This window comes from Nerophis lumbriciformis, linkage group LG08, assembly GCF_033978685.3.
Source record: "Nerophis lumbriciformis linkage group LG08, RoL_Nlum_v2.1, whole genome shotgun sequence".
NCBI classification, from domain to species: domain Eukaryota; kingdom Metazoa; phylum Chordata; class Actinopteri; order Syngnathiformes; family Syngnathidae; genus Nerophis; species Nerophis lumbriciformis.
In genome coordinates this window covers 53,596,856-53,741,034 of record NC_084555.2, presented here as the reverse complement: position 1 = coordinate 53,741,034, position 144,179 = coordinate 53,596,856, and the positions used below count along the sequence as shown (strand labels likewise).

The following is a 144,179-nucleotide window of genomic DNA, read 5'->3' as shown; positions in this document are numbered from 1 at the left end:
TTGAATAAACAGGTCAGTTTCTTGTTACCAACCATTGTGTATTATTCAAACTCCCCTAATTCAGCTGGCTAGTTGTTATCAAGAGTACTAAAACCCTTTTCAACATGATTCTGACAACTAAGTAGGCTAAATAACTTTAAACTTGAATACATGCGGATAGGCCAGTATCGGTCAGTATCGGTATCGGATCGGAAATGCTAAAACAATATCGGTATCAGATCGGAAGTGCAAAAACCTGGATCGGGACATCCCTAATAGTGACATGTATTTATTTCTTGAGTACAATACACATTGAATAAGCAATTTGGAAAGCTTGTCTAAAGACTGATCGCGAAGCAGGAGAAACAATTGTCACAGAGCTAAGACGTCACTTACCACTTTCCATCGTTCCTTCACCAAGGAGAGCACGCTTAGAATGTCGGCTTGCTCCGTTCCCCCGCTCATACCGAATGAAGACCTGGACCGTCCTTGCTGCTTCCCGCCACCCTCGAGCAACACGCTCAGATTGGGCCGAGCATCCGGAACTTGGTGGAAGAACCCTGTGGAGGAGCACAGAGCAGAGCATGAATCGTGACGGACGACAGTTGTACAATTATTTCTTTTGGCCTACAAAGGCAGCATCATGTCCGTGAGGGACAATGTTAAACCCTGGAGTTCAAAGGCTTCTCTGCAGCTGCTGTTTCTGCAGACTACCATGGGCACAAAAAGTCAACATGTCGCGGTCTTCTATTACCAAAACTAAGTTAGTGTCATCTTACCGGCGATTTACCCAAGAATCCACAGACATTGTGCGTTGCCAAGGCCACTTGATGCAGCCATGGCCAAAAATATTGGCAGCCCTGCATTTTTCTGGCAGAAAATGCACCACTTCTCCCAGAACATTGTTGAAATTACAAATGCTTTGGTATTCCATCCATCCATCCATCCATCTTCTTCCGCTTATCCGAGGTCGGGTCGCGGGGGCAGCAGCCTAAGCAGGGAAGCCCAGACTTCCCTCTCCCCAGCCACTTCGTCCAGCTCCTCCCGGGGGATCCCGAGGCGTTCCCAGGCCAGCCGGGAGAGATAGTCTTCCCAACGTGTCCTGGGTCTTCCCCGTGGCCTCCTACCGGTCGGACGTGCCCTAAACACCTCCCTAGGGAGGCGTTCGGGTAGCATCCTGACCAGATGCCCGAACCACCTCATCTGGCTCCTCTCCATGTGGAGGAGCAGCGGCTTTACTTTGAGCTCCCCCCGGATGACAGAGCTTCTCACCCTATCTCTAAGGGAGAGCCCCGCCACCCGGCGGAGGAAACTCATTCCGGCCGCTTGTACCCGTGATCTTGTCCTTTCGGTTATAACCCAAAGCTCATGACCATAGGTGAGGATGGGAACGTAGATCGACCGGTAAATTGAGAGCTTTGTCTTCCGGCTCAGCTCCTTCTTCACCACAACGGATCGATACAGCGTCCGCATTACTGAAGACGCCGCACCGATCCGCCTGTCGATCTCACGATCCACTCTTCCCTCACTCGTGAACAAGACTCCGAGGTACTTGAACTCCTCCACTTGGGGCAGGGTCTCCTCCCCAACCCGAAGATGGCATTCCACCATTTTCCGGGCGAGAAACATGGACTCGGACTTGGAGGTGCTGATTCTCATCCCAGTCGCTTCACACTCGGCTGCGAACCGATCCAGTGAGAGCTGAAGATCCTGGCCAGATGAAGCCATCAGGACCACATCATCTGCAAAAAGCAGAGACCTAATCCTGCAGCCACCAAACCAGACCCCCTCAACGCCTTGACTGCGCCTAGAAATTCTGTCCATAAAGGTTATGAACAGAATCGGTGACAAAGGGCAGCCTTGGCGGAGTCCAACCCTCACTGGAAACGTGTCCGACTTACTGCCGGCAATGCGGACCAAGCTCTGACACTGATCATACAGGGAGCGGACTGCCACAATCAGACAGTCCGATACCCCATACTCTCTGAGCACTCCCCACAGGACTTCCCGAGGGACACGGTCGAATGCCTTCTCCAAGTCCACAAAACACATGTAGACTGGTTGGGCAAACTCCCATGCACCCTCAAGGACCCTGCCGAGAGTATAGAGCTGGTCCACAGTTCCACGACCAGGACGAAAACCACACTGTTCCTCCTGAATCCGAGGTTGGACTATCCGGCGTAGCCTCCTCTCCAGTACACCTGAATAGACCTTACCGGGAAGGCTGAGGAGTGTGATCCCACGATAGTTAGAACACACCCTCCGGTTCCCCTTCTTAAAGAGAGGAACCACCACCCAAAAGCAGTGAAGTTGTCACGTTGATAAAAACAGAGTACAATGATTTGCAAATCCTTTTCAACTTATATTCAATTGAATAGACTGCAAAGACAAGATATTTAATATTCCAACTGAGAAACATTTTTTTTTTTGCAAATAATCATTAACTTAGAATTTAATGGCAGCAACACATTGCAAAAAAGTTGTCACAGGAGCATTTTTACCACTGTGTTACATGGCCTTTCCTTTTAACAACACTCAGTAAAGGTTTGGGAACTGAGGAGACACATTTTTGAAGTGGAATTCTTTCCCATTCTTGCTTGATGTACAGCTTAAGTTGTTCAACAGTCCGTGGGTCTCCGTTGTGCTATTTTAGGCTTCATAATGCGCCACACATTTTCAATGGAAGACAGGTCTGGACTACCCGCACTCTTTTACCATGCCTTGGGCACTAATACACCCCCATACCATCACACATGCTGGCTTTTGAACTTTGCGCCTAGAAAAGTCTGGATGGTTCACGTCCACTAGAGATGCGCGGTTTGCGGGCACAACCGCGGAGTCCGCGGATTATCCGCGGATCGGGCGGATGACATTAAAAAAAATAAGATTTTATCCGCGCGCGGGTCGGGTCGGGCGGATTAATTAGATTTTTTTTTTTTTTTTTTTTGCGGGTGGCAGTTAAACCAATTGGTAAATATATATACATAGTTAAATGTTGTTACCCACATACGAAAAACGAGCAGGCACCTGCAGCATATGCCACAACAGAAGAAAAAAAAAAATAGAGATGGACATTTTTACGGAGCGGAGAAGGCCCCCGACGCCTCGCCGGGGTCCGGGACCGAGGCCCCTTCCCCCGAGAGGGCCCCACCGGGAGCCGTAGCTGAGGCGATCCGCGAGAAGGGCCCAACGCACGTCCAGGGTCACCACCGCGCCCACCGCACCGACATCCCGCCTCGTCCGCCTTCGCCGCGGCCGGCGTCACGCGCAGCAGGTAAGCAGCTTACCTGCCCGCCACCCCCGTGGCCGGGGGCTCGTAACATGGGTCACTCCGCGCGCTCCGCCCGCGCAGCTTACCTGCCCGCCACCCCTGTTGCCGGGGGCGCGTAACAGGGGTCACTCCGCGCGCAGTGCGCTCACGAAAGGGGTGGGGCTCACCCTGGTTGATATAGAGAGCAGGACGGTGGCCATGGAAGTCGGAACCCGCTAAGGAGTGTGTAACAACCCACCTGCCGAATCAACTAGCCCTGAAAATGGATGGCGCTGGAGCGTGGGCCCATACCTGGCCGTCGCCGGCAGCGAGACGCGCTTGGAGGTGCGCTCAGCGCGGCTCCCATATGATTGCGCACTGGTGTGCGTCTGGGTCGTGACAGCGTGGCACGCGAATGTCTGTGCTGCATTGGATCAGTCTCCTTTCTTTAACAGGCAAAAGCTTTATAACCTCACCATACCTGCCAACTTTTGAAATCAGAAAAACCTAGTAGCCAGGGTCCAAGGGCCGCAGGCCCCGGTAGGTCCAGGACAAAGTCCTGGTGGAGGGTTCAGGGCTTCGCCCCCCGACGCAAAATGATTGATTGCATTCAAACAGGTTAAAATGTTGCTAAAACCATCACTTTTCTATCAGTCACAGTGACTTTTCAAAACAAAAATATTACAGCAAAAATCATATGGGTTGATTGACATGTTTATTCTGTAAGCTAACTTCAATAGTTTGAAATTATTTTGACAGTTAATGCCAGTTATCCTGTCAACCTTTCACAAGACTTCAATTTGTTAATTGAAAGTATAAACACTTTTTACAGTAAACAAATGGTAAAACAGTACTAAACAATTCCATTAAAAAAAAAATTGTCCATTATTAACTTTCTGTCCAAGCTTGTATAATCTACTGCCTTGTTCAATTGTAAAAAATATTCTGTGCCTAAAATTCACATTTCTATCACAATTATCATACTGTAAACATGGTAAGCTAACTTCATTAAAATTAATAGTCCTGTCAATAGCATGGAATTACAATTCAAATGTAGTTTTTTTGTAAGTCTTTCAAAAGAATTCAAAATATGAAAAATTAATGAAAATTAATTTAAGCCATCAGACACTTGAAAAGTGGCACATCACATCTCTAATGTAATCATTTGAACTTTTCAACAGAAATAGCACTGCGAAAATATTAAGGACATACTTCTGTATTTTGGTAGTGATGCTGTCAACATCTAACAAGATTTCTTCAACTTGGACTTGAAAGCATAAATAGTATAAACACTTTTAACAGTATGTCGTGCTGTGAAATACAGCCGACAGGATTGCGCACCAAACACGAAGCAAGGCCAAAGCGCATGCGGTGCAGGAGAACAAAGGACTTCTTTCATTTAAGGTTTGTGATAAACCATCAAACTCATTCGTTAAAAGGACTCTATAGTAATATAAAGCGAATTTTTCTGGACATTATCATGCAAGAAAAGTTTATTTTTGGGACCGCGATCACCGCGTAATGATTTTTAAAGGTTGCATTACAAACATTTAACTGTCCCATGTGATCAGCCAGTGCGATTGGAAATCCATGCTCAATTATTGCCTCCGTAAATAAAACTTCGGGCGGGTGCGGGCGGATGGCGGGCGGGTGCAGTTCTGATCAAACGTTACATCGGGTGGATGGCGGATGGTTGACGACTTTCTGACGCGGTTGCGGATGAAATAAATTGCCTATCCGCGCATCTCTAACGTCCACAGTTTCCAAAAAAAATTGGAATGTGAACTTGTCAGACTACAAAACACTTTTCAGCTTTGCATCAGTCCATCTTAGATGAGCTTTGGCCCAACGAAGCCGGCGGCGTTTCTGGGTGTTGTTGATAAATGGCTTTCGCCTTGCATAGTAGAGTTTTAACTTGCACTTACAGATGTAGCGACCAACTGTAGTTACTGACCGGGGTTTTCTGAAGTGTTCCTGAGCCCATGTGGTGATATCCTTTACACACTGATGTGGCTTTTTGACGCAGTACAGCCTGAGGGATCGAAGTCTGTAATATCATGGCTTACGTGCAGTGATTTCTCCAGATTCTCTGAACCTTTTGATGATATTACGGAGCGTAGATGGTGAAATCCCTAAATTCCTTGCAATAGCTGGTTGAGAAATGTTGTTCTTAAACAATTTGCTCAGGCATTTGTTGACAAAGTGGTGACCCTCGCCCCCGTCCTTGTTTGTGAATGACTGAGCATTTCATGGAAGCTGCTTTTATACCCAATCATGGCACCCACCTGTTCCCAATTAGCCCCAAAATGATTCCCGAGCGTGGCTGCCGCTGCTGCCCACTGCTCCCCTCACCTCCCAGGCGGTGAGCAAGGGGATGGGTCAAATGCAGAGGACAAATTTCACCACACCCAGTGTGTGTGTGACAATCATTGCTGCTTTAACATTTATCATTTGTTTTCAAAACGCTTAAAAAAAAGTCAGACCCCAAAAATTGACTGCGGGACCCCATTTTTATGACTCGATGGCCCATTTTGAAAATTCCTAGCGCCAACACTGTTAATGCATATGCTAACTGTTAGCATGCTAACTTTTTTTTAGCTAAGCATACATGCATATGCCTTGTAGTCACATGACTTGGCACTTTCTACTTGTTAGCACGCTCACGTTAGCATTCAAGTTCCGCTTGTGCATTTTAGCGGCATGCACAAAGGCAGATCAGCCTCGCCGTTGGACACGTGGCGTGAAGGCGAGTGACTGTGATGTTACGCAACGGGCCTTCAAAAATCCACTTGGCGACGGAGACGTGCTCCAGACATCAAGGAGGCCATCAATCCCATCATGCAGCAAGGGACGGCTGTCAGGAGACGACGGTGTGTGCGGATAAGTCACATGACGACCTCGGCTTACGAGTCATGAGGCCCGCGACCTCGGCGCAGCTGCCATGCTTCAACACACCAATAACGCCGGCGGGTGATGGACGGCTGTCTTTAGACACACTTCAACTGCACCAGCATCTTTTAGATGTGTTGCTGTGCTTTTTCTTTAGCTTATTTGTTTGTGATGCCACCACAGGAGGGTACCAGTGACGGCAAAATGAAGGGGTTAGGGGGGTGTAACCAGTGTTGGGACTAACACGTTACAAAGTAACGCGTTACTGTAACGCCGTTAGTTTCGGCGGTAACTAGTAATCTAACGCGTTATTTTTTTATAGTCAGTAACTCAGTTACCGTTACTACATGATGCGTTACTGCGTTATTTTACGTTATTTTTTATGTAGTATCGGCCAGAGGTGGGACCAAGTCATTGTTTTGCAAGTCACAAGTAAGTCTCAAGTCTTTGCCCTCAAGTCCGAGTCAAGTCCCGAGTCAAGACAGGCAAGCCCCGAGTCAAGTCCAAAGTCAAGACTGGAAAGTCTCAAGTCAAGTCCTAAGTCCTGCATCTTGAGTTTCGAGTCCTTTCAAGTCCTTTTAACCACAGACTAATATATTAACACAGATTGTGTATGCTTTTCAAACGCTGTATTTATTTATTAAAACAAGTGCATTTTAAATTGCAGGAAAGAAAATTGTGCTGACATTGCACTTTATAATAGCACTATTATCCAGTCATTTTAAACATTAACTCATTCCTTTACAGAACAAACACATTGAAAAATAAAGTGCAAATGTACTTATTTGTACAAAAGTGTTAACATTGAAAAAACATGACATATACGAGAACATAACAAAAAAGTTGTACTTTTTATATGTCAGGGCCCTATGCTGCATTGCATTTGCAAAAGACCAAATTAGCCAAGAGTCTGTCAGTCATTTGTGCACGATGGGGGCGTAGTATGATGCCACCATGGCTGAAAACTCGCTCCACTGGAGCACTGGAGGCAGGCACTGCCAAGACTCTCATGTTCAATGCCCAGAACAAAAGGGGAGAGAGAGTTGTTTTGGGTTGGTGCACTACTTGTAAGTGTATCTTGTGTTTTTTATGTTGATTTAATTAAAAAAAGAGAAAAAAAAATAATTATTTCTTGTGCGGCCCGATACCAATCGATCCACGGACCAGTACCGGGCCGCAGCCCGGTGGTTGGGGACCACTGAGGTAAACAACCAACAGTATGTCAGAAAGCTAGCTAAAACGGTACACATATTCATAATATAGTATACATTTTAACTGACCTTTATTTTACTATTTTTGTCTTTTTTTAGGTGGCTAAAATACGCGGTGCTGCTGACCGCCGTCTAACGTTACGTGTGATATATTGACTAACGTAACCCTGCTTAAAAAAAATCACTGAACAAAAAGTATGAATAAGGTAGTGAACTGCAACAGATTCCCATGTTTGCAATAACGTTATAACATTAGCAGTGAGTTTACAGCCTCACTGATTTAACTACACAGCAAATAAAAGTCACGTTACTTAGCCAATAAACGTTATCTTACATTCAAAACTTACCGTTCTTTGTGCAACTTCAAATGCCGGACGAAGTTGGAAGTTGTTGCCTCTCCATCAGTAATTTTCGAACCGCATGTGTTGCATACTGCAAACCGTTTTGTGTTGACCACCTCGTAATTTTTATACCCAAACGAAATTATTTTAGGTATCATTTTTTGTTCACTGGCGTGTGGTTTGGACATGTCTTCTTCGTTGGTTGTCCTGCAATTTGATTGGATGAATGCTGTGTGATGAAAACAAAGTAGATCTAATTTGATTGGCTGTTGTACTGAGACCACACCAGCTGACACACGCAACGCTGATAGACAAGTACACAATGAAAAATACGGAGCGCTCCCGAATAACTTTTTCATCTTTGGGTTTTGGGGAAAGTAGCAAGTCATGTCAATTCAAAAGGCTCAAGTCCAAGTGAAGTCACAAGTCATTGATGTTAAAGTCTAAGTCGAGTTGCAAGTCTTTTTACATTTTGTCAAGTCGAGTCTAAAGTCATCAAATTCATGACTCGAGTCTGACTCGAGTCCAAGTCATGTGACTCGAGTCCACACCTCTGGTATCGGCTAGAAACTGAGGATCTGTGCTTTATTCCAGCGAAGCAGAGACGTGCTTCTGATTCTTCCTCTGCGCTCTCTGTGTGTGCGTGTGACTGTGTGTCTAAGTGTGGGAAGGGGAGGGGGGTGCGCAATACAACCGTAGGCCAACATAAAAGTAACCACAGAACACTATACGCCTATACGGTATAGTGTTCTGTGGTTACTTTTTGGTTGGCCAAGCGGACGTGACGACAGGCTGTCCCCACTCAGATCCGCACGGACCTGGAGGGGGCGTGCCTTAAGTCCGGCTGGAAATCGGCAGAAATTTGGAGAATGGTTGTCCCAGGGAGAGGCAGTGAAATTCGGGAGGGTTGGCAAGTATGAGATATTCTCACTTCTTTTCTTTTGTCGAGCACAATTTAGTTAAATGTAAGTTGTGTCTTGGATCAAAGATCCCGTCTACTGCCCAAAACAACAATTCAAATCTGCCTGGTTAGGCTCTGTGTATGTCACGTGTGCCTTCCTTGGGTGAACCCAGCTTTACAGCTATGTTGTTGATCGATTGATTGATTGAGACTTTTATTAGTAGATTACACAGTACAGTACATATTCCGTACAATTGACCACTAAATGGTAACACCCCAATAAGTTTTTTAACTTGTTTAAGTCGGGGTCCAGATACAGATATATACTATCAAATATATACTAACATCATAATACAGTCATCACACAAGATAATCATCAGGGTATATACATTGAATTATTTACATTATTTACAATCCGGGGTGTGGGATATGGAGGGGGGGGGGGGGGGGGGGGGTGAGGGGGTTAGGTTTGGTTGGTATCAACACTTCAGTCATCAACAATTGCATCATCAGAGAAATGGACATTGAAACAGTGTAGGACTGACTTGGTAGGATATGTACAGCAAGTAGTGGACACAGAGAGAGAGATCAGAAAGTATAAGAAAAAGTGTCTACATTTGATTATTTACAATCCGAAGAGGTATTATGTGGAAGGGAGGGTGTTAGTTTAGGGTTGTAGTTGCCTGGAGGTGTTCTTTTAGTGCGGTTTTGAAGGAGGATAGAGATGCCCTTTCTTTTACACCTGTTGGGAGTGCATTCCATATTGAAGTGGCATAGAAAGAGAATGAGTTAAGACCTTTATTAGTTCGGAATCTGGGTTTGACGTGGTTAGTGTTAGTGTTAGTGTTATTATGCTGTTTGTTACTTATGTATGTTATGTTGCAGCTATTTAAAATAGTTTTGTCAATTTGTTGTGGCCTGAAATAAATTGGCCCTTTGAAACATATCTTTGTCTTTGTGTGTTGTATGTAGAGCACATTGCTTAGCAGAGTTCAGTGATGCAAATGCATGTCAAGTTGATCAACAGATTGTATTATTCTCCAGTGCAATAACAGTACTGAAATGAAGGCTAAAAGGGCATTAATGGGAGCTTTAAAAAAAAAAGTAGAAGAAGTAACTAAATAGTTACTTTTCACAGTAACGCATTACTTTTTGGTGTAAGTAACTGAGTTAGTAACTGACAGAGGTGGGTAGTAACGCGCTACATTTACTCCGTTACATCTACTTGAGTAACTTTTGGGATAAATTGTACTTCTAAGAGTAGTTTTAATGCAACATACTTTTACTTTTACTTGAGTATATTTATAGAGAAGAAACGCTACTTTTACTCCGCTACTTTTATCTACATTCAGCTCGCTACTCGCTACTAATTTTTATCGATCTGTTAATGCACGCTTTGTTTGTTTTGGTCTGTCAGACAGACCTTCATAGTGCCTGCGTTACTGGTGACGTTTCACTTCGTTCCACCAATCAGATGCAGTCACTGGTGACGTTGGACCAATCAAACAGAGCCAGGCGGTCACATGACCTGACTTAAACAAGTTGAAAAACTTATTGGGGTGTTACCATTTAGTGGTCAATTGTACGGAATATGTACTGTACTGTGCAATCTAATAATAAAAGTTCCAATCAATCAATCAAAAGTGTGAAGGAAAAAAGACAATTTTTTATTTTAACCGTACATCCCGTCAAAAGCCTAAAGACTGACTGCACAGTTCCTGTCTTCACAATAAAAGTGCCGCTCCATCGCGCCTGCGCTTTCAAAATAAGAGTCTCCGAAAGCCTGCGCAAACAAGCTAGCAAGCTACGGAGTTTGCCGCCAATGTATTTCTTGTAAAGTGTATAAAAACTAATATGGAAGCTGGACAAATAAGATGCCAAAAACCAACCACTTTCATGTGGTATTAGACAGAAAGGAGGAACTTTTTTTCTCCTCCATTTGAAAACGTGGACGTTATCATCACTACTGTCTGATTACAATCAATGCAAGTCATCAGAATCAGGTAATACACCAACTTATATTCTAGTCTTCATGAAAGAAAGGAATCTATATGTGTTAAACATGCATGTATATTCATTAAAACACTATTAACATGTAAACAAAAACGGCAAAAAAAATAAAAATAAATTATATACTGTATATATATATATATATATATATATATGTGTGTGTATATATATATATATGTATATATGTGTGTGTGTGTGTGTATATATATATATATATATATATATATATATATATATATATATATATATATATATATATATATATATATATATATATATATATATGATATGATATGTGTGTATATGTTACTCATCAGTTACTCAGTACTTGAGTAGTTTTTTCACAACATACTTTTTACTTTTACTCAAGTAAATATTTGGGTGACTACTCCTTACTTTTACTTGAGTAATAAATCTCTAAAGTAACAGTACTCTTACTTGAGTACAATTTCTGGCTACTCTACCCACCTCTGGTAACTGAGTTACTTTTGAAATAAAGTAACTAGTAACTGTAACTAGTTACTGTTTTTCAGTAACTAACCCAACACTGGGTGTAACTACAAAAGCCAAAAGCAGTGAAGTTGTCACGTTGTGTAAATGGTAAATAAAAAGAGAATACAATGATTTGCAAATCCTATATTCAATTGAATAGACTGCAAAGACAAGATACTTAACGTTCGAACTGGTCAACTTTGTTATCTTTTTGCAAATATTAGCTCATTTGGAATTTGATGGCTGCAACATGTTTCCAAAAAAGCTGGCACAAGTGGCAAAAAAAGAGTGAGAAAGTTGAGGAATGCTCATCAAAGACTTATTTGGAACATCCCACAGGTGAACAGGCTCATTGGGAACAGGTGGGTGCCATGATTGGGTATAAAAGCAGCTTCCATGAAATGCTCAGTCATTCACAAACAAGGACGGGGGCGAGGGTCACCACTTTGTCAACAAATGCATGAGCAAATTGTTTAAGAACAACATTTCTCAAGCAGCTATTGCAAGGAATTTAGGGATTTCACCATCTACGCTCCGTAATATCATCAAAAGGTTCAGAGAATCTGGAGAAATCACTGCACGTAAGCGGCAAGGCAAGTGACTTTCAATCCCTCAGGCAGTACTGCATCAAAAAGCGACAGCAGTGTGTAAAGGATATCACCACATGGGCTCAGGAACACTTCAGAAAACCACTGTCAGTAACTACAGTTGGTCGCTACATCTGTAGGTGCAAGTTAAAACTCTACTATGCTAAGTGAAAGTCATTTATCAACAACACCCAGAAAAGCCGCCGGCTCTGCTAGGCCCGAGCTCATCTAAGATGGACTGATGCAAAGTGGAAAAGTGTTCTGTGGTCTGACGAGTCCACATTTCAAATTGTTTTTGGAAACTGTGGACGTCGTGTCCTTCGGACCAAAGAGGAAAAGAACCATCCAGAATATTCTAGGGTGAAAGTGTAAAAGGCAGCATGTGTGATGGGGGTGTATTAGTGGCCAAGACATGGGTAACTTACACATCTGTGAAGGCACCATTAATGCTGAAAGGTACATATGGTCACATTAATGTAATTCAAGTGGAGTAAGTTGAATGATGCGGACATGTTTGTTACTGGATACTTTCTAATACCTTTCTGCCTTGCAGACTTTGTATGTGTAAGTAATATTGAACTATAATTATTTGATACAAGTTTATATTGACAAATGTGCTGCTTTACGCTGCAATATTGTTCAATTGTTATTACATATGTCGAGTTTGTGCGCTTAGCTGCTGTCTTCTAGTAGCCTATAGCACAAAGTGCCTACACTATTTATTGTTTTTAAAAACTATTACCGGTAAGTGTTAGGGATGTCCCGATCCAAGTTTTTGCACTTCCGAATCGATACCGATATTGTTTTTGCACTTCCGATCCGATACCGATACTGACCGATACCGATACTGACCGATACTGGCCTATCCGAGCATGTATTAAAGTTTAAAGTTATTTAGCCTACTTAGTTGTTTTAGTACTCTTGATAACAACTAGCCAGCTGAATTAGGGGAGTTTGAATAATACACAATGGTTGGTAACAAGAAACTGACCTGTTTATTCAAGGATAAACACAAAATAGACAAAATTATACATGACAAACAGAAATGGCATCATTGAAACTAGGGCTGGGCGATATGGCCTTTTTTTAATATTGCAATATTTTAAGGCCATATTGCGATACACGATATATATCTCCATATTTTGCCTTAGCCTTGAATGAACACTTGATGCATATAATCACAGCAGTATGATGATTCTATGTGTCTACATTAAAACATTCTTCTTCATACTGCATTAATATATGCTACTTTTAAACTTTCATGCAGAGAAGGAAATCACAACTAAAAAAATCACTATTTTTTTCATACGGTGTTGATCTGGAAATGTTTGCCTCGGCATTTTGATGGTGTGGACGTGTGGCACCGAATGGAGATAAGCGTCTCGACAGACGTCACAATATTTGAACAATGATGACGAAAACGGTTTTCTCTGTCGTGTCCGTGTGTCGAAAATTGTTATGCGCTTATTTTTTTTTATTTGATTTTGTGCGCAGAGGACGTTTGAGCAGTGCGCAATTTACGGCGTTACATTAATGCCAAAAATCCAAGCGCATAAAAACTGTTATCGCGCGCTGATTCTCCACTTCGTGCGCGCACGCGCGCGGTGCCTTTCTGCGCGCGCGCCGTCTCGTCTATGCGCTCTCTGTGTACTCCTGGCATCTCTCCTCGCGCTGTCATGTTTCTTTTTGGCACTTTGGGGGCGGGTATGCTTAGACGGCCCCTCCTTTCTGATTGGCTGTGAGCATTTTTCATATGACCAATCATTCTCCAGTGTAGCAACGTTGTAGCCATCTTACTTCAGACATCTAGCCTCAATCATTACATTGATGTCAATGGTACATGTACTAATTACATTACCATAACTTGCTCGATTTTCGACCAATTTACAAACGGTTTGCCTTGTTACAAATCTTATTACATGTAGATATGACATAGGATGCTGTTGAAATGACCTCTTTCGCTTTAAAAAAAAAAAGACTTAATTGTGCAACATAGTTGTGTAGCGTCAGTGTTAGTCAGTTCTCTGATTATTATAAACTGTTTCAGAATACATTATTAAAAGGCTATTTTTAACATTTTAAAAACAAAATTCAAAGATCATTTCATTAATTTTATGGCTGAATCAAAAGAAATTCCATAAATTAGAAAACAAATGTTCAAGAAGAAGTGAAAATATAAAATAATGTTATTGCTGGTGGACCAGTTCTGGCTGAAAGATGTGATTATGGTGTTTGTTGTCTTATTATTTATTTGGCTCACATTTTGTATTACCCTGTATTGTGTTTATGTGGTATGAAATAACCTTCATCACCGCGCGACATTTTTTTATCCACTTCTTCCTCCGTAAATCTTGATACATATTGACGATGACCCGCCCTGCTATACTTCTGATTGGCTCTGAGCGTTTTTCCCTTGACCAATCAGAAAGAAGGGGCCGTCTAAGCATACCCGCCCCCAAAGTACCAAAACGAAAAATGACAGCGCACAAACCGAGACGGCACGCGCGCAGAAAGGCACCGCGCGCGCGCAAAAAGGCACCACGCGCGCGCACGAAGTGGAGAATCAGCGCGCGATAACAGTTTTTATGCGCTCGGATTTTTGGCACTAATGTGACGCCATAGCAATTGCACAGGCGCGCACGGCTGCGCTAGCACCACAGTTAACGTTAGCCATGCTGCTACCTCTCTGCTGGGAGAGGGCGTATACGTATGTGACGTATGACGTGACGTGTGTCGTGACAGTATGTGACGTGTGTAAGAAGGTGCGCTTGCTGTCTGTAAGAGGGAGACACAGGACAGAGTGAGAAGAGCCTGTCGTGTAATGCCAGCAGCTAAAAGCAACTGCGTGAGAATTGTGGATGTGTTGAAGGTGTGCTGGAAAATGCGGAACGGAAATTAGGGAGCAGCAAAAAAGTGGAATGTATTATTTAAATAGGTGCGTTGGAAAACACGGACCGGAGTTTTTTTTAAACTGGATCTGGATCGGCATTTTCCCATGCTTTGCCGATACGCATTTTTTTGCAAATATCGGCGGCCGATCCGATCCAAATATCGGATCGGGACATCCCTAGTAAGTGTTATATTTATTTTTACACTTGTATTAAAGTACACTCTTGGCATTCTCTCCATGAGCTTCAAGAGGTAGTCACCTGAAATGGTTTTCACTTCATAGGTGTGCTTGAAGCTCATGGAGAGAATGCCAAAAGTGTGCAAAGCAGTAATCAGAGCAAAAAGTGGCTATTTTGAAGAAACTACAAAATAAAACATGTTTTAAGTTATTTCACCTTTTTTTGTTAAGTACATAACATAAGCATAGTTTTGATGTGACAATCTACAATGTAAATAGTCATGAGAATAAAGAAAGCACATTGAATGAGAAGGTGTGTCCAAACTCTTGTCCTGTACTGTAACAGTCTGTTGGATTATTACTTAAACATTGTCTGTACTGTTAATAAAGGTTTTGACCACCACTTGACCCTGGAACACATTATTTCAATTTCCATGATTTTGTATGGTAAAAAAAATCCTAATATACCAAAAGCAATGGATAAAGATGATGTATTTATAAAAAAGTGAACAAGTGCTCCAGTAAGAGGACGTGGATCTTGTACCTTTTAGATCAGGGGTGCTCATTACGTCGATCGCGAGCTACCGGTCGATCTCGGAGGGTGTGTCAGTCGATCACCAGCCAGGCATTAAAAAAAAAATAGTCCTAAAAATGAGCGATCATAAATCTTCACTATGACGTCACTTTCGTCACTTGATTGACATTCACGGCACCCGAGGGTCTTCTGAGATGACGCTGGCTGCTGCCAGCTCATTAAAATTACCGACTGGAAGGCGAGAAACACTTTATTTCAACAGACTCTGGCGCCGTACCTGTCGTCAAAACTCCAAAGACCGACTGCACAGTTGCACAATAAAAGCGCTTCTTCATCCTGCCTGCGCTACCAAAATAAGAGTCTCAGAAAGCTGGCGTGCACAAGCTAGCAAGCTACGGAGTTTGCCGACAATGTATTTCTTGTAAAGTGTATACAAAGGAGTACGGAAGCTGGATAAATAAGATGCCAAAAACCAACCACTTTCATGTGGTATTGGACAGAAAGGAGGACTTTTTTTCTCCTCCATTCGAAAATGCGGACATTATCAGCACCACTGTCTGATTCCAATCAATGCAAGTCATCACAATCAGGTAATACACCAACTTATATTCTTGTCTTCATGAAAGAAAGGAATCTATATGTGTTAAACATGCTTGTATTATTTTTAAACACCTTTAACTTGTTAACAATATTAACTATGTGTTAAACATGCTTGTATTATCTTTAAACACCTTTAACTTATTAACAATATTAACTATATGTGTTAAACATGCTTGTATTATCTTTAAACACCTTTAACTTATTACCAATATTAACTATAAGTGTTAAACATGCTTGTATTATCTTTAAACACCTTTAACTTGTTAACAATATTAACTATGTGTTAAACATTCTTGTATTATCATTAAACACCTTTAATTTATTAACAATATGTGTTAAACATGCTTGCATTATCACTAAACATCTTTAACTTGTTAACAATATTAACTATATGTGTTAAACATGTTTGCATTATCTTTAAACACCTTTAACTTATTAACAATATTAACTATATGTGTTAAACATGCTTGTATTATCTTTAAACACCTTTAACTTATTAACAATATTAACTATATGTGTTAAACATGCTTGTATTATCATTAATCACCTTTAACTTGTTAACAATATTAACTATATGTATTAAACAAACTTGTATTTTCATTAAACACCTTTAATTTATTAACAATATTAACTATATGTGTTAAACATGCTTGTATTATCATTAAACACCTTTAACTTGTTAACAAAAACATATGTTTCATAAATAAGTAAATATAAATGATATATATGAATGAGGTAGATCCCCACGACTTGATCAATTGAAAAGTAGCTCGCCTGCAGAAAAAGTGTGAGCACCCCTGTTTTAGATGATTGTTATCATCCACACTGACACACCACTCCAACCACAAAGACGGGCAGACTATGAAAATGAAGCTGGTCTAAGGCAGCCAGAACCTGCCACCAATCTTGCGTCCACGACCCCTACCATCTCCATGGCAACCATGCTGCAGTGCCATGTTGGTTTGTCCCCTCTCCTCTCCTATACCGGCCCCCAGACACATTTATTTAAGTAATTAAAACTCTTTGGTCAACTTTTAATCAGAAGGGTTCAATCTCTCTCCTGTGCTAGTTTGAAGCCGACACGACAAACGCGCTCAGAGGAGATAATGTTTGAAAAAAGGTGACCGTTTTTTACAAAACTTTTGTTTTGAAGGGGGAATTGCAAACTTCCTGTTGATTTTTGCTGGGGGTTGTCAATATATGAAATGTATATAGAGGTTTTTGTTTCATGTCTCTAAGACATTCCTACTGGAAGTTACATGCAGTTTTGTCTGAGTTTTCTTCCTAGGAGCAGTTGTGTCTGTGTTTTCTTCCTAGGGGGCGCTAGAGCGCAATTTTGAGTTTTGGGGTTGTTTTTTTTTTTTATTAGATCGCAATTTTTGCCAGTCCTGATGTGTGTGTCCAGTTTGGTGAGTTTTGAAGCATGTTAAGAGGGTCAAATTAACAGCTCAAAGAGGCAAAAGTGACTGTTTTTATTAAAATGTTGTTTTGAAGGGGGAATTGCCAACTTCCAGTTGATTTTTGCTGAAGGATGTCAATGTATGAAATCTAGGTCTAAGTCAGACCTACATAGAGGTTTTTGTTTCATGTCTCTACGACATTCCTACCGGAAGTTATAAGCTGTTTTGTCTGTGTTTTTTCCTAGGGGGCGCTAGAGCGCAATTTTGAGTTTGGGGTTTTTTTTTTTTTTATTAGATGGCAATTTTCGCCAGTCCTGATGTGTGTGCCAAATATGGTGAGTTTTGAAGCATGTTAAGGGGGTCAAATTAGAGCTCAAAGAGGCGGCGGAATAATAATAATAATTAAAGCTGCAAGCAGCGTTGTTCGGGCCCGCATATTTGGCAGCTGCTAGTCCTAAGTGTCCCAATACTTTTGTCCAGTTTTAGTCCTAAGTGTCCCAATACTTTTGTCCCGTGGTAGTCCGAAGTTTCCCAATACTTATGTCAAGTTTTAGTCCTCAGTGTCCCAATACTTTCGTCAGGTTTTAATCCTAAGTGTCCCAATACTTTTGTCCAGTTTTAGTCCTAAGTGTCCCAAAACTTTTGTCCAGTTTTAGTCCCAAGTGTCCCAAAACTTTTGTCCAGTTGTAGTCCTAAGTGTCCCAATACTTTTGTCCAGTGTGAGCGTCCCAATACTTTTGTCCACTGGTAGTCCTTTGAAGCCGAAACAACAAACGTGCTCAGAGGAGATAATGTTTGAAGACAGGTGACCGGTTTTTACAAGAATTTTGCTTTGAAGGGGGAATTGCAAACTTCCTGTAGATTTTTGCTGAAGGATGTCAATCTATGAAATGTAGGTCTAAGTGAGACCTACATAGAGGTTTTTGTTTCATGTCTCTCCGACTTTCCCAGTGGGAGTTACAGGCAGTTTTGTCATTTTTCTTCTTCCGAGGAGCAGTTTTTTCTGCGTTTTATTCCAAAATTGCGAGAGCGCAATTTTGAGATTTGGGGTTAAGTTTTTTTTTATTAGATCGCAATTTTTGCCAGTCCTGATGTGTGCGTTCAGTTCGGTGAGTTTTGAAGCATGTTAAGGGGGTCAAATTACAGCTCAAAGAGGCAAAAGTGACTGTTTTTAGTACATTTTTGTCTTGAAGGGGGAATTGCCAACTTCCTGTTGATTTCTGCCCGAGAATGTACAGTTATGAAATCTAGGTCTAAGTCAGACCTACATAGAGGTTTTTGATTCATGTCTTTCCGACCTTCCTAGTGAGAGTTACAGGTAGTCTAGTTGTTTTTTTTCCTAGGGGGCGCTAGAGCGCAATTTTGAGTTTTGGGGTTCGTTTTTTTTATTAAAAGGCAATTTTCGCAGGTCCTGATGTGTGGGTCAAATATGGTGAGTTTTGAAGCATGTTAAGTGGGTCAAATTACAGCTCAAAGAGGCGGTCGGTATAATAATAATAAAGAATAATAAAACCTTACAAATTCAATAGGTCCTTATGTCCCATTGTATAAGGACTCCCTTTGGGAGTCCTTATACAATGGGCCATGCGGGCCCTAATAAAACGCACAAAATACAATAGGGTCCTCTGTCCCAAAGGGACATTGCGGTCCCTAATTAAAGAAAAACTGCCAACATGGCAGCTTTGCGTTATTTAGTGTCAATATTGCAATTTGTTCTCGTTATATACAACGTTTATTTTGTATTATTATTTTTAAACGTCTGCGAATCCAGATAGGTTGTTGTATATGGAAAAAAACACAATATTTGGTTTAACAAAAGCTCACTTTTATTTTATAAGAAAAAACTAAACTAAAATAAATGAATAAATATTGACTGTTACCCTCCTAAAAAAATAAAAAATTAAAATTAAAAAAAATATTGACTGTTGTTACCCAAAGTATATTAAGTGGGATTTTTCAGAAAAACAAACATATACAGTAACACAAAAACAACATGTCTCTGTGATCACTATAGGTCAGGGGTCGGCAACCTGCGGCTCTTTAGCGCCGCCCTAGTGGCTCTCTGGAGCTTTGTCAAAAATGTATGAAAAATGGAAAAAGATGAGGGGGAAAAAATATATTTTTTGTTTTAATGTGGTTTCTGTAGGAGGACAAACATGACACAAACCTCCCTAATTGTTATAAAGCACACTGTTTGTATTAAACATGCTTCACTGACTCAAGTATTTGGCGAGCGCCGTTTTGTCCTACTAATTTTGGCGGTCCTTGAACTCACCGTAGTTTGTTTACATGTATAACTTTCGAGGACGTGTTTTATGCCACTTCTTTTTCTGTCTCATTTTGTCCACCAAACTTTTAACGTTGTGCATGAATTAGGGCTGCAGCTAACGATTATTTTTCTATCGATTAATCTATAGATAATTTTTTCGATTAATCGGTTAATCTATAGATTATTTTTTTCGATTAATCCATAGATTATTTGTCCTTTTACCGATTTTTTTTTTAATTTAAAATGAAGAGGAAAAAATAAATGTAGGCCAGTTTTTTCAAAAGGCATGGCTTTTATTTACAAAAAAAAAAGTATGGCCACTAGTCAGTCAACATTGACAACAACATGACAAAATATTCTGTAACAATGTAAACATTTAAAACTTTTAACATTTAACAAAATTAAAAGTAGCTTATTTGCTTTTTAATGTGCAGACGGCTTTGCCAGGTTTACAATCTTTTAATTTTATCTTTTAATTTTACACAAAGTCTTTTCTCTTCCAACTGCGCGGATCGCGCACCTGGGCACGTTTGCGGCGTCGCCTCTCCACAGCGTTAAAGAGGAGCGCGTCTTTGTAAACACTGAACAGGCACGCCAAACGCGCCTCTCAGAGCGAAACGGTGCTTTAGTTTATGAATTTACAACGCAGATACAAATGACACATTCATGTTTTTGTGTAATAATGACAACGTATACGCACGCGGACCATTGACTTGTTGATGGTGATGGCAAGAACGCTGTCGGGGGTTTTCTTTTCAAATGTTCGTTCATAGCCGTTGTGCTGCTATGATAGGCCATTTCCGCTCGACACAGTGTGCATACAACAACATTATTAGGCCGTTTATTGAAATACTCCCACACTTTTGACGACTTTTGGCGTGCTTTTTTCCCCTCGCTCGCATCGTCTGCTTTGCGCTCCGCCATGACAGTAAAGTAGTGTGACGTAAATATGCGACGCGCCGACGCACAAAAACGGCGTCGACGTATTTACGTAACCGATGACGTCGACTACGTCGACGCGTCGCTTCAGCCTTAGCATGAATGCACAAAGGTGAGTTTTGTTGATGTTATTGACTTGTGTGGAGTGCTAATCAGACATATTTGGTCACTGCATGACTGCAAGCTAATCGATGCTAACATGCTATTTAGGCTAGCTATATGTACATATTGCATCATTATGCCTCATTTGTAGCTATATTTGAGCTCATTTAGTTTCCTTTAAGTCATCTCAATTCAATTTATATCTCATGACACTCTATCTGTATGTAATATGGCTTTTAATTCGTTGCGGCTCCAGACAGATTTGTTTTTGTATTTTTGGTCCAATATGGCTCTTTCAACATTTTGGGTTGCCGCCCCCTGCTATAGGTGTATAAATAATAATATAGTGTTAAATAAAATCAGTCCCTTCGGCACAAAACTGAAAATAATACAGCTCTCCAAAAAGTGCACTTCTGCTGCTATTGGAACATACTAACTACACACACAGACAAGCTAACAAACAATCCAAGATGTCCAATAAAGTTCCAAAGCAGATTAATCCATTTAGGCTCTTTATTAGGGCCCGCATGGCCCATTGTATAAGGACTCCCAAAGGGAGTCCTTATACAATGGGACATAAGGACCTATTGAATTTGTAAGGTTTTATTCTTTCTTATTATTATTATTCTTCCGCAACTTTGCGCTGTAATTTGACCCTCTTAACATACTTCAAAACTCACCAAATTTTACACACACATCAGTAATATACGGCAAAACTTTTTATCAAAAAACCAAACCTCAAAAGTCAAAATTGCGCTCTAGCGCCCCCTACGGAAAAAAAAAACTAGACTGCCTGTAACTCCCACTAGGAAGGTCGGAGAGACATGAAACAAAAACCCTTATGTAGGTGTGACTTAGACCTACATTTCATAATAGTATATTCTCGGGCAAAAATCAACAGGAAGTTGGCAATTCCCCCTTCAAGACAAAAAAGTACTAAAAACAGTCACTTTTGCCTCTTTGAGCTGTAATTTGACCCCCTTAACATGCTTCAAAACTCACCAAACTGAACACACACATCAGGACTGGCGAATATTGCGATCTAATAAAAAAACCTAACCCCAAATTTAAAAATTGCGCTCTTGAGCAATTTTTGAATAAAACCGAGAAAAAACTGCTCCTCGGAAGAAACAAATGACAAAACTGCCTGTAACTCCCACCGGGAATGTCGGAGAGACATGAAACAAAAACCTCTCCGTAGGTCTCACTTAGACCTACATTTCATAAATTGACAACCCCCAGCAAAAATCTACAGGAAGTTTGCTATTCCCCCTTCAACACAACATTTTTGTAAAAAACGGTCACCTTTCTTCAAACACGTGTTTGACGTTTCGGCTTCAAACTAACACAGGAGAGAGATTGAACCCTTCTGATTAAAAGTTAGTGAAAGAGTTTTGATACCGGCTCCGGTTTTGATTTTATGACCCTTCAAAGAGCCGCTGCGCTGATGCTGCTGTTTTTTCAAGAAGGCTGCTTAAAAGCAGGAAGCACCAGCGTGCCCACAATACAGAACTAGCACCTGCCAAATATGCGGGCCCGACCAATGCTGCTTGCAGCTTTAATTGTTGTTGATCTTGCTTTGTCTTTTCCTATCTTTACTTTTACTATCTTTACTTAATTTTTTTTTTAAACTGAAATAAACACAATGACAAATGTATAAGCTAAGTGATTCAATTAACATACTGAAATCTAATACACAATATGTAAATATTAGCTTCACACAAATATACAGTACTATCATCAAACAAATACTTCTGAGTGTTGAAACTATTTCGATGGTGGAAATACACGACTGGCAGCCATTTTAAGTCCTCAAAACATCCATTGAAACAGTGCACAAAAATCCATCCATCCATCCATCTTCTTCCGCTTATCCGAGGTCGGGTCGCGGGGGCAGCAGCCTAAGCAGGGAAGCCCAGACTTCCCTCTCCCCAGCCACTTCGTCCAGCTCTTCCCGTGGGACCCCGAGGCGTTCCCAGGCCAGCCGGGAGACATAGTCTTCCCAACGTGTCCTGGGTCTTCCCCGCGGCCTCCTACCGGTCGGACGTGCCCTAAACACCTCCCGAGGGAGGCGCTCGGGTGGCATCCTGACCAGATGCCCGAACCACCTCATCTGGCTCCTCTCCATGTGGAGGAGCAGCGGCTTTACTTTGAGCTCCCCCCGGATGGCAGAGCTTCTCACCCTATCTCTAAGGGAGAGCCCTGCCACCCGGCGGAGGAAACTCATTTGGGCCGCTTGTACCCGTGATCTTGTCCTTTCGGTCATAACCCAAAGCTCATGACCATAGGTGAGGATGGGAACGTAGATCGACCGGTAAATTGAAAGCTTTGCCTTCCGGCTCAGCTCCTTTTTCACCACAACGGATCGATACAGCGTCCGCATTACTGAAGACGCCGCACCGATCCGCCTGTCAATCTCACGATCCACTTTTCCCTCACTCGTGAACAAGACTCCCAGGTACTTGAACTCCTCCACTTGGGGCAAGATCTCCTCCCCAACCCGGAGATGGCACTCCACCCTTTTCCGGGCGAGAACCATGGACTCGGACTTGGAGGTGCTGATTCTCATCCCAGTCGCTTCACACTCGGCTGCGAACCGATTCAGCGAGAGCTGAAGATCCTGGCCAGATGAAGCCATCAGGACCACATCATCTGCAAAAAGCAGAGACCTAATCCTGCAGCCACCAAACCAGATCCCCTCAACACCTTGACTGCGCCTAGAAATTCTGTCCATAAAAGTTATGAACAGAATCGGTGACAAAGGGCAGCCCTGGCAGAGTCCAACCCTCACTGGAAACGTGTCCGACTTACTGCCGGCAATGCGGACCAAGCTCTGGCACTGAGCATACAGGGAGCGGACTGCCACAATCAGACAGTCCGATACCCCATACTCTCTGAGCACTCCCCACAGGACTTCCCGAGGGACACGGTCGAATGCCTTCTCCAAGTCCACAAAACACATGTAGACTGGTTGGGCAAACTCCCATGCACCCTCAAGGATCCTGCCGAGAGTATAGAGCTGGTCCACAGTTCCACGACCAGGACGAAAACCACACTGTTCCTCCTGAATCCGAGGTTCGACTATCCGGCGTAGCCTCCTCTCCAGTACACCCGAATAGACCTTACCGGGAAGGCTGAGGAGTGTGATCCCACGATAGTTAGAACACACCCTCCGGTTCCCCTTCTTAAAGAGAGGAACCACCACCCCGGTCTGCCAATCCAGAGGTACCGCCCCCGATGTCCACGCGATGCTGCAGAGTCTTGTCAACCAAGACAGCCCCACAGCATCCAGAGCCTTAAGGAACTCCGGGCGGATCTCATCCACCCCCGGGGCCTTGCCACCGAGGAGCTTTTTAACTACCTCGGCAACCTCAGCCCCAGAAATAGGAGAGCCCACCACAGATTCCCCAGGCCCTGCTTCCTCATAGGAAGACGTGTTGGTGGGATTGAGGAGGTCTTCGAAGTATTCCCGCCACCGATCCACAACATCCGCAGTCGAGGTCAGCAGAACACCATCCTCGCCATACACGGTGTTGATAGTGCACTGCTTCCCCTTCCTGAGGCGACGGACGGTGGTCCAGAATTGCTTGGAAGCCGTTCGGAAGTCGCTTTCCATGGCTTCCCCGAACTCCTCCCATGTCCGAGTTTTTCAATAAACATCTTAGTATCAAATTGAACCACTTTCCACCTTAATATTGAGTTACATAAACAAGTTAAACAATTTACTTACAGACTTATCTTTTCCAAGCCTTGTAAGAGTTAACACAACTTGTCTACATCTCAATTGTCTCATGAACTGAACTGACGTCGTCAACCCGGAAATGCCCAAACTAATGACGCGTAGTATTTTCATATCGCCACAAGGTGTCAGTAAGAGTCTACAATCAAATGGGCATAACGTTGCCGTCCCACAGGGCATTTCCTGTGGGAAGGGATTCGAATGAAGAACCAACTCTTTTTCTTTACTATAGTGGCCTCGATAACGGGAACCGGTTCTCAAAAAGGGATTTGAGTCCATGGAATCGGTTCTTTTCTTATCGAACAACCGGGAGAACCGGTTCCGAACATCATCCCTATGGACGTATATACAATATTTGTATATTAAATACCTTTTGTGCTGCACATATACTGTATACAGTATTTGTATATGAAATACCTTTTTGTGCTGCACGTATATACAGTATTTGTATATTTATTACACTTTGTGCCGCACATATATACAGTATTAGAATAGAATAGAATAGAAAGTACATTATTGATCCCTGAGGGAAATTCAGCACCACAGTTCACTCACAATAGACAATGAACACTTAGGTATTGTTTTACATGTGAATGATATAAATACAGTTATATACGGTTGTATATTAAATATCTCTTTGTGCTGCACATATATACAGTATTTGTATATTAAATACATTTTGTGCTGCACATATATATACAGTATTTGTATATTAAATATCTCTTTGTGCTGCACATATATGCAGTATTTGTATATTAAATATATTTTTGTGCTGCACATATATGCAGTATTTGTATATTAAATACGTTTTGTGCTGCACATATATATACAGTATTTGTATATTAAATATATTTTTGTGCTGCACATATATACAGTATTTGTATATTAAATATATTTTTGTGCTGCACATATATACAGTATTTGTATATTAAATACCTTTTTGTGCTGCACATATATACAGTATTTGTATATTAAATATCTCTTTGTGCTGCACATATATACAGTATTTGTATATTAAATACATTTTGTGCTGCACATATATACAGTATTTGTATATTAAATAACTTTTGTGCTGCACATATATACAGTATTTGTATTTTAAATACATTTTGTGCTGCACATATATACAGTACATGTATATTAAATATATTTTTGTGCTGCACGTATATACAGTATTTGTATATTAAACACATGTGCTGCACATATATACAGTATTTGTATATTAAATATCTCTTTGTGCTGCACATATATACAGTATTTGTATATTAAATATGTTTTGTGTTGCACATATATACAGTACATGTATAATAAATATATATTTTTGTACTGAACGTATATACAGTATTTGTATATTAAATACCTTTTGTGCTGCACATATATACAGTATTTGTATATTAAATATATTTTTGTGCTGCACATATATACAGTATTTGTATATTAAATAACTTTTGTCCAGCACATATATACAGTATTTGTATATTAACCTTTTTGTGCTGCACATATATACAGTATTTGTATATTAAATACGTTTTGTGCTGCACATATATATATATATATATACAGTATTTGTATATTAAATACGTTTTGTGCTGCACATATATATATACAGTATTTGTATATTAAATAACTTTTGTCCAGCACATATATACAGTATTTGTATATTAACCTTTTTTGTGCTGCACATATATACAGTATTTGTATATTAAATACCTTTTTGTGCTGCACATATATACAGTATTTGTATATTAAATACCTTTTTGTGCTGCACATATATACAGTATTTGTATATTAAATACCTTTTTGTGCTGCACATATATACAGTATTTGTATATTAAATACCCTTTTGTGCTGCACATATATACAGTATTTGTATATTAAATACTTTTTGTGCTGCACATATATACAGTATTTGTATATTAACCTTTTTGTGCTGCACATATTTACAGTATTTGTATATTAAATACCTTTTGTGCTGCACATATATACAGTATTTGTATATTAAATACTTTTTGTGCTGCACATATATACAGTATTTGTATATTAAATACTTTTTGTGCTGCACATATATACAGTATTTGTATATGAAATACTTTTTGTGCTGCACATATATACAGTATTTGTATATTAAATACCTTTTTGTGCTGCACATATATACAGTATTTGTATATTAAATACCCTTTTGTGCTGCACATATATACAGTATTTGTATATTAAATACTTTTTGTGCTGCACATATATACAGTATTTGTATATTAACCTTTTTGTGCTGCACATATTTACAGTATTTGTATATTAAATACCTTTTGTGCTGCACATATATACAGTATTTGTATATTAAATACTTTTTGTGCTGCACATATATACAGTATTTGTATATTAAATACTTTTTGTGCTGCACATATATACAGTATTTGTATATGAAATACTTTTTGTGCTGCACATATATACAGTATTTGTATATTAAATACCTTTTTGGGCTGCACACATATACAGTATCTATATATTAAATATATTTTTGTGCTGCACATATATACAGTATTTGTATATTAAAAAACTTGTGTCCAGCACATATATACAGTATTTGTATATTAACCTTTTTGTGCTGCACATATATACAGTATTTGTATATTAAATAACTTTTGTGCTGCACATATATACAGTATTTGTATATTAAATAACTTTTGTGCTGCACATATATACAGTATTAGCATATTAAACACATTTTGTGCTGCACATATATACAGTATTAGTATATTAAATACATTTTATGCTGCACATATATACAGTATTAGTATATTAAACACATGTTGTGCTGCACATATATACAGTATTAGTATATTAAACACATGTTGTGCTGCACATATATACAGTATTTATATATTAAATATATTTTTGTGCTGCACATATATACAGTATTTGTATATTAAATACCTTTTGTGCTGCACATATATACAGTATTTGTATATGAAATACTTTTTGTGCTGCACATATATACAGTATTTGTATATTAAATACCTTTTGTGCTGCACATATATACAGTATTTGTATATTAAATACATTTTGTGCTGCACATATATACAGTATTTGTATATTAACCTTTTTGTGCTGCACATATATACAGTATTTGTATATGAAATACTTTTTGTGCTGCACATATATACAGTATTTGTATATTAAATACCTTTTTGGGCTGCACACATATACAGTATCTATATATTAAATATATCTTTGTGCTGCACATATATACAGTATTTGTATATTAAAAAACTTGTGTCCAGCACATATATACAGTATTTGTATATTAACCTTTTTGTGCTGCACATATATACAGTATTTGTATATTAAATACCTTTTGTGCTGCACATATATACAGTATTTGTATATTAACCTTTTTGTGCTGCACATATATACATCCATCCATTTTCTACCGCTTGTCCCTTTTGGGGTCGCGGGGGGCGCTGGAGCCTATCTCAGCTGCATTCGGGCGGAAGGCGGGGTACACCCTGGACAAGTCGCCACCTCATCGTAGGGCCAACACAGATAGACAGACAACATTCACACTCACATTCACACACTAGGGCCAAAAATAAATAAAAATTATATATATATATATATATATATATATATATATATATATATATATATATATATATATATATATATATATATATATATATATATATATATATATATATATATATAGCATTCGGGCGGAAGGCGGGGTACACCCTGGACAAGTCGCCACCTCATCGTAGGGACAACACAGATAGACAGACAACATTCACACTCACATTCACACACTAGGGCCAAAAAAAAAAAAAAATTATATATATATATATATATATATATATATATAGCATTCGGGCGGAAGGCGGGGTACACCCTGGACAAGTCGCCACCTCATCGTAGGGCCAACACAGATAGACAGACAACATTCACACTCACATTCACACACTAGGGCCAAAAATAAATAAAAATTATATATATATATATATATATATATATATATATATAGCATTCGGGCGGAAGGCGGGGTACACCCTGGACAAGTCGCCACCTCATCGTAGGGCCAACACAGATAGACAGACAACATTCACACTCACATTCACACACTAGGGCCAAAAAAAAAAAAAAATTATATATATATATATATATATATATATATATATATATATATATATATATATAGCATTCGGGCGGAAGGCGGGGTACACCCTGGACAAGTCGCCGCCTCATCGTAGGGCCAACACAGATAGACAGACAACATTCACACTCACATTCACACAATAGGGCCAAAAAAAAAAAAAATTATATATATATATATATATATATATATATATACATACAGTATTTGTATATTAAATACCTTTTGTGCTGCACATATATACAGTATTAGTATATTAAATACATGTTGTGCTACACATATATACAGTATTTGTATCTTCAATATCTCTTTGTGCTGCACATATATACAGTATTTGTATATTAAATATATTTTTGTGCTGCACATATATACAGTATTTGTATATTAAACACGTTGTGCTGCACATATATACAGTATTTGTATATTAAATACTTTTTGTGCTGCGCATATATACAGTATGTGTATATTAAATATATTTTTGTGCTCTACGTATATACAGTATTTGTATATTAAACACATTTAGTGCTGCACATATATACAGTATTTGTATATTAAATATCACTTTGTGCTGCACATATATACAGTATTTGTATATTAAATACCTTTTTGGGCTGCACATATATACAGTATTTATATATTAAATATAATTTTGTGCTGCACATATATACAGTATGTGTATATTAAATACCTTTTTGTGCTGCACATATATACAGTATGTGTATATTAAACACATGTTGTGCTGCACATATATACAGTATTAGTATATTAAACACATGTTGTGCTGCACAGTGTACATTGTGTGTGTAGACAGCATGCATATGGAGGCCCCCTCCACACCCAGCTGGCCCTCACGTCCCAACATGCATGAGGAGTCATGGCGGCTGCATGGTGGACGCTGTATACATGTTTACATCATGTTTACATCATGTTTACATGATGCTAATGTGCAACAAAGTCACGTTGCACAAGTGAGGTAAGCGGCGTGGCGTGATTTAGGAGTGTGTGTGGGGGGGGGGGGGGCTTCCAATGTCCTCCCCCAGCCGCAGTGGTCTGTTGCTGTGGCGAGCCGTCGCATAGCAAGCTGCGGGTTGTCACAGCACGTTTCCTCGGCCGTGCACCGCGTCCACCGCAATGGCGATAGAGCCGCAGCAACAAAACAGCAAACAGTGCAAAGCATGTGAGTGAATTCATGGTCCTTACCGCCCCGCTGTCGAGTCTCGATCCAAAAGAAGCGCCGGGTGTGGTTACAGACCGTCCGCTACATCCGCGGAGAAGGCCCGGGGCGACGTGGAAATCAATCCCATGGCGGCTCCTCCTTACGCGGGGGCTGGTGGTGGTGGATCCGAGCAGAGGGGCGCTTAATGTGCGGTTGGATGTTTCTCTTTCCCCCCTCCCGGCTGTCACCTCGCCATCGCTCGCCGTGTCGGTTGAATGCAGACCAGAGTGCCGTGACGCGCCGTGACGTCACGCGACGTAATTCCCCGGGCTTTCTCCTGCGTGCGCGTCCCCGAGGCCTCGATCCCTCGCAACAGCGAGCCCGAGCAAATTTGAAAAGCGCGTTCGCGGCAAACCAGCGCGCGCTCTCGGTATCAGAACGTCGTCATCCCAACGAGTTGTCTTTTAAATTGTTTCTTTTTTTTTTTAAACCAATGACACAACATCCGCTATTATTCGTATCCCGTGCGCGACAAAACGACGAACGTAGTCCAAACCCCCCCCCCCCCCCCCCCGCGTTGGCGTCCGAAAAAGGCGATTTGTTTTGGGACCGCGTCCAAAATGGCGGCCTTTTAAAGCCAACAGATTGTTTATTTTCGACAAGACAGCTCACTCGACAACATCCCGGTTTGTGGAGCTATTTCGGCCTATTGGATAGCCACGCTAAAAAGGGGACAATGTAAGCGAATCGTGCCTTTAAAAAATATCAACGCTAATTGGCAGAGGTGGGACCAAGTCATTGTTTTGCAAGTCACAAGTAAGTCTCAAGTCTTTGCCCTCAAGTCCCGAGTCAAGACAGGCAAGCCCCGAGTCAAGACTGGAAAGTCTCAAGTCAAGTCCTAAGTCCTGCATTTTGAGTTTCGAGTCCTTTCAAGTCCTTTTAACCACAGACTCAGGCCCGGCCCTAACCAATCTGGCGCCCTAGGCAAGATTTTAGGTGGCGCCCCCCCACATCGGCAGTGAAGTGTATATACTAGAGATGCGCGGTTTGCGGACACAACCGCGGAGTCCGCGGATTATCCGCGGATCGGGCGGATGAAATTTAAAAAAATAAGATTTTATCCGCTCGCGGGTCGGGTCGGGCGGATTAATTAGATATATATATATATTTTTTTTTTTTTTTTTTTTGCGGGTGGCATTTAAACCAATTGGGAAATATATATACATAGTTAAATGTTGTTACCCACATACGAAAAACGAGCAGGCACCTGCAGCATATGCCACAACAGAAGAAAAAAAAAAAAAGAGATGGACACTTTTACGGAGCGGAGGGACGCCTCGCCGGGGTCCGGGACCGAGGCCCCTTCCCCCGAGAGGGCCCCACCGGGAGCCGTAGCTGAGGCGATCCGCGAGAAGGGCCCGACGCACGTCCAGGGTCACTACCGCGCCCACCGCACCGACACCCCGCCTCGTCCGCTTTCGCCGCGGCCGACGTCACGCGCAGCAGGTAAGCAGCTTACCTGCCCGCCACCCCCGTGGCCGGGGGCTCGTAACATGGGTCACTCCGCGCGCTCCGCCCGCGCAGCTTACCTGCTTGCTCGCAAAATGATTGATTGCATTCAGACAGGTTAAAATGTTGCTAAAACCATCACTTTTCTATCAGTCACAGTGACTTTTCAAAACAAAAATATTACAGCAAAAATCATATGGGTTGATTGACATGTTTATTCTGTAAGCTAACTTCAATAGTTTGAAATTATTTTGACAGTTAATGCCAGTTATCCTGTCAACCTTTCACAAGACTTCAATTTGTTCATTGAAAGTATAAATAGTATAAACACTTTTAACAGTATGTCTTGCTGTGAAATACAGCCGACAGGATGGCGCACCAAACACAAAGCAGGGCCATGCTGCAGGAGAACAAAGGACTTCTTTCATTTAAGGTTTGTGATAAACCATCAAACTCATTCGTTAAAAGGACTCTATAGTAATATAAAGCGAATTTTTCTGGACATTATCATGCAAGAAAAGTTTATTTTTGGGATCGCGATCACCGCGTAATGATTTTTAAAGGTTGCATTACATTATTAACTGTCCCATGTGATCAGCCAGTGCGATTGGAAGTCCATGCTCAATTATTGCCTCCGTAAATAAAACTTCGGCATTTATCACATCCAAAGAATCTGTTTGGGCGACGAAAAACGTTGAAAGTTTTCCACTTGTATCGCTAGCAACGGCATTAGACTTGTGTTTTTTTGTCCCAACGTGGTCTTTTACATCACTAATTCCTCCGTGTCCGATCGAAAAATCTTGTCTGCACAAGGTGCAATTCGCGTAGTTTTCACCCTTTTTTTTTTTTTTAAATTAATATTAGATATATAACAACGGGCGGATGGCGGGCGGATGCAGTTCTGATCAAACGTTACATCGGGTGGATGGCGGATGGTTGACGACTTTCTGCCGCGGTTGCGGATGAAATAAATTGCCTATCCGCGCATCTCTATTATATACTCACAAGAAACCGAATAGCTTTGTCTTTGACCTTTTTTTTTTTTTTTTTACTTACAACTATACCTAATATATAAAGGGGTGGAAAAGTGACTATTACCTGCAGGCATACTTGCCAACCCTCCCGAATTTTCCGGGAGACTCCCGAAATTCAGCGCCTTTCCCGAAAACCTCCCGGGACAAATATTCTCCCGAAAATCTCCCGATTTTCAGCCGGAGCTGGAGGCCACGCCCCCTCCAGCTCCATGCGGACCTGAGTGAGGACAGCCTTTTTTCACGACGGGAGGACAACAGGGTGACAAGAACTAAATCATCCAGACTAGAGATGAATGGTATTATTATGTTTATCTTACCTAAAAATAAATATATCTATTAATTAAAAAAAATAATAAACTAAATACATTTTTACTATATTTTGCTAAAAACATCAAAATTAATTGTATTTTTATTTGTATTTTTTCTGACTCCTTATTACATCCAGCCATAGAATTATACATTAAAATAAACATTTTGAAATAATTAATTTTAAATGATCATAATAATTCATTTAAAATGACCATATTTAATTATTAAAATAATTGCTTGTTTATCAACAACTTTAGCATTTTATTCATTACATTTTGAAGCTCTCAGAAGCCAAGTTATGTTAAATTCCTTACGATTTATTCATGCAAGTTTGAAGTATCAATTAGCTAAACACAATTTTGTTTGCATATTTTCAGGATGTAGAATCGTGAATTCTAGCTGTCAATATACTCCTCCCCTCTTAACCACGCCCCGACCCCAACCACCCCCCACCCCACCTCCCGAAATCGGAGGTCTCAAGGTTGGCAAGTATACCTGCAGGGCAAACATTAGCTAACCAGAAGGCAATAACAATGTAAACAAAAAACACCTGCTTAAAAGATCTAATACAAATGTCCCTGAGGAATGTAAGGTGGGAGTACTGTAATTACCTAACGTTACATTATTATTTTCCATAACAATTTAGCCCCCTCCACAATATTAACCCGACGTTAAAACAGAACTCGCTTTTTATTGATTAGCAATTGCCGAATCATGTAACATTAGCTTAATGCTAAAAAGCCAGGTTACTATCACATTCTGTAACAGACAAATCATTTCATGTAGGCTAACGTTACCTACCTGCTAACTCTTGTCTTTTCTCGTTTCTACTCCTCTTCTTTTCTCTTTTTTCTTCCCTGGGCACCTGACAGTTTTGACCGTTTTGACATCTTGTGTTGATTTTTTGATGTGGTGACGTCCAAAAAGAGTCATGATACGGGAAGGGAGGGGGCGCACCGTGCGGGGGAGAGAGGGGGCGTAATGTTGTAACAAATAATATTTCTATTAAATAGGCTTTACTTTGCATTTTAATTAACGTGGGATTATTTTTTGTATTTAGAAATAATACCAACTTTTTTTTTTTTTTTTTCTCCAACATTTGTGGCACTGGCGTGGCGCCCCCTGATGGACGGCGCCCTTAGCATTTGCCTATACGGCCTATGCCACGGGCCGGCCCTGCACAGACTAATATATTAACACAGATTGTGTATGCTTTTCAAACGCTGTATTTATTTATTAAAACAAGTGCATTTTAAATTGCAGGAAAGAAAATTGTGCTGACATTGCACTTCATAATAGCACTATTAACCAGTCATTTTAAACATTAACTCATTCCTTTACAGAACAAACACATTGAAAAATAAAGTGCAAATGTACTTATTTGTACAAAAGTGTTAACATTGAAAAAACATGACATATACGTGAACATAACAAAAAAGTTGTACTTTTTATATGTCAGGGCCCTATGCTGCATTGCATTTGCAAAAGACCAAATTAGCCAAGAGTCTGTCAGTCATTTGTGCACGATGGGGGCGTAGTATGTTGCCACCATGGCTGAAAACTCGCTCCACTGGAGCACTGGAGGCAGGCACTGCCAAGGCTCTCATGGCCACTCGGAACAGTGAAGGAAGAGTCTTCATGTTCAATGCCCAGAACAAAAGGGGGGAGAGAGTTGTTTTGGGTTGGTGCACTACTTGTAAGTGTATCTTGTGTTTTTTATGTTGATTTAATTAAAAAAAGAAAGAAAAAAAAATTATTTCTTGTGCGGCCCGATACCAATCGATCCACGGACCAGTAGCGGGCCGCGGCCCGGTGGTTGGGGACCACTGAGGTAAACAACCAACAGTATGTCAGAAAGCTAGCTAAAACGGTACACATATTCATAATATAGTATACATTTTAACTGACCTTTATTTGACTATTTTTGTCTTTTTTTAGGTGGCTAAAATACGCGGTGCTGCTGACCGCCGTCTAACGTTACGTGTGATATATTGACTAACGTAACCCTGCTTAAAAAAAAATCACTGAACAAAAAGTATGAATAAGGTAGTGAACTGCAACAGATTCCCGTGTTTGCAATAACGTTATAACGTTAGCAGTGAGTTTACAGCCTCACTGATTTAACTACACAGCAAATAAAAGTCACGTTACTTAGCCAATAAACGTTATCTTACATTCAAAACTTACCCTTCTTTGTGCAACTTCAAATGCCGGACGAAGTTGGAAGTTGTTGCCTCTCCATCAGTAATTTTCGAACCGCATGTGTTGCATACTGCAAACCGTTTTGTGTTGACCACCTCGTAATTTTTATACCCAAACAAAATTATTTTAGGTATCATTTTTTTGTTCACTGGCGTGTGGTTTGGACATGTCTTCTTCGTTGGTTGTCCTGCAATTTGATTGGATGAATGCTGTGTGATGAAAACAAAGTAGATCTAATTTGATTGGCTGTTGTACTGAGAGCACACCAGCTGACACACGCAACGCTGATAGACAAGTACACAATGAAAAATACGGAGCGCTCCCGAATAACTTTTTCATCTTTGGGTTTTGGGGAAAGTAGCAAGTCATGTCAAGCAGGCCCGGCCCTAACCAATCTGGCGCCCTAGGCAAGATTTTAGGTGGCGCCCCCCCCCCCCCACATCGGCAGTGAAGTGTATATACTCACAAGAAACCGAATAGCTTTTTCTTTGACCTTTTTTTTACTTAAAGAAAGCAAATTAACAATCAGAATAGTTAACAAGATTAAAAAAAATATGAATAAATAAATGAATGCAAAAAATTAAAAATGAATATATGAAATACAATATTTTTTACATACATATTGCTTAATTAACATTAATGATGTGCACTTTAACAACTAGGCTTACAACTATACCTAATATATAAAGGGGTGGAAAAGTGACTATTACCTGCAGGGCAAACATTAGCTAACCAGAAGGCAATAACAATGTAAACAAAAAACACCTGCTTAAAAGATCTAATACAAATGTCCCTGAGGAATGTAAGGTGGGAGTACTGTAATTACCTAACGTTACATTATTATTTTCCATAACAATTTAGCCCCCTCCACAATTAACCCGACGTTAAAACAGAACTCGCTTTTTATTGATTAGCAATTGCCGAATCATGTAACATTAGCTTAATGCTAAAAAGCCAGGTTACTATCACATTCTGTAACAGACAAATAATTTCATGTAGGCTAACGTTACCTACCTGCTACCTCTGTCTTTTCTCGTTTCTCCTCCTCTTCTTTTCTCTTTTTTCTTCCCTGGGCACCTGACAGTTTTGGCCGTTTTGACATCTTGTGTTGATTTTTTGATGTGGTGACGTCCAAAAAGAGTCATGATACGGGAAGGGAGGGGGCGCACCGTGCGGGGGAGAGGGGGGGGGGGGCGTAATGTTGTAACAAATAATATTTCTATTAAATAGGCTTTACTTTGCATTTTAATTAACGTGGGATTATTTTTTGTATTTAGAAATAATAGTACCAACTTTTTTTTTTTTTTTTTTTCTCCAACATTTGTGGCACTGGCGTGGCGCCCCCTGATGGACGGCGCCCTTAGCATTTGCCTATACGGCCTATGCCACGGGCCGGCCCTGCACAGACTAATATATTAACACAGATTGTGTATGCTTTTCAAACGCTGTATTTATTTATTAAAACAAGTGCATTTTAAATTGCAGGAAAGAAAATTGTGCTGACATTGCACTTCATAATAGCACTATTAACCAGTCATTTTAAACATTAACTCATTCCTTTACAGAACAAACACATTGAAAAATAAAGTGCAAATGTACTTATTTGTACAAAAGTGTTAACGTTGAAAAAACATGACATATACGTGAACATAACAAAAAAGTTGTACTTTTTATATGTCAGGGCCCTATGCTGCATTGCATCTGCAAAAGACCAAATTAGCCAAGAGTCTGTCAGTCATTTGTGCACGATGGGGGCGTAGTATGATGCCACCATGGCTGAAAACTCGCTCCACTGGAGCACTGGAGGCAGGCACTGCCAAGACTCTCATGGCCACTCGGAACAGTGAAGGAAGAGTCTTCATGTTCAATGCCCAGAACAAAAGGGGGGAGAGAGTTGTTTTGGGTTGGTGCACTACTTGTAAGTGTATCTTGTGTTTTTTATGTTGATTTAATTAAAAAAAGAAAAAATATATACCGTATTTTCCGCACCATAAGGCGCCCTGGGTTATAAGCCGCGCCTTCAATGAACGGCATATTTCAAAACGTTGTCCACCTATAAGCCGCCCCGTGTTGTAAGCCGCATCTAACTGCGCTAAAGGAATGTCAAAAAAACAGTCAGATAGGTCAGTCAAACTTTAATAATATATTAAAACCAGCGTGATGTGGGCGCGCATGGAATCGTATATCAACATGGACAGAGCTGCGTGAAAAAAGCCACCCGGCCTCTTCGCGTAAACTTAAACTTACCTTAACCACTCGCTCATCTTTTCTTCATCCATCCCTTCGAGTTAGCTTTTATGATGACGCCGGCTGGAAAGGTCTCTTTTGGCAAGGTCTTCCTTTTGAATATCACCATGGGTGGAAGTTTCTGGCCATTAGCATGGCAAGCTAGAACCACAGTGAAGGATGACTTCTCATTCCCTGTGGTGCGAATATTCACCGTACGTGCTCCCGTTGTATCCACAGTGCGGTTCACAGGAATATCAGTTGCTGTGAAATAGTAATCCGTGTGCGGATGGAGAGATTGCGTCTTTTCATGAACCGGAAACCTGTCGCTTAGTAGGAGCCATTTTGTGGTCTTTACAGATGTAAACACACAAAGAAAATTAAACGTACGGTATTCGCGCGCTTTTTCTTCTTTTACGCGGGCGGGTGGTTGCTTACAGTAGAAGAAGAAGCGCTTCCTGTTCTATGGGGGCGGGTGCTTACCTTGGCGGTTGCTTGCGTAGAAGAAGAAGCGCTTCCTGTTCTACCGGGAAAAAAGATGGCGGCTGTTTACCGAAGTTGCGAGACCGAAACTTTATGAAAATGAATCTTACCGGTAATATTAATCCATATATAAAGCGCACCGGGTTAAAAGCCGCACTGTCAGCTTTTGAGTAAATTTGTGGTTTTTAGGTGCGGCTAATAGTGCGGAAAATACGGTATATATATTTCTTGTGCGGCCCGATACCAATCGATCCACGGACCAGTAGCGGGCCGCGGCCCGGTGGTTGGGGACCACTGAGGTAAACAACCAACAGTATGTCAGAAAGCTAGCTAAAACGGTACACTTATTCATAATATAGTATACATTTTAACTGACCTTTATTTGACTATTTTTGTCTTTTTTTAGGTGGCTAAAATACGCGGTGCTGCTGACCGCCGTCTAACGTTACGTGTGATATATTGACTAACGTAACCCTGCTTAAAAAAAAATCACTGAACAAAAAGTATGAATAAGGTAGTGAACTGCAACAGATTCCCGTGTTTGCAATAACGTTATAACGTTAGCAGTGAGTTTACAGCCTCACTGATTTAACTACACAGCAAATAAAAGTCACGTTACTTAGCCAATAAACGTTATCTTACATTCAAAACTTACCGTTCTTTGTGCAACTTCAAATGCCGGACGAAGTTGGAAGTTGTTGCCTCTCCATCAGTCATTTTCGAACCGCATGTGTTGCATACTGCAAACCGTTTTGTGTTGACCACCTCGTAATTTTTATACCCAAACGAAATTATTTTAGGTATAATTTTTTTGTTCACTGGCGTGTGGTTTGGACATGTCTTCTTCGTTGGTTGTCCTGCAATTTGATTGGGTGAATGCTGTGTGATGAAAACAAAGTAGATCTAATTTGATTGGCTGTTGTACTGAGAGCACACCAGCTGACACACGCAACGCTGATAGACAAGTACACAATGAAAAATACGGAGCGCTCCCGAATAACTTTTTCATCTTTGGGTTTTGGGGAAAGTAGCAAGTCATGTCAAGCAGGCCCGGCCCTAACCAATCTGGCGCCCTAGGCAAGATTTTAGGTGGCGCCCCCCCCACATCGGCAGTGAAGTGTATATACTCACAAGAAACCGAATAGCTTTGTCTTTGACCTTTTTTTTTACTTAAAGAAAGCAAATAAACAATCAGAATAGTTAACAAGATAAAAAAAAATATGAATAAATAAATGAATGCAAAAAATAAAAAATGAATATATGAAATACAATATTTTTTACATACATATTGCTTAATTAACATTAATGATGTGCACTTTAACAACTAGGCTTACAACTATACCTAATATATAAAGGGGTGGAAAAGTGACTATTACCTGCAGGGCAAACATTAGCTAACCAGAAGGCAATAACAATGTAAACAAAAAACACCTGCTTAAAAGATCTAATACAAATGTCCCTGAGGAATGTAAGGTGAGTACTGTAATTACCTAACGTTACATTATTATTTTCCATAACAATTTAGCCCCCTCCACAATATTAACCCGACGTTAAAACAGAACTAGATTAGCAATTGCCGAATCATGTAACATTAGCTTAATGCTAAAAAGCCAGGTTACTATCACATTCTGTAACAGACAAATCATTTCATGTAGGCTAACGTTACCTACCTGCTAACTCTGTCTTTTCTCGTTTCTACTCCTCTTCTTTTCTCTTTTTTCTTCCCTGGGCACCTGACAGTTTTGACCGTTTTGACATCTTGTGTTGATTTTTTGATGTGGTGACGTCCAAAAAGAGTCATGATACGGGAAGGGAGGGGGCGCACCGTGCGGGGGAGAGGGGGGGGGCGTAATGTTGTAACAAATAATATTTCTATTAAATAGGCTTTACTTTGCATTTTAATTAACGTGGGATTCTTTTTTGTATTTAGAAATAATAGTACCAACTTATTTTTTTTATTTTTTATTTTTTCTCCAACATTTGTGGAACTGGCGTGGCGCCCCCTGATGGACGGCGCCCTTAGCATTTGCCTATACGGCCTATGCCACGGGCCGGCCCTGCGTGAACATAACAAAAAAGTTGTACTTTTTATATGTCAGGGCCCTATGCTGCATTGCATTTGCAAAAGACCAAAATAGCCAAGAGTCTGTCAGTCAGTCATTTGTGCACGATGGGGGCGTAGTATGATGCCACCATGGCTGAAAACTCGCTCCACTGGAGCACTGGAGGCAGGCACTGCCAAGACTCTCAATCTCGTTTCCTTGCGTAATGACAATAAAGCTGATTCTGATTCTGATTCTGATTCTTCTCATGTCCACTCGTAACAGTGAAGGAAGAGTCTTCATGTTCAATGCCCAGAACAAAGGGGGGGAGAGAGTTGTTTTGGGTTGGTGCACTACTTGTAAGTGTATCTTGTGTTTTTTATGTTGATTTAATTAAAAAAAGAAAAAATATATATATATATTTCTTGTGCGGCCCGATACCAATCGATCCACGGACCAGTAGCGGGCCGCGGCCCGGTGGTTGGGGACCACTGAAGTAAACAACCAACAGTATGTCAGAAAGCTAGCTAAAACGGTACACATATTCATAATATAGTATACATTTTAACTGACCTTTATTTGACTATTTTTGTCTTTTTTTAGGTGGCTAAAATACGCGGTGCTGCTGACCGCCGTCTAACGTTACGTGTGATATATTGACTAACGTAACCCTGCTTAAAAAAAATCACTGAACAAAAAGTATGAATAAGGTAGTGAACTGCAACAGATTCCCGTGTTTGCAATAACGTTATAACGTTAGCAGTGAGTTTACAGCCTCACTGATTTAACTACACAGCAAATAAAAGTCACGTTACTTAGCCAATAAACGTTATCTTACATTCAAAACTTACCGTTCTTTGTGCAACTTCAAATGCCGGACGAAGTTGGAAGTTGTTGCCTCTCCATCAGTCATTTTCGAACCGCATGTGTTGCATACTGCAAACCGTTTTGTGTTGACCACCTCGTAGTTTTTATACCCAAACGAAATTATTTTAGGTATCATTTTTTTGTTCACTGGCGTGTGGTTTGGACATGTCTTCTTCGTTGGTTGTCCTGCAATTTGATTGGATGAATGCTGTGTGATGAAAACAAAGTAGATGTAATTTGATTGGCTGTTGTACTGAGACCACACCAGCTGACACACGCAACGCTGATAGACAAGTACACAATGAAAAATACGGAGCGCTCCCGAATAACTTTTTCATCTTTGGGTTTTGGGGAAAGTAGCAAGTCATGTCAAGCAGGCCCGGCCCTAACCAATCTGGCGCCCTAGGCAAGATTTTAGGTGGCGCCCCCCCCCACATCGGCAGTGAAGTGTATATACTCACAAGAAACCAAATAGCTTTGTCTTTGACCTTTTTTTTACTTAAAGAAAGCAAATTAACAATCAGAATAGTTAACAAGATAAAAAAAAATATGAATAAATAAATGAATATATGAAATACAATATTTTTTACATACATATTGCTTAATTAACATTAATGATGTGAACTTTAACAACTAGGCTTACAACTATACCTAATATATAAAGGGGTGGAAAAGTGACTATTACCTGCAGGGCAAACATTAGCTAACCAGAAGGCAATAACAATGTAAACAAAAAACACCTGCTTAAAAGATCTAATACAAATGTCCCTGAGGAATGTAAGGTGGGAGTACTGTAATTACCTAACGTTACATTATTATTTTCCATAACAATTTAGCCCCCTCCACAATTAACCCGACGTTAAAACAGAACTCGCTTTTTATTGATTAGCAATTGCCGAATCATGTAACATTAGCTTAATGCTAAAAAGCCAGGTTACTATCACATTCTGTAACAGACAAATAATTTCATGTAGGCTAACGTTACCTACCTGCTACCTCTTGTCTTTTTCTCGTTTCTCCTCCTCTTCTTTTCTCTTTTTTCTTTCCTGGGCACCTGACAGTTTTGGCCGTTTTGACATCTTGTGTTGATTTTTTGATGTGGTGACGTCCAAAAAGAGTCATGATACGGGAAGGGAGGGGGCGCACCGTGGGGGGGGAGGGTGGGGGGCGTAATGTTGTAACAAATAATATTTCTATTAAATAGGCTTTACTTTGCATTTTAATTAACGTGGGATTATTTTTTGTATTTAGAAATAATAGTACCGTATTTTCCGCACCATAAGGCGCCCTGGGTTAAAAGCCGCGCCTTCAATGAACGGCATATTTCAAAACTTTGTCCACCTATTAGCCGCATCTAACTGCGCTAAAGGAATGTCAAAAAAACAGTCAGATAGGTCAGTCAAACTTTAATAATATATTAAAAACCAGCGTTCTAACAACTCTGTTCACTCCCAAAATGTACGCAAATGTGCAATCACAAACATACGTATATCAACATGGACAGAGCTGCGTGAAAAAAGCCACCCGGCCTCTTCGCGTAAACTTAAACTTACCTTAACCACTCGCTCATCTTTTCTTCATCCATCCCTTCGAGTTAGCTTTTATGATGACGCCGGCTGGAAAGGTCTCTTTTGGCAAGGTCTTCCTTTTGAATATCACCATGGGTGGAAGTTTCTGACCATTAGCATGGCAAGCTAGAACCACAGTGAAGGATGACTTCTCATTCCCTGTGGTGCGAATATTCACCGTACGTGCTCCCGTTGTATCCACGGTGCGGTTCACAGGAATATCAGTTGCTGTGAAATAGTAATCCGTGTGCGGATGGAGAGATTGCGTCTTTTCATGAACCGGATCCCTGACGCTTAGTAGGAGCCATTTTGTGGTCTTTACAGATGTAAACACACAAAGGAAATGAAACGTACGGTGATATCCGCGCGCTTTTTCTTCTTATACGCGGGCGGGTGGTTGCTTACAGTAGAAGAAGAAGCGCTTCCTATTCTATGGGGGCGGGTGCTTACCTTGGCGGTTGCTTGCGTAGAAGAAGAAGCGCTTCCTGTTCTACCGGGAAAAAAGATGGCGGCTGTTTACCGAAGTTGCGAGATCGAAACTTTATGAAAATGAATCTTAATATTTATCCATATATAAAGCGCACCGGGTTAAAAGGCGCACTGTCAGCTTTTGAGAAAATTTGTGGTTTTTAGGTGCGGCTAATAGTGCGGAAAATACGGTACCAACTTTTTTTTTTTCCTCCAACATTTGTGGCACTGGCGCTTAGCATTTGCCTATACGGCCTATGCCACGGGCCGGCCCTGATGTCAAGTCATGTCAATTCAAAAGGCTCAAGTCCAAGTGAAGTCACAAGTCATTGATGTTAACGTCTAAGTCGAGTTGCAAGTCTTTTTACATTTTGTCAAGTCGAGTCTAAAGTCATCAAATTCATGACTCGAGTCTGACTCGAGTCCAAGTCATGTGACTCGAGTCCACACCTCTGCTAATCGGTGCACTTGTACTCGCTTTATAGGGCGGGGAAGAAAGCACACGAGTGAGACATCGTACTGTGTCCGCCTCTCTCTGCTCATGTGACGCCCATTTCTGGTCACGTGACGATGACGCGCCTCCTTCCGGCCAGTCCGACGGGGGAGCTAAGCTAAGCTAAGCTAGCCGCTAAGGAAGCTACTTCCGCCAATGAGTCGGAGCTGGCGAAGTGAACGCGGTGCCTCGATGCGTCTCTTGCGGGGAGGATGGCTGCCACACACACGGTTCGGAGCCCCGCTCTTATAGTCACGTAGTTTTAGCGTCCGCTGTCATGTGTCAGCGGTTAGTTTGAGTTGTGTTGACGCGTCCCTTCTTAGCGAGTAGTTGGCCCTCATTGTGTGCAGCTAGTCCGCCTCTCTTCGCCGCTACAGGAGGATGCTGAAGCTGTTCGGTGCCCTGGTTGTCATCGGGCTGGCCATGGCGTGCATCGCCTCCTGGGTGCTGGACAGCTACGACACGGCTTGGCATCCCAAACGCAGCGTTCGGCAGCCAGCCGGCCGGGATGGAGATGACACCAAGGGCAGCTCGCCACCATTTCCAGGGGGGAAGCCGGACAATATCTTCTGGTTTGTGCAGGTGAGCTCCTTTCTTGTCCCGGTGTGACATTTCAGCCCTGTGGGTGAGTCACGTACAGTCCTGGTCAAAAGTGGACATACACTTGAAAAGAACATAATAGTGATGGGTTGATGAGGCGTCATGAAGCGTTTCGACACATTGCAAAACTGTATTGATTAAGGCTGCAGCTAACGATTATTTTTCTATCGATTAATCTATAGATTATTTTTTCGATTAATCGGTTAATCTATAGATTATTATTATTTTTCGATTAATCTATAGATTATTTTGGGCTTCACGGTGGCAGAGGGGTTAGTGCTCACAATACGAAGGTCCTGAGTAGTCTTGGGTTCAATCCCGGGCTCGGGATCTTTCTGTGTGGAGTTTGCATGTTCTCCCCGTGACTGCGTGGGTTCCCTCCGGGTACTCCGGCTTCCTCCCACCTCCAAAGACATGCACCTGGGGATACGTTGATTGGCAACACTAAAAATTGGCCCTAGTGTGTGGATGTGAGTGTGAATGTTGTCTGTCTATCTGTGTTGGCCCTGCGATGAGGTGGCGACTTGTCCAGGGTGTGCCCCGCCTTCCGCCTGATTGTAGCTGAGATAGGCTCCAGCGCCCCCCGGGACCCCAAAGGGAATAAGCGGTAGAAAATGGATGGATGGATGGATAGATTATTTTTCCTTTTACCGATTATTTTTTTTAATTTAAAATGAAGATGAAAAAATAAATGTTGGCCAGTTTTTTTCAAAAGGCATGCCTTTTATTTACAAAAAAAAAAAAGGTATGGCCACTCAGTCAACATTGACAACGACATGACAAAATATTCTGTAACAATGTAAACATTTAAAACTTTTAACATTTAACAAAATTAAAAGTAGCTTATTTGCTTTTTAATGTGCAAAATATAAAAGTAAACATCCAGTGCAAATCTTAATATTCTGCAATAGTATACGCATTTCAAAAGTAAAAGTATTGCTTATTTTGCTTTAAAATGGGCAAAAATAAAGATAAACATCCAATACAAAAAAGTGCAAAACGGAAATATTCTGTAACAAGTGTAAACATTTCAACAAAAGTAAAAGTATTGCTTATTTGCTCAAATGTGCAAAAATAAAGCTAAACATCCAATACAAAAAAGTGTACAGTGTAAACATTTCAACAAAAGTAAAAGTATTGCTTATTTTGCTTAATAACACAACAATGATAGTATGATTAAAGTGAAAGTTAATTGTTGGTTTGTACATAGTATATGTAACTGTTAATGTTGTAAAAGGTATTTGCACAACTAATTAACGTTAGCGTTTGTGACACGTCTTGTGCCGTGGGGTTCTTTCAGGACCGACAGACTGAACGCCAGACGGCTTTGCCAGGTTTACAATCTTTTAATTTTACACAAAGTCTTTTCTCTTCCAACTGCGTGGATCGCGCACCTGGGCACGATTGCGGCGTCGCTCCCGGCGCGCCCCGCCTCGCCGCTCGCTCGCCGCCGCCGCCTCTCCACAGCGTTAAAGAGGAGCGCGTCTTTGTAAACACTGAACAGGCACGCCAAACGCGCCTCTCAGCGAAACGGTGCTTTAGTTTATGAATTTACAACGCAGATACAAATGACACATTCATGTTTTTGTGTAATAATGACAACGTATACGCACGCGGACGATTGACTTGTTGATGGTGATGGCAAGAACGCTGTCGGGGGTTTTCTTTTCAAATGTTCGTTCATAGCCGTTGTGCTGCTATGATAGGCCATTTCCGCTCGACACAGTGTGCATACAACAACATTATTAGGCCGTTTATTGAAATACTCCCACACTTTTGACGACTTTTGCGTGCTTTTTTCCCCTCGCTCGCATCGTCTGCTTTGCGCTCCGCCATGACAGTAAAGTAGTGTGACGTAAATATGCGACGCGCCGACGCACAAAAACGGAGTCGACGTATTTACGTAACCGATGACGTCGACTATGTCGACGCGTCGTTTCAGCCTTAAACAAAATTAAAAGTAGCTTATTTGCTTTTTAATGTGCAGATATAAAAGTAAACATCCAGTGCAAATCTTAATATTCTGCAATAGTATACGCATTTCAAAAGTAAAAGTATTGCTTATTTTGCTTTAAAATGTGCAAAAATAAAGATAAACATCCAATACAAAAAAGTGCAAAACGGAAATATTCTGTAACAAGTGTAAACATTTCAACAAAAGTAAAAGCATTGCTTATTTGCTAAAATGTGCAAAAATAAAGCTAAACATCCAATACAAAAAAGTGTACAGTGTAAACATTTCAACAAAAGTAAAAGTATTGCTTATTTTGCTTAATAACACAACAATGATAGTATGATTAAAGTGAAAGTTAATTGTTGGTTTGTACATAGTATATGTAACTGTTAATGTTGTAAAAGGTATTTGCACAACTAATTAACGTTAGCGTTTGTGACACGTCTTGTGCCGTGGGGTTCTTTCAGGACCGACAGACTGAACGCCAGACGGCTTTGCCAGGTTTACAATCTTTTAATTTTACACAAAGTCTTTTCTCTTCCAACTGCGCGGATCGCGCACCTGGGCACGATTGCGGCGTCGCTCCCGGCGCGCCCCGCCTCACCGCTTGCTCGCCGCCGCCGCCTCTCCACAGCGTTAAAGAGGAGCGCGTCTTTGTAAACACTGAACAGGCACGCCAAACGCGCCTCTCAGAGCGAAACGGTGCTTTAGTTTATGAATTTACAACGCAGATACAAATGACACATTCATGTTTTTGTGTAATAATGACAACGTATACGCACGCGGACGATTGACTTGTTGATGGTGATGGCAAGAACGCTGTCGGGGGTTTTCTTTTCAAATGTTCGTTCATAGCCGTTGTGCTGCTATGATAGGCCATTTCCGCTCGACACAGTGTGCATACAACAACATTATTAGGCCGTTTATTGAAATACTCCCACACTTTTGACGACTTTTGGCGTGCTTTTTTCCCCTCGCTCGCATCGTCTGCTTTGCGCTCCGCCATGACAGTAAAGTAGTGTGACGTAAATATGCGACGCGCCGACGCACAAAAACGGCGTCGACGTATTTACGTAACCGATGACGTCGACTACGTCGACGCGTCGTTTCAGCCTTAAACAAAATTAAAAGTAGCTTATTTGCTTTTTAATGTGCAAATATAAAAGTAAACATCCAGTGCAAATCTTAATATTCTGCAATAGTATAAGCATTTCAAAAGTAAAAGTATTGCTTATTTTGCTTTAAAATGTGCAAAAATAAAGATAAACATCCAATACAAAAAAAGTGCAAAAGGAAATATTCTGTAACAGTGTAAACATTTCAACAAAAGTAAAAGTATTGCTTATTTGCTAAAATGTGCAAAAATAAAGCTAAACATCCAATACAAAAAAGTGTACAGTGTAAACATTTCAACAAAAGTAAAAGTATTGCTTATTTTGCTTAATAACACAACAATGATAGTATGATTAAAGTGAAAGTTAATTGTTGGTTTGTACATAGTATATGTAACTGTTAATGTTGTAAAAGGTATTTGCACAACTAATTAACGTTAGCGTTTGTGACACGTCTTGTGCCGTGGGGTTCTTTCAGGACCGACAGACTGAACGCCAGACGGCTTTGCCAGGTTTACAATCTTTTAATTTTACACAAAGTCTTTTCTCTTCCAACTGCGCGGATCGCGCACCTGGGCACGATTGCGGCGTCGCTCCCGGCGCGCCCCGCCTCGCCGCTCGCTCGCCGCCGCCGCCTCTCCACAGCGTTAAAGAGGAGCGCGTCTTTGTAAACACTGAACAGGCACGCCAAACGCGCCTCTCAGAGCGAAACGGTGCTTTAGTTTATGAATTTACAACGCAGATACAAATGTCACATTCATGTTTTTGTGTAATAATGACAACGTATACGCACGCGGACGATTGACTTGTTGATGGTGATGGCAAGAACGCTGTCGGGGGTTTTCTTTTCAAATGTTCGTTCATAGCCGTTGTGCTGCTATGATAGGCTATTTCCGCTCGACACAGTGTGCATACAACAACATTATTAGGCCGTTTATTGAAATACTCCCACACTTTTGACGACTTTTGGCGTGCTTTTTTCCCCTCGCTCGCATCGTCTGCTTTGCGCTCCGCCATGACAGTAAAGTAGTGTGACGTAAATATGCGACGCGCCGACGCACAAAAACGGCGTCGACGTATTTACGTAACCGATGACGTCGACTACGTCGACGCGTCGTTTCAGCCTTAAACAAAATTAAAAGTAGCTTATTTGCTTTTTAATGTGCAAATATAAAAGTAAACATCCAGTGCAAATCTTAATATTCTGCAATAGTATAAGCATTTCAAAAGTAAAAGCATTGCTTATTTTGCTTTAAAATGTGCAAAAATAAAGATAAACATCCAATACAAAAAAGTGCAAAAGGAAATATTCTGTAACAGTGTAAACATTTCAACAAAAGTAAAAGTATTGCTTATTTTGCTTAATAACGCAACAATGATAGTATGATTAAAGTGAAAGTTAATTGTTGGTTTGTACATAGTATATGTAACTGTTAATGTTGTAAAAGGTATTTGCACAACTACCGTATTTTCCGCACCATAATGCGCCCTGGGTTATAAGCCGCGCCTTCAATGAACGGCATATTTCAAAACTTTGTCCACCTATAAGCCGCCCCCGTGTTGTAAGCCGCATCTAACTGCGCTAAAGGAATGTCAAAAAAACAGTCAAATAGGTCAGTCAAACTTTAATAATATATTAAAACCAGCGTGATGTGGGCGCGCATGGAGTCGTATATCAACATGGACGAAGCTGCGTGAAAAAAGCCACCCGGCCTCTTCGCGTAAACTTAAACTTACCTTAACCACTCGCTCATCTTTTCTTCATCCATCCCTTCGAGTTAGCTTTTATGATGACGCCGGCTGGAAAGGTCTCTTTTGGCAAGGTCTTCCTTTTGAATACCACCATGGGTGGAAGTTTCTGGCCATTAGCATGGCAAGCTAGAACCACAGTGAAGGATGACTTCTCATTCCCTGTGATGCGAATATTCACCATTCGTGCTCCCGTTGTATCCACAGTGCGGTTCACAGGAATATCAGTTGCTGTGAAATAGTAATCCGTGTGCGGATGGAGAGATTGCGTCTTTTCATGAACCGGATCCCTGTCGTTTAGTAGGAGCCATTTTGTGGTCTTTACAGATGTAAACACACAAAGGAAATGAACGTACGGTAATATCCACGCGCTTTTTCTTCTTCTACGCGGGCGGGTGGTTGCTTACAGTAGAAGAAGAAGCGCTTCCTGTTCTATGGAGGCGGGTGCTTACCTTGGCGGTTGCTTGCGTAGAAGAAGAAGCGCTTCCTGTTCTACCGGGAAAAAAGATGGCGGCTGTTTACCGTAGTTACGAGACCGAAACTTTATGAAAATGAATCTTAATATTTATCCATATACAAAGCGCACCGGGTTATAAGGCGCACTGTCAGCTTTTGAGAAAATTTGTGGTTTTTAGGTGCGCCTTATAGTGCGGAAAATACGGTAGTTAACGTTAGCGTTAAAGAGGAGCGCGTTTTTGTAAACACTGAACAGGCACGCCAAACGCGCCTCTCAGAGCGAAACAGTGTTTTAGTTTATGAATTTACAACGCAGATACAAATGACACATTCATGTTTTTGTGTACCGTATTTTCCGCACTATAAGGCGCACCGGATTATTAGCCGCACCTTCTATGAATTACATATTTCATAATTTTGTCCACCAATAAGCCGCCCCGGACTATAAGCCGCGCCTACGCTGCGCTAAAGTGAATGTCAAAAAAACAGTCAGATAGTTCAGTCAAACTTTAATAATATATTGAAAACCAGCGTTCTAACAACTCTGTCCCAAAATGTACGCAAATGTGCAATCACAAACATAGTAAAATTCAAAATGGTGTAGAGCAATAAATAGCAACATAATGTTGCTCGAACGTTAATGTCACAACACACAAAATAAACATAGCGCTCACCTTCTGAAGTTATTCTTCATTCGTAAATCCTTCGAATTCTTCGTCTTCGGTGTCCGAATTGAAAAGTTGCGCAAGCGTGGGATCCAAAAATGGCCGGCTCCGCCTCGTCGAAGTCATCGGATTCAGTGTCGCTGTTGTTGTGCAGCAGTTCTGTGAATCCTGCCTTCCGGAAAGCTCGGACCACAGTTGTGACCGAAATATCTGCCCAGGCATTTACGATCCACTGGCAGATGTTGGCGTATGTCGACCGGCGCTATCTGCCCGTCTTAGTGAAGGTGTGTTCGCCTTCGGAGCTGTGTGAAAAAAGCCACCCGGCCTCTTCGCGTAAACTTCCCTTAACCACTCGCTCATCTTTTCTTCATCCATCCATCCCTTCGAGTTAGCTTTTATGATGACGCCGGCTGGAAAGGTCTCTTTTGGCAAGGTCTTCCTTTTGAATATCACCATGGGTGGAAGTTAGCATGGCAAGCTAGAACCACAGTGAAGGATGACTTCTCATTCCCTGTGGTGCGAATATTCACCGTACGTGCTCCCGTTCCACAGTGCGGTTCACAGGAATATCAGTTGCTGTGAAATACGGTAGTAATCCGTGTGCGGATGGAGAGATTGCGTCTTTTTATGAACCGGATCCTTGTCGCGTAGTAGGAGCCATTTTGTGGTCTTTACAGATGTAAACAGGAAATGAAACGTACGGTGATATCCGCGCGTTTTTTCTTCTTCTTCCGGGGGCGGGTGAAGCGCTTCCTGTTCTATGGGGGCGGGTGCTTTCCTTGGCGGTTGCTTGCGTAGAAGAAGAAGCGCTTCCTGTTCTACCGGGAAAAAAGGTGGCGGCTGTTTACCGAAGTTGCGAGACCGAAACTTTATGAAAATGAATCGTAATAAAGCGCACCGGGTTATAAGGCGCACTGTCAGCTTTTGAGAAAAATTGTGGTTTTTAGGTGCGCCTTATAGTGCGGAAAATACGGTAATGATGACAACGTATACTTACGCGGACGATTGACTAGTTGATGGTGATGGCAAGAACGCTGTCGGGTGTTTTCTTTTCAAATGTTCCTTCATAGCCGTTGTGCTGCTATGATAGGCCATTTCCGCTCGACACAGTGTGCATACAACAACTGTCAAGTGTTTTGCTTTTTTCGCTGTGCTTATCCCACACTTGAAGGGATGTACCAATGCTGAATGTGGCTTCTGGATTTCACTCAAAAGACCAGACCGTAGTTACTTTTTACTTTTATTTTTCCTTTAGTTTGCAACAGTTTTTCCAACGAAGAAACAGCTTCTTTTTTCTTCTTTAGTCTTTTTAGCAGTCTTTAGCAGTGTTAGTAGACTTTAGTTTCTTTAGCTGTCATTAGCTGTCTTTAGTAGCCTTTAGTAGCCTTTAGCTTCTTTAGTAGGTGAAAAACCTTTAAGGACAAAACACCACAAGATAAACATGCTGTAAAAAATCAATCAATTATCAATCCCATAATTTACAATTATTAATTAGGCTATCAAACTCTTAACCATTAAACAAGTGCAAGAAAATGGACACATCTTTTCCCTTTAAGTTAAAACAGATTTTAAATAAATTGTCTCAACATAAATGCACCAAGATACATATAAAATACATTTAAACCCAGAAACACAATAGATAAATGCAGCAGAAAACCCAATATGCAAATACATAAATACCTAACCAATTAACCACCTATTTAGATACATATTTAAAATCCATAATCAATATAAATATATTATTAATTTAGCAGTGAAACACTCAATCTTAAACGCTGTCTACTGGTAGAAAAATGCCCCTTTTTCTATGCCCTCACCAGCAGCCAATGATCCAACACAGTTAAATCCAACACTTTAAATTGAGCGACTTCACCCTCCTGATGAAGCAAACTGCTACAACATTTATCAAACTAAGCAAAGAATATCAACACTAAACAACAGTTACATAACACACTGTGTGTATTTAGCCTCCAGACTAAGCACGCTACATGCACACAACTCCCCCCCCCCCATCTCACCAGCGCAACAAGTGCGCCACACCCACGAAGAGAAATATTAAATCTTACATACTTTTGGCACAACTCTTGGTTATCTGTAATGAACTAAACCTTTTTCCACTCTGCGCTGGCGTCTTTTGTACTCCTTGATTTGACACAGCGGTCTAATTACTGGGCTCGTGCCCCAACAGATGAGACGGGAGCGCCTCGCGTTATACCTGCGCGTGAACGTAAACTGATCAGCTCTGATCATATAAGCCGACTGGCCGAAATAATGCCGAATTATATACATTTCCTGGGGTTGCCTAGGTGAATAGGGATGCGGATGTGCTCTAAGATAAAATATAATTTTATTAAGTGGGGTTTGGCTGGTTGCTAAGCAGCCACGGTTGCGAGCTCGCGCGTCAGCTGACGAGACAGCTGTTCACCGCTACAACATTATAAGGCCGTTTATTGAAATACTCACACACTTTTGACGACTTTTGACGTGCTTTTTCCCCCTCGCTCGCACCGCTCGCATCATCTGCTTTGCGCTCCGCCATGACGGCAGTGTGACGTAAATATGCGACGCGTCGACGCATAAAAACGACGTCGACGTATTTACGTAACCGATGACGTCGACTACGTCGACGCGTCGTTTCAGCCTTAGTATTGATACAGTGTCGATACTGTGTCACTAAATACTGACATCTGCTGGACATTAAAAATCCCTACAGGCAACCTATGGACCGACTCAACTGACACTGATTTGATGCCCTAGTACAGGGGTCACCAACCTTTTTGAAACCAAAAACTACTTCTTGGGTACTGATTAATGCGAAGGGCTACCAGTTTGATACACACTTAAATAAATAAATATATTGTCATTTGTAAGTTACACGTAAGTGTGATTTAAACAAGAATAGCTAAATAAATAAATGTATACAGGTAAAAGCCAGTAAATTAGAATATTTTGAAAAACTTGATTTATTTCAGTAATTGCATTCAAAAGGTGTAACTTGTACATTATATTTATTCATTGCACACAGACTGATGCATTCAAATGTTTATTTCATTTAATTTTGATGATTTGAAGTGGCAACAAATGAAAATCCCAAATTCCGTGTGTCACAAAATTAGAATATTACTTAAGGCTAATACAAAAAAGGGATTTTTAGAAATGTTGGCCAACTGAAAAGTATGAAAATGAAAAATATGAGCATGTACAATACTCAATACTTGGTTGGAGCTCCTTTTGCCTCAATTACTGCGTTAATGCGGCGTGGCATGGAGTCGATGAGTTTCTGGCACTGCTCAGGTGTTATGAGAGCCCAGGTTGCTCTGATAGTGGCCTTCAACTCTTCTGCGTTTTTGGGTCTGGCATTCTGCATCTTCCTTTTCACAATACCCCACAGATTTTCTATGGGGCTAAGGTCAGGGGAGTTGGCGGGCCAATTTAGAACAGAAATACCATGGTCCGTAAACCAGGCACGGGTAGATTTTGCGCTGTGTGCAGGCGCCAAGTCCTGTTGGAACTTGAAATCTCCATCTCCATAGAGCAGGTCAGCAGCAGGAAGCATGAAGTGCTCTAAAACTTTCTGGTAGACGGCTGCGTTGACCCTGGATCTCAGGAAACAGAGTGGACCGACACCAGCAGATGACATGGCACCCCAAACCATCACTGATGGTGGAAACTTTACACTAGACTTCAGGCAACGTGGATCCTGTGCCTCTCCTGTCTTCCTCCAGACTCTGGGACCTCGATTTCCAAAGGAAATGCAAAATTTGCTTTCGTCAGAAAACATGACTTTGGACCACTCAGCAGCAGTCCAGCTGGTGTCGGTCCACTCTTGTTTCCTGAGATCCAGGGTCAACGCAGCCGTCTACCAGCAAGTTTTAGAGCACTTCATGCTTCCTGCTGCTGACCTGCTCTATGGAGATGGAGATTTCAAGTTCCAACAGGACTTGGCGCCTGCACACAGCGCAAAATCTACCCGTGCCTGGTTTACGGACCATGGTATTTCTGTTCTAAATTGGCCCGCCAACTCCCCTGACCTTAGCCCCATAGAAAATCTGTGGGGTATTGTGAAAAGGAAGATGCAGAATGCCAGACCCAAAAACGCAGAAGAGTTGAAGGCCACTATCAGAGCAACCTGGGCTCTCATAACACCTGAGCAGTGCCAGAAACTCATCGACTCCATGCCACGCCGCATTAACGCAGTAATTGAGGCAAAAGGAGCTCCAACCAAGTATTGAGTATTGTACATGCTCATATTTTTCATTTTCATACTTTTCAGTTGGCCAACATTTCTAAAAATCCCTTTTTTGTATTAGCCTTAAGTAATATTCTAATTTTGTGACACACGGAATTTTGGATTTTCATTTGTTGCCACTTCAAATCATCAAAATCAAATGAAATAAACATTTGAATGCATCAGTCTGTGTGCAATGAATAAATATAATGTACAAGTTACACCTTTTGAATGCAATTACTGAAATAAATCAAGTTTTTCAAAATATTCTAATTTACTGGCTTTTACCTGTATATATAAAAAAAATTGGTATTTCTGTCTGTCATTCCGTCGTACATTTTTTTTCCCTTTTACGGAAGTTTTTTTGTAGAGAATAAATGATGAAAAAAAACACTTAATTGAACGGTTTAAAAGAGGAGAAAACACGAAAAAAATTAAAATAACATTTTGAAACATAGTTTATCTTCAATTTCGACTCTTTAAAATTCAAAATTCAACCGACAAAAAGAAGAGAAAAACTAGCTCATTTGAATCTTTTTGAAAAAATTAAAAAAAGAATTTATGGAACGTCATTGGTAATTTTTCCTGATTAAGATACATTTTAGAATTTTGATGACATGTTTTAAATTGGTTAAAATCCAATCTGCACTTTGTTAGAATATTTAACAAATTGGACCAAGCTATATTTCTAACAAAGACAAATCAGTATTTTTTCTAGATTTTCCAGAACAAACATTTTAAAAGAAATTCAAAATACTTTGAAATAAGATTTAAATTTGATTCTACAGATTTTCTAGATTTGCCAGAATAATTTTTTGAATTTTAATCATAGTAAGTTTGAAGAAATATTTCACAAATATTCTTCGTCGAAAAACCAGAAGCTAAAATATTTATTATTCTTTACAATAAAAAAAAAAAAAACATTTACTTGAACATTGATTTAAATTGTCAGGAAAGAAGAGGAAGAAATTTAAAAGGTAAAAAGGTATATTTGTTTAAAAATCTTAAAATCATTTTTAAGGTTGTATATTTTCTCTAAAATTGTATTTCTAAAAGTAATAAGAAGCAAAGTAAAAAAATAAATGAATTTATTTAAACAAGTGAAGACCCATCCATTCATCCATTTGCTACCGCTTATTCCAAGTGAAGACCAAGTCTTTAAAATATTTTCTTGGATTTTCAAATTCTATTTGAGTTTTGTCTCTTTTAGAATTAAAAATGTCGAGCAAAGCGAGACCAGCTTGCTAGTAAATAAATACAATTTAAAAAATAGAGGCAGCTCACTGGTAAGTGCTGCTCTTTGAGCTATTTTTAGAACAGGCCAGCGGGCGACTGATCTGGTCCTTACGGGCTACCTGGTGACCGCGGGCACCGCGTTGGTGACCCCTGCCCTAGTATATACAATAATATAAACCAAGTCATTGTATTTCATTTAGGATTATTTCATATCTTCATTTAAATAAAAATATATTTGTATCTTTTTTTAGATACAGTCAATAAATAATGTGAACATGTATCATAACATGGAAATCTAAGAGAACGTGTTGTGGATGATTGTGGACTGGGAATTTTTTTAATTTTATTTTTTTACACATTTTTATAAAAAAAAAGAAAAGTTTTTCCGACGTATTACATTTTAGACGATTTCTCTTCTTAGTTATTATTTCTCCGGCTGTAGAAAAGAGCCGCTCACAGGGCACAGAGGAGGCGACACAGTTGGCGTATCGGTCACGTGACCAAAACAGCTCATGATCGGTCACGTGACTTTCTAAAAGCGGTACGCGCACCGACACAGGGTTTTGCTCTATGAGCTCGACGCATGCGCCGATGCATCGGTGTTGCCGGACCCATCACTAGAACATAATGTCTTGAGTTTCCAATCATTTCTACTACTCTTCTGTTTTTGTGATAGAGTGATTGTAGCACATACTTGTTGGTCACAAAAAACATTCATGACCTTTGCTTCTTTTATGAATTTATCCATCCATCCATCCATCTTCTTCCGCTTATCCGAGGTCGGGTCGCGGGGGCAGCAGCCTATCATACCTGCCAACTACTCCGGTTTTCCCGTAATTAGTAGTGATAAAAAATACGGTTTTTCATTAATTAAAAAAAATTTTTTTTTTTAAATGCGCGAGGCTATTTATAGCACCGCTGCCAAGCACGAGGCACCTGTTGCCATTGTTTCCAAACGAGCGAACGATCATGGAATCAGCCGGAGAAACATCGCAAACGAGTCTTAAACCGAAAAGAAAACTGCAGTCATTCCGTGAAGAATATTCCAAAGCCTATCCGGGAATAATTATCCGTTCCAAAAAGGGTGAAAACTACGCGAATTGCACCTTGTGCAGACAAGATTTTTCAATCGGACACGGAGGAATTAGCGATGTAAAAGACCACGTTGGGACAAAAAAACACAAGTGTAATGCCGTTGCTAGTGGAAAACTTTCAACGTTTTTCGGATTTTAGCCACAAAAAGGTAATGACACCAATGTTATCTATTGGAATTGTTTAGTACTGTTATACTGTTAAAAGTGTTTATACTATTTATGCTTCCAAGTCCAAGTTGAAGAAATCTTGTTAAATGTTGACAGCATAACTACCAAAATACAGAAGTATGTCCTTAATATTTTTGCAGTGCTATTTCTGTTGAAAAGTTCAAATGATTACATTAGAGATGTGATGTGCCACTTTTCAAGTGTCTGATGGCTTCAATTAATTTTCATTCATTTTTCATATTTTTGAATTCTTTTGAAAGGCTTACAAAAAAACTACATTTGAATTGTAATTCCATGCTATTGACAGGACTATTAATTTTAATGAAGTTAGCTTACCATGTTTACAGTATGATAATTGTGATAGAAATGTGAATTTTAGGCACAGAATATTTTTTACAATTGAACAAGGCAGTAGATTATACAAGCTTGGACAGAAAGTTAATGACACCAATTTTTTTTTTAATGGAATTGTTTAGTACTGTTTTACCATTTGTTTACTGTAAAAAGTGTTTATACTGTTTATACTTTCAATGAACAAATTGAAGTCTTGTGAAAGGTTGACAGGATAAATGGCATTAACTGTCAAAATAATTTCAAACTATTGAAGTTAGCTTACAGAATAAACATGTCAATCAACCCATATGATTTTTGCTGTAATATTTTTGTTTTGAAAAGTCACTGTGACTGATAGAAAAGTGATGGTTTTAGCAACATTTTAACCTGTCTGAATGCTAATAATCATTTTGCGTCGGGGGGCGAAGCCTGAACCCCCCACCAGGACTTTGTCCTGGACCTACCGGGGCCTGCGGCCCCTGGACCCTGGCTACTAGGTTTTTCTGATTTCAAAAGTTGGCAGGTATGGCCTAAGCAGGGAAGCCCAGACTTTCCTCTCCCCCAGCTCCTCCCGGGGGATCCCGAGGCGTTCCCAGGCCAGCCCGGAGACAAAGTCTTCTCAACGTGTCCTGGGTCTTCCCCGTGGCCTCCTACCGGTCGGACGTGCCCTAAACACCTTCCTAGGGAGGCGTTCGGGTGGCATCCTGACCAGATGCCCGAACCACCTCATCTGGCTCCTCTCCATGTGGAGGAGCAGCGGCTTTACTTTGAGCTCCCCCCAGATGACAGAGCTTCTCACCCTATCTCTAAGGGAGAGCCCTGTCACCCGGCGGAGGAAACTCATTTCGGCCGCTTGTACCCGTGATCTTGTCCTTTCGGTCATAACCCAAAGCTCATGACCATATGTGAGGATGGGAACGTAGATCGACCGGTAAATTGAGAGCTTTTCCTTCCGGCTCAGCTCCTTCTTCACCACAACAAATTTATTATGGGCCTCCTGAAAATGTGACCAAATCTGGTGTGGGTTCACAGTGTGGCGCATATTTGTAACAGTGTTAAAGTTGTTTATACGGCCACCCTCAGTGTGACCTGTATGGCTGTTAAGCAAGTATGCCTTGCATTAATTTGTGATGAGAACAGCCGGTAGATATTATGTGACTCGGACGGCAGTGCCTTTAAGGTTTATTGGCACTCTGTACCTCTCCCTACGTCCGTGTACACAGCGGCCTTTTAAAACATCATACATTTTACTTTTATAAACCCAGTGTTTCCCACACATTCATTTATTTGTGGCGGCCCGCCACGAAAGAATTACGTCCGCCACAAATGGATTTTTCGGCTTTTGACCCGCTCGACCGCTCATAAAAGCAATGGGACTCTTGTCTGTGAATGTACCTTGTAGTTACAACTCCGGTGCAGTAGGTGGCGGTAGCCTACTATGCATTGTAACTCCGCCAATAGCACTTATTTCACCTGGTGGGCCAGAAGAAGAAGAAGAAGACGGCGGAGTAAAAGAACGGACCGACCGGATCAAAATACGAGGGTAATATAGGTTGTAGGTAGATAAGTTATAGCTGCATCGCTCGCGGCTCGTCATGTATTTAACGTTAATCCGCGATTTCACCGAGCGTTTCACTCACGGTGAGCAGCCTGACGCTGCTTCATTAACACCCCCGCTGTTGTCACGTCACGTGTTACCATACCGACGACCTAACGTGTCCAGGTTATAACCCTGTTGTCAATAAACACACGTGGAGACGGTGCTTCAGATACTGCATTAATAATGAAGCTAAATTGTCCACTGTCCACTGCAGCATGTGAATGCTTACTTACTTACTTACTTAGTCCTCTTGCACTTCAGGGCGCGTAGAGCCGACCATAGCAACCAGGTCTCTCCATCTGGGTCTATTGTGGGCAAGGTGTTGAGCTTGTGCCATAGTCACATTGCAGGCCTTAAGGTCCTGGGCTAATACATCCAGCCAGCGAGTCCTGGGGGCGCCTCTAGGGCGTCTCCAGCCAGCTCGCTGCGGGTTGAAGTCCAGGATTTTGCGCGTGGGGTGTTCCCCCGGCAGGCGGATGACATGGCCGTACCAGCGCACTCGCCGCATTGCCGCGAGGCGAGAGGCTGGGAGCTGTTGGGTTAGCTCTCTTAGGGTCTTGTTGGTGACATGCTGGCTCCACGTGATGCCTTCTATCCTCCTGAGGGCTCTGGAATCAAAGCCATCTAGCCTGGCCGCCAGGATGTTATTCAGCGGCCTTGTTTCCGAGCCGTACAGAAGGACAGAGATGACAGAGGAATTGTAGACCCTCAACTTGGTGTCCCGAGATATGTGCCGGTGTCGCCACAACGGTCTCCACAGGGACTGCATGACGGAGGCTGCAAGGGCGCGACGGCGGTCCACCTCTCGTTTGAGGTCGCCGGTGTTGGTGACTGTCGAGCTGAGGTATCTGACGGTAGGGACAAAGTGGACAGGGGTATCCTCAAATAAGAAGGGTGGTGGGTCTGGTCCATCGCCGATATGCATGAGTTCGGTTTTGGACCAGCTGATTTTCAGGCCGAGCTGTTTGGTCTCCTCATCAAACACACCGAGGGCCTCCCTGAGCTGGTCAGCGGTCTCACTGAACAGGGTGGTGTCATCGGCGTATTTGAGGTCCTTTAGGGTGTAGTTTCCAAGTGACACCCCGGGGACTCGCACACAGACTCTGGACATCAGGTGGTCGATGACACAGTTAAATAGTTCTGGTGCGGCAACACAGCCTTGCCTGACCCCGCTGTTGATGGGGAACCACTCAGAGTCTTTACAGTTCACACGCACACAGCTTTCTGCACCCTGATACAACTGCTGAAAGAGTGTGGTGATTTTAGTTAGGACTCCGAGGGACTTCAGGATGTTCCAGAGGGACCCGTGGTCCACAGTGTCGAAGGCAGCCTTAAGGTCAATGAAGGCAATGTAGAGGTGCCGGTCCTTTCTGAACTCCCGGGCCTTTTCTATTAAGAGCCGGATGGCAGAGATGTGATCCGTGGTGGAACGATTGGGCATGAAGCCGGCCTGTTCTTGGCGGCGTCTGCTTCTGGTTGCAGGTAGAGCTCGGGTGAGTAATATGCGGGTAAAGAGTTTACCGGGGATGGAGAGGAGTGTGATCCCTCTATGGTTGCTGCAGGTCAGCTGGTCTCCCTTATACTTCCAAAATGGTAGTATAATGCCCCGCCTCCAGTCATCAGGCAGCGACTCAGAGACCCACACATGGTATGTGAATGCAATGAAAATAATAAACTCTGAGCCAACCAGCTGTTAAAATGTTGTCCAGGTTAATGTTTTGGCCATTAAAGGCCCTTCATTTCAAGATTTCAACTGTGATCGGGCTTTAAACAGGTGGCTGACCTGTTCAGATGGGTGTAACTCAGGGGGGCTCACACTTTTTCTGCAGGCGAGCTACTTTTCAATTGATCAAGTCGTGGGGATCTACCTCATTCATATATATCATTTATATTTACTTATTTATGAAATATATGTTTTTGTTAACAAGTTAAAGGTGTTTAATGATAATGCAAGCATGTTTAACACATATAGTTAATATTGTTAATAAATTAAAGGTGTTTAATGATAATACAAGTATGTTTAATACATATAATTAATATTGTTAACAAGTTAAAGGTGTTTAAAGATAATACAAGCATGTTTAACACATATTGTTAATAAATTAAAGGTGTTTAATGATAATACAAGTATGTTTAATACATATAATTAATATTGTTAACAAGTTAAAGGTGTTTAAAGATAATACAAGCATGTTTAACACATATTGTTAATAAATTAAAGGTGTTTAATGATAATACAAGTATGTTTAATACATATAGTTAATATTGTTAACAAGTTAAAGGTGTTTAAAGATAATACAAGCATGTTTAACACATATTGTTAATAAATTAAAGGTGTTTAATGATAATACAAGTATGTTTAATACATATAGTTAATATTGTTAACAGGTTAAAGGTGTTTAATGACAATACAAGCATGTTTAACACATATAGTTAATATTGTTAACAAGTTAAAGGTGTTTAAAGATAATACAAGCATGTTTAACACATATAGTTAATATTGTTAACAAGTTAAAGGTGTTTAAAGATAATACAAGCATGTTTAACACATATAGATTCCTTTCTTTCATGAAGACAAGAATATAAGTTGGTGTATTACCTGATTCTGATGACTTACATTGATAGGAATCAGACAGTGGTGCTGATAACGTCCGCATTTTCGAATGGAGGAGAAAAAAAGTCCTCCTTTCTGTCCAATACCACATGAAAGTGGTTGGTTTTTGGCATCTTATTTGTCCAGCTTCCGTACTCCTTTGTATACACTTTACAAGAAATACATTGTCGGCAAACTCCGTAGCTTTCTAGCTTGTGCACGCCAGCTTTCTGAGACTCTTATTTTGTTCGCGCAACTGTGCAGTCGGTCTTTGGAGTTTTGACGACAGGTACGGCGCCAGAGTCTGTTGAAATAAAGTGTTTCTCGCCTTCCTGTCGGTAATTTCAATGAGCTAAATATGTACATAAAGTGTTGTACTTATATTCCAGCTCCGCGTTCTTCTTGGTCATCGCCGCTGCCCCCGACCACACCACCACAAATAGATGCCTGTCCTGTGGGAAACACTGAAACCGATACCGATAATTATGAAACCGATAATTTCCGATATTACATTTCAAAGCATTTATCGGCATTGACATCCCTAGTTACAATATACCGTATATTGGTTTTAAAAAGGAAAAATATCATGCTTTCGTTTGTCAGTATGCAAGTTTTCAATGTTTCAGTTCTTTTTGCACAACTTGCTGTTCTCTAACAAGGAGCTAACCGGCAAAATTCCAAATGGTGTGTGTGATCCATGAATGGACCCGTAAGTGTGAGTTGGCACAGGAACAACCTCTTCATCACGCTATTCACATTTTGACAAAGGCACGACTCGTAGTGATGGACCGACGTGTCACAGCGTATCCTCAGCAGGTTGCAACAGAGATACAAACACGTGAAAAGTTACAGAATATCTTCCTGTGGCGATAAAAAAAGGATTTTCACCCATTTGGCTCTTTGTTGGAGAACAGCATGTTGTTGTAAAGAAATATGATCATTATTGATTCCATTCATTCCAAGTATGGTCATAATGTTTGCAATAAAAGGCTCGCCCCACAGAGAGTGGCTTCTGTTGTCCCAGGAGGGAGTTTTTCCTCGCTTGCTCAGTGTGGAAAAGATGGTTCCATTTTGTAAAATTGGAACTACCGTATTTTCCGCACCATAAGGCGCCCTGGGTTATAAGCCGCGCCTTCAATGAACGGCATATTTCAAAACTTTGTCCACCTATAAGCCGCCCCGTGTTGTAAGCCGCATCTAACTGCGCTAAAGGAATGTTAAAAAAACAGTCAAATCGGTCAGTCAAACTTTAATAATATATTAAAACCAGCGTGATGTGGGCGCGCATGGAGTCGTATATCAACATGGACGGAGCTGCGTGAAAAAAGCCACCCGGCCTCTTCGCGTAAACTTAAACTTACCTTAACCACTCGCTCATCTTTTCTTCATCCATCCCTTCGAGTTAGCTTTTATGATGACACCGGCTGGAAAGGTCTCTTTTGGCAAGGTCTTCCTTTTGAATATCACCATGGGTGGAAGTTTCTGGCCATTAGCATGGCAAGCTAGAACCACAGTGAAGGATGACTTCTCATTCCCTGTGGTGCGAATATTCACCGTACGTGCTCCCGTTGTATCCACAGTGCGGTTCACAGGAATATCAGTTGCTGTGAAATAGTAATCCGTGTGCGGATGGAGAGATTGCGTCTTTTCATGAACCGGATCCCTGTCGTTTAGTAGGAGCCATTTTGTGGTCTTTACAGATGTAAACACACAAAGGAAGTGAAACGTACGTAATATCCGCGCGCTTTTTCTTCTTCTACGCGGGCGGGTGGTTGCTTACAGTAGAAGAAGAAGCGCTTCCTGTTCTATGGGGGCGGGTGCTTACCTTGGCGGTTGCTTGCGTAGAAGAAGAAGCGCTTCCTGTTCTACCGGGAAAAAAGATGGCGGCTGTTTACCGTAGTTACGAGACCGAAACTTTATGAAAATGAATCTTAATATTTATCCATATATAAAGCGCACCGGGTTATAAGGCGCACTGTCAGCTTTTGAGAAAATTTGTGGTTTTTAGGTGCGCCTTATAGTGCGGAAAATACGGTATACAGTAGGGCTGGGCGATAAAACGATATCAATATACAGTACAGGCCAACATTTTGGACACACCTTCTAATTTCAATGCGTTTTATTTTCATGACTATTTACATTGTAGATTGTCACTGAAGGCATCAAAACTATGACACCTGTGAAGTGAAAACCATTTCACCTCTTGAAGCTCATCGAGAGAATGCCAAGAGTGTGCAAAGCAGTAATCAGAGCAAAGGGTGGCTATTTTGAAGAAACTAGAATATTAAACATGTTTTCAGTTATTTCACCTTTTTTTGTTAAGTACATAACTCCACATTCATAGTTTTGATGCCTTCAGTGACAATCTACAATGTAAATAGTCAAGAAAATAAAACGCATTGAATGAGAAGTCGTGTCCAAACTTTTGGCCTGTACAGTATATCGTAGTGATGGGTTGATGAGGCGTCATGAAGCGTTTCGACACATTGCAAAACTGTATTGATACTGTGTCGATACTGTGTCACTAAATACTGACATCTGCTGGACATTAAAAATCCCTACAGGCAACCTATGGACCGACTCAACTGACACTGATTTGATGCCCTAGTACAGGGGTCACCAACCTTTTTGAAAGCAAAAACTACTTCTTGGGTACTGATTAATGCGAAGGGCTACCAGTTTGATACACACTTCAATAAATAAATATATTGTCATTTGTAAGTTACACGTAAGTGTGATTTAAACAAGAATAGCTAAATAAATACATTTATATATATAAAAAAATGGGTATTTCTGTCTGTCATTCCGTCGTACATTTTTTTTTTCTTTTACGGAAGGTTTTTTGTAGGGAATAAATGATGAAAAAAAACACTTAATTGAACGGTTTAAAAGAGGAGAAAACACGAAAAAAATTAAAATAAAATTTTGAAACATAGTTTTTCTTCAATTTCGACTCTTTAAAATTCAAAATTCAACCGACAAAAAGAAGAAAAAAACTAGCTCATTTGAATCTTTTTGAAAAAATTAAAAAAAATTATTTATGGAACATCATTAGTAATTTTTCCTGATTAAGATACATTTTAGAATTTTGATGACATGTTTTAAATTGGTTAAAATCCAATCTGCACTTTGTTAGAATATTTAACAAATTGGACCAAGCTATATTTCTAACAAAGACAAATCAGTATTTCTTCTAGATTTTCCAGAACAAACATTTTAAAAGAAATTCAAAATACTTTGAAATAAGATTTAAATTTGATTCTACAGATTTTCTAGATTTGCCAGAATATTTTTTTTGAATTTTAATCATAGTAAGTTTGAAGAAATATTTCACAAATATTCTTCGTCGAAAAACCAGAAGCTAAAATATTTATTATTCTTTACAAAAAAAAAAAAATAATAATTTACTTGAACATTGATTTAAATTGTCAGGAAAGAAGAGGAAGAAATTTAAAAGGTAAAAATGTATATTTGTTTAAAAATCCTAAAATCATTTTTAAGGTTGTATTTTTTTCTCTAAAATTGTATTTCTAAAAGTAATAAGAAGCAAAGTAAAAAATAAATGAATTTATTTAAACAAGTGAAGACCCATCCATCCATCCATTTTCTACCGCTTATTCCAAGTGAAGACCAAGTCTTTAAAATATTTTCTTGGATTTTCAAATTCTATTTGAGTTTTGTCTCTTTTAGAATTAAAAATGTCGAGCAAAGCGAGACCAGCTTGCTAGTAAATAAATACAATTTAAAAAATAGAGGCAGCTCACTGGTAAGTGCTGCTCTTTGAGCTATTTTTAGAACAGGCCAGCGGGCGACTGATCTGGTCCTTACGGGCTACCTGGTGACCGCGGGCACCGCGTTGGTGACCCCTGCCCTAGTATATACAATAATATAAACCAAGTCATTGTATTTCATTTAGGATTATTTCATATCTTCATTTAAATAAAAATATATTTTTATCTTTTTTAGATACAGTCAATAAATAATGTGAACATGTATCATAACATGGAAATCTAAGAGAACGTGTTGTGGATGATTGTGGACTGGGAATTTTTTTAATTGTATTTTTTTTAACACATTTTTATAAAAAAAAAGTTTTTCCGACGTATTACATTTTAGACGATTTCTCTTCTTAGTTATTATTTCTCCGGCTGTAGAAAAGAGCCGCTCACAGGGCACAGAGGAGGCGTCAGTGCGACACAGTTGGCGTATCGGTCACGTGACCAAAACAGCTCATGATCGGTCACGTGACTTTCTAAAAGCGGTACGCGCACCGGCACAGGGTTTTGCTCTATGAGCTCGACGCATGCGCCGATGCATCGGTGTTGCCGGACCCATCACTAGTATATCGCAATAGATGTAATCCAGTGTTTTTCAACCTTTTTTGAGCCAAGGCACATTTTTTGCGTTGAAAAAATGCGGAGGCACACCACCAGCAGACACCATTTAAAAAAACAAAACTCAGTTGACAGTAAAAAGTCGTCGTCACAATTGTTGGATATGACTTTAAAGCATAACCAAGCATGCATCAATATAGCTCTTGTCTCAAAGTAGGTGTACTGTCACATCACGCCGTGACTTATTTGGAGTTTATTGCTGTTTTCCTGTGTGTCATGTTTTAGTTCTTGTCTTGCGCTCCTATTTTAATGGCTTTTTGTCTTTTTTTGGTATTTTCCTGTAGCAGTTTCATGTCTTCCTTTGAGCGATATGTCCCGCATCTACTTTGTTTTAGCAATCAAGAAGATTTGAGTTGTTTTTATCCTTCTTTGTGGGGACATTGTTGATTGTCATGTCATGTTCGGATGTACTTTGTGGACGCCATCCTTGCTCCACAGTAAGTCTTTGCTGTCGTCCAGCATTCTGTTGTGTTGCTGGCATCAAATTCTAAAGTTAATGATTATTTGCAACAAAAAAAAATGTTTATCAGTTTGAACATCAAATATGTTGTCTTTGTAGCATATTCAACTGAATATGGGTTGAAAAGGATTTGCAAATCATTGTATTCCGTTTATATTTACATCTAACACAATTTCCCAACTCATATGGAAACAAGGCTTGTAGTTGGACTAAACGGTGCTTGCCAAATACTCATCAGCAATGTTCCCTCTAATTTTTCATCTTTGTGAGCAAACGCACAAACTCCCTGAGCATTCATGTGAGCAACATCAGACGTGCACACTGTGGCCACACCAGCGTCACACCTGTCCCAAACCTGACATCATAACAATTTAAATGTTTTATTGAAATAATTTTCTGATATAAGTGATTTTTCCCTCTTACAATGACAATAACAAAAAAATGTTACCCCTTTCAGAGATTACATTTAGTTCCTGTAACTTTCTGTCTGTAAAATACATCTTTTTATTAGCATTTATGAAATCTAGTGACAATATTTCATGAATAATATCCTTCGATTAACATTCTTAATAAATGGCAGTAAAATAAGCACACATCTGATTGTGGAGTCAGAGTGTTACAACCTGGCATTTACACCATACTTGCCAACCTTGAGACCTCCGATTTCGGGGGGTGGGCGGCGTGGTTAAGATATATATACCGTATATAAGAAATACTTGACTTTCAGTGAATTCTAGCTATATATATATATATATATATATATATATATATATATATATATAAATAAAATAAATATTAGAATTTCAGTGTTCATTTATTTACACATATACACACACATAACACTCATCTACTCATTGTTGAGTTAAGGGTTGAATTGTCCATCCTTGTTCTATTCTCTGTCACTATTGCAGAACACACACATTATACAAATATACATTATAAAATCAATAAGAAAACGGGAGCTCTAATTTGGGAGTCTGAATTAGGATCAGAAGTTCCTATATAAACATTGCGCACTCACGTCGCCTTTTTGTATTGATTACTGCAGCTGTGCACTGGATTCATTCACAAATACAAACTACAACTCACAAACACTTTAGAGTTAGGCTCCACCATCAGAATGTGTACTTAAACTTATAAAGATCACATAGATATTATTCAGTGAGTTGATTCACCAAAACTAACCTGTTATACAGAAGGAAAAAGCACACAGGACGTTTCAATTGTTCACAGACTGGTCGCGCTCATCAGAATGACAAGACACTTCCGGTCTGCAGGTGATAGCATTCAATTGGGAAGAAACGCCCTCCTGCCCCCTACTGACCAATGTGAATACTGATAAATGTGTAATGACAGCTCCAAAGACGAATTCAAACCACAAAATAAAATAAATAAATCAACACAAAAATGTGACACATTATGGGTGGGTCACATATGCATGTACAGTAGATGGCAGTATTGCCCTGTTTAAAAGTGTCACAACATTGTTGTTTACGGCAGACGAACTGCTTTACGGTAGACGAAAACGTGACTGCTGCTGTTGTGTGTTGTTACCGCGCTGGGAGGACGTTAATGAAACTGCCTAACAATAAACCCACATAAGAAACCAAGAACTCGCCCTCGGTCATTAGCTGTTTATATTGTGGGAAAGCGGACGTGTGAACAGGCTGTCAACACGTCACTCAGGTCCGCAAGGAGCTGGAGGGGGCGTGGCCTCCAGCTCCGCCTGAATTTCGGGAGATTTTCGGGAGAAAATTTGTCCCGGGAGGTTTTCGGGAGAGGCGCTGAATTTCGGGAGTCTCCCGGAAAATCCGGGAGGGTTGGCAAGTATGATTTACACATTGTGTGGCGTTGGGGTTGTCCGACTTTTTGTGTGGCCATAAACGCAGCACTGGCTAAGTGCCATGAGTGCTTGTGTTGGTGCAGGTGAGAGAGCGAGCGGCTTCTGTTGAAATGACGGATGACAAAGTTGGTTTTAGCCTGGTTTGTTTGGCAGAAAATTACCAGTTTTTATAGATACAAGTTTTTTTTACTCATGTTTTTGGTGTGGTGACAAACAGTTTTGCTCAATAAAGTGATTGATGGAATTCCTGTCCGCAAAGTGTCTCGACAGACGATAATTGAACTGTGTTGACAAAGATTGTTTGTTTGTTGTCACCTGTCACTCACAGAGTTGCATTGCAAAATCATACAGAATAAATTGCAATGTGTTTATTTTGTTTAAAGTTCAGATGGGATTTTTGATTTCCTGCGCGGCATTAATTTGCTGTGCGCAGAGGACGCCTGAGCGGTGCGCAATTGTGCAGGCGCGCACCTTAGAGGGAACGTTGCTCATTAGTGAAGCATGTTTAATATTAACAGTGGGATTTCTGACAAGTAAGGTTTGTTCTCCTACAGAAAATATATTAAAACAAAAAATATGGTTTTTTTTTCTTCATCTTTTTTTATTTTCACACATCTCTGAAAGAGGTCCAGGGAGCCACTAGGGCGGTGCTAAAGAGCTGCATTAGCATACCTGCCAACTACTCCGGTTTTCCCGTAATTAGTACGGTTTTCATCAACCTATTCCGGGTTACGGTTGCAGTGATAAAAAGTATGTTTTTTCATTAATTAAAAATATATATATTTTAAAAAGTTTTATTCACGAAATCGCGTAACAACAATGACAATCGACACTGCTTCCCGTAGCTTCCTATCTAGCCATTCCGAATGCCATGCGCGAGGCTATTTATAGCACCGCTGCCAAGCACGAGGCACCAGTTGTATGGCGTCACATTAGTGCCAAAAATCCGAGCGCATAAAAACTGTTATCGCGCGCTGATTCTCCACTTCGTGCGCGCGCGCGACACCATTTTGCGCGCGCGTGGTGCCTTTTAGCGCGCGCGCGCGGTGCCTTTCTGCGCGCTCTCTGTGTACTCCTGGCATCTCTCCTCGCGCTGTCATGTTTCTTTTTGGCACTTTGGGGGCGGGTATGCTTAGACGGCCCCTTCTTTCTGATTGGTCAGGCGAAAAATGCTGAAAAATGCTCAGAGCCAATCAGAAGTATAGCAGGGCGGGTCATCGTCAATATGTATCAAGATTTACGGAGGAAGAAGTGGATAACAAAATGTCGCGCGCTGATGAAGGTTATTTCATACCACATAAACACAATACAGGGTAATACAATATGTGACCCAAATAAATAATAAGACAACAAACACCATAATCACATCTTTCAGCCAGAACTGGTCCACCAGCAATAACATTATTTTATATTTTCACTTCTTCTTGAACATTAGTTTTCTAATTTATGGAATTTCTTTTGATTCAGCCATAAAATTAATGAAATAATCTTTTGAGTTTTGTTTTTAAAATGTTAAAAATAGCTTTTAATAATGTATTCTGAAACAGTTTAAATTAATCAGAGAACTGACTAACACTGACCCTACACAACTATGTGGCACAATTAAGTCTTTTTTTTTTTTAAAGCGAAAGAGGTAATTTCAACAGCATCCTATGTCATATCTACATGTAATAAGATTTGTAACAAGGGAAACCGTTTGTAAATTGGTCGAAAATCGAGCAAGTTATGGTAATTTAAGTAGTACATGTACCATTGACATCAATGTAATGATTGAGGCTAGATGTCCCAGGTAAGATGGCTACAACGTTGCTAGGGCTGCAGCTAACGATTATTTTTCTATCGATTAATCTATCGATTATTTTTTTCGATTAATCGGTTAATCTATAGATTATTTTTTTCGATTAATCTATAGATTATTTTTCCTTTTACCGATTATTTTTTTTATTTAAAATGAAGAGGAAAAAATAAATGTAGGCCAGTTTTTTCAAAAGGCATGGCTTTTATTTACAAAAACAAAAGTATGGCCACTCAGTCAACATTGACAACAACATGACAAAATATTCTGTAACAATGTAAACATTTAAAACTTTTAACATTTAACAAAATTAAAAGTAGCTTATTTGCTTTTTAATGTGCAAATATAAAAGTAAACATCCAGTGCAAATCTTAATATTCTGGAATAGTATAAGCATTTAAAAAGTAAAAGTATTGCTTATTTTGCTTTAAAATGTGCAAAAATAAAGATAAACATCCAATACAAAAAAGTGCAAAACGGAAATATTCTGTAACAAGTGTAAACATTTCAACAAAAGTAAAAGTATTGCTTATTTGCTAAAATGTGCAAAAATAAAGCTAAACATCCAATACAAAAAAGTGTACAGTGTAAACATTTCAACAAAAGTAAAAGTATTGCTTATTTTGCTTAATAACACAACAATGATAGTATGATTTAAGTGAAAGTTAATTGTTGGTTTGTACATAGTATATGTAACTGTTAATGTTGTAAAAGGTATTTGCACAACTAATTAACGTTAGCGTTTGTGACACGTCTTGTGCCGTGGGGTTCTTTCAGGACCGACAGACTGAACGCCAGACGGCTTTGCCAGGTTTACAATCTTTTAATTTTACACAAAGTCTTTTCTCTTCCAACTCTTTTCTCTTTCTTTCCTCGCTTTTCAGCTCCTCTTCCTCGCTCGCTCGTCGTCCCCTGTCTCTTGCGGCGTCGCTCCCGGCGCGCCCCGCCTCGCCGCTCGCTCGCCGCCGCCGCCTCTCCACAGCGTTAAAGAGGAGCGCGTCTTTGTAAACACTGAACAGGCACGCCAAACGCGCCTCTCAGAGCAAACGGTGCTTTAGTTTATGAATTTACAACGCAGATACAAATGACACATTCATGTTTTTGTGTAATAATGACAACGTATACGCACGCGGACGATTGACTTGTTGATGGTGATGGCAAGAACGCTGTCGGGGGTTTTCTTTTCAAATGTTCGTTCATAGCCGTTGTGCTGCTATGATAGGCCATTTCCGCTCGACACAGTGTGCAACATTATTAGGCCGTTTATTGAAATACTCCGACACTTTTGACGACTTTTGGCGTACTTTTTTCCCCTCGCTCGCATCGTCTGCTTTGCGCTCCGCCATGACAGTAGTGTGACGTAAATATGCGACGCGCCGACGCACAAAAATGGCGTCGACGTATTTACGTAACCGATGACGTCGACTACGTCGACGCGTCGTTTCAGCCTTAAACGTTGCTACACTGGAGAATGATTGGTCATATGAAAAATGCTCACAGCCAATCAGAAAAAGGGGCCGTCTAAGCATACCCGCCCCCAAAGTGCCAAAAAGAAACATGACAGCGCGAGGAGAGATGCCAGGAGTACACAGAGAGCGCGTAGAAAGGCGTCGCGCGCGCGCAGAAAGGCACCACGCGTGCGCAAAATGGTGTCGCGCACGCGCACGAAGTGGAGAATCAGCGCGCGATAACAGTTTTTATGCGCTCGGATTTTTGGCACTAATGTGACGCCATACAGTTGCCATTGTTTCCAAACGAGCGAACGATCATGGAATCAGCCGGAGAAAAATCGCAAACGAGTCTTAAACCGAAAAGAAAACGGCAGTCATTCCGTGAAGAATATTCAAAAGCCTATCCGGGAATAATTATCCGTTCCAAAAAGGGTGAAAACTACGCGAATTGCACCTTGTGCAGACAAGATTTTTCGATCGGACACGGAGGAATTAGCGATGTAAAAGACCACGTTGGGACAAAAAAACACAAGTCTAATGCCGTTGCTAGCGATACAAGTGAAAAACTTTCAACGTTTTTCGTCACCCAAACAGTGATGGTTTTAGCAACATTTTAACCTGTCTGAATGCTAATAATCATTTTGCCTGGACCCTGGCTACTAGGTTTTTCTGATTTCAAAAGTTGGCAGGTATGCATTAGGCTCGAGAGTCGTGGGTTGCTGACCCCTGTCTTAGCTGGTACTTGGTGCAAAAAGTTTGAGTATTAGAAGTAGACATTTAAAGGCGATTCAAGGAGGGTGCGTCAATTTGCTGTATTTCGCCGTTTGCTTGGAAGGTAACGCAGGTGAACAGCGGGGTCTACTGCATACTTGCCAACATTGAGACCTCCGATTTCGGGAGGTGGGGGGGCGTGGTTGGGGGCGTGGCTAAAAGGGGAGGAGTATATTTACAGCTAGAATTCACCAAGTCAAGTATTTCATATATATATATATATATATATATATATATATATATATATATATATATATAAGAAATACTTGACATTCAGTGAATTCTAGCTATATATATATATATATATATATATATATATATATATATATATATATATATATATATATATAAAATAAATACTTGAATTTCAGTGTTCATTTATTTACACATATACACACACATAACACTCATCTACTCATTGTTGAGTTAAGGGTTGAATTGTCCATTGTTGCGTGTTGGACCAGTTGTTCCTCCCAGGGAATTCAAGTCACAATTCGCTCCCAAGTTCTTTCCGACACTTAAAGCTGAGTTGAAAAACCACCAGAGACAGAATAGGTATTTTGTTGTATATTCTCAAAGCTTTGCCAATATACATTTTGATTGAGACCAGTCTAACCCTAGAACATTCTATCGCGCCTCCCAAAATGGTCTGTCTTCCCGATCCCACCACCCTCTCTCTCGTCCCATCTCTGTAGACAAAACAAATGCTAGTCAAAACACATTCCAAAGAACTCAAGGTTAACACACACAGTATACTTGCTGACAGAGCATCAAGAGAAGAAATGGAAAACACGAGCTGTTTTCAAATATGACTAAGAAATGAAAGAAGTACAACTTAAATTCGGATATATGTAAATATCTGCCTCCGACAATTCCCCCTTCAGATCTTCTAAAAAGATCTTTATCACTAGTACAACACTTCTAAAATACGCCCCTCTTTGAGCAAGCTAGTAAAAAATTAAAAGCATAGTTACATGGGAGATAAACGGATGGAATCTATGTCAATGTCGTCACTCTCAGGGAAGGAAACTAGCATTTCTCGAAAGTCACCACTTTGCCAGACCCCCTTCAGGGACACAGCAAACCCAGGTTGTTCAGCAAGCCCCTCAACAGCATCACGAGTCAGGTTGGTCAGTCTCAACAGATTATAAAAAACATAGTTAATGCGTTCTACATTTTTAGTAGCAGTCACAGGGAAAATAGCACCAATAATAGGAAGGTTCTCGAAACCTGCACAGGATTCACACCACAATTTATGTTGTGGTGGGACCCTCCTTGGTTGTTCTATTCTCTGTCACTATTTTTCGAACCATGCTGAACACCCTCTCTGATGATGCATTGATGTGTGGCACGCAACAAAAGTGCTTTCATCAAATGCACTAGATGGCAGTATTGTCCTGTTTAAGAGTGTCACAACATTGCTGTTTACGGCAGACGAACTGCTTTACGGTATACAAAAAAGTGACTGCTGTTGTTGTGTGTTGTTGCCACGCTGGGAGGACGTTAATGAAACTGCCTAACAATAAACCCACATAAGAAATCAAGAACTCGCCCTCCATCATTCTACAGTTATAACGTGATTGGGCAGGTATGCTGGTTATATTGTGGAGGACCTGAGTCCGCCTGAATTTCGGGAGATTTTCGGGAGAAAATTTGTCCCGGGAGGTTTTCGGGAGAGGCGCTGAATTTCGGGAGTCTCCCGGAAAATCCGGGAGGGTTGGCAAGTATGGTCTACTGGGAAGCAGAGGTGGGTAGTAACGCGCTACATTTACTCCGTTACATCTACTTGAGTAACTTTTGGGATAAATTGTACTTCTAAGAGTAGTTTTAATGCAACTTACTTTTACTTTTACTTGAGTATATTTATAGAGAAGAAACGCTACTTTTACTCCGCTACTTTTATCTACATTCAGCTCGCTACTCGCTACTAATTTTTATCGATCTGTTAATGCACGCTTTGTTTGTTTTCGTCTGTCAGACAGACCTTCAAAGTGCCTGCGTCACTAGTGACGATTGACTCCGTTCCACCAATCAGATGCAGTCACTGGTGACGTTGGACCAATCAAACAGAGCCAGGCGGTCACATGACCCGACTTAAACAAGTTGAAAAACTTATTGGGGTGTTACCATTTAGTGGTCAATTGTACAGAATATGTACTGTACTGTGCAATCTACTAATACAAGTTTCAATCAATCAATCAAAAGTGTGAAGGAAAAAAGACACTTTTTTATTTCAAACGTACATCCCGTCAAAAGCCTAAAGACTGACTGCACAGTTCCTGTCTTCACAATAAAAGTGCCGCTCCATCGCGCCTGCGCTTTCAAAATAAGAGTCTCCGAAAGCCAGCGCAAACAAGCTAGCAAGCTACGGAATTTGCCGCGAATGTATTTCTTGTAAAGTGTGTGAAAACGAATATGGAAGCTGGACAAATAAGATACCAAAAACCAACCGCTTTCATGTGGTATTAGACAGAAAGGAGGAACTTTTTTTCTCCTGCATTTGAAAACGTGGACGTTATCATCACTACTGTCTGATTACAATCAATGCAAGTCATCAGAATCAGGTAATACACCAACTTATATTCTTGTCAACATGAAAGAAAGGAATCTATATGTGTTAAACATGCATGTATATTCAGTAAAACACCTTTAACATGTAAACAAAAACGTCAAAATAAATAAATATAAATGATATACTGTATATATCAATGTATGTGTATATATGTATATATATATATATATATATATGTATGTGTGGGAAAAAATCACAAGACTATTTCATCTCTACAGGCCTGTTTCATGAGGGGGGGTACCCTCAATCGTCAGGAGATTTTAATGGGAGCATTCGCATACCATGGTTTATATAGGGCACAGAGTGGGTGGGTACAGGCTGGCCTAGGGGCGTGGTGATTGGCTCATGTGTTACCTAGGAGGTGTTTCCGTCTATGGCGGCATGCTGTTACAATTTCGCTGCGCTTGTTGAGGGATGACAGGTCTGGACGGTAAATAATAAACAGTTTCTCTTTCAAGCATAGGTTGCATCTTTTATTACCACTATTGTTAGGTGTGCTGGATGCAAGAATTTGCCATGTTATTGAATATTCAACATTATTGTCTTTGAGGTCCCAAATGTGTTTGCTGAGTTCTGTGGTATTTCGCAGGTTTTTGTTCCTGAAAGAAGCCTTGTGATTGTTCCATCTGGTTTTGAATTCTCCCTCGGTTAATCCTACATATGTGTCGGATGTGTTAATGTCCTTGCGTATTACCTTAGATTGGTAGACAACTGATGTTTGTAAGCACCCCCCGTTGAGAGGGCAATCAGGTTTCTTTCGACAATTACATCCTTTGTTGGTTTTGGAGTCGTTCTGTCTGAGGGCCGACGGCTCATTTGCAATTGTTTTGTTGTGGTTTGAGATGATTTGTCGTATATTGTTCATGCAGCTGTAGCTCAATTTAATGTTGTTCTTGTTGAATACTTTTCTTAGGATGTTGTCTTTGGGAAAGTGTTTGTCAATCAGATTGAGGAATTTGTGTCCAATGTTCGTTGAGACGTTTTTGCTGTATGGGGGGTTGTACCAGATGATGTCGTTCCGTTTTCTGTTCTTTTTTGGCTGGTTTCCTGGCGTGGGTTCATAGGTGAGGGTGAAATTGTATCCGCTTTCATCAAGGGCTTTTTGGTACGGGGGGGTTGCTTGGTCAAATTCAGCTTTGCTAGATGACAGCATCGATAGCCTTTTATTGATTCCGGTAGGTATTCTTTTCGTGGTGGTGGGTGGGCGGTTGCTGTCATGGTGCACGTATTGGAGTGTTGTGTTGGGTTTCGTGAATGGTTGGTAGCTGTTATTTCTCAGGTTGAAAGTGACGTCAAGGAAGTTGACGGTTTGCTTGTTGGCTTCAATCGTGATCCGTAGGCCGTTCTCTTTGAAAATTTGGCATATGCGCTTCTTGGTATTCTCGCTGCTCCTTGGCGAGGCGCGACACACTGCCAGTCCGTCATCACGGTAAATACCAAGGTTCATATATATATATATGATATGTGTGTGTATGTTACTCATCAGTTACTCAGTACTTGAGTAGTTTTTTCACAACATACTTTTTACTTTTACTCAAGTAAATATTTGGGTGACTACTCCTTACTTTTACTTGAGTAATAAATCTCTAAAGTAACAGTACTCTTACTTGAGTACAATTTCTGGCTACTCTACCCACCTCTGCTGGGAAGTTAGACTTAGAAACACGCCCCACTGGTGTTTTATGTGCAATTCCAGGTGTCCGACATCCACATCAGCCGCTTCCGCGACCCGAGACGCATCCCCGACTTTGAAAAGTTCTGCACCGACACCATGGAGTTGATAAAGCCATCCCTCGTGCTTGTGACAGGTATTAGCCCCGCCCCCTTTAATGCAGCGTTCCAAGTAGTCTTGTGTTTGCGACCTCTTCTCCGCGTCCCTCGCAGGGGATCTGACAGACGCCAAGACGGAGAGCAAAGTGGGCTCGCTGCAGCACGAGGTGGAGTGGCAGGCCTACCACAACATCCTCAAGAGGTCGCGCGTGATGGAGCGCACGAGGTGGATCGACATCCGCGGCAATCACGGTGACGCATCATCATCATCCTCATCCTCGCCCGCTCAGTGTTTTGCAACAACTTGTCTGGTGCTGTCGAAAGCAGCATGTGCATTTTGAGCCCCCAGACAGGAAGTCCTAGCGCTCCTCCCCTTCTCCTTTGCTCTCCCTTGGACGAGCGGCGTTTTAATTATGAAATCATACCCGATGAAGGACATCCTGTCCCTTTACGACCGTGGTCGATATCTTGCCTGTAACACGAGGATGTCTAATTGTTGCGTTAAAAAAAACCATCTGGAACCTTCTATGCATAACAATGACGCTTGTTTTCTTCTCCACAGACGCCTTCAACATAATGTCACTGGACAGCGTCAACAACTACTACCGGTTGGTTTCAGAGAACAATTACGTTGAGAACTGTTTTTCCTCGTATTGTGGCCATGTGGGAGCAGACTGTAGTGTAGAGGTGTCAAAGTCGTTTTCACTGAGGGCCACATGTTTGGCCCCAGAGGGCCGATTTTAACAGTGAATACTATTATTAAACAATTTTAATGCATTTTATTAGTAGATTTTTTTTAAACTAAAATGTAAAAAAAAAAATATGGTAAGTTGCAACAATTTCACCCCAAAATGTAGTGTACAGGTAAAAGCCAGTAAATTAGAATGTTTTGAAAAACTTGATTTATTTCAGTAATTGCATTCAAAAGGTGTAACTTGTACATTATATTTATTCATTGCACACAGACTGATGCATTCAAATGTTTATTTCATTTAATTTTGATGATTTGAAGTGGCAACAAATGAAAATCCAAAATTCCGTGTGTCACAAAATTAGAATATTACTTAAGGCTAATACAAAAAAGGGATTTTTAGAAATGTTGGCCAACTGAAAAGTATGAAAATGAAAAATATGAGCATGTACAATACTCAATACTTGGTTGGAGCTCCTTTTGCCTCAATTACTGCGTTAATGCGGCGTGGCATGGAGTCGATGAGTTTCTGGCACTGCTCAGGTGTTATGAGAGCCCAGGTTGCTCTGATAGTGGCCTTCAACTCTTCTGCGTTTTTGGGTCTGGCATTCTGCATCTTCCTTTTCCCAATACCCCACAGATTTTCTATGGGGCTAAGGTCAGGGGAGTTGGCGGGCCAATTTAGAACAGAAATACCATGGTCCGTAAACCAGGCACGGGTAGATTTTGCGCTGTGTGCAGGCGCCAAGTCCTGTTGGAACTTGAAATCTCCATCTCCATAGAGCAGGTCAGCAGCAGGAAGCATGAAGTGCTCTAAAACTTGCTGGTAGACGGCTGCGTTGACCCTGGATCTCAGGAAACAGAGTGGACCGACACCAGCAGATGACATGGCACCCCAAACCATCACTGATGGTGGAAACTTTACACTAGACTTCAGGCAACGTGGATCCTGTGCCTCTCCTGTCTTCCTCCAGACTCTGGGACCTCGATTTCCAAAGGAAATGCAAAATTTGCATGGTTGGGTGATGGTTTGGGGTGCCATGTCATCTGCTGGTGTCGGTAAATTAAAAAAAACTGCATTTTTACAGTAAAATTTTGGCACCTGAGCTGCCAGTTTTTGTTATTTGTTTTTACCGCAAAACAGCAGTACTGTTTTTATGGTAAAAAAAAAAAAAAAAGGCAGCTCTGTTGCCAGAATTTTACTGTAAAATTTACATTTGTTTTTTTACAGTAAAATTTTGGCAGTATTTTTTATTTTTATTTCCGCAAATCAACAACTGTTGATTTTTCAGTCTACTTTGCTCACGTTTTATTCAATGAAATTGTCAGCATAATTTGGTGTAAAAGAATTTAGTTCACAAAATTCGGACACGAAAAATTCAGCTACATACAGTCGTGGTCAAAAGTGTACGTACACTTGTAAAGAACATCATGTCATGGCTGTCTTGAGTTTACAATCATTTCTACAACTCTTAGTTTTTTGTGATGTAGTGATTGGAGCACATACTTGTTGGTCACAATAACATTCATGAAGTTTGCTTCTTTTATGAATTTATTATGGCTCTACTGAAAATGTGAGGGTCAAAAGTATACATACAGCAATGTTAATATTTGCTTACATGTCCCTTGGCGAGTTTACCTGCAATAAGTTGCTTTTGGTAGCCGTCCACAAACTTCTGGCAAGCTTCTGGTTGTATTTTTGACCAATCCTCTTGACTAAATTGGTGCAGTTCAGCTAAATTTGTCATTATTGTCCACACGTTTAAGTCAGGACTTTGGGAAGGCCATTCTAAAACTTTCATTCTAGCCTGATTTAGCCATTCCTTTACCACTTTTGACGTGTATTTGGGGTCATTGTCCTGTTAGAACACCCAACTGCGCCCAAGACCCAACCTCCGGGCTGATGATTTTAGCTTGTCCTGAAGAATTTGGAGGTAATCCTCCTTTTTCATTGTCCCATTTAAAGCAGTAGTTCCATTGGCAGCAAAACAGGCCCAGAGCATAATACTACCACCACCATACTTGACGGTAGGAATGGTGTTCCTGGGATTAAAACCCTCACCTTTTTTCCTCCAAACATATTGCTGGGTATTTGTGGCCAAACGGCTCACTTTTTGTTTCATCTGACCACAGAAAGTTCCTCCAGAAGGTCTTATCTTTGTCCATGTGATCAGCAGCAAACTTTAGAGGAGCCTTAAGGTGTGGCTTCTCTCAGTCCATGGCCATGCAAAACACACTTGACTGTGGACACTGACACCTGTGTTCCAGCAGCTTCCAATTCATTGCAGACCTGCTTTTTGGTGGTTCTCGGATGACTCTTGATCATCCTGACCAATTTTCTGTCAGCAGCAGATGATAGCTTGCGTTTTCTTCCTGATCGTGGCAGTGACAAAACTGTGCCATGCACTTTATACTTACGAACAATTGTCTGCACAGTTGCTCTTGGGACCTTAAGCTGCTTTGAGATGGCTCCAAGTGACTTTCCTGACTTGTTCAAGTCAATGATTGGTTTTTTTAGATCTGTGCTGAGTTCCTTTGACTTTCCCATTGTGGCGTTTGTAAGCGAGTCTAATGACTGCATCACATGAGCCCTGTTTAAAAGGGCTCAGAGAAGTCAACAGGTGTCCATCCATCCATCCATCCATCTTCTTCCGCTTATCCGAGGTCGGGTCGCGGGGGCAGCAGCCTAAGCAGGGAAGCCCAGACTTCCCTCTCCCCAGCCACTTCGTCCAGCTCTTCCTGTGGGACCCCGAGGCGTTCCCAGGCCAGCCGGGAGACATAGTCTTCCCAACGTGTCCTGGGTCTTCCCCGCGGCCTCCTACCGGTCGGACGTGCCCTAAACACCTCCCTAGGGAGGCGTTCGGGTGGCATCCTGACCAGATGCCCGAACCACCTCATCTGGCTCCTCTCCATGTGGAGGAGCAGCGGCTTTACTTTGAGCTCCTCCCGGATGGCAGAGCTTCTCACCCTATCTCTAAGGGAGAGCCCCGCCACCCGGCGGAGGAAACTCATTTCGGCCGCTTGTACCCGTGATCTTGTCCTTTCGGTCATAACCCAAAGCTCATGACCATAGGTGAGGATGGGAACGTAGATCGACCGGTAAATTGAGAGCTTTGCCTTCCGGCTCAGCTCCTTCTTCACCACAACGGATCGATACAGCGTCCGCATTACTGAAGACGCCGCACCGATCCGCCTGTCGATCTCACCATCCACTCTTCCCTCACTCGTGAACAAGACTCCGAGGTACTTGAACTCCTCCACTTGGGGAAAGATCTCCTCCCCAACCCGGAGATGGCACTCCACCCTTTTCCGGGCGAGAACCATGGACTCGGACTTGGAGGTGCTGATTCTCATCCCAGTCGCTTCACACTCAGCTGCGAACCGATCCAGTGAGAGCTGAAGATCCTGGACAGATGAAGCCATCAGGACCACATCATCTGCAAAAAGCAGAGACCTAATCCTGCAGCCACCAAACAAGATCCCCTCAACGCCATGACTGCGCCTAGAAATTCTGTCCATAAAAGTTATGAACAGAATCGGTGACAAAGGGCAGCCTTGGCGGAGTCCAACCCTCACTGGAAACGTGTCCGACTTACTACCGGCAATGCGGACCAAGCTCTGGCACTGATCATACAGGGAGCGGACTGCCACAATCAGACAGTCCGATACCCCGTACTCTCTGAGCACTCCCCACAGGACTTCCCGAGGGACACGGTCGAATGCCTTCTCCAAGTCCACAAAACACATGTAGACTGGTTGGGCAAACTCCCATGCACCCTCAAGGACCCTGCCCAGAGTATAGAGCTGGTCCACAGTTCCACGACCAGGACGAAAACCCCACTGTTCCTCCTGAATCCGAGGTTCGACTATCCGGCGTAGCCTCCTCTCCAGTACACCTGAATAGACCTTACCGGGAAGGCTGAGGAGTGTGATCCCACGATAGTTAGAACACACCCTCCGGTTCCCCTTCTTAAAGAGAGGAACCACCACCCCGGTCTGCCAATCCAGTGGTACCGCCCCCGATGTCCACGCGATGCTGCAGAGTCTTGTCAACCAAGACAGCCCCACAGCATCCAGAGCCTTAAGGAACTCCGGGCGGCTCTCATCTACCCCCGGGGCCTTGCCACCGAGGAGCTTTTTAACTACCTCAGCAACCTCAGCCCCAGAAATAGGAGAGCCCACCACAGACTCCCCAGGCACTGCTTCCTCATAGGAAGACGTGTTGGTGGGGTTGAGGAGGTCTTCGAAGTATTCCCTCCACCGATCCACAACATCCGCAGTCGAGGTCAGCAGAACACCATCCTCGCCATACACGGTGTTGATAGTGCACTGCTTTCCCTTCCTGAGGCGGCGGATGGTGGTCCAGAATTGCTTCGAAGCCGTCCGGAAGTCGTTTTCCATGGCCTCACCGAACTCCTCCCATGTCAACAGGTGTCGTCAATCATAATCACTCACCTGAAGTAAGGAGGCCATGCCATGAAGCTCATTTGATTTGATTGTAACGCTTCTACATCACCAAAATTGATCAAGTATGTTGCTGTATGTATACTTTTGACCCAGCAGATTTGGTCACATTTTCAGTAGACCCATAATAAATTCATAAAAGAACCAAACTTCATGAATGTTTTTTGTGATTGTGCTCCAATCACAAAAAACTAAGAGTTGTAGAAATGATTGACATGATGTTCTTTACAAGTGTACGTACACTTTTGACCACCACATAAGATTTAGTGTCAAAAAAGCTTTTGCAATGAAGACACAAATTAACCTCCATAAAAGAGCGTCCATATAAATGTCAGATTAGTTCTGGAAAGTGATTTGCATTCCTCTGAAGCGAGTGGTGATATTTACACCAGGCCCAAAATAACTGCAGAGTTGATGTGAGCTGACAGACTTCTTTCCTCAAATTGCATCTGATGTTGTTGCATTGCAGCATTTTGGGAGGGTTTGCTGGTTGACTGTTTTAATGTTGTTTTCCTCGTCTCCTTCAGAAAGTACTCGGCCAATCAGAAGGTGGGCTCCTTCCATTACGTCCACACGACTCCCTTCGGAAACTACTCCTTTGTGTGTGCGGACGCCACCCTGATGCCGGGGCCCAAGAGGCCCTACAATTTCTTTGGTATTCTCAATCAGGTGGGTAACACACTATATTCTACTATTTAGGGCACAGGTGTCAAACTCAACATCATTTTATCTGGCCTGCAAACACCCGTAAATGATATCTGTCAATAAAGTACTTAATGTTTTCTCACTAAATGTTATTGATTTTTTTAAATTTTGACAGAAAAAAATATATGTACTGTTGAAATTGCATACCTTTTAAACTTTAATTGTATCCAATATTGCAAGAAATATTTTCCAAACATGTTTTTGTCTAAATAAAAAATACTTTACAGCAAACTACCCGTCAAATTCATACCTGCCAACTACTCCGGTTTTCCCGTAATTCGTACGGTTTTCATCAACCTATTCCGGGTTACGGTTGCAGTGATAAAAAATACGGGTGAAAACTACGCGAATTGCACCTTGTGCAGACAAGATTTTTCGATCGGACACGGAGGAATTAGCGATGTAAAAGACCACGTTGGGACAAAAAAACACAAGTCTAATGCCGTTGCTAGCGATACAAGTGGAAAACTTTCAACGTTTTTCGTCGCCCAAACAGATTCTTTGGATGTGATAAATGCCGAAGTTTTATTTACGGAGGCAATAATTGAGCATGGACTTCCAATCGCACTGGCTGATCACATGGGACAGTTAAATGTTTGTAATGCAACCTTTAAAAATCATTATGCGGTGATCGCGGTCCCGAAAATAAACTTTTCTTGCATGATAATGTCCAGAAAAATTCGCTTTATATTACTATAGAGTCCTTTTAACGAATGAGTTTGATGGTTTATCACAAACCTTAAATGAAAGAAGTCCTTTGTTCTCCTGCACCATGCACGCGCTTTGGCCTTGCTTCGTGTTTGGTGCGCAATCCTGTCGGCTGTATTTCACAGCACGACATACTGTTAAAAGTGTTTATACTATTTATGCTTTCAAGTCCAAGTTGAAGAAATCTTGTTAAATGTTGACAGCATAACAACCAAAATACAGAAGTATGTCCTTAATATTTTTGCAGTGCTATTTCTGTTGAAAAGTTCAAATGATTACATTAGAGATGTGATGTGCCACTTTTCAAGTGTCTGATGGCTTAAATTAATTTTCATTATTTTTTCATATTTTGAATTCTTTTGAAAGGCTTACAAAAAAACTACATTTGAATTGTAATTCCATGCTATTGACAGGACTATTAATTTTAATGAAGTTAGCTTACCATGTTTACAGTATGATAATTGTGATAGAAATGTGAATTTTAGGCACAGAATATTTTTTACAATTGAACAAGGCAGTAGATTATACAAGCTTGGACAGAAAGTTAATAATGACACCAATTTTTTTTTTTATGGAATTGTTTAGTACTGTTTTACCATTTGTTTACTGTAAAAAGTGTTTATACTGTTTATACTTTCAATGAACAAATTGAAGTCTTGTGAAAGGTTGACAGGATAACTGGCATTAACTGTCAAAATAATTTCAAACTATTGAAGTTAGCTTACAGAATAAACATGTCAATCAACCCATATGATTTTTGCTGTAATATTTTTGTTTTGAAAAGTCACTGTGACTGATAGAAAAGTGATGGTTTTAGCAACATTTTAACCTGTCTGAATGCTAATAAACATTTTGCGTCGGGGGGCGAAGCCCTGAACCCTCCACCAGGACTTTGTCCTGGACCTACCGGGGCCTGCGGCCCCTGGACCCTGGCTACTAGGTTTTTCTGATTTCAAAAGTTGGCAGGTATGCAAATTCATAAAAATGACAATACATTTTACGTTGTGCTTTTACTGTAAATCGAAAAAACAATGGTGTTTTTTGCACACACTTCAGGTGGGTGATATTTTTTTATATCATGATATCGTCTTTGTGTGTTGACCAGTATGACTTTGCATGGCAACGTTTTAACGAGAATTAATGGTCACAGTGTCCCAATCCGATATTGATATTTGCAAAAAAAAAAGGAAAAAAGTATCAGATTACATTGGCTTGCATGTAAAATGTCCATTAAGTGATCCGATACAGACAGCCAGTTTCATTTTTCATTTTCATTTATTTATTTATTTCAGGCAATGACATAAAAAATAATAATGTTACGTCTTTTTGAGGCATTTAACATGCACAAAAACTCCGTAAATTTTGCAGGCGCGTCAGGTCCGGCAAAAAAATTTATATTTTGGGGGTCCGAAACAAGACATTTTTTAAAATTTTAAAATTAGTAAGATTTAGCCACGTATTGCCAACAAAACAAAACAGGAAGTATGCCATCTTCTTTTTCGGTTGGCCATTTTTCAGCTATTCTATTCCGTTCTATTCTATCCTATAAAATATAATATAAAATATATTTATTTACAATAAAATTGAAAAACCCTATACACCCATTTTTTTGGGATTTTAGCAATGCAAATATTTAAAACAAATAAATAAAAGAGAATACATTTTTTATACTTTTTATTTTGGAATTTAATTACCGTATTTTCCGCACTATAAGGCGCACCTAAAAACCTCAAATTTTCTCAAAAGCTGACAATGCGCCTTATAATCCGGTGCGCCTTATATGTGGACCAATATTTATATATATATATATATATATATATATATGTATATATATGTATATATGTATATTGTTGCGTTTTGGACCAGTTGTTCCTCCCAGGGAATTCAAGTCACAATTCGCTCCCAAGCTCTTTACGACACTTAAAGCTGAGTTGAAAAACCACCAGAGACAGAATAGGTATTTTGTTGTATATTTTCAAAGCTTTGCCAATATACATTTTGAGACCAGTCTAACCCTAGAACATTCTATTGCGCCTCCCAAAATGGTCTGTCTTCCCAACGCCAAAAAACCCCTCTTTCCTTTCCCCTCCCTAGCCATAATACATTCCAAAGAACTCAAGGTTAACACACACAGTTTACTTGCTGACAGAGCATCAAGAGAAGAAATGGAAAACACGAGCTGTTTTCAAATATGACAAAGAAATGGAAGAAGTACAACTTAAATTCGGATATATGTAAATATCTGCCTCCGACAATATATATATATATATATATATATATATATATATATATATATATATATAACCAATATTGAGCCACAACAGGTCTCGCAACTGCGGGATGCATAACGTAACCCCAGCCTCTACTGTAGCGTCTATTCTATGCGCCTTATAATGCGGTGCGCCTTATATATGAACAAAGTTTTAAAATAGGCCATTCATTGAAGGTGCGCCTTATAGTGCGGTGCGCCTTGTAGTGCGGAAAATACGGTATACTCTGGTTCATAGTGTCATATTTAGAAAAAAACAGTTCTACTTTTCATTACATTTATCTAGGGGTATAAGGTTACACAAAAAATTCGGTTCGGTACGTATCTCGGTTTAGAGGTCACGGTTCGGTTCATTTTCAGTACAGTAAGAAAACAACAAAATATACATTTTTGGGTTATTTATTTACCAAATTTGCAAAATCTTCCACCAAAAATATTTTTCTGAGTGTAATATTTGATGTGAAGAAATCGGAACCTTGGATAGGTCAATAATTCATAATAACATTGATTTTGATTCAATATTATGTTTTGAGCAATGACAGTTTGAAAGAAAAAAAAAAAACAGCTTTGTTTTATTAGTCAACATTGCAACTTTTTCTAAATTACATTTAACCTTTAAGCTTTTTTATTTCACTTTGGTTATGTTTTTCTTTATTTGAATAGTATTTTTAGAATGTGCCGTGGGCCTTTAAAACATTAGCTGTGGGCCGCAAATGGCCTCTGGAGCACACTTTTGACACCCCTGCTATAGATAATAAAAAATTAAATGTGATAGAGTCCATGGTTCTCGCCCGGAAAAGGGTGGAGTGCCATCTCCGGGTTGGGGAGGAGATCTTGCCCCAAGTGGAGGAGTTCAAGTACCTCGGAGTCTTGTTCACGAGTGGGGGAAGAGTGGATGGTGAGATCGACAGGCGGATCGGTGCGGCGTCTTCAGTAATGCGGACGCTGTATCGATCCGTTGTGGTGAAGAAGGAGCTGAGCCGGAAGGCAAAGCTCTCGATTTACCGGTCGATCTACGTTCCCATCCTCACCTATGGTCATGAGCTTTGGGTCATGACCGAAAGGACAAGATCTCGGGTACAAGCGGCCGAAATGAGTTTCCTCCGCCGAGTGGCGGGGCTCTCCCTTAGAGATAGGGTGAGAAGCTCTGTCATTCGGGGGGAGCTCAAAGTAAAGCCGCTGCTCCTCCACATGGAGAGGAGCCAGATGAGGTGGTTCGGGCATCTGGTCAGGATGCCACCCGAGCGCCTCCCTAAGGAGGTGTTTAGGGCATGTCCGACCGGTAGGAGGCCACGGGGAAGACCCAGGACACGCTGGGAAGACTATGTCTCCCGGCTGGCCTGGGAACGCCTCGGGATCCCCCGGGAGGAGCTGGACCAAGTGGCTGGGGAGAGGGAAGTCTGGGCTTCCCTGCTTAAGCTGCTGCCCCCACGACCCGACCTCGGATAAGCGGAAGAAGATGGATGGATAAATGTGATAAATCTATGGATAAAAAGCAGAGCCTGGCGACGCATGCGCGTTTATCATAATTCTCTCTCTCTGTCTCTGCCCCCTCACCAATTCTGCTGCATGCACAATTAGTTTTTTGTTTTTTTTTAATTTGTTTTTTATTGACATTTAGCATCAGACATTCCTTTCCATCACATCATATTCACATCAATGATATATCTATTGTCTGCCCTAAATGTCAAAATATTTTTGTTTATATCCCACCCATACCAATCACCCACCCCCCCTCAAAAAAGAAAGAAACAACAAAAAAAACAAAGTAATATCTACAAATACATCAATTAAATAAACAAAGAAAGAAAGAGGGAAAAAAAAGAAAAATATATAATAATACATTAATAATAGTAGTAATCAGAAATAAAATAAAATATAAACAGATACCCATATATATATATATATATATACCCACACATACATATATATATAAATATATAAATACATATATATACATACATACATATACACTTGTAGGGAGTAATCCCCCTTTTTTTTTTTTTTTTTTTTTTGGCAATACAATCACTAATTCGAAAAATTAAAGTCAAGTTTATGGGGCGTGACATAGTTGACCCAATTTTCCCAGTATGAAGTAAATTTCTCCAATTTATAATTAATAAAGGCGGTTATCTTCTCCATTTTATATATGTCCATTGTTGTTTCCATCCATTGCTTCAAAGTTGGGCTCTCCTGGGATATCCATTTCCTAGTAATGGTCTTTTTACAAGCCACCAGTAGGATATTCATTAAGTGTTTATCTTTCTTCAGCCAGTCCTGAGGTACATGTCCAAAAAACACATTTTTACTTTCGAGGGGTATTTCACGTTTGAAAATAGCTTGGTGTATCTCTTTCCAATAGTCTTTTATGGTGCAGCAGTCCCATAAAACATGGTAGTGATTTGCATTTGAATTCCCACAATTTCTCCAGCAGGCAGGGGAGTTCCCTTGTTTTGTTTTTAACCCCTTCTTAACCCTGAACGTACATTGAAAATACACGCAACCCTAACTCAAAATGCCGGACATTTGAGGCATTTAAGAAACTCCGCCCTGACAGCTCCGCAAAAGAGGACATGTCCGGTGAAAAGAGGACGTATGGTCAGTCTATCCTAGCCCGTTAGCTGCTAGCGTGCCGTGTGTTGTGCCTCGGTGTGCATTGTTTACACAACCTGCGTTACGCTACTTAATATGTCCGTATGGAAACTCGTTCGGTACACCTCCGAACCGGAACCCCTGTACCGAAACGGTTCAATACAAATACACGTACCGTTACACCCCTACATTTATCTTAAATTATAGATTAGATTAGATTTATTGGTCCCCTTGGGGAAATTCATTGTCACTGCCGTACATTTAAACACTAGACATTACACATCACACAAAAAAAAATAACAAAAAGACATCATACATGACTAACACACATTTACAGATATATGATTTTTATACCATTTTTGGCTTATTCTCCCTCTTTTTGTGTCATTCAGACTCAGATGGACAAACTGGACACATTCAGAGCGGAGAGTCTAAAAAGCAACCAGTCCATCTGGTTCGGACACTACACCACGTCCACCATCGTTTCTCCGTCACCGGGCGTGCGGGAGATGATGAGGTGCGAGCAGACTTGTCTGTTCAACCATAAAGAAGTCAAACTTCTCCGTTTTATGATTAATCTCCTGCGTGTTTAGGTCGGCCATCGCCTATCTGTGCGGTCACCTGCACACGCTGGGCGGCCTGATGCCCATCCTCCACAGTCGACATCCCAGCGGCGCCTTGGAGCTGGAGCTTGGAGACTGGATGGACAACCGCAAGTAAGACAGACATACCATTTTTTTTTGTAAGCATAGCATGATTTGTCTCGAATTACAAATGCACGGTGCACAAATAAAACAAAGGGAAAAAAATACAACTTTCATAACGTGCGGTTCTGCTGCAGTCCTGTCAGTGGCAGTAATGAGCAATATAAAGTAGGTGACAACTGTAACGTGTCAGCGGAACACGTTTATGCATACTTGCCAACCCTCCCGAAATTCAGCGCCTCTCCCGAAAACCTCCCGGGACAAATTTTCTCCCGAAAATCTCCCGAAATTCAGGCGGAGCTGGAGGCCACACCCCCTCCAGCTCCATGCGGACCTGAGTGACGTGTTGACAGCCTGTTCACTCATCCGCTTTCCCACCATATAAACAGCTAATGATCGAGGGCGAGTTCTTGGTTTCTTATGTGGGTTTATTGTTAGGCAGTTTCATTAACGTCCTCCCAGCGCGGTAACAACACACAACAACAGCAGTCAAGTTTTCGTCCCCCGTAAAGCAGTTCGTCTGCCGTAAACAGCAATGTTGTGACACTTTTAAACAGGACAATACTGTCATCTACTGTACATGCATATGTGACCCACCCATAATGTGTCACATTTTTGTGTTGATTTATTTATTTTATTTTGTGGTTTGAATTCGTTTTTGGAGCTGTCTTTACACATTTATCAGTATTCACATTGGTCAGTAGGGGGCAGTAGGGCGTTTCTTCCCAATTGAATGCTATCACCTGCAGACCGGAAGTGTCTTGTCATTCTGATGAGCGCAACCAGTCTGTGAACAATTGAAACGTCCTGTGTGCTTTTTCCTCCTGTATAACAGGTTAGTTTTGGTGAATCAACTCACTGAATAATATCCATGTGATCTTTATAAGTTTATGTACACATTCTGATGGTGGAGCCTAACTCTAAAGTGTTTGTGAGTTGTAGTTTGTATTTGTGAATGAATCCAGTGCACAGCTGCAGTAATCAATACAAAAAGGCGAGGTGAGTGCGCAATGTTTACATAGGAACTTCTGATCCTAATTCAGACTCCCAAATTAGAGCTCCCGTTTTCTTATTGATTTTATAATGTATATTTGTATAATGTGTGTGTTCTGAAATAGTGACAGAGAATAGAACAAGGATGGACAATTCAACCCTTAACTCAACAATGCGTAGATGAGTGTTATGTGTGTGTAAATGTGTAAATAAATGAACACTGAAATTCAAGTATTTATTTTATTTATTTATATATATATATATATATGTATACATATATATATATATATATATATATATATATATATATATATATATATATATATATATATATATATATATATATATAGCTAGAATTCACTGAAGGTCAAGTATTTCTTATATATATATATCTTAACCACCCCCCTGCCCCCAACCACGCCTCCACCCCCCACCTCCCGAAATCGGAGGTCTCAAGGTTTTGCAAGTATGCGTTTATGTCAACATTTCGGTCTGGCTGATTGACATTGGGGTGTCCAAACTTTTTCTACTGAGGGCCACGCACTGAAAAATGAAAGCATGCGGGGGCCATTTTGATATTTTTATTTTTTATTTTTTATTTTCATTTTCATTTTCAAAACCAATACAATATTGTAACCCTTAGGACTCACCTCAATTTTGGTGAATGTTAAATGTTCGGGGACCCACAAGTATCTCAGTCATTGAAGTGAGAAAAACAAGTCATAAATATTATATTTTTTTTATATCATTTTTTTACTTTTAACGCTTGAATATCTGTAGATCAACTTCAAATCGGTCCGTTGACACAAAGTTTGACTTATTTAAATGTTTGGTGACATTTTTTGTAAAAAACAAAACCCAAAATAGGCAATATTTTCCTCAAAATGTTCAAGTGTGAAGATGTGAAGTATTTATAACCTTAAAGAGGTTGATAATTCATAACATTGCTTTTGATCCATTATTGTTTTGTTTTTTTATCAATAATGGTTTAAAAAAAAATCAGACTCCAACTCATAAATTTTTTTTAAAATAAATTATAAATCAATATATATTATTTTTACGTTCAATGCCTGAATCTCTAGATCAACTCCAGATTTATCCGTCGATTAAGTTTTAGTTTTTTTGTTTTTTTTTATGTTTTATGCAGTTTTTGTCAGCGAAAACCTTGTTTTACTTTTATGGCAAACACACAAAATATGCAATATTTTCCCCATAAAAGTGTAATATTTGATGTGAAGTAATTGGAGCCTTGAATAGGTCAATAATTCATAACAAGGTTGATTTTATTTCATACCAGTATGGATTTTGATTCATTATTTTTTAAACAATGCCAGTTTTAGACTAAAAAAAAAACAGGCATGTCAGTACCTTTGTGTTATTAGTGTCATTATTGCAACATGTTCTTGTTACATTACACCTGTTTGCTATTTTTATTCCACTTTTTAATGTTTTTTTTTCAAATCGTATTTTCAAACTGTGCCGTGGGCCATAAAAAAAAATAAGCTGCTGGCCGCAAATGGCCCTGTTGACTTAATCGTCTTCCTATGAGGAAGCAGTGCCTGGGGAGTCTGTGGTGGGCTCTCCTATTTCTGGGGCTGAGGTTGCTGAGGTAGTTAAAAAGCTCCTCGGTGGCAAGGCCCCAGGGGTAGATGAGATCCGCCCGGAGTTCCTTAAGGCTCTGGATGCTGTGGGGCTGTCTTGGTTGACAAGACTCTGCAGCATCGCGTGGACATCGGGGGCGGTACCTCTGGATTGGCAGACCGGGGTGGTGGTTCCTCTCTTTAAGAAGGGGAACCGGAGGGTGTGTTCTAACTATCGTGGGATCACACTTCTCAGCCTTCCCGGTAAGGTCTATTCAGGTGTACTGGAGAGGAGGCTACGCCGGATAGTCGAACTTCGGATTCAGGAGGAACAGTGTGGTTTTCGTCCTGGTCGTGGAACTGTGGACCAGCTCTATACTCTCGGCAGGGTCCTTGAGGGTGCATGGGAGTTTGCCCAACCAGTCTACATGTGTTTTGTGGACTTGGAGAAGGCATTCGACCGTGTCCCTCGGGAAGTCCTGTGGGGAGTCCTCAGAGAGTATGGGGTATCGGACTGTCTGATTGTGGCAGTCCGCTCCCTGTATGCTCAGTGCCAGAGCTTGGTCCGCATTGCCGGCAGTAAGTCGGACACGTTTCCGGTGAGGGTTGGACTCCGCCAAGGCTGCCCTTTGTCACCCATTCTGTTCATAACTTTTATGGACAGAATTTCTAGGCGCAGTCAAGGCGTTGAGGGGATCTGGTTTGGTGGCTGCAGGATTAGGTCTCTGCTTTTTGCAGATGATGTGGTCCTGATGGCTTCATCTGGCCAGGATCTTCAGCTCTCACTGGATCGGTTCGCAGCCGAGTGTGAAGCGACTGGGATGAGAATCAGCACCTCCAAGTCCGAGTCCATGGTTCTCGCCCGGAAAAGGGTGGAGTGCCATCTCCGGGTTGGGGAGGAGATCTTGCCCCAAGTGGAGGAGTTCAAGTACCTCGGAGTCTTGTTCACGAGTGAGGGAAGAGTGGATCGTGAGATCGACGGTGCGGCGTCTTCAGTAATGCGGACGCTGTATCGATCCGTTGTGGTGAAGAAAGAGCTGAGCCGGAAGGCAAAGCTCTCAATTTACCGGTCGATCTACGTTCCCATCCTCACCTATGGTCATGAGCTTTGGGTTATGACCGAAAGGACAAGATCACGGGTACAAGCGGCCCAAATGAGTTTCCTCCGCCGGGTGGCGGGGCTCTCCCTTAGAGATAGGGTGAGAAGCTCTGTCATCCGGGAGGAGCTCAAAGTAAAGCCGCTGCTCCTCCACATCGAGAGGAGCCAGATGAGGTGGTTCGGGCATCTGGTCAGGATGCCACCCGAACGCCTCCCTAGGGAGGTGTTTAGGGCACGTCCGACCGGTAGGAGGCCGCGGGGAAGACCCAGGACACGTTGGGAAGACTATGTCTCCCGGCTGGCCTGGGAACGCCTCGGGGTCCCACAGGAAGAGCTGGACAAAGTGGCTGGGGAGAGGGAAGTCTGGGCTTCCCTGCTGGGGCTGCTGCCCCCGCGACCCGACCTCGGATAAGCGGAAGAAGATGGATGGATGGATGGATGGACTTAATCGTATAATAATCTAATAAAGTTTTCATACATGCACTAATCTTTCTACTGGTGGCCAACAATCTAAAAAAAAAAATGTCTGTTTTGTTAATTGCTGTTGTAGAATCTATGTTAATACTGCCATACTTGTATTTTTCAACTTTCTTTGCACCAAACAGAGGGTGATGCATGTTTAAATGCTGTGTAATTAGACCATGGTTATGTTGATGCTAAGTTATAATAATGGAGTTAACAGTACTACAACATGTCGACATAAACGGACCATTTTGAATAAAAAAAAGGACCTCTTCAACTCACACTCATGACGACAAAATGGGTCGACCATGTATGTGGATGAGTTGGTCAACATAGACGGGTTGTGGACATAAATATATTGAACAGTATTTTGGTGTTCAACCAGGTACAGGATCCTGGCTTTTGACCACGACCTGCTGAGTTTCTCAGACCTGAGATTTGAACAGTGGCCCGTGGTGCTCATCACTAACCCCAAGGACCGGCAGTACTTGCATCCAGGACTGGAACCTGTGGGCCGCATACGGAGGTCCACACACATCAGGTGGGTGATATTTTTTACATCATGATATCGTCTTTGTGCGACGACCAGTATGAATTTGTGTAATTTTCAAACTATCCCATAACAACAGTTTTACATAAAACATCTGTGCGCGAAATAGTTCCAATCGTTTGATAATTTATATAAGAAATAAACAACCTATTTTACAATAACATCTTTTCTGAATTATGCCTTTATAAGAGGGAATTGTTTCACCCGGAGAGAATTGTGTAACGCATCACGAACGTATAATTCATGTAAACACGTGGTGCGATACACGATATTCATCCGCCGTGCTTAGGGTATAAATCAGGGGTGCTCACACTTTTTCTGCAGGCGAGCTACTTTTCAATTGATCAAGTCGTGGGGATCTACCTCATTCATATATATCATTTATATTTACTTATTTATGAAATATATGTTTTTGTTAACAAGTTAAAGGTGTTTAATGATAATGCAAGCATGTTTAACACATATAGTTAATATTGTTAATACATTAAAGGTGTTTAATGATAATACAAGTATGTTTAATACATATAGTTAATATTGTTAACAAGTTAAAGTTGTTTAAAGATAATGCAAGCATGTTTAACACATATAGTTAATATTGTTAACAAGTTAAAGGTGGTTAAAAATAATACAAGCATGTTTAACACAAATAGTTAATATTGTTAACAACTTAAAGGTGGTTAAAGATAATACAAGCATGTTTAACACATAGTTAATTTTGTTAACAACTTAAAGGTGGTTAAAGATAATACAAGCATGTTTAACACATATAGATTCCTTTCTTTCATGAAGACAAGAATATAAGTTGGTGTATTACCTGATTCTGATGACTTGCATTGATTGGAATCAGACAGTGGTGATGATAACGTCCGCATTTTCGAATGGAGGAGAAAAAAAAGTCCTCCTTTCTGTCCAATACCACATGAAAGTGGTTGGTTTTTGACATCTTATTTGTCCAGCTTCCGTACTCCTTTGTATACACTTTACAAGAAATACATTGTCGGCAAACTCCGTAGCTTGCTAGCTTGTGCACGCCAGCTTTCTGAGACTCTTATTTTGTTAGCACAACTGTGCAACTGTGCAGTCGGTCTTTGGAGTTTTGACGACAGGTACGGCGCCAGAGTCTGTTGAAATAAAGTGTTTCTCGCCTTCCAGTCGGTAATTTTAATGAGCTGGCAGCAGCCAGCGTCATCTCAGAAGACCCTCGGGTGCCGTGAATGTCAATCAAGTGACGAAAGTGACGTCATAGTGAAGATTTATGATCGCTCATTTTTAGGACTATTTTTTTAATGCCTGGCTGGTGATCGACTGACACACCCTCCGAGATCGACCGGTAGATCGCGATCGACGTAATGAGCACCCCTGGTGTAAATAGAACATGTTGACGATTTGGTGTTACCAGTAAGTTTATGCCGAGCATTCATCACGGACGGAAATAAGGAAAATAATGGGATTTTATTCATTAACGGATAGTTTTGCCGATAAGTGAATACTTTTATATCAATTTTCTATCGATGTGTTAACCTCTTGTTTTAGTCACTAAAGAAAATGTGTACTTTGTAGAGATGCGCGGTTTGCGGACACAACCGCGGAGTCCGCGGATTACCCGCGGGTCGGGCGGTTGAAATAAAAAAAAATTAGATTTTAAATAGATTCAGGCGGGTGGCAGTTAAACCAATTGGGAAATATATATACATAGTTAAATGTTGTTACCCACATACGAAAAACGAGCAGGCACCTGCAGCATATGCCACAACAGAAGAAGAAAAGAAAAAAATGAGATGGACACTTTTACGGAGCGGAGAAGGGACGCCTCGCCGGGGTCCGGGACCGAGGCCCCTTCCCCCGAGAGGGCCCCACCGGGAGCCGTAGCTGAGGCGATCCGCGAGAAGGGCCCGACGCACGTCCAGGGTCACCACCGCGCCCACCGCACCGACACCCCGCCTCGTCCGCCTTCGCCGCGGCCGGCGTCACGCGCAGCAGGTAAGCAGCTTACCTGCCCGCCACCCCCGTGGCCGGGGGCTCATAACAGGGGTCACTCCGCGCGCTCCGCCCGCGCAGCTTACCTGCCCGCCACCCCCGTTGCCGGGGGCGCGTAACAGGGGTCACTCCGCGCGCAGTGCGCTCACGAAAGGGGTGGGGCTCACCCTGGTGAGCCGAGTGGGCCACTTTTGGTAAGCAGAACTGGCGCTGCGGGATGAACCGAACGCCGGGTTAAGGCGCCCGATGCCGACGCTCATCAGACCCCAGAAAAGGTGTTGGTTGATATAGACAGCAGGACGGTGGCCATGGAAGTCGGAACCCGCTAAGGAGTGTGTAACAACCCACCTGCCGAATCAACTAGCCCTGAAAATGGATGGCGCTGGAGCGTCGGGCCCATACCCGGCCGTCGCCGGCAGCGAGAGCCGCGAGGGCTAGGCCGCGACGAGTAGGATGGCCGCCGCGGTGCGCGCTGAAGCCTCGGGCGCGAGCCCGGGTGGAGCCGCCGCGGGTGCGAGGGACATCGCACCTCCACGCGCTCCCAGATGATTGCGCACTGGTGTGCGTCTGGGCCGTGACAGCGTGGCACGCATTGAATGTCTGTGCTGCATTGGATCAGTCTCCTTTCTTTAACAGGCAAAAGCTTTATAACCTCACTAATGCCTTGCATCGTCTATATTAGATATATAACAACGGGCGGGTGCGGGCAGGTGCGGTTTTGATTAAATGTTAGTTCGGGTGGATGCGGATGGTTGACGACTTTTGTGATGCGGTTGCGGATGAAATAATTGCCTATCCGCGCATCTCTAGTACTTTGATTGAATCAAAGTTGGGTACCCACGCTAACAATTTTCAATTTCTTTATTTTTTCAGCTTGTTTCTTGTCGCTGCTTTTAGTTGCATATTTTACATTACTCGCATTCAAATTGGTTTTAATAGTACTTTTTAAATATTCCATGCTCTTGCAAAAGCTTATGTGTATTTCTCGTAATAATTTGAATTATTCAATTTAGCATACGTCCGTGATAGTCACGCCAATATATCGAGCGTCTATGCCGTGTGTTTGTGTAATTATTTCGAGCGTATGCCAATGATTAATTGTTAATTTCATACTATCACAGATAGATTTATATTCATAAAACAAAACATTTTATGTTTTGATTTTCCAAAGTATGTTACTAGAAATCGTGTATTTACATATGTGTATTGGCTCATTAATTTTGCCATTGAAAGTAACACTCCAATGTCCATTAGTGGAGCTGTACACACATGAAAGTTGCTAAAAGAGAGAGTACATGCTAAGCTATCTGAACAAACATCTGCGATATCCATCTAATTAATAATGAATCTGTCAAAGTTTGGAACATGCCGAGGGACAATAAAAACCACCGGGGTCCGACTGATGTATGAATGATTGTTTATAGTTATTATTGTAATTCATAGGCAACATCTGCTGTGTTGTTATGCATTGACAGGATTTTGGCTTTCTCAGAGGCGCCCATCATGACGGTGCAGGTTAGCGTGGACGGCGAGCCTTTAGGGACAGGACAGCCTGCTGGAGGCCCCCTCTACGTGCTGCCATGGCAACCATCGCGCTACCTCACTGGGCTGCACACCATCCGAGTTCAGGTGGAGGTCGGTGCAGGATTCCTTTTCCCTACTTTATGCACATGTGCCAGATCACGGGTATCCACACTTTTTTTCTACTCATGGCCGCACACTGAAAAATAAACGCAGGCGGAGGCCATATTGATACGTTTCATTTCTAAAACCAATACGATATATACTGTAACACCTAATTTTGGTGAATGTTAAAGGGGTCATATTCTGATTTTTGATACTATTACAAAAAAAACTGAATAAAAGAGCAAACAGGTGAACTATAATGAGAAAATTGTGCAATTATGACACTAATAACACAAAGCTGCTATGTAGGCAGTTTTTTTTGGGTTTTTTTAAACTGTCATTGGACGGCGTGGCGAAGTTGGTAGAGTGGCCGTGCCAGCAGAGGTGGGTAGTAACGCGCTACATTTACTCCGTTACATCTACTTGAGTAACTTTTGGGATAAATTGTACTTCTAAGAGTAGTTTTAATGCAACATACTTTTACTTTTACTTGAGTATATTTATAGAGAAGAAACGCTACTTTTACTCCGCTACTTTTATCTACGTTCAGCTCGCTACTCGCTACTAATTTTTATCGATCTGTTAATGCACGCTTTGTTTGTTTTGGTCTGTCAGACAGACCTCCATAGTGTCTGCGTTTCAACAAATACAGTCACTGGTGACGTTCACTCCGTTCCACCAATCAGATGCAGTCACTGGTGACGTTGGACCAATCAAACAGAGCCAGGTGGTCACATGACCTGACTTAAACAAGTTGAAAAACGTATTCGGGTGTTACCATTTAGTGGTCAATTGTACGGAATATGTACTGTACTGTGCAATCTACTAATAAAAGTTCCAATCAATCAATCAAAAGTGTGAAGGAAAAAAGACCCTTTTTTATTTCAACCGTACATCCCGTCAAAAGCCTAAAGACTGACTGCACAGTTCCTGTCTTCACAATAAAAGTGCCGCTCCATCGCGCCTGCGCTTTCAAAATAAGAGTCCCCGAAAGCCAGCGCAAACAAGCTAGCAAGCTACGGAGTTTGCCGCCAATGTATTTCTTGTAAAGTGTATAAAAACAAATATGGAAGCTGGACAAATAAGATGCCAAAAAGCAACCACTTTCATGTGGTATTAGACAGAAAGGAGGAACTTTTTTTCTCCTCCATTTGAAAACGTGGACGTTATCATCACTACTGTCTGATTACAATCAATGCAAGTCATCAGAATCAGGTAATACACCAACTTATATTCTTGTCTTCATGAAAGAAAGGAATCTATATATGTTAAACATGCATGTATATTCATTAAAACACCTTTAACATGCAAACAAAAACGGCAAAATAAATAAATATAAATTATATACTGTATATATCAATGTATGTATATATATATATATATATATATATATATGTGTGTGTGTGTGTTTATATATATATATTTATATATATGCTTGTGTGTATATATGTATATATATGATATGTGTGTGTATGTTAAAGTTAAAAAGTTAAAGTACCAATGATTGTCACACACACACACTAGGTGTGGCGAAATTATTCTCTGCATTTGACCCATCACAGCTTGATCACCCCCTGGGAGGTGAGGGGAGCAGTGGGCAGCAGCGGTGGCCGCGCCCGGGAATCATTTTTTGGTGATTTAACCCCCAATTCCAACCCTTGATGCTGAGTGCCAAGCAGGGAGGTAATGGCTCCCATTTTTATAGTCTTTGGTATGACTCGGCCGGGGTTTGAACCCACAACCTACCGATCTCAGGGCGGACACTCTAACCACTAGGCCACTGAGTCGGTTACTCATCAGTTACTCAGTACTTGAGTAGTTTTTTCCCAACATACTTTTTACTTTTACTCAAGTAAATATTTGGGTGACTACTCCTTACTTTTACTTGAGTAATAAATCTCTACAGTAACAGTACTCTTACTTGAGTACAATTTCTGGCTACTCTACCCACCTCTGGTTATTAGTGAGAATATACTTATTTTAAGGTATTTTCGGGTTCTTTGAAGTTAGCTAATTTGACTTGTTTTGGAAAGTCTTGACAAGCCAAATGTTCTTGTTCTATTATTTGCTTAGTTCAAATAAAATACCCCTCATTTTTGTATTTTTTTCCTTCTTGTTTTTGAACACTGACCTTTTGCAGTGTATGATGCATCACTTATTTGACACATTGTCATTCCTCTCTACAAAAAGGTCTGAAAGGAATCAGGAAACCGTAATAATAATCATAACCGTGATTTATTTTGGCCACAATAACCGTGTTCTACAGTTTTCAGATCGGTACATCCCTAGTCCTCATTGTGCTTCCATCAGCAGAAAATGCCTACGATGCTGCGTTTCTTGTAATGTGAGCGTTTGTTTCATTTTCTGCGTGTGAGTCAGGACTCACGGGGGCGGTCGAGCGTGCAGGAGCAGCACTTCGCCCTGGGCGACGACGACGTGACGCCCAGCTTTGGCTTCGTCCAGTCCTTCATCCTGCTGACGGACCACTACGTGGTGGGCCGGGTGGCCTTCGTGTTCACAATGCTGCTGAACGTGGGCGTGCTGCTGTGCTTCAGGTTCATGCGCACCTTGTCCGGCCGAGGTGAGCGGAACCCACTCCTCTTCCCTCCTCGGTGGCGTCTAAATATTTAGTCCTTGTCAACAGGACTGTCCTCTGCTGTGTGCACCTCACTACGGCTGGTCAGTAAAGTGGACAGCTTCTTCTACTCTCTGCTCCTCTTCAACCTGTGCACGGCCTTAGGTGGGTTATCATATGGAAGATTAGGGCTGGGCGAACTGTATCACGATACTGCATACTTGCCAACCCTCCCGGATTTTCCGGGAGACTCCCGAAATTCAGCGCCTCTCCCGAAAACCTCCCGGGACAAATTTTCTCCCGAAATTCAGGCGGACTCAGGTCCTCCACAATATAAAAAAGCATACCTGCCCAATCACGTTATAACTATAGAATGATGGAGGGCGAGTTCTTGGTTTCTTATGTGGGTTTATCGTTAGGCAGTTTCATTAACGTCCTCCCAGCGTGGCAACAACACACAACAACAGCAGTCACTTTTTTGTATACCGTAAAGCAGTTCGTCTGCCGTAAACAGCAATGTTGTGACACTCTTAAACAGGACAATACTGCCATCTAGTGCATATGTGTGTGTGTATATATATGTAAATAAATGAACACTGAAATTCAAGTATTTATTTTATATATATATATTAGAGATGCGCGGTTTGCGGGCACAACCGCGGAGTCCGCGGATTATCCGCGGATCGGGCGGATGAAATTTAAAAAAATTAGATTTTATCCGCGGGTCGGGTCGGGTCGGGTGGTTAAAATTTTTTTTTATTTTAAATAGATTCAGGCGGGTGGCAGTTAAACCAATTGGGAAATATATATACATAGTTAAATGTTGTTACCCACATACGAAAAACCAGCAGGCACCTGCAGCATATGCCACAACAGAAGAAGAAAAAAAGAGATGGACACTTTTACGGAGCGGAGAAGGGACGCCTCGCCGGGGTCCGGGACCGAGGCCCCTTCCCCCGAGAGGGCCCCACCAGGAGCCGTAGCTGAGGCGATCCGCGAGAAGGGCCCGACGCACGTCCAGGGTCACCACCGCGCCCACCGCACCGACACCCCGCCTCGTCCGCCTTCGCCGCGGCCGGCGTCACGCGCAGCAGGTAAGCAGCTTACCTGCCTGCCACCCCCGTGGCCGGGGGCTCGTAACAGGGGTCACTCCGCGCGCTCCGCCCGCGCAGCTTACCTGCCCGCCACCCCTGTTGCCGGGGGCGCGTAACAGGGGTCACTCCGCGCGCAGTGCGCTCACGAAAGGGGTGGGGCTCACCCTGGTTGATATAGACAGCAGCTAGGACGGTGGCCATGGAAGTTGGAACCCGCTAAGGAGTGTGTAACAACCCACCTGCCGAATCAACTAGCCCTGAAAATGGATGGCGCTGGAGCGTCGGGCCCATACCCGGCCGTCGCCTGCAGCGAGACGCGCTTGGAGGTGCGCTCAGCGCGGCTCCCATATGATTGCGCACTGGTGTGCGTCTGGGTCGTGACAGCGTGGCACGCGAATGTCTGTGCTGCATTGGATCAGTCTCCTTTCTTTAACAGGCAAAAGCTTTATAACCTCACTAATGCCTTGCATCGTCTATATTAGATATATAACAACGGGCGGATGGCGGGCGGATGCGGTTCTGATCAAATGTTAGATCGGGTGGATTGCGGATGGTTGACGACTTTCTGATGCGGTTGCGGATGAAATAATTGCCTATCCGCGCATCTCTAATATATATATATATATATATAGGGCTTCACGGTGGCAGAGGGGTTAGTGCATCTGCCTCACAATACGAAGGTCCTGAGTAGTCTTGGGTTCAATCCCGGGCTCGGGATCTTTCTGTGTGGAGTTTGCATGTCCTCCCCGTGACTGCGTGGGTTCCCTCCGGGTACTCCGGCTTCCTCCCACTTCCAAAGACATGCACCTGGGGATAAGTTGATTGGCAACACTAAATTGGCCCTAGTGTGTGGATGTGAGTGTGAATGTTGTCTGTCTATCTGTGTTGGCCCTGCGATGAGGTGGCGACTTGTCCAGGGTGTACCCCGCCTTCCGCCCGATTGTAGCTGAGATAGGCTCCAGTGCCCCCCGCGACCCCAAAAGGGAATAAGCGGTAGAAAATGGATGGATGGATGGATATATATATATAATAATTAAAAAAAATATATATATGTATATATATATATATGTATATATATGTATATATATATATATATATATATATATATATATATATATATATATATATATATATATATATATATATATATATAGCTAGAATTCACTGAACGTCAAGTATTTCTTATATATATATATACATATATATATATATATATATATATATATATATATATATATATATATATATATATATATATATATATATATATATATATATATATATATATATATATGAAATACTTGACTTGGTGAATTCGAGTTGTAAGTATACTCCTCCCCTTTTAGCCACGCCCCCGTCCCACCCCGACCACGCCCACCCCACCCCCTCTCCCCACCTCCCGAAATCGGAGGTCTCAAGGTTGGCAAGTATGCAATACTGTATAAGTGTTTTGTCCATGTCGATAATTAGTGATTTTTTTTTTAATGACCTAAAGAACATGAGGACCAGAAGAAAAATATATTTCAAATTTCCCCTTGTTCTGATTATAATCCTCTCAACTATCAAGGCAAAGAAAAGGAAAGGAAATGTCAACACAAACATGGAAAACACTCAAATCATTTTAAACAAAATTCTGAAATCACATTAAATGCTAACAATAATCGCTTAAAATTAGAGATGTCCGATAATGGCTTTTTTGCCGATTTCCGATATTGTCCAACTCTTAATTATCGATACCGATATCAACCGATACCGATATATACAGTCGTGGAATTAACACATTATTATGCATAATTTTGTTGTGATGCCCCGCTGGATGCATTAAACCAGTGGTTCTCAAACTTTTTTTGTCATCCCCCACTTTGGACAAGGGGGAGTTTTCAAGCCCCACCTGCCCCCATCGCCCCAACAGAGCGCTAATGCCAAGCTTTAACATTTTCAAATGTATTGAACATCAAGTTGTATACGTTTAAGCTCAATAACATAAAATAACATCAAGTTCAATAATAAATAAAATAACTGTGCAGCTGTGGTATAACTTGCATCAAGTTCAATAATAAATAAAATAACTTCCATCAAGTTCAATAATAAATAAAAAAACCTGTTATAACTTGCATCAAGTTCAATAATAAATCAAAAAAAGTGTTATAACTTGCATCAAGTTCAATAATAAATAAAACAAAAGTGTTATAACTTGCATCAAGTTCAATAATAAATTAAAAAAAGTGTTATAACTTGCATCAAGTTCAATAATAAATAAAACAAAAGTGTTATAACTTGCATCAAGTTCAATACTAAATCAAAAAAAGTGTTATAACTTGCATCAAGTTCAATAATAAATCAAAAAAAGTGTTATAACTTGCATCACGTTCAATAATAAATCAAAAAAAGTGTTATAACTTGCATCAAGTTCAATAATAAATCAAATAAAAGTGTTATAACTTGCATCAAGTTCAATACTAAATCAAAAAAAGTGTTATAACTTGCATCAAGTTCAATAATAAATCAAACAAAAGTGTTATAACTTGCATCAAGTTCAATAATAAATAAAAAAGTGTTATAACTTGCATCAAGTTCAATAATAAATCAAATAAAAGTGTTATAACTTGCATCAAGTTCAATAATAAATCAAATAACTTGCATCAAGTTCAATAATAAATAAAACAAAAGTGTTATAACTTGCATCAAGTTCAATAATAAATCAAATAAAAGTGTTATAACTTGCATCAAGTTCAATACTAAATCAAAAAAAGTGTTATAACTTGCATCAAGTTCAATAATAAATCAAACAAAAGTGTTATAACTTGCATCAAGTTCAATAATAAATAAAAAAGTGTTATAACTTGCATCAAGTTCAATAATAAATCAAATAAAAGTGTTATAACTTGCATCAAGTTCAATAATAAATCAAATAACTTGCATCAAGTTCAATAATAAATCAAAAAAAGTGTTATAACTTGCATCAAGTTCAATAATAAATAAAACAAAAGTGTTATAACTTGCATCAAGTTCAATAATAAATCAAATAAAAGTGTTATAACTTGCATCAAGTTCAATACTAAATCAAAAAAAGTGTTATAACTTGCATCAAGTTCAATAATAAATCAAACAAAAGTGTTATAACTTGCATCAAGTTCAATAATAAATAAAAAAGTGTTATAACTTGCATCAAGTTCAATAATAAATCAAATAAAAGTGTTATAACTTGCATCAAGTTCAATAATAAATAAAAAAGTGTTATAACTTGCATCAAGTTCAATAATAAATCAAATAAAAGTGTTATAACTTGCATCAAGTTCAATAATAAATCAAATAACTTGCATCAAGTTCAATAATAAATTAAAAAAAGTGTTATAACTTGCATCAAGTTCAATAATAAATAAAACAAAAGTGTTATAACTTGCATCAAGTTCAATAATAAATCAAAAAAGTGTTATAACTTGCATCAAGTTCAATAATAAATCAAAAAAAGTGTTATAACTTGCATCAAGTTCAATAATAAATAAAACAAAAGTGTTATAACTTGCATCAAGTTCAATAATAAATCAAAAAAAGTGTTATAACTTGCATCAAGTTCAATAATAAATCAAATAAAAGTGTTATAACTTGCATCAAGTTCAATAATAAATCAAATAACTTGCATCAAGTTCAATAATAAATAAAAAAAAGTGTTATAACTTGCATCAAGTTCAATAATAAATAAAACAAAAGTGTTATAACTTGCATCAAGTTCAATAATAAATCAAAAAAAGTGTTATAACTTGCATCAAGTTCAATAATAAATCAAAAAAAGTGTTATAACTTGCATCAAGTTCAATAATAAATAAAACAAAAGTGTTATAACTTGCATCAAGTTCAATAATAAATCAAATAACTTCCATCAAGTTCAATAATAAATACAATAAAAGTGCCACTTTGCAATCTTTGCAAAAAAAAAGGAGGAGCTATGCATTTGGCAAGACAGGGCAAGTGACAGCACTTTCCCCCAGGAGAGCCACCTTGCTTCACTGTGAAACAGCACGGCTGTATGATCAGCTCCCATTTCCTCACACAGTGCAGAGAACAGTCGCGCTTTCAGTGGTCGTGTTTTGATCAAATTTACCGCGCTCACAACATCTGTTAAAACCTCATTGAGTTCGGGGCTGAGCTGCCTTGACGCGAGTGCTTCCCGGTGAATGACACAGTGTGTGCCCGTCACATTTTTGTTTCTCTGCAGGCGCTGGCTCTGGCTCGACGACCTTTGAGGTGCGAGTCACAAATGTATATATTTGTGTAATTGTGGTCCACACATTAGCCTGCTACCCATCCGCGCGAAAGTTTGTTCCGCTTAGCCCCGCCCCCATTAGTTACTGTTGCTATGTCTGTCAAACTTTCGCTCCTACCGAGAAATATAAAGCCTACAGTAAAAATAAGTACCGGTAATTTCCATTTATTTATATAGCGGATTTCACAGACAGAATCACAAAGTGATTTACAGTGTGTATAGAAAATTAAAGCATAGTAAAAAAAATAATCCAAGAATATAATAATTAAAAAAAATAATTTAAAGTGAAATTTCCTCCCGTTCCTCGCGCCCCACCTGTCATGTCTCTATTCCCCACCAGTGGGGCGCGCCCCACACTTTGAGAAACGCTGCTTTAAGGTTTATTGGCGCTCTGTACTTCTCCCTACGTCCGTGTACACAGCGGCCTTTTAAAAAGTCATACATTTTACTTTTTGAGACCGATACCGATCGTTTTGACCGATACCGATAATGTCCAACTCTTAATTATCGATACCGATATCAACCGATACCGATATATACAGTCGTGGAATTAACACATTATTATGTCTAATTTTGTTGTGATGCCCCGCTGGATGCATTAAACAATGTAACAAGGTTTTCCAAAATAAATCAACTCAAGTTATGGAAAAAAAATGCCAACATGGCACTGCCATATTTATTATTGAAGTCACAAAGTGCATTATTTTTTTTAACATGCCTTAAAACAAAACAGCAGCTTGGAATTTGGGACATGCTCTACCTGAGAGAGTATGAGGAGTTAGTGCTGCAAGGGGTTCTGGGTATTTGTTCTGTTGTGTTTATGTTGTGTTACGGTGCGGATGTTCCCCCGAAATGTGTTTGTCATTCTTGTTTGGTGTGGGTTCACAGTGTGGCGCATATTTGTAACAGTGTTAAAGTTGTTTATACAGCCACCCTCAGTGTGACCTGTATGGCTGTTGACCAAGTATGCATTGTGTGTGTGAAAAGCCGAAGATATTATGTGACTGGGCCGGCACGCAAAGGCAGTGCCTTTTAAGGTTTATTGGCGCTCTGTACTTCTCCCTACGTCCGTGTACACAGCGGCCTTTTAAAAAGTCATACATTTTACTTTTTGAAACCGATACCGATCGTTTTGACCGATACCGATAATTTCCGATATTACATTTTAAAGCATTTATCGGCCGGTAATATCGTACTGCCGATATTATCGGCCGATAAATGCTTTATCGCCCAGCCCAATGTAAGATATTAAAAGTTTGTCCTATTGAAAAGCAAGGGGAAGTGTTTCCAAACATACATGCTGGTCTTCATGTCCTCTTCTTCAGGGCCGTGGTTCATCGGCGAGCTGATCGACGGCCACAGCGGCGCCTGCTTCGCCTTCGGGATGTTCATCGACGGTCACTTCCTGGAGGGAAGCCTCACCTACGTGGTGGGTGTCGTTCAGGTGAGGCGCTCGCTTTTGTTTGCTCGGCGTGAAAATATTTCTCTGTGCAGGTGTGTGACGCCGCCACAGAAAGGTAGCGTCAGTGGAATCATTGACCAAGGACCTGAGGGTCGGGGTAGCCGCTTTACTCTAATTGTGAAGACACTGGCCTCCAAGGCACATCCTTTAATCGCCTTTTAAGACAAAAAGGGAATGTGATACTTAGCTGCAACCAGCAGAGGTGCTGTTGAGTCACCGGGTTTGTCCAATGAAGGACAATATGACTTCAGTATTTGGTCAACATCATTTGCCAAATGTGGTCGGGGGGGGGGGGGGGGGGGCGTGGTTAAGAGGGGAGGAGTATATTTACAGCTAGAATTCACCAAGTCAAGTATTTCATATATATATATATATATATATATATGTCTTAATAAGGTTATCCAAAAAATAGTGCTCGATACCGTAGTAGAGCGCAATATATATATATGTGTGGGGAAAAAATCACAAGACTACTTCATCTCTACAGGCCTGTTTCATGAGGGGGTTCCCTCAATCACAATCTCCTGATGATTGAGGGAACCCCCTCATGAAACAGGCCTGTAGAGATGAAGTAGTCTTGTGATTTTTTTCCCACACATATGTATATATATATATATATATATAAGAAATACTTGACTTTCAGTGAATTCTAGCTATATATATATATATATATATATATATATATATATATATATATATATATATATATATATATATATATATATATATATATATATATATCAGTGATGTGCAGTCACTAGAGGCAGGTGAGGCAGGGCCTCACCTGCCATCATGGAAAGAAAAAAAATGTAATAAGAAAAAAAATATTAAATTGTTATATGTATCCAGTGATTATACTATAAAGTTATTTTCCATTTAACTTCACCAGTTTTAGATTATTTTTATTCAAAATCGCTTTATTTTCACATTTGCCGTTCAAATACTGAGAAGAGACGGTGCGGTGAACAGCAGCCAGTTGAGGCACGTCACTCAGTGCCTCAGCATGGATTGCGCAATGACTCGGCTAACTGCTGGCCTGCTGTGCAGTGAGACTGTATTGCTATATGAATTATATTATACATTTCCATAGTTTAGTTAGCTGAGGTATATAATGTACAGTGTATTTTGTCAACAACTGTATGTGTGTAAAGTATTTCTTGTGCTGAGCGATCATAAAACGGCTGCAAAAGACGCACTGGCTGAGGCTCCAGTAATCCCGCCTCCTGCACCCCCGCCGTAGAATTGTTATATCAACTAAAGCCCACACTTAAACTTTCCACGTGCAAGATTGAATCTATTTTTAAAAATTATTTCATAAGAAGCCAAAAAGTGCAAAAACAATAATGTTCGTGTTGGAGGAGTTGTGAATGACTGCAGGGACACAACATTAGATACACCTGCAGACTGCAGGTGTACCTAATTCACAACTCCTCCAACACGAACATTATTGTTTTTGCACTTTTTGGCTTCTTATTAAATAACTTTTGTAACCTATTTTCATGGGCTTTCCTCTTTGTGATGTTAAGTTCCTGTTATGCGCTGTTATACAGTATATGCCTTGAGCTCTTATTTTGAAGGCGCTAAGAGCGGAAGTGATGTCACGTTGCGGAGGTTTTTGAAAGAAGGTAAATAAAGTGGTCCTCGTGTAAACTGGAGCCTCCGTGTTTGTTATTTTGTAGTTTCATACAGTATAGGCCACATTTATAAACCCTCGGTTACACTTTTTTAAATAGATTCAATCTTGCACGTGGAAAGTTGAAGTGAGGGCTTTAGTTGCGGCGCATGGACTTAATTTCTAAGTAAAGGTAAGACCATAATAACGGTTTTTTTTATTAAATGTGCTTTTTTGTGTGCTACAGTTTGTATGTGTAAAGTTAAAGTTAAGTTAAAGTAGCAATGATTGTGTCACACACACTAGGTGTAATGAAATTTGTCCTCTGCATTTGACCCATCCCCTTGATCACCCCCTGGGAGGTGAGGGGAGCAGTGGGCAGCAGCGGCGCCGCGCCTGCGAATCATTTTTGGTGATTTAACCCCCAATTCCAAGCCTGGATGCTGAGTGCCAAGCAGGGAAGAATGCTGGTATGAGCTTTTAAACATAACCCGTTAACTGCTGCCAATCAAATGGTGAATAAGATACTCTTTAGGGTTCATATGTTTGTAAATCTGACTGTGATGAAGTCAGTGCCTCACCAACCATCAACCTCACCGCACGTCACTGATATATATATATATATATATATATATATATATATATATATATATATATATATATATATATATATATATATATATATATATATATATATATATATATATATATATATCACTTGAATTTCAGTGTTCATTTATTTACACATATACACACACATAGCACTTATCTTACTCATTGTTGAGTAAAGGGTTGAATTGTCCATCCTTGTTCTATTCTCTGTCACTATTTTTCTAACCATGCTGAACACCCTCTCTGATGATGCATTCTGCTTCGTCTCCTTGTTGTGTGCGCAGTGGTGCACTGCACTCTCTAAAAGCCCTAGATGTTATTGTCACATATGCATGTACAGTAGATGGCAGTATTGTCCTGTTTAAGAGTGTCACAACATTGCTGTTTACGGCAGACGAACTGCTTTACGGTAGACGAAAAAGTGACTGCTGTTGTTGTGTGTTGTTGCCACGCTGGGAGGACGTTAATGAAACTGCCTAACAATAAATCCACATAAGAAACTCTCAAAGTGCATGTTGTTGCCAAATGTATTTCATATGCTGTAAACCTAGTTCATAGTTGTTAGTTTCCTTTAATGCCAAACAAACACATACCAATCGTTGGTTAGAAGGCGATCGCCCAATTCGTCCTCGCTTTCTCCCGTGTCGCTGGCTGTCGTGTCGTTTTTGTCGGTTTCGCTTGCATACGGTTCAAACCGATATGGCTCAATAGCTAACCGTGGCCTTCTTCCTGTCGCCGGTGCGCATGTGGGCGCTCGGAATGGGCGTGCTGCTGGTCTACCGCGCCTGGACATGCCCCGCCCCTTTCCTGGGCAGAAAAAATCGATGCACGTGGTGGGCATTTTGTTATTTTTCGTTTTCCAAACCAATACAATTATCGTTTTTTTTTTGTTTGTTTTTTTAACCTTTTTACCTTTCCCCTGAAGTTTGGTGCCGGGAAGTGTCTGTCATAAAAATGTTCAAAATAAGTCATATATTATTTTTTTCAACACTTTAATCTCTAGATCAACTTCAGGTCTGTCCATCTAAAAAAAAAAATACAGTGGAAGATTTTACTTGTAAACAAACAAAAAAGTAGAACAAAATGATGGTCACCAAATACTGTCATACTCACAGAGAAATGGGGAAGAAAAAGGCAAAAACAGCCTAAAATGTGAAAAATGACGAAAATGATCGGCTGTGAGTTCCAAAAGAGCCAAAATGACCAAAATGTCTAAAAGAGCCAAAATGACCAAAATGTCTAAAAGAAACTCGCCCTCCATCATTCTACAGTTATCACATGATTGGGCAGGCACGCTGTTTATATTGTGGGAAAAGTGGATGTGAAAACAGGCTGTGGACACGTCACTCAGGTCCGCATGGAGCTGGAGGGGGGGGCTCCGCCTGAATTTTCGGGAGAAAATTTGTCCCGGGAGGTTTTCGGGAGAGGCGCTGAATTTCGGGAGTCTCCCGGAAAATCCGGGAGGGTTGGCAAGTATGGTGACAGGAGGCAATGTTGAAATATTATTCAAGAAAAATTCATTGTGGAAGTTAAAGGGGAACATTATCACAATTTCAGAAGGGTTAAAACCATTAAAAATCAGTTCCCAGTGGCTTATTTTATTTTTCGAAGTTTTTTTCAAAATTTTACCCATCAAGCAATATCCCTAAAAAAAGCTTCAAAGTGCCTGATTTTAACCATCGTTATATACACCCGTCCATTTTCCTGTGACGTCACATAGTGATGCCAACACAAACAAACATGGCGGAAAGAACAGCAAGCTATAGCGACATTAGCTCGGATTCAGACTCGGGTTTCAGCGGCTTAAGCGATTTAACAGTTTACTCATGTATTGAAACGGATGGTTGTAGTGTGGAGGCAGGTAGCGAAAACCAAATTGAAGAAGAAACTGAAGCTATATCGGTTTGAACCGTATGCAAGCGAAACCGACGAAAACGACACGACAGCCAGCGACACGGGAGAAAGCGAGGACGAACTCGGCGATCGCCTTCTAACCAACGATTGGTATGTGTTTGTTTGGCATTAAAGGAAACTAACAACTATGAACTAGGTTTACAGCATATGAAATACATTTGGCAACAACATGCACTTTGAGAGTGCAGACAGCCCAATTTTCATCAATTAATATATTCTGTAGACATACCCTCATGTCGGCAGGCCAGGGAAGCTAGGGTTGATATTCTTCTCTTGATCATCTTCAGTGGCATAAGGGACGGTGTGAGCCAAGACATCCAGGGGGTTTAGCTCGCTCGTCTGCGGGAACAAACTGCCGCCATTGCTTGCCGTGCTACCGAGGTCCTTTGTCCCTGAATTGCTCACACACTCCGGCAGATTCAATGGGGGTCTGGCGGCCGATTTCTTTGACTTTATGGTTGGAAATGCATCTGCTTTGAGTGTCGCAGGATATCCACACATTCTTGCCATCTCTGTCGTAGCATAGCTTTCGTCGGTAAAGTGTGCGGAACAAACGTCCAATTTCTTGCCACTTTGGCATCTTTGGGCCACTGGTGCAACTTGAATCCGTCCCTGTTGGTGTTGTTACACCCTCCGACAACACACCGACGAGGCATGATGTCTCCAAGGTACGGAAAACAGTCGAAAAAACGGAAAATAACAGAGCTGATTTGACTCGGTGTTTGAGAAAATGGCGGATTGCTTCCCGATGTGACGTCACGTCCGAGAGCGAATATTAAAAAGGCGTTTAATTCGCCAAAATTCACCCATTTAGAGTTCGGAAATCGGTTAAAAAGATATGGTCTTTTTTCTGCAACATCAAGGTATATATTGACGCTTACATAGGTCTGGTGATAATGTTCCCCTTTAATAACTTTACACTTACACATGAAAAGGAGTAGAAAGAAGCAGAGCTCACTTAATCTTAACCTGTCTCCATGTCTCAGCTTCCTGTGTTTACTAGCTTTTTAAGAGTGAAAATATGAATATGTGGAAGAGTTTACAGATGGCTTTTTCAGTCATAAAGTTATATTTAGGAAAAAAGTGAAGGGTGTGTCATAAATAGAACGCGAATAAAAGACTGAAGTGTAAATACAAACTTTGTATAATGAACATACTTGACATGATGCTGTATAATAAGCAGAGGTGGGTAGAGTAGCCAGAAATTGTACTCAAGTAAGAGTACTGTTACTTTAGAGATTTATTACTCAAGTAAAAGTAAGGAGTAGTCACCCAAATATTTACTTGAGTAAAAGTAAAAAGTATGTTGTGAAAAAACTACTCAAGTACTGAGTAACTGATGAGTAACATATACACACACACACACATATACACACACACACACACACATATATATATATATATATATATATATATATGTATACATACATTGATATATACAGTATATAATTTATATTTATTTATTTTGCCGTTTTTGTTTACATGTTAAAGGTGTTTTAATGAATATACAAGCATGTTTAACATATATATTCCTTTCTTTCATGAAAACAAGAATATAAGTTGGTGTATTACCTGATTCTGATGACTTGCATTGATTGTAGTCAGACAGTAGTGATGATAACGTCCACGTTTTCAAATGGAGGAGAAAAAAAGTTCCTCCTTTCTGTCTAATACCACATGAAAGTGGTTGGTTTTTGGCTTCTTATTTGTCCAGCTTCCATATTCGTTTTTATACACTTTACAAGACATACATTGGCGGCAAACTCCGTAGCTTGCTAGCTTGCTAGCTTGTTTGCACTGGCTTTCGGAGACTCTTATTTTGAAAGCGCAGGCGCGATGGAGCGGCACTTTTATTGTGAAGACAGGAACTGTGCAGTCAGTCTTTAGGCTTTTGACGGGATGTACGGTTAAAATAAAAAAGGGTCTTTTTTCCTTCACACTTTTGATTGATTGATTGAGACTTTTATTAGTAGATTGCACAGTACAGTACATATTCCGTACAATTGACCACTAAATGGTAACACCCGAATACGTTTTTCAACTTGTTTAAGTCAGGTCATGTGACCACCTGGCTCTGTTTGATTGGTCCAACGTCACCAGTGACTGCATCTGATTGGTGGAACGGAGTGAACGTCACCAGTGACTGTATTTGTTGAAACGCAGGCACTATGAAGGTCTGTCTGACAGACCAAAACAAACAAAGCGTGCATTAACAGATCGATAAAAATTAGTAGCGAGTAGCGAGCTGAATGTAGATAAAAGTAGCGGAGTAAAAGTAGCGTTTCTTCTCTATAAATATACTCAAGTAAAAGTAAAAGTATGTTGCATTAAAACTACTCTTAGAAGTACAATTTATCCCAAAAGTTACTCAAGTAGATGTAACGGAGTAAATGTAGCGCGTTACTACCCACCTCTGATAATAACAAGTCAAGTTCGATATAACGCAGTCTGATATAAAGCCAACTTTCACCGGGTTTATTTCTCCCACCATTCAACCGCGTTGTTTTTCAGCAAATTATGGACTATCGATACCTGTATCGACCTACTGGTGGATAGTGCCCACCCCATTCTTTGACGTGTGAGAACATCCATCATTCACGTCACATCGAGGGCTAGCCACCAAACATGATGTAATGTACATGCAACAAATGTTTGTTTACTTTCAAGTAGGGTTGTACGGTATACCGGTACTAGTATAGTATCGCGGTACTAATCAATCAAAAACGGTACTATGCTCTGTTTGAAAAGTACCGGTTAGTAGAGATGCGCGGTTTGCGGACACAACCGCGGAGTCCGAGGATTATCCGCGGGTCGGGCGGTTGAAATTAAAAAAAATTAGATTTTATCCGCGGGTCGGGTCGGGCGGTTGAAATAAAAAAAAATTAGATTTTATCCGCGGGTCGGGTCGGGCGGTTGAAATAAAAAAAAATTTGATTTTAAATAGATTCAGGCGGGTGGCAGTTAAACCAATTCGAAAATATATATACATACCGTATTTTCCGCACCATAAGCCGCCCCGTGTTGTAAGCCGCATCTAACTGCGCTAAAGGAATGTCAAAAAAACAGTCAGATAGGTCAGTCAAACTTTAATAATATATTAAAAACCAGCGTTCTAACAACTCTGTTCACTCCCAAAATGTACGGTAATGTGCAAATGTGCAATCACAAACATAGTAAAATTCAAAATAGTGCAGAGCAATAGCAACATAATGTTGCTCGAACGTTAATGTCACAACACACAAAATAAACATAACGCTCGCTTTCTGAAGTTATTCTTCATTCATAAATCCCTCGAATTCTTCTCCTTCGGTGTCCGAATTGAAAAGTTGGGCAAATGTGGGATCCAAAATGGCCGGTTCCGTCTCGTCGAAGTCATCGGAGTCAGTTTCACTGTTGTCCAGCAGTTCTGTGAATCCTGCCTTCCGGAAAGCTCGGACCACAGTTGTGACCGAAATATCTGCCCAGGCATTTACGATCCACTGGCAGATGTTGGCGTATGTCGTCCGGCGCTGTCTCCCTGTCTTAGTGAAGGTGTGTTCGCCTTCGGTCATCCATTGTTCCCACGCCGTTCGCAGTCGTGCTTTAAATGCCCTGTTGACACCAATATCGAGCGGTTGGAGTTCTTTGGTTAATCCACCCGGAATGACGGCGAGTGTTGTATTTGTGTGCTTCACTTGTTTTTTGACACCATCTGTGATGTGGGCGCGCATGGAGTCGTATATCAACATGGACGGAGCTGCGTGAAAAAAGCCACCCGGCCTCTTCGCGTAAGCTTCCCTTAACCACTCGCTCATCTTTTCTTCATCCATCCATCCCTTCGAGTTAGCTTTTATGATGACGCCGGCTGGAAAGGTCTCTTTTGGCAAGGTCTTCCTTTTGAATATCACCATGGGTGGAAGTTTCTGGCCATTAGCATGGCAAGCTAGAACCACAGTGAAGGACGACTTCTCATTCCCTGTGGTGCGAATATTCACCGTACGTGCTCCCGTTGTATCCACAGTGCGGTTCACAGGAATATCAAAAGTCAGTGGAACCTCGTCCATGTTGGTAATGTTCTCTGGCCGGATCTTTTTTTCAGCTATCTTGTTTTTACAATATTTATTTATTAGCCTTTATTTAACCAGGTAAAATCCCATTGAGATCAAAGATCTCTTTTCCAAGGGAGACCTGGCCAAGAGGGCAGCAGCAAGGTTACATTAAAAACAGTAAACAAATACATAAAACATCACATTTACAACATTAAAACTTGCTCACATGACACATGTGCATACAGACAAGGTAGACTGCACGGAAAGTAGCCAGCTTTTCTTGAAAGTCTTTAGGCAGTTGCTGTGAAATAGTAGTCCGTGTGCGGATGGAGAGATTGCGTCTTTTCATGAACCGGAAACACCCAAGAAGCACCACCTTTAAAATCATCCAGGTGAAGTTCGCTTGCTAGCGCTGTTGCCTTCATTCGAATAGTGATGGTGCTGACACTTCTGCTTGCTGCTCTCTGCTCAACAACCCACTGTTCGAGTTTGTCCTCCAACAGTTGCCATCTTGCTTTGTTCCCTCGGAAACTCTGTTTTGTCTTCTTTACCTGGCGCAGGTCATCTTGTTGCTTCCTCCACCTACGCACCATTGATTCATTTATGTTATATTCTCTTGCTGCTGCTCTATTTCCGTGTTCTTCGGCATGACTTATTGCCTTAAGTTTAAATTCTGCGTTATACGCGTGTCGCTTAGTAGGAGCCATTTTGTGGTCTTTACAGATGTAAACACACAAAGGAAATGAAACGTAATACCCGCGCGCTTCTTCTTCTTCTACGCGGGCGGGTGGTTGCTTACCGTAGAAGTAGAAGCGCTTCCTCTTCTACGGGGGCGGGTGCTTACCTTGGCAGTTGCTTACCATAGAAGAAGAAGCGCTTCCTCTTCTACGGGGAAAAAAGATGGCGGCTGTTTACCGTAGTTGCGAGACCGAAACTTTATGAAAATAAATATTTATATTAATCCATATATAAGGCGCACCGGGTTATAAGCCGCACTGTCAGCTTTTGTGAACATTTGTGGTTTTTAGGTGCGGCTTATAGTGCGGAAAATACGGTAGTTAAATGTTGTTACCCACATACGAAAAGCGAGCAGCACTCTTTGAAACAGGCAATTATTTATCATCAGGCACCTGCAGCACGCCACAATAGAAGAAGAAAAAAAAAAGAGATGGCAACGCCGGCAGCAAACGTGGTACGCGACAAACTAAAAAAGGGAATACTAAAGACCAGGGGAAAAAAGGCCAGAAAAGTTCAGTGGCCTAGTGGTTAGAGTGTCCGCCCTGAGATCGGTAGGTTGTGAGTTCAAACCCCGGCCGAGTCATACCAAAGACTATAAAAATGGGACCCATTACCTCCCTGCTTGGCACTCAGCATCAAGGGTTGGAATTGGGGGTTAAATCACCAAAATGATTCCCGGGCGCGGCCACCGCTGCTGCCCACTGCTCCCCTCACCTCCCAGGGGGTGATCAAGGGTGATGGGTCAAATGCAGAGAATAATCTCGCCACACCTAGTGTGTGTGTGACAATCATTGGTACTTTAACTTTAACTTTAACTTTTTATGAGGTTGTAAATCAGGATGATAGTAATGCTGGCTACGTGATTTGCAAGAGCTGCGACGCTGTTTATGTCTACGACAGTCACAAAACCGGGACATCTAACATGGTGCGTCACATTTGTGCAAAACCCCGAACCTCCACAAACACCCTGAGCATGAGCAGTTTCGTCCGCCGTGATCCCAGAAGAGTGCCACAGGATGTTAAAACAAGATAGAACGCAGCTGCCTGCAGCAGTTTGAGTGGCGCGAGCGCGCTTGGAGGTGCGCTCAGCGCGGCTCCCAGATGATTGCGCACTGGTGTGCGTCTGGGCCGTGACAGCGTGGCACGCATTGAATGTCTCTGCTGCATTGGATCAGTCTCCTTTCTTTAACAGGCAAAAGCTTTATAACCTCACTAATGCCTTGCATCGTCTATATTAGATATATAACAACGGGCGGGTGGCGGATGGCGGGCGGGTGCGGTTTTGATTAAATGTTAGTTCGGGTGGATGGCGGATGGTTGACGACTTTTGTGATGCGGTTGCAGATGAAATAATTGCCTATCCGCGCATCTCTACCGGTTAGCCTTTTCTTTTTTAAAAAAAAAATCTTTTTTCTTACAGGCATGACGGTGAGTCGTCGTCACGTCGTGACATTGCTGGTTTTACGAGCAGAGGAGCATGTTCGGCAGCGCGCGCACACAGAGTACTTACAAGCAGACACAGTGTGTAGACAGTAAAGGGAGAATGGACGCATTTTGGTGTAAAAAAGTCAAGATAAAGGTGACGTTATAACACTGAAACACCCTCAGGAAGAGATGCTTTAAGACATGGCTAATGTCCATCCGCAATCCGCAATGTTTTAGCTACTTCTTAAATCACTAATCCTGGCCTCCATGGCGACAAATGAAGTACGTTTCTTACAAGTAGCATTATCACTGGAGGACGAGGAATAGCTAAACATGCTTCACTACACAGCGTAGGAGGATACAATAGCTCACCGGCGTCACAATGTAAATAAACGCCATGGGTGGACATCCACTGTAATGATACCAAGTACAAGAGCGTATCTAGTCGATACTACTATGATTACATTGATATTTTTTATCGTCACAAAATCTTTTTTCTTGGTAAAAAAAAAAAATCATATTATATTGATAAAGTCAGTAAATATGTCCCTGGACACATGAGAACTTTGAATGTGACCAATGTATGATCCTGTAACTACTTGGTATCAGATCCATACCTAAATGTGTGGTATCATCCAAAACTAATGTCAAGTATCAAAGAAGAGAAGAATAAGTGATTATTACATTTTAACAGAAGTGTAGATAGAACATGTTGAAACAGAAAATAAGCAGATATTAACAGTACCGTATTTTCCGCACCATAAGGCGCCCTGGGTTATAAGCCGCGCCTTCAATGAACGGCATATTTCAAAACTTTGTCCACCTATAAGCCGCCCCGTGTTATAAGCCGCATCTAACTGCGCTAAAGGAATGTCAAAAAAACAGTCAAATAGGTCAGTCAAACTTTAATAATATATTAAAACCAGCGTGATGTGGGCGCGCATGGAATCGTATATCAACATGGACGGAGCTTCGTGAAAAAAGCCACCCGGCCTCTTCGCGTAAACTTAAACTTACCTTAACCACTCGCTCATCTTTTCTTCATTCATCCATCCCTTCGAGTTAGCTTTTATGATGACGCCGGCTGGAAAGGTCTCTTTTGGCAAGGTCTTCCTTTTGAATATCACCATGGGTGGAAGTTTCTGGCCATTAGCATGGCAAGCTAGAACCACAGTGAAGGACGACTTCTCATTCCCTGTGGTGTGAATATTCACCGTACGTGCTCCCGTTGTATCCACAGTGCGGTTCACAGGAATATCAAAAGTCAGTGGAACCTCGTCCATGTTGATAATGTTCTCTGGCCGGATCTTTTTTTCAGCTATCTTGTTTTTACAATATGCACGGAAAGTAGCCAGCTTTTCTTGAAAGTCTTTAGGCAGTTGCTGTGAAATAGTAGTCCCTGTGCGGATGGAGAGATTGCGTCTTTTCATGAACCGGATCCCTGTCGCTTAGTAGGAGCCATTTTGTGGTCTTTACAGATGTAAACACACAAAGGAAATGAAACGTACGGTAATATCTGCGCGCTTTTTCTTCTTCTACGCGGGCGGGTGGTTGCTTACAGTAGAAGAAGAAGCGCTTCCTGTTCTATGGGGGCGGGTGCTTACCTTGGCGGTTGCTTGCGTAGAAGAAGAAGCACTTCCTCTTCGCGGCTGTTTACCGTAGTTGCGAGACCGAAACTTTATGAAAATGAATCTTAATATTAATCCATATATAAAGCGCACCGGGTTAAAAGCCGCACTGTCAGCTTTTGAGTAAATTTGTGGTTTTTAGGTGCGGCTAATAGTGCGGAAAATACGGTAAATGAACAAGTAGATTAATAATAAATTTTTACAGTTTGTCCCTCATAATGTGTACAAAATAATAGGTGTATAAATGACACAATATGTTACTGCATAATTAGGAGTCTTTGTTTGTTTACTTACTACTAAAAGACAAGTTGTCTATTTTATTTAAGGACTAAATGACAATAATAAATATATGTTTCATGTACACTAACATTTCTTGTTTAAATAAAGCCAATAATGACATTTTTATTTAGAAAAGTATTGAAATACATTTTGGTACCGGTACTAAAATATTGGTATCAAGACAACTTTACTTTGAAGGGCTTTTTTTCTTTGGCCTGTCTGCATCAAGAAGGAAAGCGTTGTTGTCGTTTCTGAAGCGGATCATTGACGCGTGTCCCCTTTGGAAAAAGTGCCTTTGTACAACTGTGACGAGACAGGATGATATCGTCTGAACATTGGAGCGCAGAGAAGGATTCAAACAATTTAAAGACCGAATCACGCTCAACAAGAAGGGACCTCACAAACCTGAACTACTACGCCTTGCCAAGTCTGAAGCCAAAATTCAAATAATGATTTGTTCTCCTTTTCTGTCCTCTAGCTGCTCTTCTTCAACATGCCGCTCACCTTCTACCTGTGCTGGACCCTCCACCACCGTTGCCGCGGCAACACCTTCTGCTCCATGCTGCTGCGGCCGGGCTGCCGCTGGCGGAGCGCAGGCGTGCACCTGCTCATGCTGCTGCTGCTCACCTGGCAGGCCCACTCCTGCTACTTCCTGCTGGAGACCTACGGCCCCGTGGCCTTCTTCCTGTCGCCGGTGCGCATGTGGGCGCTCGGAATGGGCGTGCTGCTGGTCTACCGCGCTTGGACATGCCCCGCCCCTTTCCTGGGCAGCAAGAGCATGCCGCTGTCTTGACAGTAAGCCACACACACACACTTTCTCTCTCCCGCCATGTTTAGTGTAATGCTGCAGTGAGCACACGTGTACACCAGGGGTGTCCAAACTTTTTCCACTCTGAAAAATCGATGCACGTGGTGGGCATTTTGTTATTTTTCATTTTCCAAACCAATACAATTATCGGTTTTTTTTTTTGTTTGTTTGTTTTTTTACCTTTAGGGCTCCCCTGAAGTTTGGTGCCGGCAAGTGTCTGTCATAAAAATGTTCAAAATAAGTCATATATTATTTTTTTCAACGCTTTAATTTCTAGATCAACTTCAGGTCTGTCCATCTGAAAAATAAAATACAGTGGAAAATTTTACTTGTAAACAAACTGTTGCGTCACAGTGCACACTATATGGTGAGTTCAAGAACCGCCGAAATTAGTAGGACAAAACGATGTTCACCAAATACTGTCATACTCACAGGGAAGCGGGGAAGAAAAAGGCAAAAACAGCCTAAAATGTGAAAAATGACGAAAATGATGAAATATCCCTCCCAGTGAGTTCCATAAGTCCCGGGAAGAGCCAAAATGACCAAAATGTGAAAAAGGATGACGCAAAGAGAAGCCGGGAAGTAAAAGGAAAAAAGAAGCCAAATGGCCGAAAATGGTCAAAAATCCCTCCTGGGACTGAGTTCCACAAGCCCTGGGAGAGCAAACATGTCAAACCGGTCAAAAAATCATTTTGTACTTAGAAAAAAAAAATCAGCCTTTCTCTGAAAGGCATTTCGTTATTTTTCATTTTCCAAACCAATACAATGTATCGTTATTTTTTTTTTTTTTTTTTACCTTTAGGATTCCTCTGAAGTTTGGTGCCGGGAAGAGTCTGTCATAAAAATGTTCAAAATAAGTCATATATTGTTTTACTTATTATACGCTTTAATCTCTAGATCAACTTCAGGTCTGTCCATCTAAAAAAAAAAAAAAATACACCCAGGAATGACTCACAGGGAAGCGAGGAAGAAAAAGGCAAAAACAGCCCAAAATGTGAAAAATGCCGAAAATGATCAAATATCCCTCCCCAGCTGTGAGTTCCATAAGTCCCGGGAAGAGCCAAAATGACCAAAATGTCAAAAAGGATGACGCACAGGGAAGTAAAAGGAAAAAAGAAGCCAAAAGGCCGAAAATGGTCAAAAATCCCTCCTGGGACTGAGTTCCACAAGCCCTGGGAGAGCAAAAATGCCAAACCGGTCAAGAAGTCATTTTGTACTTGGAAAAATGACAGAGAAAGACTGATTTTTTTTTTCTAAGTACAAAAAGGAGAGAGGCTAAACATCTTACCTACTTTGATTTTCTACTTAGAAAAAAAATCTGCCTTTCAATGAAAGGCATTTTGTTATTTTTCATTTTCCAAACCAATACAATGTATCGGGTTTTTTTAGGGTTTTTTTTTACCTTTAGGGCTCCCCTGAAGTTTGGTGCCGGGAAGAGTCTGTCATAAAAATGTTCAAAATAAGTCATATATTATTTTTGTCAACGCTTTAATCTCTAGATCAACTTCAGGTCTGTCCATCTAAAAAAAAAATACACCCAGGAATGACTCACAGGGAAGCGAGGAAGAAAAAGGCAAAAACAGCCCAAAATGTGAAAAATGCCGAAAATGATCAAATATCCCTCCCCAGTTGTGAGTTCCATAAGTCCCGGGAAGAGCCAAATTGACCAAAATGTGAAAAAGGATGACGCAAAGGGAAGCCGGGAAGTAGAAGGAAAAAAGAAGCCAAAAGGCCGAAAATGGTCAAAAATCCCTCCTGGGACTGAGTTCCACAAGCCCTGGGAGAGCAAACATGTCAAACCGGTCAAAAAATAATTTTGTACTTAGAAAAAAAAAATCAGCCTTTCTCTGTCATTTTACAAAAAGGAGAGAGGCTAAACATCTTACCTACTTCGACTTTCTACTTGGGAAAAAAAATCAGCCTTTCTCTGAAAGGCATTTCGTTATTTTTCATTTTCCAAACCAATACAATATATCGTTGTTGTTTTTTTACCTTTAGGGCTCCTCTGACGTTTGGTGCCGGGAAGAGTCTGTCATAAAAATTTTCAAAATAAGTCATATATTATTTTTTTCAACGCTTTAATCTCTAGATCAACTTCAGGTCTGTCCATTTAAAAAAAAAATACAGTGGAAGATTTTACATGTAAACAAACTGTTGCGTCACAGTGCACACTATATGGTGAGTTCAAGAACCGCCGAAATTAGTAGGACAAAATGATGGTCACCAAATACTGTCATACTCACAGGGAAGCGGGGAAGAAAAAGGCAAAAACAGCCGAAAATGTGAAGAATGCCGAAAATGATCAAATATCCCTCCCCGGCTGTGAGTTCCAAAAGAGCCAAAATGACCAAAATGTCTAAAAGAGCCAAAATGACCAAAATGTCTAAAAGAATGACACACAGGGAAGGTGGGAAGTAAAAGGAAAAAAGAAGGCAAAAGGCCGAAAATGGTCAAAAATCCCTCCTGGGACTGAGTTCCACAAGCCCTGGGAGAGCAAAAATGTCAAACCGGTCAAAAAAATAATTTTGTACTTGGAAAAATGACAAAGAAAGGCTGGGTTTTTTTTCCAAGTACAAAAAGGAGAGAGGCTAAACATCTTACCTACTTCGATTTTCTACTTAGAAAAAAAATCTGCCTTTCTCTGAAAGGCATTTTGTTATTTTTCATTTTCCAAACCAATACAATGTATCGGTTTTTTTAACCTTTAGGGCTCCCCTGAAGTTTGGTGCCGGGAAGAGTCTATGATAAAAATGTTCAAAATAAGTCATATATTATTTTTTTCAACGCTTTAATCTCTAGATCAACTTCAGGTCTGTCCATTTAAAAAAAAAAATACAGTGGAAGATTTTACATGTAAACAAACTGTTGCGTCACAGTGCACATTATATGGTGAGTTCAAGAACCGCCAAAATTAGTAGGACAAAATGATGGTCACCAAATACTGTCATACTCACAGGGAAGTGGGGAAGAAAAAGGCAAAAACAGCCGAAAATGTGAAAAATGCCGAAAATTATCAGCTATCCCTCCCAGTGAGTTCCATAAGTCCCGGAAGAGCCAAAATGTGAAAAAGGATGATGCAAAGGGAAGCCGGGAAGTAAAAGGAAAAAAGAAGCCAAAAGGCCGAAAATAGTCAAAAATCCCTCCTGGGACTGAGTTCCACAAGCCCTGGGAGAGCAAACATGTCAAACCGGTCAAAAAAATCATTTTGTACTTAGGAAAAAATAAATCAGACTTTCTCTGTCATTTTACAAAAGGAGAGAGGCTAAACATCTTACCTACTTCGATTTTCTACTTGGGGAAAAAAAATCAGCCTTTCTCTGAAAGGCATTTTGTTATTTTTCATTTTCCAAACCAATACAATGTATCGTTTTTTTTTTACCTTTAGGGCTCCCCTGAAGTTTGGTGCCGGGAAGAGTCTATCATAAAAATGTTCAAAATAAGTCATATATTATTTTTTTCAACGCTTTAATCTGTAGATCAACTTCAGGTCTGTCCATCTAAAAAAAAAAATACACCCAGGAATGACTCACAGGGAAGCGAGGAAGAAAAAGGCAAAAACAGCCCAAAATGTGAAAAATGCCGAAAATGATCAAATATCCCTCCCCAGTTGTGAGTTCCATAAGTCCCGGGAAGAGCCAAATTGACCAAAATGTGAAAAAGGATGACGCAAAGGGAAGCCGGGAAGTAAAAGGAAAAAAGAAGCCAAAAGGCCGAAAATGGTCAAAAATCCTTCCTGGGACTGAGTTCCACAAGCCCTGGGAGAGCAAACATGTCAAACCGGTCAAAACATAATTTTGTACTTAGAAAAAAAAAATCAGCCTTTCTCTGTCATTTTACAAAAAGGAGAGAGGCTAAACATCTTACCTACTTCGATTTTCTACTTGGGAAAAAAAAATCAGCCTTTCTCTGAAAGGCATTTCGTTATTTTTCATTTTCCAAACCAATACAATGTATCGTTGTTGTTTTTTTTACCTTTAGGGCTCCTCTGAAGTTTGGTGCCGGGAAGAGTCTGTCATAAAAATGTTCAAAATAAGTCATATATTATTTTTTTCAACGCTTTAATCTCTAGATCAACTTCAGGTCTGTCCATCTAAAAAAAATACTGTGGAAGATTTTACATGTAAACAAACTGTTGCGTCACAGTGCACACTATATGGTGAGTTCAAGAACTGCTGAAATTAGTAGGACAAAACGATGTTCACCAAATACTGTCATACTCACAGGGAAGCGGGGAAGAAAAAGGCAAAAACAGCCGAAAATGTGAAAAATTACGAAAATGATCAAATATCCCTCCCAGTGAGATCCATAAGTCCCAGGAAGAGCCAAAATGACCAAAATGTGAAAAAGGATGACGCAAAGGGAAGCCGGGAAGTAAAAGGAAAAAAGAAGCCAAAAGGCCGAAAATGGTCAAAAATCCCTAGGAGCCCTGGGAGAGCAAACATTTCAAACCGGTCAAAACATAATTTTGTACTTAGAAAAAAAAAATCAGCCTTTCTCTGTCATTTTACAAAAAGGAGAGAGGCTAAACATCTTACCTACTTCGATTTTCTACTTGGGAAAAAAAATCAGCCTTTCTTTGAAAGGCATTTTGTTATTTTTCATTTTCCAAACCAATACAATGTATTGTTGTTTTTTTTGTTTTTTTTACCTTTAGGGCTCCTCTGAAGTTTGGTGCCAGGAAGAGTCTGTCATAAAAATGTTCAAAATAAGTCATATATTATTTTTTTCAACACTTTAATCTCTAGATCAACTTCAGGTCTGTCCATCTAAAAAAAAAATACAGTGGAAGATTTTACTTGTAAACAAACTGTTGCGTCACAGTGCACACTATACGGTGAGTTCAAGAACCGCCGAAATTAGTAGGACAAAATGATGGTCACCAAATACTGTCATACTCACAGAGAAGTGGGGAAGAAAAAGGCAAAAACAGCCAAAAATGTCAAAAATGATCAAATATCCCTCCCCGGCTGTGAGTTCCAAAAGAGCCAAAATGACCAAAATGTCTAAAAGAATGACACACAGGGAAGGTGGGAAGTAAAAGGAAAAAAGAAGCCAAAAGGCCAAAAATGGTCAAAAATCCCTCCTGGGACTGAGTTCCACAAGCCCTGGGAGAGCAAAAATGTCAAACCGATCAAAAAAATCATTTTGTACTTGGAAAAATGACAGAGAAAGGCTGTTTTTTTTTTCCAAGTACAAAAAGGAGAGAGGCTAAACATCTTACCTCCTTCGATTTTCTACTTAGAAAAAAAATCAGCCTTTCTCTGAAAGGCATTTTGTTATTTTTCATTTTCCAAACCAATACAATGTATCGTTTTTTTTAACCTTTAGGGCTCCCCTGAAGTTTGGTTCCGGGAAGAGTCTGTCATAAAAATGTTCAAAATAAGTCATATATTATTTTTTTAATCTGTAGATCAACTTCAGGTCTGTCCATCTAAAAAAACTACTGTGGAAGATTTTACATGTAAACAAACTGTTGCGTCACAGTGCACACTATATGGTGAGTTCAAGAACTGCTGAAATTAGTAGGACAAAACGATGTTCACCAAATACTGTCATACTCACAGGGAAGCGGGGAAGAAAAAGGCAAAAACAGCCGAAAATGTGAAAAATGACGAAAATGATCAAACATCCCTCCCCAGCTGTGAGTTCCATAAGTCCCGGAAGAGCCAAAATGTGAAAAAGGATGATGCAAAGGGAAGCCGGGAAGTAAAAGGAAAAAAGAAGCCAAAAGGCCGAAAATAGTCAAAAATCCCTCCTGGGACTGAGTTCCACAAGCCCTGGGAGAGCAAACATGTCAAACCGGTCAAAAAAATCATTTTGTACTTAGGAAAAAAAAAATCAGACTTTCTCTGTCATTTTACAAAAAGGAGAGAGGCTAAACATCTTACCTACTTCGATTTTCTACTTGGGAAAAAAAATCAGCCTTTCTCTGAAAGGCATTTCGTTATTTTTCATTTTCCAAACCAATACAATGTATCGTTTTTTTTGTTTGTTTTTTTTACCTTTAGGACTCCTCTGAAGTTTGGTGCCGGGAAGAGTCTGTCATAAAAATGTTCAAAATAAGTCATATATTATTTTTTTCAACGCTTTAATCTCTAGATCAACTTCAGGTCTGTCCATCTAAAAAAAATACTGTGGAAGATTTTACATGTAAACAAACTGTTGCGTCACAGTGCACACTATATGGTGAGTTCAAGAACTGCTGAAATTAGTAGGACAAAACGATGTTCACCAAATACTGTCATACTCACAGGGAAGCGGGGAAGAAAAAGGCAAAAACAGCCGAAAATGTGAAGAATGCCGAAAATGATCAAATATCCCTCCCCGGCTGTGAGTTCCAAAAGAGCCAAAATGACCAAAATGTCTAAAAGAGCCAAAATGACCAAAATGTCTAAAAGAATGACACACAGGGAAGGTGGGAAGTAAAAGGAAAAAAGAAGGCAAAAGGCCGAAAATGGTCAAAAATCCCTCCTGGGACTGAGTTCCACAAGCCCTGGGAGAGCAAAAATGTCAAACCGGTCAAAAAAATAATTTTGTACTTGGAAAAATGACAGAGAAAGGCTGTTTTTTTTTTCCAAGTACAAAAAGGAGAGAGGCTAAACATCTTACCTACTTCGATTTTCTACTTAGAAAAAAAATCTGCCTTTCTCTGAAAGGCATTTTGTTATTTTTCATTTTCCAAACCAATACAATGTATCGGTTTTTTTAACCTTTAGGGCTCCCCTGAAGTTTGGTGCCGGGAAGAGTCTGTCATAAAAATGTTCAAAATAAGTCATATATTATTTTTTTCAACGCTTTAATCTCTAGATCAACTTCAGGTCTGTCCATTTAAAAAAAAAAATACAGTGGAAGATTTTACATGTAAACAAACTGTTGCGTCACAGTGCACATTATATGGTGCGTTCAAGAACCGCCAAAATTAGTAGGACAAAATGATGGTCACCAAATACTGTCATACTCACAGGGAAGTGGGGAAGAAAAAGGCAAAAACAGCCGAAAAAGTGAAAAATGCCGAAAATGATCAAATATCCCTCCCCGGCTGTGAGTTCCAAAAGAGCCAAAATGACCAAAATGTCTAAAAGAATGACACACAGGGAAGGTGGGAAGTAAAAGGAAAAAAGAAGGCAAAAGGCCGCAAATGGTCAAAAATCCCTCCTGGGACTGAGTTCCACAAGCCCTGGGAGAGCAAACATGTCAAACCGGTCAAAAAAATAATTTTGTACTTGGAAAAATGACAGAGAAAGGCTTTTTTTTCCCCAAGTACAAAAAGGAGAGAGGCTAAACATCTTACCTACTTCGATTTTCTACTTAGAAAAAAAATCTGCCTTTCTCTGAAAGGCATTTTGTTATTTTTAATTTTCCAAACCAATACAATGTATCGGTTTTTTTTAGGTTGGTTTTTTTACCTTTAGGTCTCCCCTGAAGTTTGGTGCCGGGAAGAGTCTATCATAAAAATGTTCAAAATAAGTCATATATTATTTTTTTCAACGCTTTAATCTCTAGATCAACTTCAGGTCTGTCCATCTAAAAAAAATACAGTGGAAGATTTTACATGTAAACAAATTGCTGCGTCACAGTGCACACTATATGGTGAGTTCAAGAACCGCCGAAATTAGTAGGACAAAATGATGGTCACCAAATATGTCATACTCACAGAGAAGTGGGGAAGAAAAAGGCAAAAACAGCCGAAAATGTGAAAAATGCCGAAAATGATCAAATATCCCTCCCCGGCTGTGAGTTCCAAAAGAGCCAAAATGACCAAAATGTCTAAAAGAATGACACACAGGGAAGGTGGGAAGTAAAAGGAAAAAAGAAGGCAAAAGGCCGAAAATGGTCAAAAATCCCTCCTGGGACTGAGTTCCACAAGCCCTGGGAGAGCAAAAATGTCAAACCGATCAAAAAAATCATTTTGTACTTGGAAAAATGACAGAGAAAGGCTGTTTTTTTTTTCCAAGTACAAAAAGGAGAGAGGCTAAACATCTTACCTACTTCGATTTTCTACTTAGAAAAAAAATCTGCCTTTCTCTGAAAGGCATTTTGTTATTTTTCATTTTCCAAACCAATACAATGTATCGGTTTTTTTTAGGGGTTTTTTTTACCTTTAGGGCTCCCCTGAAGTTTGGTGCCGGGAAGAGTCTGTCATAAAAATGTTCAAAATGAGTCATATATTATTTTTGTCAACGCTTTAATCTCTAGATCAACTTCAGGTCTGTCCATCTAAAAAAAAAAATACAGTGGAAGATTTTACATGTAAACAAACTGTTGCGTCACAGTGCACACTATATGGTGAGTTCAAGAACCGCCGAAATTAGTAGGACAAAATGATGGTCACCAAATACTGTCATACTCACAGAGAAGTGGGGAAGAAAAAGGCAAAAATAGCCGAAAATGTGAAAAATGCTAAAAATGATCCCTCCCCGGCTGTGAGTTCCAAAAGAGCCAAAATGTCTAAAAGAATGACACACAGGGAAGGTGGGAAGTAAAAGGAAAAAAGAAGCCAAAAGGCCAAAAATGGTCAAAAATCCCTCCTGGGACTGAGTTCCACAAGCCCTGGGAGAGCAAAAATGTCAAACCGGTCAAAAAAAATCATTTTGTACTTGGAAAAATGACAGAGAAAGGCTGGTTTTTTTTCCCAAGTACAAAAAGGAGAGAGGCTAAACATCTTACCTACTTCGATTTTCTACTTAGAAAAAAAATCTGCCTTTCTCTGAAAGGCATTTTGTTATTTTTCATTTTCCAAACCAATACAATGTATCGTTTTTTTTTAGGTTGTTTTTTTTACCTTTAGGGCTCCCCTGAAGTTTGGTGCCGGGAAGAGTCTCTCATAAAAATGTTCAAAATAAGTCATATATTATTTTTTTCAACGCTTTAATCTCTAGATCAACTTCAGGTCTGTCCATCTAAAAAAAAAAATACTGTGGAAGATTTTACATGTAAACAAACTGTTTACAGTTTACAGTGCACACTATATGGTGAGTTCAAGAACCGCCGAAATTAGTAGGACAAAATGATGGTCACCAAATACTGTCATACTCACAGAGAAGTGGGGAAGAAAAAGGCAAAAATAGCCGAAAATGTGAAAAATGCTGAAAATGATCCCTCCCCGGCTGTGAGTTCCAAAAGAGCCAAAATGTCTAAAAGAATGACACACAGGGAAGGTGGGAAGTAAAAGGAAAAAAGAAGCCAAAAGGCCAAAAATGGTCAAAAATCCCTCCTGGGACTGAGTTCCACAAGCCCTGGGAGAGCAAAAATGTCAAACCGGTCAAAAAAAATCATTTTGTACTTGGAAAAATGACAGAGAAAGGCTGTTTTTTTTTCCCAAGTACAAAAAGGAGAGAGGCTAAACATCTTACCTACTTCGATTTTCTACTTAGAAAAAAAATCTAACTTTCTCTGAAAGGCATTTTGTTATTTTTCATTTTCCAAACCAATACAATGTATCGTTTTTTTTTAGGTTTTTTTTTACCTTTAGGGCTCCCTGAAGTTTGGTGCCGGGAAGAGTCTGTCATAAAAATGTTCAAAATAAGTCATATATTATTTTTTTCAACGCTTTAATCTCTAGATCAACTTCAGGTCTGTCCATCTAAAAAAAAAATACAGTGGAAGATTTTACTTGTAAACAAACTGTTGCGTCACAGTGCACACTATATGGTGAGTTCAAGAACTGCCGAAATTAGTAGGACAAAATGATGGTCACCAAATACTGTCATACTCACAGGGAAGCGGGGAAGAAAAAGGCAAAAACAGCCGAAAATGTGAAGAATGCCGAAAATGATCAAATATCCCTCCCCGGCTGTGAGTTCCAAAAGAGCCAAAATGACCAAAATGTCTAAAAGAATGACACACAGGGAAGGTGGGAAGTAAAAGGAAAAAAGAAGGCAAAAGGCCAAAAATGGTCAAAAATCCCTCCTGGGACTGAGTTCCACAAGCCCTGGGAGAGCGAAAATGTCAAACCGGTCAAAAAAATCATTTTGTACTTTGAAAAATGACAGAGAAAGGTTTTTTTTTTTCTAAGTACAAAAAGGAGAGAGGCTAAAGATCTTACCTACTTCGATTTTCTACTTAGAAAAAAAATCTGCCTTTCTCTGAAAGGCATTTTGTTATTTTTCATTTTCCAAACCAATACAATGTATCGTTTTTTTTTAGGTTGTTTTTTTTTACCTTTAGGTCTCCCCTGAAGTTTGGTGCCGGCAAGTGTCTGTCATAAAAATGTTCAAAATAAGTCATATATTATTTTTTTCAACGCTTTAATCTCTAGATCAACTTCAGGTCTGTCCATCTAAAAAAAAATACAGTGGAAGATTTTACATGTAAACAAACTGTTGCGTCACAGTGCACACTATGGTGAGTTCAAGAACCACCGAAATTAGTAGGACAAAATGATGGTCACCAAATATGTCATACTCACAGAGAAGTGGGGAAGAAAAAGGCAAAAACAGCCGAAAATGTGAAGAATGCCGAAAATGATCAAATATCCCACCTTCCAAAAGAGCCAAAATGACCAAAATGTCTAAAAGAGCCAAAATGACCAAAATGTCTAAAAGAATGACACACAGGGAAGGTGGGAAGTAAAAGGAAAAAAGAAGCCAAAAGGCCAAAAATGGTCAAAAATCCCTCCTGGGACTGAGTTCCACAAGCCCTGGGAGAGCAAAAATGTCAAACCGGTCAAAAAAATCATTTTGTACTTTGAAAAATGACAGAGAAAGGCTTTTTTTTCCTAAGTACAAAAGGAGAGAGGCTAAACATCTTACCTACTTCGATTTTCTACTTAGAAAAAAAATCTGCCTTTCTCTGAAAGGCATTTTGTTATTTTTCATTTTCCAAACCAATACAATGTATCAGTTTTTTTTAGGTTGTTTTTTTTACCTTTAGGTCTCCCCTGAAGTTTGGTGCCGGCAAGAGTCTGTCATAAAAATGTTCAAAATAAGTCATATATTATTTTTTTCAACGCTTTAATCTCTAGATCAACTTCAGGTCTGTCCATTTAAAAAAAAAAATACAGTGGAAGATTTTACATGTAAACAAACTGTTGCGTCACAGTGCACACTATATGGTGAGTTCAAGAACCGCCGAAATTAGTAGGACAAAATGATGGTCACCAAATACTGTCATACTCACAGAGAAGTGGGGAAGAAAAAGGCAAAAACAGCCGAAAATGTGAAGAATGCCGAAAATGATCAAATATCCCTCCCCGGCTGTGAGTTCCAAAAGAGCCAAAATGACCAAAATGTCTAAGAGAGCCAAAATGACCAAAATGTCTAAAAGAATGACACACAGGGAAGGTGGGAAGTAAAAGGAAAAAAGAAGCCAAAAGGCCAAAAATGGTCAAAAATCCCTCCTGGGACTGAGTTCCACAAGCCCTGGGAGAGCAAAAATGTCAAACCGGTCAAAAAAATCATTTTGTACTTTGAAAAATGACAGAGAAAGGCTTTTTTTTTCTAAGTACAAAAGGAGAGAGGCTAAACATCTTACCTACTTCGATTTTCTACTTAGAAAAAAAATCTGCCTTTCTCTGAAAGGCATTTTGTTATTTTTAATTTTCCAAACCAATACAATGTATCGGGGTTTTTTAGGGTTTTTTTTTACCTTTAGGGCTCCCCTGAAGTTTGGTGCCGGGAAGAGTCTGTCATAAAAATGTTCAAAATAAGTCATATATTATTTTTTTTAATCTCTAGATCAACTTCAGGTCTGTCCATCTAAAAAAAATACTGTGGAAGATTTTACTTGTAAACAAACTGTTGCGTCACAGTGCACACTATATGGTGAGTTCAAGAACCGCCGAAATTAGTAGGACAAAACGATGTTCACCAAATACTGTCAAACTCACAGGGAAGCGGGAAAGAAAAAGGCAAAAACAGCCAAAAATGTGAAAAATTACGAAAATGATCAGCTATCCCTCCCAGTGAGTTCCATAAGTCCCGGAAGAGCCAAAATGTGAAAAAGGATGATGCAAAGGGAAGCCGGGAAGTAAAAGGAAAAAAGAAGCCAAAAGGCCGAAAATAGTCAAAAATCCCTCCTGGGACTGAGTTCCACAAGCCCTGGGAGAGCAAACATGTCAAACCGGTCAAAAAAATAATTTTGTACTTAGGAAAAAAAAAATCAGCCTTTCTCTGTCATTTTACAAAAAGGTGAGAGGCTAAACATCTTACCTACTTCGATTTTCTACTAGGCATTTCGTTCTTTTTCATTTTCCAAACCAATACAATGTATCGTTTTTTTTTTGTTGTTGTTTTTTTTTTACCTTTAGGACTCCTCTGTGAGTCATATTGGACCAAAACTACAACAACAACAAAATCTGTCTGGAGCTGCAAAAAGTTAAAAGCCTTATGTAAGTGTTGTAATGAAGGGAAAACATTAAGTTAGGGTTAGGGTTAGGGTTGGGGTTAGGTTTGGGGGTTAGGGTTAGGGTTAGGTTTTGGGTTATGGTTTGGGTTATGGTTAGGGTTGGGGTTGGGGCTAGGGTTAGGGTTAGGGTTAGGGTTGCTGATCCCGTCCTAAACAATACTATGAAAACTAAACCTGGACATACTTTAGGGTTAGGGTTAGGGTTGGGGTTAGGGTTAGGGTTTGGGTTATGGTTAGGGTTATGGTTAGCGTTGCAGACCCCCACCCTAAACAATACTATGAAAATTAAACCTGGACATACTTTAGGGTTGGGGTTGGTGTTGGGGTTAGGATCAGGGTTAGGGTTAAGGTTAGGGTTAGGGTTGGGGTTAGGGTTAGGGTTATGGTTGGGGTTTAGGGTTAGGGTTAGGGTTGGGGTTGGTGTTGGGGTTAGGATTAGGGTTAAGGTTAGTGTTAGGGTTAGGATTGCTGACCCCCACCTTAAACAATACTATGAAAACTAAACCTGGACATACTTCAGGGTTAGGGTTTAGGGTTAGGGTTAGGGTTAGGGTTGGGTTAGGGTTGGTGTTGGGGTTAGGGTTAGGATTAGGATTAGGGTTAGGGTTGGGGTTGGGGTTGGGGTTTGGGTTATGGTTGGGGTTAGGGTTAGGGTTGGTGTTGGGGTTAGGGTGAGATAACTCCTGGAAATTACTGTCTTAAAACTGCCAAAGGTTAAAGGAAAGGACAGGTGCTACGTGTGGGTCGCAGCTTACTGCCAGGTTCGTTCTCCAAGGATGCAAACGGACGACTCCGGACAGGACCTGCAGGTAGGAACATGATTTAATCTTAAAAAACACTCGAGGTACAAAACAGAAAACAAACCGACGGAACATTGGAAGCTAAGGCTACTGCTTAGCACAGACTAAAGACAAGCAAAACCTAGGTAGCAGCAGCGGGAAGCAAACAAAGAAGTCAGGGCGAGTGACTGGCAAAGGCAGGCTTAAATAATGTCTGTTGATTAGAAGCAGGTGAGCGTCCCGAACACCAGAGGCAGGTGAGAATCATAAGTAGCCATGGTAACAAACTCAGGAGGTGCACAAGCAGGAACTAAAGGAGTCCAAAACTAACCGAAAACACAAAACCTGATCCGGACCACGGATCATGACAACAGACTGTCTTCTTCTAATGGATTTATTACAATCTTTGCAAGCTGGGCAACGTTTGCTGTGGTCTGGAACAACATGGCACACAATGTGAAATGCAGCCAATATTCCTTACAGATAATGTGTCATGAGACGTGCAAATATAAATGAGGACATAAGTCAAATATAGCTACAAACGATGCAATATGTAAAAGGAGCTAGCCTAAATAGCATGTTAGCATGGATTATTAGCACTCCACACAGGTCAATAACAGCAACAGAGCTCGCCTTTGTGTTCACGCACAGCATAAAATGTTTGGTGGACGAAATGAGACAAAGAAGGAGTGGCATAAAACACGTCTTTCTGTGGCAGCGTCGGAGAAAGTTGTGCATGTAAACCAACTACAGTGAGTTCAAGGACCACCAGAATTAGTGGGACAAAACGGCACTGGCCGAATACTCTCATCAGTGAAGCATACCAATCAATCAATCAATCAATCAATGTTCACTTATATAGCCCTAAATCAGGAGTGTCTCAAAGGGCTGCACAAGCCACAACCACAACATATGAAACAGTGGTAGTTCTAACAATTAGGAGGGTTTGTGTCATGTTTGTTCTCCTACAGAAACATTACTAAAACAAGAAATATATATTTCCCCCCATCTTTTTCCATTTTTGAAAAAGCTCCATGGTTAGGGTTAGGGTTGCTGACCCCCGCCCTAAACAATACTATGAAAATTAAACCTGGACATACTTTAGGGTTAGGGTTAGGGTTAGGGTTAGGGTTTAAGGTTAGGGTTAGGTTTGGGGGTTAGGGTTAGGTTTTGTGTTATGGTTAGGGTTGGGTTTAGGGTTAGGGTTGGGGTTGGGGTTAGGGTTAGGGTTAGGGTTGCTGACCCCGTCCTAAACAATACTATGAAAACTAAACCTGGACATACTTTAGGGTTATGGTTAGGGTTATGGTTAGCGTTGCAGACCCCCACCCTAAACAATACTATGAAAATTAAACCTGGACATACTTTAGGGTTAGGGTTGGGGTTGGGGTTGGGGTTAGGGTTAGGATTAGGGTTAGGGTTAGGGTTAGGTTTGGGGGTTAGGGTTAGGTTTTGGGTTTTGGGTTATGGTTAGGGTTGGGTTTAGGGTTAGGGTTGGGGTTGGGGTTAGGGTTAGGGTTGCTGACCACGTCCTAAACAATACTATGAAAACTAAACCTGGACATACTTTAGGGTTAGGGTTAGGGTTAGGGTTTGGGTTATGGTTAGCGTTGCAGACCCCCACCCTAAACAATACTATGAAAATTAAACCTGGACATACTTTAGGGTTAGGGTTAGGGTTTGGGTTATGGTTAGAGTTTAGGGTTGGGGTTAGGGTTGGGGTTATGGTTGGGGTTTAGGGTTAGGGTTGGGGTTGGGGTTGGGGTTAGGATTAGGGTTAGGGTTAGGATTGCTGACCCCCACCTTAAACAATACTATAAAAACTAAACCTGGACATACTTCAGGGTTAGGGTTTAGGGTTGGGGTTAGGATTAGGGTTAGGGTTAGGGTTAAGGTTAGGGTTAGGGTTGGGGTTGGGGTTAGGGTTAGGGTTAGGATTGCTGACCCCCACCTTAAACAATACTATGAAAACTAAACCTGGACATACTTTAGGGTTAGGGTTGGGGTTAGGGTTGGGGTAAGGGTTAGGGTTAGGGTTGGGGTTAGGGTTAGGATTAGGGTTAGAGGGTTGGGGTTGGGGTTAGGGTTGGGGTAAGGGTTGGGGTTAGGGTTGGGGTTAGGGTTAGGGTTAGGCATAAAGAAAAAGAGTTGGTTAGGGTTAGGGTTAAGGTTGGGGTTAGGGTTGGGGTTGGGGTTAGGGTTAGAATTAGGGTTGGGGTTGGTGTTAGGGTTAGGGTTGGGGTTAGGGTTAGGGTTAGGATTAGGGTTAGGGTTAGGCATAAAGAAAAATAATTGGTTAGGGTTAGGGTTGGGGTTGGAGTTAGGGCTAGGATTAGAGTAAGGGTTAGGGGTTAGAGGGTTAGGGTTGGGGTAAGGGTTAGGGTTGGGGTTAGGATTAGGGTTAGGGTTGGGGTAAGGGTTAGGGTTGGGGTTAGGGTTAGGCATAAAGAAAAGAGTTGGTTAGGGTTAAGGTTGGGGTTAGGGTTGGGGTTAGGGTTAGGGTTGGGGTTGGTGTTAGGGTTAGTGTTGGTGTTAGGGTTGGGGTTAGGGTTAGGATTAGGGTTAGGGTTAGGCATAAAGAAAAATAATTGGTTAGGGTCAGGGTTGGGGTTGGGGTTGGAGTTAGGGCTAGGATTAGGGTAAGGGTTAGAGGGTTAGGGTTGGGGTAAGGGTTAGGGTTGGGGTTAGGGTTGGGGTTAGGGTTAGGGTTAGGCATAAAGAAAAAGAGTTGGTTAGGGTTAAGGTTGGGGTTAGGGTTAGAATTAGGGTTAGGGTTGGTGTTAGGGTTAGGGTTGGGGTTAGGATTAGGGTTAGGCATAAAGAAAAAGAATTGGTTGGGGTTAGGGTTGGGGTTGGAGTTAGGGCTAGGATTAGGGTTAGGGTTAGGGTTTAGATTAGGGTTAGGGTTAGGGTTTGGATTAGGGTTAGGGTTAGGCATAAAGAAAAAGAGTTGGTTAGGGTTAGGGTTGGGGTTAAGGTTAGAATTAGGGTTAGGGTTGGTGTTAGGGTAAGGGTTGGGGTTAGGGTTAGGGTTAGGCATAAAGAAAAATAATTGGTTAGGGTTGGGGTTGGGGTTAGGATTAGGGCAAGGGTTGGGGTTAGGGTTGGGGTTGGTGTTGGGGTTAGGGTTGGTGTTGGGGTTAGGGTTAGGATTAGGGTTAGGGTTAAGGTTAGGGTTAGGGTTGGTGTTGGGGTTAAGGTTAGGATTAGGGTTAAGGTTAGGGTTAGGTTTAGGATTGCTGACCCCCACCTTAAACAATACTATGAAAACTAAACCTGGACATACTTTAGGGTTAGGGTTTAGGGTTGGGGTTAGTGTTAGGGTTAGGGTTAGGATTAGGGTTAGGTTTAGGGTTAGGGTTAGAGGGTTAGGGTTAGGGTTAGAGTTGGGGTTGGGATTAGGGTTTGGGTTATGGTTGGGGTTTAGGGTTAGGGTTAGAGTTAGGGTTATGGTTAGGGTTTAGGGTTAGGGTTGGGGTTAGGAATAGGGTTAGAGTTTGGGTTATGGTTAGGGATAGGGTTAGGGTTAGGGTTAGGATTAGGGTTAGGGTTAAGGTTGCTGACCCGCGCCCTAAACAATACTATGAAAATTAAACCTGGACATACTTTAGGGTTAGGTTTGGGGATAGGGTTAGGGTTAGGCTTAGGGTTAGGGTTACGGTTAGGGTTGCTGACCCCCGCTTTAAACAATACTATGAAAATTAAACCTGGACATACTTTAGGGTTAGGCTTAGGGTTAGGGTTAGGGTTAGGGTTGCTGACCCCCGCTTTAAACAATACTATGAAAATTAAACCTGGACATACTTTAGGGTTAGGGTTAGGCTTAGGGTTAGGGTTACGGTTAGGGTTGCTGACCCCCGCTTTAAACAATACTATGAAAATTAAACCTGGACATACTTTAGGCGGCATGGCGTAGTGGGTAGAGCAACCGTGCCAGAAACCTGAGGGTTGCAGGTTCGCTCCCCGCCTCTTACCATCCAAAAATCGCTGCCGTTGTGTCCTTGGGTGGGACACTTCACCCTTTGCCCCCGGTGCCACTCACACCGGTGAATGGAATGATGAATGATAGGTGGTGGTCGGAGGGGCCGTTGGCGCAAATTGCAGCCACGCTTCTGTCAGTCTACCCCAGGGCAGCTGTGGCTATGAAAGTAGCTTACCACCACCAGGTGTGACTGAATGATGGGTTCTACATGTAAAGCGACTTTGGGTACTTAGAAAAGCGCTATATAAATCCCAGTTATTATTATTATTATTATTACTTTAGGGTTAGGGTTAGGGTTGCTGACCCCCGCCTTAAACAATACTATGAAAATTAAACCTGGACATACTTTAGGGTTAGGGTTAGGATTAGGGTTGGGGTTAGGGTTAGAGGGTTAGGGTTTAGGGTTAGGGTTGGAGTTGGGGTTGGGGTTGGGATTAGGGTTAGGGTTTGGGTTATGGTTGGGGTTTAGGGTTAGGATTAGGGTTAGGGTTAGGGTTAGGGTTAAGGTTGCTGACCCGCGCCCTAAACAATACTATGAAAATTAAACCTGGACATACTTTAGGGTTAGGTTTGGGGATAGGGTTAGGGTTAGGGTTGGGGTTAGGGTTTAGGGTTAGGGTTAGGTTTAGGGTTAGGGTTACGGTTAGGGTTGCTGACCCCCGCTTTAAACAATACTATGAAAATTAAACCTGGACATACTTTAGGGTTAGGGCTAGGGTTAGGGTTGGGGTTGGTGTTGGGGTTAGGGTTAGGGTTAGGGTTGGTGTTGGTGTTGGGGTTAGGGTTAGGATTGCTGACCCCCACCTTAAACAATACTATGAAAACTAAACCTGGACATACTTTAGGGTTAGAGTTTAGGGTTGGGGTTGGGGTTGGGGTTAGGATTAGGGTTAAGGATTAGGGTTAGGGTTAGGGTTAGGGTTAGGATTAGTGTTAGGGTTAGGGTTAGGGTTGGAGTTGGAGTTGGAGTTGGAGTTGGAGTTGGAGTTAGGGTTAGGGTTAGGGACTCCTCTGTGAGTTCCATAAGTCCCGGGAAGAGCCAAAATGACCAAAATGTCAAAAAGGATGACGCACAGGGAAGTAAAAGGACAAAAGAAGCCAAAAGGCTGAAAATGGTCAAAAATCCCTCCTGGGACTGAGTTCCACAAGCCCTGGGAGAGCAAAAATGCCAAACCGGTCAAAAAGTCATTTTGTACTTGGAAAAATGACAGAGAAAGACTGATTTTTTTTTTTCTAAGTACAAAAAGGAGAGAGGCTAAACATCTTACCTACTTCGATTTTCTACTTAGAAAAAAAATCTGCCTTTCTCTGAAAGACATTTTGTTATTTTTCATTTTCCAAACCAATACAATGTATCGGGTTTTTTTTTTTTTTTTTTTTACCTTTAGGGCTCCTCTGAAGTTTGGTGCCGGGAAGAGTCTGTCATAAAAATGTTCAAAATAAGTCATATATTATTTTTTTCAACGCTTTCATCTCTAGATCAACTTCAGGTCTGTCCATCTAAAAAAAATACTGTGGAAGATTTTACATGTAAACAAACTGTTGCGTCACAGTGCACACTATGGTGAGTTCAAGAACTGCTGAAATTAGTAGGACAAAACGATGTTCACCAAATACTGTCATACTCACAGGGAAGCGGGGAAGAAAAAGGCAAAAACAGCTGAAAACGTGAAAAATTACGAAAATGATCAAACATCCCTCCCCGGCTGTGAGTTCCATAAGTCCCGAGAAGAGCCAAAATGACCAAAATGTGAAAAAGGATGACGCAAAGGGAAGCTGGGAAGTAAAAGGAAAAAAGAAGCCAAAAGGCCGAAAATGGTCAAAAATCCCTAGGTGCCCTGGGAGAGCAAACATGTCAAACCGGTCAAAAAATCATTTTGTACTTAGAAAAAAAAATCAGCCTTTCTCTTTCATTTTACAAAAAGGAGAGAGGCTAAACATCTTACCTACTTCGATTTTCTACTTGGGGGAAAAAAATCTGCCTTTCTCTGAAAGGCATTTTGTTATTTTTCATTTTCCAAACCAATACAATATATCGTTGTTGTTTTTTTACCTTTAGGGCTCCCCTGAAGTTTGGTGCCGGGAAGTGTCTGTCATAAAAATGTTCAAAATAAGTCATATATTATTTTTTTCAACACTTTAATCTCTAGATCAACTTCAGGTCTGTCCATCTAAAAAAAAAAATACAGTGGAAGATTTTACTTGTAAACAAACTGTTGCGTCACAGTGCACACTATGGTGAGTTCAAGAACCGCCGAAATTAGTAGGACAAAATGATGGTCACCAAATATGTCATACTCACAAAGAAGTGGGGAAGAAAAAGGCAAAAACAGCCGAAAATGTGAAAAATGACGAAAATTATCAAATATCCCTCCCAGTGAGTTCCATAAGTCCCGGGAAGAGCCAAAATGACCAAAATGTGAAAAAGGATGACGCAAAGGGAAGCCGGAAAGTAAAAGGAAAAAAGAAGCCAAAAGGCCGAAAATGGTCAAAAATCCCTAGGAGCCCTGGGAGAGCAAACATGTCAAACCGGTCAAAAAATCATTTTGTACTTAGAAAAAAAAAAATCAGCCTTTCTCTGTCATTTTACAAAAAGGAGAGAGGCTAAACATCTTACCTACTTCGATTTTCTACTTGGGGGAAAAAAATCTGCCTTTCTCTGAAAGGCATTTTGTTATTTTTCATTTTCCAAACCAATACAATGTATCGTTGTTTTTTTTACCTTTAGGACTCCTCTGAAGTTTGGTGCCGGGAAGAGTCTGTCATAAAAATGTTCAAAATAAGTCATATATTATTTTTTTCAACGCTTTAATCTCTAGATCAACTTCAGGTCTGTCCATCTAGAAAAAAAAAAAAAATACACCCAGGAATGACTCACAGGGAAGCGGGGAAGAAAAAGGCAAAAATAGCCCAAAATGTGAAAAATGCCAAAAATGATCAAATATCCCTCCCAAGGTGTGAGTTCCATAAGTCCAGGGAAGAGCCAAAATGACCAAAATGTGAAAAAGGATGACGCAAAGGGAAGCCGGGAAGTAAAAGGAAAAAAGAAGCCAAATGGCTGAAAATGGTCAAAAATCCCTCCTGGGACTGAGTTCCACAAGCCCTGGGAGAGCAAACATGTCAAACCGGTCAAAAAATCATTTTGTACTTAGAAAAAAAAATCAGCCTTTCTCTGTCATTTTACAAAAAGGAGAGAGGCTAAACATCTTACCTACTTCGATTTTCTACTTGGGAAAAAAAAATCAGCCTTTCTCTGAAAGGCATTTTGTTATTTTTCATTTTCCAAACCAATACAATATATCGTTGTTGTTTTTTTTTACCTTTAGGGCTCCTCTGAAGTTTGGTGCCGGGAAGAGTCTGTCATAAAAATGTTCAAAATAAGTCATATATTGTTTTTTTCAACGCTTTAATCTCTAGATCAACTTCAGGTCTGTCCATCTAAAAAAAAAATACAGTGGAAGATTTTACTTGTAAACAAACTGTTGCGTCACAGTGCACACTATATGGTGAGTTCAAGAACTGCTGAAATTAGTAGGACAAAACGATGTTCACCAAATACTGTCATACTCACAGAGAAGTGGGGAAGAAAAAGGCAAAAACAGCCGAAAATGTGAAGAATGCCGAAAATGATCAAATATCCCTCCCCAGCTGTGAGTTCCAAAAGAGCCAAAATGACCAAAATGTCTAAAAGAATGACACACAGGGAAGGTGGGAAGTAAAAGGAAAAAAGAAGGCAAAAGGCCGAAAATGGTCAAAAATCCCTCCTGGGACTGAGTTCCGCAAGCCCTGGGAGAGCAAAAATGTCAAACCGATCAAAAAAATAATTTTGTACTTGGAAAAATGACAGAGAAAGGCTGTTTTTTTTTCCAAGTACAAAAAGGAGAGAGGCTAAACATCTTACCTACTTCGAATCAGCCTTTCTCTGAAAGGCATTTTGTTATTTTTCATTTTCCAAACCAATACAATGTATCGTTTTTTTTTAACCTTTAGGGCTCCCCTGAAGTTTGGTGCTGGGAAGAGTGTCATAAAAATGTTCAAAATAAAAAGAATTGGTTAGGGTTGGGGTTAGGGTTGGAGTTAGGGTTGGGGTTAGGGTTAGGGTAAGGGTTAGGGTTAGGGTTAGGGTTTGGATTAGGGTTAGGGTTTGGATTAGGGTTAGGGTTAGGCATAAAGAAAAATAATTGGTTAGGGTTAGGGTTGGGGTTAGGATTAGGGTAAGGGTTGGGGTTAGGGTTGGGGTTGATGTTGGGGTTAGGGTTAGGGTTGCTGTTGGGGTTAGGGTTAGGATTAGGGTTAGGGTTAAGGTTAAGGTTAGGGTTAGGGTTGGTGTTGGGGTTAGGGTTAGGGTTAAGGTTAGGGTTAGGTTTAGGATTGCTGACCCCCACCTTAAACAATACTATGAAAACTAAACCTGGACATACTTTAGGGTTAGGGTTAGGGTTGGGGTTAGGGTTGGGGTTAGGGTTAGGATTGCTGACCCCCACCTTAAACAATACTATGAAAACTAAACCTGGACATTAGGTTTAGGGTTAGGGTTTAGGGTTGGGGTTGGTGTTGGGGTTAGGGTTAGGATTAGGGTTAGGGTTAAGGTTAGGGTTAGGGTTAGGGTTAGGGTTGGAGTTGGAGTTGGAGTTGGGGTTAGGGTTAGGGACTCCTCTGTGAGTTCCATAAGTCCCGGGAAGAGCCAAAATGACCAAAATGTCAAAAAGGATGACGCACAGGGAAGTAAAAGGAAAAAAGAAGCCTAAAGGCCGTAAATGGTCAAAAATCCGTCCTGGGACTGAGTTCCACAAGCCCTGAGAGAGCAAACATGTCAAACCGTTCAAAAAATCATTTTGTACTTAGAAGAAAAAATCAGTCATTTTTCCAAGTCCAAAAAGGAGAGAGACTAAACATCTTACCTACTTCCATTTGACTACTAAAGAAAAAACTGCGTGGCAGTTTGAGTCAACATTGCAACTTTAGCTTGTTACATTTTCCACTTTTGATCTGTTTTTGTTGTAGTGTTTGGAAAATGGGCCAATAAAAAATGAGCTGCAAATGGCCCCCGGGGGGGGCCACACGTTGAACACCTCTGGTGCACACGCATTAAAAAGTCAACTTTGTATTGTTTACATGAGCTTTAGCGCTTTCTCCCCCCCCCCCTCAAAGTGTTGCCTTGGCCCGCCGCCACCTCGCCACTGCCAAAGGACGAGTCCAAGAAGCCCTCGTAGTGACAGCTGGACGTGCCAACAGCAAAACAATCAATAAGAACCTTGTTTACACTCTTCTCTCGCCTGACATCATATCAGCACATCCTCCCTCTCACGTCACCACGGCCAGACAGCTGAGTCTCAGGAAGCCTCTGGAGGATGTCAGGACATTTTTATACTCCACTAAGAAAAGAGGAATAGAGAACGAGCGCTGGCTTTCGGAAAAGAACAAAGGTGAATGTGTTTTAGCTGTGAAATGCTGTTTTTATTTATGATGATCATTTAGTGGGATTATGCACTGGGGAGGGAAATGATTCTAACATTGTACAAAGTACTTCTTCTAGTGGCCATAGAAACATGTCTTCTTCATCCCAAACATAGCTTTTAAGAAGAGAATATGTGTGAAGTTGCACCCCCATCAAGGCATCCATCCATCCATCCATCCATCTTCTTCCGCTTATCCGAGGTCGGGTCGCGGGGGCAGCAGCTTAAGCAGGGAAGCCCAGACTTCCCTCTCCCCAGCCACTTTGTCCAGCTCCTCCCGGGGGATCCCGAGGCGTTCCCAGGCCAGCCGGGAGACATAGTCTTCCCTACGTGTCCTGGGTCTTCCCCGTGGCCTCCTACCGGTCGGACGTGCCCGAAACACCTTCCTAGGGAGGCGTTCGGGTGGCATCCTGACCAGATGCCCGAACCACCTCATCTGGCTCCTCTCCATGTGGAGGAGCAGCGGCTTTACTTTGAGCTCCCCCCGAATGGCAGAGCTTCTCACCCTATCTCTAAGGGAGAGCCCCTTAGCCACTCGGCGGAGGAAACTCATTTCGGCCGCTTGTACCCGTGATCTTGTCCTTTCGGTCATGACCCAAAGCTCATGACCATAGGTGAGGATGGGAACGTAGATCGACCGGTAAATTGAGAGCTTTGCCTTCCGGCTCAGCTCCTTCTTCACCACAACGGATCGATACAGCGTCCGCATTACTGAAGACGCCGCACCGATCCGCCTGTCGATCTCACGATCCACTCTTCCCCCACTCGTGAACAAGACTCCTAGGTACTTGAACTCCTCCACTTGGGGAAGGGTCTCCTCCCCAACCCAGAGATGGCACTCCACCCTTTTCCGGGAGAGAACCATGGACTCGGACTTGGAGGTGCTGATTACCATCCCAGTCGCTTCACACTCGGCTGCGAACCGATCCAGTGAGAGCTGAAGATCTTGGCCGGAGGAAGCCATCAGGACCACATCATCTGCAAATAGCAGTGACCTAATCCTGCAGCCACCAAACCAGATCCCCTCAACGCCCTGACTGCGCCTAGAAATTCTGTCCATAAAGGTTATGAACAGAATCGGTGACAAAGGGCGGAGTCCAACCCTCACTGGAAACGTGTCCGACTTACTGCCGGCAATGCGGACCAAGCTCTGACACTGATCATACAGGGAGCGGACTGCCACAATAAGACAGTCCGATACCCCATACTCTCTGAGCACTCCCCACAGGACTTCCCGAGGGACACGGTCGAATGCCTTCTCCAAGTCCACAAAACACATGTAGACTGGTTGGGCAAACTCCCATGCACCCTCAAGGACCCTGCCGAGAGTATAGAGCTGGTCCACAGTTCCACGACCAGGACGAAAACCACACTGTTCCTCCTGAATCCGAGGTTCGACTATCCGGCGTAGCCTCCTCTCCAGTACACCTGAATAGACCCATCAAGGCAACTATTACAAATAACAACAAATGTTCTTCTAAAATACATTTTCTGACTATTGTCAAAATCTCCCCAAACGTAGCCCACTTCTTTGTGCTACAATTTTTTACTCTATTACAATTCTTTTTTAATGTTATTGTGGTGGATGGTCCAAATCTTAAACAGCAACAAAAGTGAATTAAGTACAAAAGTTTTATTTACTTACCGTATTTTCCGCACCATAAGGCGCCCTGGGTTATAAGCCGCGCCTTCAATGAACGGCATATTTCAAAACTTTGTCCACCTATAAGCCGCCCCGTGTTGTAAGCCGCATCTAACTGCGCTAAAGGAATGTCAAAAAAACAGTCAAATAGGTCAGTCAAACTTTAATAATATATTAAAACCAGCGTGATGTGGGCGCGCATGGAGTCGTATATCAACATGGACGGAGCTGCGTGAAAAAAGCCACCCGGCCTCTTCGCGTAAACTTAAACTTACCTTAACCACTCGCTCATCTTTTCTTCATCCATCCCTTCGAGTTAGCTTTTATGATGACGCCGGCTGGAAAGGTCTCTTTTGGCAAGGTCTTCCTTTTGAATATCACCATGGGTGGAAGTTTCTGGCCATTAGCATGGCAAGCTAGAACCACAGTGAAGGATGACTTCTCATTCCCTGTGGTGCGAATATTCACCGTACGTGCTCCCGTTGTATCCACAGTGCGGTTCACAGGAATATCAGTTGCTGTGAAATAGTAATCCGTGTGCGGATGGAGAGATTGCGTCTTTTCATGAACCGGATCCCTGTCGCTTAGTAGGAGCCATTTTGTGGTCTTTACAGATGTAAACACACAAAGGAAATGAAACGGTAATATCCGCGCGCTTTTTCTTCTACGCGGGCGGGTGGTTGCTTACAGTAGAAGAAGAAGCGCTTCCTGTTCTATGGGGGCGGGTGCTTACCTTGGCGGTTGCTTGCGTAGAAGAAGAAGCGCTTCCTGTTCTACCGGGAAAAAAGATGGCGGCTGTTTACCGAAGTTGCGAGACCGAAACTTTATGAAAATGAATCTTAATATTAATCCATATATAAAGCGCACCGGGTTATAAGGCGCACTGTCAGCTTTTGAGAAAATTTGTGGTTTTTAGGTGCGCCTTATAGTGCGGAAAATACGGTATAATCAAAAAGTACAAAGTTGGATTGAATTGCCCGTGCAAACAGACAAGGTCCTCCGGAGAATCACTCATCGGCTTGGTCTATTTGGCCATTTGTCTTTTTTACGTTGTTTTGGACGTGTTTATTCTGCAACCTCCTTGAATTCTTCAGCCATAACAAGCAATCAAAACATTTTGTAGAACGGTCAGACCGACCACTCCTTCAACTCTAACCCACAAATGCTCCTTTAATGGTTCAGAATAGAACAAAAGAACCGAGCAGACATTCTTAATGCTTCAATGTCCTTCTCTTCTCGGACTTCGACGGACATAAAATATGGTTCAAAAGGTCAGAAATTCCACTACATTATCATACTTGCCAACCTTGAGACCTCCGATTTCGGGGGGTGGAGGGCGTGGTTGGGGGCGTAGTTGGGGGCGTGGTTAAGATATATATATAAGAAATACTTGACTTTCAGTGAATTCTAGCTATTTATATATATATATTTTAGTAGGGGGCAGTAGGGCGTTTCTTCCC

General features: G+C 41.0%; 2 protein-coding genes across 5 annotated transcripts in view; one reads left to right on the top strand and one right to left on the bottom strand.

The window, feature by feature from the left end:
- The window catches only part of ttbk2a (tau tubulin kinase 2a), a 331,495-nt gene extending 301,365 nt beyond the window's left edge, over positions 1-30,130 (bottom strand). For all 3 annotated transcript variants that reach the window (XR_012050588.1, XM_061969203.2, XM_061969204.2), the window contains exons 1-2: positions 29,656-30,130; positions 376-539 (exon numbers count right to left, since the gene is read on the bottom strand). Coding sequence is in view for 2 of the 3 variants with exons in the window: in XM_061969203.2 (XP_061825187.1) it covers positions 376-444 (69 nt within the window). In the remaining variant the exon portion in view is untranslated. The remainder of the gene's footprint in view (positions 1-375; positions 540-29,655) is intronic.
- A 12,499-nt stretch (positions 30,131-42,629) lies between these two features.
- On the top strand, positions 42,630-141,621 carry tmem62 (transmembrane protein 62). 2 transcript variants are annotated; one of them, XM_061969205.2, is made up of 15 exons: positions 42,630-43,042; positions 43,190-43,394; positions 75,583-75,694; positions 75,771-75,908; positions 76,219-76,264; positions 81,339-81,480; positions 87,478-87,602; positions 87,679-87,801; positions 92,309-92,464; positions 95,926-96,085; positions 98,456-98,657; positions 98,721-98,816; positions 105,335-105,453; positions 118,186-118,502; positions 140,773-141,621. In XM_061969205.2, the coding sequence occupies exons 1-14, from the start codon at positions 42,969-42,971 to the stop codon at positions 118,498-118,500; spliced, it is 2,013 nt and encodes a 670-aa protein (XP_061825189.1). In that variant the 5' UTR covers positions 42,630-42,968; the 3' UTR covers positions 118,501-118,502; positions 140,773-141,621. The 2 variants fall into 2 exon arrangements, 1 of the variants encoding a protein (XP_061825189.1); XR_009816067.1 differs by lacking the exon at positions 140,773-141,621 and having other exon boundaries at positions 98,721-98,755; positions 118,186-118,317.
- The last annotated feature ends 2,558 nt before the right edge of the window (positions 141,622-144,179 follow it).

Coding starts and splice junctions, on each gene's coding strand:
- tmem62 (XM_061969205.2), top strand. CDS start 42,969: ATGAGTCGGAGCTGGCGAAGTGAACGCGGTGCCTCGATGCGTCTCTTG. Junction 75,909..76,218: donor CGACATCCGCGGCAATCACG/GTGACGCATCAT, acceptor TCTTCTCCACAG/ACGCCTTCAACATAATGTCA. Junction 98,658..98,720: donor GCGCACCTTGTCCGGCCGAG/GTGAGCGGAACC, acceptor CCTTGTCAACAG/GACTGTCCTCTGCTGTGTGC.